The sequence below is a fragment of the Populus euphratica genome, unplaced genomic scaffold, assembly GCF_000495115.2.
Source record: "Populus euphratica unplaced genomic scaffold, PopEup_1.0 scaffold36.1, whole genome shotgun sequence".
NCBI lineage: Eukaryota > Viridiplantae > Streptophyta > Magnoliopsida > Malpighiales > Salicaceae > Populus > Populus euphratica.
The window spans coordinates 400,318-509,054 of record NW_011499908.1 but is presented as its reverse complement, the minus strand read 5'-3'; the positions used below and the strand labels follow the sequence as shown (position 1 = coordinate 509,054).

The 108,737-nt window shown below is 35.2% G+C and overlaps 14 protein-coding genes and 1 pseudogene across 30 annotated transcripts; 9 read left to right on the top strand and 6 right to left on the bottom strand.

Annotated features, from left to right (window-relative positions):
* The first annotated feature begins 3,078 nt into the window (after positions 1–3,078).
* Positions 3,079–7,534, top strand: LOC105133599 (arginyl-tRNA--protein transferase 1). Of its 2 annotated transcripts, none has more exons than XM_011037671.1 (6): positions 3,079–3,404; positions 3,952–3,990; positions 4,110–4,260; positions 4,667–5,776; positions 6,056–6,333; positions 7,173–7,521. In XM_011037671.1, exons 1-6 carry the CDS (start codon positions 3,266–3,268, stop codon positions 7,223–7,225), a joined length of 1,770 nt encoding a protein of 589 aa, XP_011035973.1. In that variant the 5' UTR covers positions 3,079–3,265; the 3' UTR covers positions 7,226–7,521. The 2 variants fall into 2 exon arrangements, with proteins under 2 accessions (XP_011035973.1, XP_011035972.1); XM_011037670.1 differs by having other exon boundaries at positions 3,081–3,404; positions 6,056–6,386; positions 7,173–7,534.
* A 2,650-nt stretch (positions 7,535–10,184) lies between these two features.
* LOC105133598 (protein yippee-like) lies at positions 10,185–13,536 on the bottom strand. Of its 2 annotated transcripts, XM_011037667.1 has the most exons (6): positions 13,408–13,536; positions 13,141–13,266; positions 11,574–11,617; positions 10,778–10,886; positions 10,646–10,701; positions 10,185–10,556 (listed from the first exon to the last, which is right to left on the bottom strand). In XM_011037667.1, exons 2-6 carry the CDS (start codon positions 13,234–13,236, stop codon positions 10,469–10,471), a joined length of 393 nt encoding a protein of 130 aa, XP_011035969.1. In that variant the 5' UTR covers positions 13,237–13,266; positions 13,408–13,536; the 3' UTR covers positions 10,185–10,468. The 2 variants fall into 2 exon arrangements, with proteins under 2 accessions (XP_011035969.1, XP_011035968.1); XM_011037666.1 differs by having other exon boundaries at positions 13,141–13,536.
* A 4,776-nt stretch (positions 13,537–18,312) lies between these two features.
* On the top strand, positions 18,313–21,759 carry HMGB1 (high mobility group B1). 2 transcript variants are annotated; one of them, XM_011037664.1, is made up of 8 exons: positions 18,313–18,634; positions 19,200–19,272; positions 19,442–19,570; positions 19,659–19,716; positions 19,826–19,870; positions 20,351–20,431; positions 20,518–20,619; positions 21,402–21,759. In XM_011037664.1, the coding sequence occupies exons 2-8, from the start codon at positions 19,202–19,204 to the stop codon at positions 21,444–21,446; spliced, it is 531 nt and encodes a 176-aa protein (XP_011035966.1). In that variant the 5' UTR covers positions 18,313–18,634; positions 19,200–19,201; the 3' UTR covers positions 21,447–21,759. The 2 variants fall into 2 exon arrangements, with proteins under 2 accessions (XP_011035966.1, XP_011035967.1); XM_011037665.1 differs by lacking the exon at positions 18,313–18,634 and adding an exon at positions 18,642–18,695.
* An 11,209-nt stretch (positions 21,760–32,968) lies between these two features.
* On the top strand, positions 32,969–37,274 carry CPD (Cytochrome P450 superfamily protein). The gene is given in 8 exon segments (NM_001304293.1): positions 32,969–33,692; positions 34,169–34,318; positions 34,465–34,716; positions 36,240–36,326; positions 36,436–36,514; positions 36,624–36,730; positions 36,822–36,952; positions 37,074–37,274. Coding segments are annotated over 8 exon segments (1,431 nt in total). The 5' UTR covers positions 32,969–33,173; the 3' UTR covers positions 37,180–37,274.
* Positions 37,275–38,774: 1,500 nt separating this feature from the next.
* On the bottom strand, positions 38,775–44,132 carry LOC105133592 (nuclear pore complex protein NUP88-like). Its single transcript, XM_011037651.1, has 9 exons — positions 43,607–44,132; positions 43,343–43,494; positions 43,135–43,257; positions 42,751–42,895; positions 42,436–42,497; positions 41,874–42,087; positions 40,580–41,503; positions 39,764–40,013; positions 38,775–39,505 (listed from the first exon to the last, which is right to left on the bottom strand). Exons 1-9 carry the CDS (start codon positions 43,910–43,912, stop codon positions 39,246–39,248), a joined length of 2,436 nt encoding a protein of 811 aa, XP_011035953.1. The 5' UTR covers positions 43,913–44,132; the 3' UTR covers positions 38,775–39,245.
* Positions 43,655–64,276, top strand: LOC105133595 (GDSL esterase/lipase CPRD49-like). 5 transcript variants are annotated; one of them, XM_011037662.1, is made up of 7 exons: positions 43,655–43,684; positions 60,587–60,613; positions 61,066–61,143; positions 61,311–61,451; positions 61,846–61,922; positions 62,010–62,159; positions 63,800–64,276. In XM_011037662.1, exons 1-7 carry the CDS (start codon positions 43,670–43,672, stop codon positions 64,011–64,013), a joined length of 702 nt encoding a protein of 233 aa, XP_011035964.1. In that variant the 5' UTR covers positions 43,655–43,669; the 3' UTR covers positions 64,014–64,276. The 5 variants fall into 5 exon arrangements, with proteins under 5 accessions (XP_011035964.1, XP_011035962.1, XP_011035963.1 ...); XM_011037660.1 differs by lacking the exon at positions 43,655–43,684 and adding an exon at positions 60,184–60,320 and having other exon boundaries at positions 60,491–60,888; XM_011037661.1 differs by lacking the exon at positions 43,655–43,684 and adding an exon at positions 60,184–60,320 and having other exon boundaries at positions 60,480–60,888.
* LOC105133593 (uncharacterized) lies at positions 44,734–47,808 on the bottom strand. Of its 3 annotated transcripts, none has more exons than XM_011037652.1 (4): positions 47,263–47,804; positions 46,881–47,155; positions 45,196–45,350; positions 44,734–45,066 (listed from the first exon to the last, which is right to left on the bottom strand). In XM_011037652.1, the coding sequence occupies exons 1-3, from the start codon at positions 47,540–47,542 to the stop codon at positions 45,282–45,284; spliced, it is 624 nt and encodes a 207-aa protein (XP_011035954.1). In that variant the 5' UTR covers positions 47,543–47,804; the 3' UTR covers positions 44,734–45,066; positions 45,196–45,281. The 3 variants fall into 3 exon arrangements, with proteins under 3 accessions (XP_011035954.1, XP_011035955.1, XP_011035956.1); XM_011037653.1 differs by lacking the exon at positions 44,734–45,066 and adding an exon at positions 45,675–45,805 and having other exon boundaries at positions 45,280–45,350; positions 47,263–47,808; XM_011037654.1 differs by lacking the exon at positions 44,734–45,066 and adding an exon at positions 45,707–45,805 and having other exon boundaries at positions 45,336–45,350; positions 47,263–47,808.
* ELO1 (Paxneb protein-like protein) lies at positions 53,421–57,637 on the top strand. 2 transcript variants are annotated; one of them, XM_011037656.1, is made up of 9 exons: positions 53,421–53,573; positions 53,944–54,097; positions 54,215–54,438; positions 54,542–54,617; positions 55,220–55,376; positions 55,923–56,001; positions 56,248–56,407; positions 56,481–56,572; positions 57,059–57,637. In XM_011037656.1, the coding sequence occupies exons 2-9, from the start codon at positions 53,965–53,967 to the stop codon at positions 57,224–57,226; spliced, it is 1,089 nt and encodes a 362-aa protein (XP_011035958.1). In that variant the 5' UTR covers positions 53,421–53,573; positions 53,944–53,964; the 3' UTR covers positions 57,227–57,637. The 2 variants fall into 2 exon arrangements, with proteins under 2 accessions (XP_011035958.1, XP_011035957.1); XM_011037655.1 differs by having other exon boundaries at positions 53,941–54,097.
* Positions 64,277–64,940: 664 nt separating the features above from the next.
* LOC105133591 (DNA replication complex GINS protein PSF3-like) lies at positions 64,941–68,639 on the top strand. 5 transcript variants are annotated; one of them, XR_843827.1, is made up of 8 exons: positions 64,941–65,359; positions 65,477–65,607; positions 65,711–65,779; positions 65,896–65,996; positions 66,452–66,544; positions 67,719–67,855; positions 67,988–68,147; positions 68,552–68,639. XR_843827.1 is itself a non-coding variant. In XM_011037647.1 (8 exons), exons 3-8 carry the CDS (start codon positions 65,563–65,565, stop codon positions 68,095–68,097), a joined length of 555 nt encoding a protein of 184 aa, XP_011035949.1. In that variant the 5' UTR covers positions 64,945–65,025; positions 65,186–65,359; positions 65,477–65,562; the 3' UTR covers positions 68,098–68,478. The 5 variants fall into 5 exon arrangements, 4 of the variants coding, with proteins under 4 accessions (XP_011035951.1, XP_011035950.1, XP_011035948.1 ...); XM_011037647.1 differs by lacking the exon at positions 68,552–68,639 and having other exon boundaries at positions 64,945–65,025; positions 65,186–65,359; positions 67,988–68,478; XM_011037649.1 differs by lacking the exon at positions 68,552–68,639 and having other exon boundaries at positions 64,942–65,219; positions 67,988–68,478.
* On the bottom strand, positions 68,504–71,541 carry LOC105133688 (cation/H(+) antiporter 15-like). Its single transcript, XM_011037775.1, has 4 exons — positions 71,185–71,541; positions 70,610–71,050; positions 70,070–70,519; positions 68,504–69,787 (listed from the first exon to the last, which is right to left on the bottom strand). Exons 1-4 carry the CDS (start codon positions 71,446–71,448, stop codon positions 68,504–68,506), a joined length of 2,439 nt encoding a protein of 812 aa, XP_011036077.1. The 5' UTR covers positions 71,449–71,541.
* Positions 71,542–75,961: 4,420 nt separating this feature from the next.
* On the bottom strand, positions 75,962–78,420 carry LOC105133590 (peptidyl-prolyl cis-trans isomerase CYP19-4-like). 2 transcript variants are annotated; one of them, XM_011037644.1, is made up of 8 exons: positions 78,213–78,413; positions 77,965–78,027; positions 77,801–77,885; positions 77,414–77,461; positions 77,283–77,306; positions 76,820–77,002; positions 76,590–76,665; positions 75,962–76,380 (listed from the first exon to the last, which is right to left on the bottom strand). In XM_011037644.1, exons 1-8 carry the CDS (start codon positions 78,288–78,290, stop codon positions 76,242–76,244), a joined length of 696 nt encoding a protein of 231 aa, XP_011035946.1. In that variant the 5' UTR covers positions 78,291–78,413; the 3' UTR covers positions 75,962–76,241. The 2 variants fall into 2 exon arrangements, with proteins under 2 accessions (XP_011035946.1, XP_011035947.1); XM_011037645.1 differs by lacking the exons at positions 77,283–77,306; positions 77,414–77,461 and having other exon boundaries at positions 78,213–78,420.
* Positions 78,421–79,777: 1,357 nt separating this feature from the next.
* On the top strand, positions 79,778–84,864 carry LOC105133589 (phosphoinositide phospholipase C 6-like; annotated as a pseudogene).
* Positions 84,865–89,942: 5,078 nt separating this feature from the next.
* Positions 89,943–94,295, top strand: LOC105133588 (phosphoinositide phospholipase C 2-like). The gene is made up of 9 exons (XM_011037643.1): positions 89,943–90,384; positions 90,983–91,179; positions 91,563–91,698; positions 91,774–92,010; positions 92,084–92,319; positions 92,706–92,823; positions 93,155–93,307; positions 93,443–93,529; positions 93,847–94,295. Exons 1-9 carry the CDS (start codon positions 90,076–90,078, stop codon positions 94,138–94,140), a joined length of 1,767 nt encoding a protein of 588 aa, XP_011035945.1. The 5' UTR covers positions 89,943–90,075; the 3' UTR covers positions 94,141–94,295.
* Positions 94,296–94,920: 625 nt separating this feature from the next.
* Positions 94,921–101,670, top strand: NFXL2 (NF-X1-type zinc finger protein NFXL2). 2 transcript variants are annotated; one of them, XM_011037641.1, is made up of 13 exons: positions 94,921–96,217; positions 96,441–96,554; positions 96,633–96,688; positions 96,976–97,042; positions 97,459–97,551; positions 97,829–97,914; positions 98,018–98,180; positions 98,278–98,454; positions 98,662–98,852; positions 100,348–100,429; positions 100,558–100,764; positions 101,004–101,087; positions 101,164–101,670. In XM_011037641.1, exons 1-13 carry the CDS (start codon positions 95,048–95,050, stop codon positions 101,317–101,319), a joined length of 2,646 nt encoding a protein of 881 aa, XP_011035943.1. In that variant the 5' UTR covers positions 94,921–95,047; the 3' UTR covers positions 101,320–101,670. The 2 variants fall into 2 exon arrangements, with proteins under 2 accessions (XP_011035943.1, XP_011035942.1); XM_011037640.1 differs by having other exon boundaries at positions 94,924–96,217; positions 100,998–101,087.
* A 2,972-nt stretch (positions 101,671–104,642) lies between these two features.
* On the bottom strand, positions 104,643–107,676 carry LOC105133586 (putative serine/threonine-protein kinase-like protein CCR3). The gene has a single exon (XM_011037639.1). The coding sequence runs from the start codon at positions 107,367–107,369 to the stop codon at positions 104,946–104,948; it is 2,424 nt and encodes an 807-aa protein (XP_011035941.1). The 5' UTR covers positions 107,370–107,676; the 3' UTR covers positions 104,643–104,945.
* Positions 107,677–108,737: the final 1,061 nt, after the last annotated feature.

The following is a 108,737-nucleotide window of genomic DNA, read 5'->3' as shown; positions in this document are numbered from 1 at the left end:
AATTATATTTGTTTATCAAGTTTTGAAAAATAACATTTAACATCCTTGACCAACCAAAATTTTCAAATATAATAAAATAACAAAATTAAATTAATATATATTAAATTAAAAAATTAACCAAACAATATAATCAATATCCTCTTTCTTAAAATATATATTTTTTTCTTTCCACGCATCATTTTTTTATTTTCTAATCATAAATGATCAAATCAAACACAAAATCTTTTAAGGATACAAAATCATAGGGTCAATATTTATATATGACATGCTCACATGGGTTTCGAAGTTTTTTTCGACTCAATGCCTAAAATAATGGTTTGAGCACATGGATATGCTTGTCGTTTAGTTGGTTAGCGGTGGATGAACCTCTCGTTCCAGCAGGTAGTGAAATGTTTTACTGACAAATCTTGATTAATAAAAAAATCGATAATGTTTAAAAAACAATTATTATTAACAGATACGTGTCAATACGAGTTATTTTGGGGCTGCGACCGTGTGAAATTACACTTGTATAATCCTCAGAATGCTCAATCTCACTTGCGGGGAGAGAACCGATGAATCCATTGCTGGAGCTAACCGTCGCTGGCGTACATGTCAAATTTATGTTCGAAAAGTTTGAATTTTGGGCTTCCTCCAAAATAAACGAGGAGGACGTTCACCTCGTAGTTATTTTATCCAAGCAAAATTCCCAGGACTTGCTTTATTGTTGGAATTAAAATAATACTTTTTACTTTTTTAAATAATTTAAAAATTTAAAATAAAAAAGATTAAAAAAATTATTTTTTTTGAAAACCATATTTAAAATACAAAAACAAATTAAAATCTGCTCAAATTTCAAAAAGAACACTCGAGATGCCCCTTTGAAGGGGGTTTGGTAATAGCAAGAAAAAAATTTAAAAAATTAATTAAATTGAAAAAATAAAAAATAATTGAAAAAAATATTAAAATTTTAAAAAAATTAACTGGTTTGATTTCAATTTTTGAAATCTGAAACAGAACAGAATCCAAACTGTAAAAAAAAATAAAAAATTCAAGCTAAACAAAAAAAAACTGAGTTAAAATAAAAAAATCAAGTTAAATCAGAAAAAATCAAGCAAAAACCAATAAAAACTAGGCTGAACTGGTTTTTTTTTAAAAAACTAAATCAACTAAAATAAATCGGTTTAAATCAGTTTAGTTTTTTTTAAAAAAATTAATTTAATTATTTTTTAATAAAAACTAAACTAAACTGAAAATAATTGTCTTATAAAGGAAAACTGCAAAATTTACTCGATGCATTTTGGCTTGTAATGTTTAAGGGAAAACATTTCTTCTTGATTATTTTACGAGTATATTAAGTGTTAATATATATATATATATATTCAGAATATATAATGTAATTTTTGAAAATTTAATCGCAAGTATAATTTATACTAAACTATAGAATATGTAATTTTCCCTGTATTAGAAAGCACCATTAATGGTCATGCAACTTTTATCATGTTGTGGCATGACCATTTAAAATGACACGAAGATTTCAAATCAACACTTAAATACCAGCACCCTGTCCGTGACCACAAGCATGCCCAACTGCCTTCCAGTGTAAAAATCCCAAGCACAGCATGTACCGGAATTTTTCAAAAGCATCGAAATGCTGCATCCATTTTTCTTGCAGCATGCACACACAACCAGCATTGCGCACGTCAACGAAATGCTAAAAGTAAGCCCAAGTAAATAGAACACGCAACCAGCATTGCGTACGACAACAAAATGCTAAAAGTAAGCCCATGTAAATAGAAAAGTCACATGGAAAAAAATATTACCAGCACAAAATATTTTTCGGTTTGACAATAGATGAGCATCATGTTTCCCGGGACAGGATACCAAAGTAAATTGGTGACCATGGTTTTTGCTTTTCAGAGTACGTTTTAAATTATTTTTTATATAATTGATGTTTTTTAAATATTTTTTATAATCTTGACTGTTAATAAAAAAATATTATTTTAATAAATTTTTAACTAAAAAACATTATATATTGCATTATGTATCTAGAAAATATTTGACATGACATCTGTTTTTGCTTTTAAGTTATTTTCAAAGTGGTTTTAACTTGTAAAAATATTAAATTTTCAATATTTTATGATAATTTTAACATGCTAGTATAAAAAATATAAAATATAAAAAATTAATTTTAACATATCTTCGAATAAAAAATCTATTTTAACAAACATTTAACATCGCAATTTCAAACATGGTTTATTATTTGCTGCAACACAAGGGGGTTGCTTGCAAGGAGTGATGAATGCAGAAAAAATTGAAGAGAGGGGGAGAGCGATATTAATTGTTTTACTAACAAAATCTATTTACAGGTGTTAACGTGATATATATGAAGTGTAATAATAATTATTTTTAAAATATTTTTTATTTAAAAACATATAAAATAATTTTTTTTTTAATTTTAAAACTTTATTTTTAATATTAACATATCAAAATAATCTATATAATAATAAAAATTAAAACTATTCTTTTTGAAATTTTACCCCATTCTGTTTGAAATGTAATAAGAAACATGAATTAGATTAATTTTCAAGGTTTTGTTTATTTTTATGTTTCAAAAATATTTTTCAAGAAATTAATTTTTTATTTTTTATTTTAAATTAATATTTTTTAATATTTTCAAATCATTTTAATATACTATATCAAAAATAATTTTTTAAAAAATAAAAAAAAATTATTTTAATATATCTTCAAATAAAAAATATTTTTTTAAAAAATTATAACCATTCTACTACCAAACATGATAGCCTCACCAGATAAAATAAGTAACTCATTCTTTACTTCCTATCCCCTAACGAACATACACCTCCTTGATCTCAGTTTACAAGTGAAAAAGCTGGGAAAAAAAACAAGAAAAAAGAAAAGGAAAAACATGGAGGTGTGATGGAATAAGAAGTAAAAACCAGATGCCACTCTCGAGATTATTCTCAGAATATCTGACCCCGAAAGGCAAGGTAGGTAGCCAAAATGTATAAAATTCCAAAACAAAAGGGACCAAAAAAAACAACAACTATACAAGTTGGATGTCATAGCGGCTGCATTGACGTGTACCTTCTTTCACTTCTGTATTCGTTTATTTATCCCCGGAAAAAGACAAAAAACAAAAACCCATTAAAAAGGGAAGAATATTTGAGAATTGAAATCGACGAAGAAAAAGAAAAACATGATCGACCTAGAGAGATAAACGTGGTCGTTTCAGAGTTGCTGGCCGTGAAATTGGTAAGGGAGAATGGCAGGGAAGACAAGGAAAAGCGAAGCGAGCACTAGCAGTAGCAGCGGTGGTGGGGAAACCGTCGTTTCTGACTGTGGCCGCCGTAAAAGCTCCTGTGGTTATTGCAAATCCACTTCTCGCACTAGCGTCTCTCACGGTTTGTGCTTTCTTTCTTCTTTTTTCAAACAATCGATCGGCGAATTATTGATTCTCTTGCATTGCCTGGATATTAATTTTCGTTATTATTGTGATTAATTCAGGTTGTTTTCATATTTTTAATCTTTTTCAGGGTATAGTTAATCAACTAATTCGTTGATCAATGTTTCTGTTTTGCTTTACAGCTGAGCAAAATACTAGCTCAGTTCAGATTAAGCGACGAGGAGGTCAAACTTGGAACTAGAAAGGACTGTTTGTTAAGTAATTTAGGCTTATGGTTAAAAGTTGTGATTTTGCTATATTCTTTTTCGTGTGGGGAAAAAGAGAGGCTACATTACGCAGATTAATGGATTTCTGTTTTGAATTCGTGTAATGATAGCTCTAATTCGTATTTATAAAAGTGACAAATGGATTTGCTATATGTATATAAACAAGAGCAGTTCCATGTTTAATTTATTATTATTATTATTTTTACCCTGTGCATCTGAATATAATTGATGGAAAATCAAACTTACAATTTTCTTCCTGTATTTTCCATATTGTTGTAGGTTTGTGGGCACACAGCATAACGGTTGATGACTACCAAGGTTAGTAAGATACGCTTCTTTCTAGTTTCTCTCATTATTCATAGTATTTTGCTTCTATTAAATTTAATGGTGGTAGCTTTATTTCATTTGCCTCTTTTAATCCAATGCTTCCTTGACAGACCTTCTTGACAGAGGATGGAGAAGATCTGGTTCTTTCCTTTACAAACCTGAGATGGAAAAAACCTGTTGCCCGTCTTATACCATCCGTCTGAGGGCAAGTGATTTTGTTCCGTCAAAAGAGCAACAGCGAGTGTCTAAAAGAATGCAGAGGTATGCCTTCTATGTCTTAATTCAGCTATGGATATCCTCAGTTTGTTATTGAATAATCTTTTCTTCGTACAAGAGATGAAAAATAGACTTTCAATTTGTCAGTTAGGTTGAAGACATTTTCACTGTCAATATTAAAAGCTGTTAAGAAATTTGAGCAAATCATTCTCCAGAGTCCAGAGTAATGGTTGTCCACAGAAAGCATCAGGTTTATGATGCCCTTTGTTAGAGTTACTGATCTAGTGGATTTCCAAAGTTGCTAGGTGTTGAGATTTTGTGAAATGGCTTATAAACCTTTTCATAGGCTTTAATCTGTTTGTATGATATCCCCAGGTTAAATTATGTTGAAAGTACTTTTGGTTTATAAATCTTAGTTCCATATTGAGTAGTAACAAAGCTACGTGCCTAGGTTTGTGGATGGTACATTGGAAGTGAAAAAATCAGTGGAAGCTACGAAGGACCCCAGTATTTCTGCTAGTGCCTGTAGTGAAGCTTCAAGCTCAGGAACAAAGGAATCCTTGTCCAACAAAAACAAGGAGAAAAATGTGGGAGATCACATTACTAATTATTTGTCAGAACAAGTTGACAATGTGATTCGGACATGCAGTGAAAGTGGGCAATTTCCTTGCAGTGTTCAATTACCAAAAGCTTCTGTAAAAAAGGTTTCACAAGCCAAAAGAAAACTACTGGTGGAAGGAGCCGAAGATCTCATGTACTCTAGCAGCATTGCATTTCAAATAGCAGCCACTATAAGGAAGGCACAATCAATTGCTAAGGATGCAAGTCGAAGTGCAGAAGATAACCCCCTGTCTCCGAAAATTATTGCTGAAAAACTGGCTGCTTCTTTAGATCAATTAGCAAACATTAATGGTCTGGCAATTAGAGCTTGTAATGGGCACATTAATTTTTATACTGCAACAACTCAAGTTTCTTCCAACGAAGATAGCCATATTGCTTTGGGTGCCCAAGAATCTGCAACAGAGAGGAAAGACTTCTCTTTGAGGAAGAGCTCTGTTCATCCTCAGGGAAAAAGACGGAGGCTTGACATCCGTTTGAAAAGGTCCAGCTTCGATCCGGAGGAGTTTGCATTGTATAGACGATATCAGATAAATGTGCATAATGATACCCTAGATCTTGTCTCTGAAAGCTCATATAGAAGGTTTCTGGTCGATACTCCCTTGGTACCTGTCCAACCAACTGGTGATAGCAGAGTCCCCCCTTGCGGTTTTGGTTCCTTTCATCAGCAATATGTAATTGATGGCCGGCTAGTTGCTGTTGGGGTGATAGATATCCTTCCTAAATGTTTGTCAAGTAAATATTTGTTTTGGGATCCAGATTTTGCCTTTCTTTCACTAGGCAAGTATTCAGCCTTGCAAGAAATAGGTTGGGTGAAAGAGAATGAAGTGCACTGTCCCAGTCTTCAGTATTATTATCTTGGCTATTATATTCATTCCTGCAGTAAGATGAGATATAAAGCAGCATATTGCCCATCTGAGCTTCTCTGTCCCCTTCGTTACCAGTAAGTCTCTCCCCTGAATCTGAAAACTACTTTCACTGTTTTTTGGACTTGGATTCCAGGTATGTCCAAGTAACTCCCCAGTGCAGATCTCCCCAATACATCTATGGGTGTTCAACTCATATACTACGCTTGAACTGCAAGTTTCCATTTCATTTATTAGGCTAGACTTTTGGTTTCCTGCATTTCTATCCTTTAAATATATATTTGTCTTACATTATAGAACTGGATTGTTAGTCTGCCGGTTATTCTTGGTCTGATGAGCTGATATCTTATATCCAGGTGGGTTCCATTTGATATAGCCCGACCTTTGCTAGATAGAAAGCCATATGTTGTCTTGTCAGATTTTGTGCTATTACAAAATGGAGAGTCATCACAACCTCTTGTCCCTGAGAATGTGATGGAAGTACAGGGTGATGAGAACCACAATGAAGACTCTAATGATGTTCTGATAGATGGTGGTGGTGATGATGATGAGGATGATGATGATGAATTTGAAAGCTCTGATGATGATTCAGGTCCAGATAGCATTGGTCAGACATCAGTTGAAGTAGAAAATGGTAATGTCAGTGACATTTTAATTGGGTTAAAAGGATCTAGATTGAGATACAAGGTATGTGATTTAATTCTCTGTATGATTTAAGATCTGGAACATAACTCTAAAATTTGGGAATGGTTTTTTGGTGTAATCTTTATATGCTAGCTCATTTTTTATTCGAAGCTTTATCCCTGTCACTGTTATGCAGAGATAAAATTAGCATGACCTGACATTTTCTTTTTATTTTTAAATCTCAGTACCATTTCCAATTTTCCTCTTGTGTGGGTGCGACTCAAATGCTATTTCATCAAATTGTCAATGTGATAGACTATAAGATGCCTTTGTTAACACATTTGCTCTTCAGAAGATATGTGTTTTATTAAACAAGTAATTGATGCATCAGTTGTCTGAAACAATATTGCTATTTCATTCGTAAAGATAATTTTGAATCAATGCTATTTAAGACACTTCTTGGGTCTTTTGATTGTAGCTGCAAATGATATAGATAACTAAAACAGAATGCAGTCGAGGAGAGGGCATAGGCAAGTTTATTCACTTTTTTATTAGATGATGGTGTTCTTTCCTTGGTTTCAGTTATGCCAATTTAGAATGGAAAGCTTTCACAATTAAGTCATAACTCTGAGCTGTATTTAGTTGTGGAGTAGATGATTAGGAATCTTACATCAACCTGACAGAAGATAACAGAATAAATGTTGCTATGTCCTGCAATTAGGGTGATGCTTTAAAAATTAACCTGAATGAGAGGGGGGTATGTTGATTAATTTGAACAAGCAGTTTGGGATATTATTCTTTAAAATTGGTGTTTCATTTTAAGCCATTTTCATGTGATAATTCTTGCAGGATCTACAACGAGCTATTGGCCCTGGAGAGAGATTGGAATCCCAGTTGCGTAGATATAAGAGAGTTGTGGGTGAAAAGTTATCAGAACGAATGGTCTATTCACTTGGATGATTCTGTTCTTCCACTAGGGATTTGTTGCATCTCATCACAATGAGAGATGGATATCTTACTGCAAGAGCTGGGTTCAGCATGATGACCACCTCCCCACCCAGATCATTATTCTGTGGTTTAAATTACTGTATTGTGTTCTCCAGCAGTATAGTCCTTGTGGTGAATGAAAGGTTTGTGATATTTATTTGCCTTAAATAATGAGAAACGCTGCCATAAATGGAGGGTTTTGTTTTTTCAAGACTCTCTCTCTCTCTCTCTCAATTCAGTTCTTTCCCTCTGCACTGCCCCACTTTGCTTCTCAATTCAGTTCTTTCCTTCTGCACCGCCCCACTTTGCTCTGCCAATGTCAGGAGATGAACCCCTTCGAGTTCTCTTCCGAGGGGGGTTATCATCATGCATTTTGTCGAACTATAAAAAGAAACAGCACTCAATCCCACATGAAATAAGGCGGCACGGGTTTCTTTGTTTTTTTTTTTTTGACAAGGAAATTAGTCGGATTTTAATTCTACAATCTTCTACATATTGTTAGGTATTAACAAAAGCTAATTGTGCACTGGAAAACGATGTGTTCATAGATCTATCTGTACTGTTTACTGAAACAATATAATGACGTCATTGTCTTTCCCAAAAACTCATATGCTTGTTATGGATATTTATGTTTTTTTTATAGGAATTTGTAGTCATTAAAAAATTAACAGAGGTATGTATGGTTTTTTATCTCTCTAATTTTAAAATTTTAAAATTGATAAGTAGATATTTATATCTTTTCATATATTTCTTAAATGATAATTTTACTTTTTAAATAAAAAAAATTAAAACATGTGATTATGGGTTTTGTAATCTTTTCACATTGATTTTTTATAGTTATCAGTGCATTTCATTTTTATTTTTATTTTTGCATATTTTAATGAGAAACGAGTAGGAGCTTGTAATGCACTTGAATATGTGTAGGAGGGCCATATGTATTTTAAGTGGTGTATGCAATGCTTTACATCAATCAAAAATATTTTTTTATTGTGTTGTATAAAGCATTGTCATATTTTCTTTTTGATGTTGTGATGCCTGTCAGGATTAATAAGGTGGTTTGTTATTAATGGATTTTTTTTTTGGAAAATATAATTTAATTTTATTTATTGTTGATATTTTAATTTTAATTTTTTTCTTGGTTTTTTGTAATTTTTTATTTTTAATTTCATTCTTCAATTTCAATTTGTTATATATTATATATATTTTTTAATTCGGTTTTTATTTTTTGGATTTAATTTTTTGAGTTCTTTTGTTGAATTGATTTTTTTTTTAATTTTACCTTTTGATAAAAATTTGTTTGTATTTTTTATTTCAATTTTAATCCTTTTTTTTCTTATATTGTTTTATTTGTTTTATTGCTAAATTGATTTTTTTTTTCAACCTTGCCCTTTAATTAAAGGTCAAATTTATTTTGTATTTTAATTTTGATTCTTATTCTTTTAATTCTTATTTTTGTTTTAAATCCATTTGTATAATTAAAATTATTTTTTTTAATTTTATTTTTTTACATTTAATTATTAGAAATTGAGTTTGGTAGTTTTTCCAAATAGAATGCTTCCGGTCAAATGACCTGAGTCATGAATTGAAAAAATTAATACAGATTGATATTTTTTTATAAATAAATTAACTTTGTGATTTTTAATATTTTTTTATATGAAATTATCTCAATCTCATGACTTTGATCATGAATTTGATGGGAAAAATTAAGTTGGCTTGACTCTAATTATCATAGTTACAAGTTTGTTATGCTAACTTGAGTTTACTTGAACTTATTTTTAAGTTATTTTTTATCTATTTTTTCCCTTTCATGTTAAATGGACTAGAAATTGAGCTACATTATTTATTTTATTTTGAAAAATATTTTTTTTCTAAGTTATTATGATTATTTTTTAAAAATGTAATTCATATGTCGTCATTGTTATTTTTTATAGTCTAATTAAAATAAAATTAACTTATTTGAACCCGTGTCACAATTTTTTTCCTTCTTTAAAACATGTTTATAACAACTGAATATTATTTGTTATAAAAAAAATACGGTTTGTAGCATATCGTAGGTTTACCAGTCATAACTAACCACATTATCAAGTTACATTGTGAATTTTGTTTCCTTGTATTCAGTTATCTCGATTCTATAAATTAGATTGCGAGTTTGTATAATTTTTATCATTATAACTTAGGTTGAATCAAATTAATATTTGTATGTTTTTTTTACTCATTTCATCCTTTAATATTTATAGTCCATTTATAGTCCATTTAGGAACACGATATAAACCGCGTTCCATTAAATTTTGAAATTTTTTTTGTTATTTTTTAATATTTTTAGATTGTTTTGATGTGTTGATATTAAAAATAATTATTTAAAAAAAAATATCATTTTAATATATTTTTAAATAAAAAAACTTTTGAACCATAATTACTATTAAAATCCCAAACAAGGGTTAAAAATGAAGTTACTGCTGTCATTATTTTTTCTAGTATAATTAAAATAAAACAATTTAATTTAATTTAATCAACTTTATAATTTTAATTTTATATATAATTACTATTTGTTTTCACCTTTCAAAAATATTTTTATTTTTTATTTACTTTAAATTTAAATCATTTTAATATACTAATATAAAAAATAATTTAAAAATAAAAAAATATTATTTTAATATATTTTTAAAAACAACCACACTAACCTTAAAAAAAAATTATCACCTCCACTCGAGACCCACGGGATCCCCTAGGCATATCAAACCACGTAAGTTGCAATGTGCTACAGACAGCTGCGAGACATTCAATTGCTTTTTTAACCTGACCCAGTCGATTAATTCATTCTCACGGATAATGTACTTGGCCAAAAAACACGGAAAAAAAGAAGAAAAGCAAAGGAAAGAAGAAGACAATCATCTTGCTTATGCAATGAACAATCACAGGGTTGATTTACACCAGCAAATCACCCTTGTAATTGCAATAAGGGATTCAACAACTGTCGTGCACATTAACTGGCATATGAAACTGGGAATGGATTCATCAGATTCAACATTCCAAGTTTGGAATCAATTATTGAAAGCTAGTTGAAAGAGCTGTCCAAATGATGGTTTCAGTTTTTCATAGCTAAACCAGGAATATCAGAAGAGAGAAACATGTACAACTCGAAACGACAAGATGGATAATCAAACATCATCTGCATCGCTTCCACCAATGTGGTGGTGTTCATGATTCACCCAATAATGGCTTCCGTCAGGACCAGACACCTTAAACCTGCTCAACAACAAGTCAACGAAACCTTAATTTACAGGATCATTTCAATCCAGAATCATAACTTTCTCCAACTATAGTTTTCTACTAACCGCTCAATGACAGATTTTCCTTCCTTGTACTTCTGGCTCTTTTCGTGTGCAGTCTCCTGAAAGAAAAATAGTCACAACAAGAAACATTCAAAAACGTTGGATTCTTTTCAAATCTCTGCCGTCTAATCTTACATATTTCCAGCCCACAATTGATCCACACCCAACACAGAAAATGTCAGCAACAGTATGCAGCCCGGTAATCATGATTCTCTCTTCCTTCTCTCCCGCAAAGACGTTCACTCTGCCATACAAAGTAAGATGATTTAAATCTGAAAGGAAAAAAAATGTGAAGATATAATGTCTTCTAACTCATTGTAGCAAGAAACAATCATTTTGAGGATGCTCTGAAGATCATCCATGATCAATCTAGTTCACCATTCAGCAAACTCAAACGATTAAAAATGATACCTGCAGGCAGCCCATCATGCCATACATCTCTCTTGCTCTGTTCAGTGATTCTCAGAATATAATAGCATGTTGATAACAAACAGTTTGATGCCTGAAGCGTGACTATGATTCACTTCTCAGTTAATAAACATACATTTGAATGCAAATTTTAGATTAATTTCTAAGTTGTTTAGCATAGCCCGCCTAGACTAAAGACGCCATCTAGTATTTTACCATTTAAGTTTACCATAATCTTAGCTCTCCACTCCCCTTCCACCCCGCCCCCATTAGAAGCCCATGCTCTGCCAAGTGCATATCTACCAACAGAGGACCAGATGGGCCACATATATATATATATCAAAACCTAGTTCAGATGTTATCTTTAAACAGCATCACTCACAAAGACAATTAAGACACTTGTACAATATGTTCAAACAGCGACTTGTGGTTTTGACAAAATTTAAGTTGGTCCAACATGGAATTAGCTCCAGATTTAACATGTATAAAAGGTGTCCCAATCCCAAAATCAAGAAAAACTTACACCTTCTTGAACAGATAAGCTTTCCCATGCCTGGAGTGGAAAGACTGAATAGAAGAGCAGAGGCAAAACATGTAGTCAGAACAATTGCGTCCCATGAAAACTACAAACGACTTTTAGACAGAATGAAAAAAAATGACAGGAAAATGCAGCTCAAAATGCTGAGTTATCTTCAAGAAATATGTAAAGCATATCACTATCCAGACTTCATCTTGACATTTAAGAAAATATTGAAAACTGCTATACGTGATCTCACCTAAGGGCTTACCTACAGTCATATTATAATCCTTGAGACAACTTATAGACATGCAAATATACAGTGTTAGTGTACATGTGCAGAATGACGATATCCGAGTCCAAAGGTAGTGACACAATAATAACCTTGATGATACAGACCACATGAGCTACTTGATCGATCAAAGCATCCACAAATCAGTCACTTTTCATGGACAAGGATGCCCTCCCAAGTTTACATGCTACATGAGAACATCATTCATGAAACTTATAGGATGTTCCTTCTGCAAATGGCTTGGAGAGATAACCTCGCCATTTACTAAAAATGTTTTTAATACACATAATATGCCATCCAACCATGAAGTTGCCAAACTCCACACATTGCTGGTTACTCCATAGGAGTACGGTTTTAAACCAAGCAGAGAAATAGTTAGAACCATTTATAAACAAAATGGACATACCATTTCAGTTGTATGCCTTATAAATCTTGTCAATACTTAAGAGGATATAACATCTAAGTAGCTAGACGTTTAGTGAAGCTCAAATATCAGGAAGAGGGAAAAACACACTTTAAGCAACAAATTCAATCACAAGCCAGAGACAACAAAAAATCATTGAGAATGCCCGCAATATATAATCATCACAGAGTGCAAAACAAAAAGATATGCATATACCCACCACATTAAGAAATATTCAATGAGAAACCAAAAACAACTGTGAAACGAATTTTATTTGCCATAAATAGCTCACACAAAAGTGAAATTCTCTTAAAATCCAGATATGGCATCAAGTGCAGAAATCTATATGGCGCAATAAGTGAAGCATTACCAAGCTTCCAAAACAACGTATAGTCACAGCCTAACCGACTTAAGATCCTAAATACTACAGTTTGGTGCTTATTTAACAGTTCTAAAAATCGAAAGTTAAGGATTTCTCCACTTGCAGCGTCATCTACTCCTCATTTATCGAGTTGAGGCAAAAGGAGTTCACCGATTAAGCATCAGTTTGATCGAAATAATGCACTAATACTGCTTAATAATCTTTAAATTTTTTTAATACATTCCCGATGGATGGAAAGTTGGATGTCATTAAAATGACCAATCCAAAACCTCCTCGCTTAATCCAATCCATTCTTCACGTCTAACAAACAAACAATCAAACCCTCTTACGATAAGATGAATTAGGATCATCATAACTTCAACACAGGCGATCATCAAAGAAGCACCCATAGTTCTCACAAAAACAAGTCGAATTCATGAAAACCCAGATACAAATTCCATGAAATAATCACGAAACAGATAGAATTCAAGCGATGAAAGGTAAAGAAAGGAGCAACCTTTGAAACAATATCATCATAAAGAGCAAGATGAGTCCTGCAGTGCTTGCAACTATAGATCCTCCCTTCGAGACTCTCTACAAACAGCCTGCCCATGTCCTCACAAACAGATCTTTCAACAAAAATCTTCAGATTATAGCGTCCGTTGAGAGAATTCAAAATCTAGATTGAGAGTAGAAGGAGACTTTTTTTTCCTTAATAGAGAAAACAAAAGGAGACAGGATCGTTAATATTAATGTTTCGAGTTTGATAGATTGAATTGGCGACCTCTTTCAGTGATTGCTTCTAAATAGAGTTCTTATTGCATGCTATATAGGAAACGTAGACCGGTAGGAGAGGACAGGGGAAGCCATCCACCGTTATATTACCCTTTTCTTCTAAAAGTAGAAAGCTGACAAGACGTGTATTCTACGGTTCTCTTCCTTTTTTTAAAACAAATACTACGAATGCTTAATTATTTTATTTATTTATTTTCTTTTTATGATTCATTAACTACCGGTAAATATTAAATTGGAAAGAAATACTTGAATAAAACTCTAGCTAATTTATAGTTAAGTACATTTCCATTTCTTCTAATATGCTGCTGCAGCAGCAGCAGCAGCAGCGGATAATTTTAACAATACCCGATTAGACCTGACAATTTTCAATCATCAAATCAAGTTCACTAAGATCTGTACTCTATGATGTCAGTTGATTCACTATAGATTTTGAATTAATTTCCATAATAACACATTTTATATTCAATTAAATCAGTTTTTGCAGCACCTACTTCAATACCAATGCTTCTTCCTTTGCTGAAGTTAATACTCCAACTTTTACAATATATAATTATCCCATCATCATCCCTAACAATATGTATTGCTCTCGTTGCAGAGATGTCCTAGAAAAAAATACCGCATCAATGGTGGAGTTATTGTTGTAACGGAAGTGCTTCCCTAGCAACGGTAGAAATCTGTGGAGATTGAAAAATATTAATCAGGTGACTGGGATGTACTTTAAAAAGACTTCCACGTGGATAACGCTAATTTTGGTTAGAAACTTATTTTTCAAAAACATTTAAGAAAAATCTAGGGGAAATTCACTCATTTAATTTAAAGAGTGTTTTGAAAAGAAATGCATAAAGTAAAATTAGCATTGCTCTTTCAGAATACCAATAAAACTGAGAAAATTCCTAGAACGCTACTTGAATGGTAAATATGATTGATCCCCCGTTATCAAATATTAAGGAGGCGCTCAGCAATGTGCGGAACAAGAACAGAAATTAAAAGGGATTAAATTAAAAAAATTATTTTAAAAAGATTAAAATTTTAGTTATTTTTACTAAAATTATAAATAATTATAAGAAAAAGGTTGAGAAAAATATATTCTAATCTATGCAATTTAATCTAAAAATATATTTATTTAGAAAAAGAAGAAGGAGAAGAGAAATAAGAACTTTACGATGTGCAACTTACTCTGATTTTTTTAAACAAAAAGTAGGGTTTGTCTTTTGTGAAAGAGAGAATCCTTTTCTTCAAGGAGTGAGGATTCAGTAAGCATTCTTAATCTCTCGTTTTTCATTGATTTGTTTTCTTATAGACAAAATCTATTAAAATTAAAATAATATAAACTTGAAAAAAACTACAAAAAAAACTTAACAAGAACTAGCTTCCAACGAGTGGTATTTAAGATTGTTTGAATCGGAATAAAATATACAGCACACAATTCACTTAAAAAAACTTAATATAAACCTAGTTTGTAACGAGTAGTTAATTGTAACATACAAGGGGGGATGGATTTGATCAAGGAAGAGAAAATCACTTAATTAAATGCCGGCCTTTCACTTCATATATCAGGACAGTGCTAATTAGGCTTATCTCAATCAATTTTGTTTTTTATCTAGAACTAAAAAGAGCCTTTTCCAGGTGCTCGCCGCTAGGAAAGTTATTTAAAAAAAAAAAAATGGTTTGTGAGCCGAAATCTTGACTTGAGTTTTGAATACGACGAGACGGAAAATCACAAAATCCTGTTCTTCCTTTCCGCAGTTGAGATGGCCGTGCGGATAAAAACTGCTAGCCGCTAGGTAGTCCAGGCCAGGCCTATCTCAAAAAGCTAGCCCACCCCGGGCCCTTAAATGCGGTCTCGCTTGCCCAATTTGGACACAAACAAGTCCAACACTGGATTCGGTTGCCTGTACGATCTAAACTAAGCTGAACCTCCGAATCTGGGAGAACAAATAAACAAAATTCTTAACCCTTGTCATGAACAGAACAACTCATCATTTTAAGAGAGATCTCAGATGGTAAATGCAAATGGAATTTATAGTGAGACCAGCTCATGAAATCATACTCTCCCGTACCAGACTAAGCATTTCAAATATTCCATCAACCACAACAGAAAATGGTCAGCAGCGAGGTCTATTGATTTGTTGTGGCGTGCAGCAGCAGCGAAACGATGATTAGTAATTACCAGGCACTGACCATTGCAAAGGGTCGCCAAGTACGTAACAGTGTAACACGAAACATAAAACTTATCATAAACGATGAATTTGATGGTTTAAGTTTGACGAGAGGAAACAAAAATATTAGTTAATAAAATATACTAAAATTATATCTATTTAACTTAAATTTAATAATTTAAATATGAGAAATATATAATCAAACAAGAAAGTAGAAAACATGATAGCATCTAAATACATTATATATTTGATGATGTTATAAGATTCAAAATACTTTGGAATATGGTTTCTTACGATTGTATTATGGTTTAATTAGGTGTTTATTTAATTAAATTCACTTTTTATATAATGATATTTTAAAATTTAAAATGCTTAAAAATATAATTTTTCGGATTATGAGTTAATTAAGCACTCTTTCAATTAAATTCACTCTCCATGATAAGGGAGAATGATCTCTTGGTATCTTAAAAAAAAAAAAAAAGTCTTATTTGAGAGGATTTGAGAATTGTCATATATTTAAGATAGTATCTTGCATGTATTTTTGTCGTGTCTTGTCATGGAACAGCCGCGAGAGCCTCGAGAGCTACGGCACAGGAGCATCCAACAGTAACTACATTCCACGGATAAGTTTGAATTCTCTAAACCTCCGCAGCTCAAAAACCTCAGCGTATGGCTGATGATGGCGCATGGTTTAAAAATGAAACTCCCATGTTTATCCTAAGTGTGTTTTTTTCGAAAAATCCCATGTTTTTTTTAATCCCAGGCCCAGATGGCCAGACTCGGCCTGCTCAAATGCTCTCTCATCCTCCCATGTTTATCCTCTCCTTATCACTGGGGGTCCTACGAAAAGAGGACATGGCAACAGCAATCGTAGCATCATGGATGGGTGTAGCAACTAGCAAGGAGAGGGTCCCAATGGAAGTGTCCCTGTCCTTGTAATGGATTATTTGTTTTTGAAATTAAATTACAGCGAAGGTTTTATAGTTTTCGTTGTCATATGACGAGTGTGAACAAGAATTGATGGGCCTCTTCTAGTGGGTGATGCTGGATGGTTGAGAATCGTTGCTGGCTTCGACAACCTTACTCGAAGCTATTGGGATAAATTGCAATAAAAATTAAGGTGGCGTCCTCCCACACTGCGCGCAGTTTTATGAGGTGAACTTCATCGTTGTGCTCTTAATTCGATTTTGAATTCAAAAAAATCCGTTAAATATCCAACAAGCCTTTAAACCTAAAATATATATAAAGGAAAAAAAACATCAAATGTAAAGTTTATATATAGAGCCTTCCGTTGAGCATTGAATTTTTTTTAATAAATTAATAGTTGCAATCATCAATTCTTTAATTTTAGCTTATACCTAATTATGTAATATAAATATCAGTTTTCACAATCTGAGTATCTAATTGACACTAGATATATTTTTAAAAAAAGTCTAATCAAATAAGTTTTCAATTGCTATAATTAAAACAGATAAAAAAATATAAGGACAAAAGGTTAAGAGTACTAAGCGTGTTTTATGCAGTAGATTTTATGGTTGCAATTTTAAAAAATTAAATTTAGTTAAAACTGTTGTGAAATAATTTTTTTCATGTAAAATAAATGAAAAAATGTCTTTAAAAATAAAAAAAATATTATTTAAACTTTTATAAAATCAAAATTAAAGCATAATTTATATAGTTAACCAAACCCCCTCTCTGTTTCTCAACCTGTGTCTCCACCTTTCACCCTTTAAAAGACAACATTAATAATCAATGAGTTTATTATACTTTTCATAAGGTTAAGGGTATAAAGATTTCTTTAGAGAATTTAATTAAGCTTAAAAATATTGTATCTAAAAGAAGGTCAAGGAGAAGTTCTTATTGTGATAATACGACTTCTATATCCTATTAATGATTAACTATTGATGTTAAAATTTCTCATTGTTTAACTATTGATTTTAGATCAAAAGGGTTGTATCAATGATAAAAAAAAAGGAAGGAAAGAAATTAATGCAGACCATCACAACTACAAAATTTATTGCGAAATTAGAATCTCTATCATAGTTTTCCCCGTGAGAGGATGAGTGTATTAGCTTCTTCAGTGATTCGAAACTTCGAAGCTATCTCAATCCATCTTTCATTGAAGATTTCAGCTCTCTCTCTCTCTCTCTCTCTCTCTCTCTCTATATATATATATATAAAATGCAATCACAATAATCAAGGCCGCCTCCTCTTTTTAACCACAAGTCTTTTCTGGCTTGAATGGATTCTGTAATTGTAGAAGTTGATATACTGAGGGGCGAGCCAAGGAGGTTGAAGAGGCCGTGACCTAAGATTGGAAGATTGAAATAGCTCCTACTTTTTATATGCTCTTCATAGAAGTTCCTCGCTTTTTTATGTAACCATTCCTCAAAAAGTGAACAAGCTTGTACATTTTAGTTTTTTAATATCTATTTCTTTTTTTGTATGCATGGAGTTCTCATCAAAAGTATAAATACAAATGGAATCCAAAAAAAGAAGAATAAGTTCCCAGCTCATCATTATATATATTAATATAGCATTAATCAATGGGTGTATTTTAAAATGAAAGTGTCCGTGATCGGCCTGATGGGAAAACGGAAAAAGTTCTTCACTGCCTCAAATGGAAGCAGGCCACAAGGCCCATAACTCCCAAGGAGCATAAGACAAACAAATACCGGAGAGCTATTCTTACCTGATAGACACCACAAATAAATAAATAAACACAACCTGAAGTAGATTTTTGTTGTGATGAACAAACCTGAAAGTAGATTCTACTGTACAAAAACTCTGACTTGGAGACTAGACATCACCTTAACCAATCAAAACCCAACGAGCGAGCCACTTCGGATCCTCCCCTGGAACTGGATCATAGCCCGACAAAACATTTTAGTCATTTTCAAGTTCTGTCAGAAAGTTTCCACGTGTTCACTCATTGGTCCTCGGTACAAATATCTTCTTGGCATCTCTCTCCTTACTTTTTAGGACTGTTTTTCTGGCTCTGCTTTTGTTATTCGTACTCCTTTGTTGTCGTTCGTTTCTCTTCCACTAATTAAAGAGGTATGCGTTCCTCTCGAGCTTGTTCTTAGTTTCTTTTTTATTCGTTTGAACAACAGTTCTGGTATAATTTCTGATTCTGGTTCATTAGTTGTTGATTGTTTTTTTATTCAGTTTTTCGTTTCCCAGATGAGTTTTTTTTTCCTTTCATGATCATTTAAAGTATTGATTTTTGCCAGTTGATTTTTTGTTAGCTCGTGTCTTAATTCGTGTGCCGTATTATCCTTGGTGTTTGCATATGGGTGAAGAAAACAAAGCTTGGAACTTTATAGCTTATGCTTTAGTTTCCTCGAAAATGGAATTAAGCTATGTTGGTCCTTAAATTAATATCTTAAATTTTGTAAGCATCAACCAGAAGCTTTCTTGTTGCCAAAGTGGGCATGCTTTGTTAAAACAAGTTACTTCTTTATGGCAAAGAGAGAGAAAAAAGGCTTACAATTTTTGAAACTTGATTTGAACTGTTGTAGCCGTTTTCTTAATCTGCCAACTAGGTTAGTGATGTTCGACCGTTTGAGTAAAGTAGAATGATTTTTAGTTAAATAATATGACTTTTAAATGTTGGTAATAGCCATGAAAATTGCCAAGGGCAAGGGGACAGCAAGGACGGAAAAGAAGGAAGTATTACTCCCGGTTGAGGACAGGTAATCTGTTTTTTTTTTCCTGAGATTTATAACTAATTCATTCCTTGCTTTCCTTAAACAACCTGCTAAATAAATCATGCGGCTATTATCATTTTTTTTCATTGATTAACTGGGTTATATGGTATGGATTCTGAGTGTGTTTTTGTCTTGTATGCATTTCTTCTTTCAGGAAGATTGGAAAGCGAAAGGCAGCACTAAAGGCTAATGAGACTAGCAAGAAACGAGTCAAGAAAGAAAAAATCACCAAGAAGGACCCTAACAAACCCAAAAGGCCTCCCAGTGCTTTCTTTGTTTTTCTGTAAGACACTCTTAATTTGAGATGGTTTAGTAATTATGATATCAAATTTGAAAATTACCACATGGTTATGCAATGTCACATACTGCAGAGAAGAGTTCAGGAAGATATACAAACAAGAGCACCCCAATGTGAAGGCTGTGTCAGCTGTAAGCAGCTCATGAACACAACATGTTTCTTAGATCGTGAATTGTTTTTTAGTTGCTTTGATAGATTTATGTTGACTGAAATTTTGATTGCTGGATCATGTGTTTGAAGGTGGGGAAAGCTGGAGGAGAAAAGTGGAAATCCTTGTCTGCTGCAGTAAGTCCTAAAATCTTTCTTTGAATGAATTGTGCTGTCCTTGCCTGAATAGAATACTTTTACTCGAACAATCCTGTGAATTCTGTTTGTTAAGGTGCCACATAAATCTGGCACTGTGGTTCCCACTGGAACTGGCCGTGCACCAAGCACATGTTCGATGAATCTGGAACTTTGTTAGCATGGCCACGCCAATTCCAGTGTGGTGTAGACTGCAGGGCCCCTAGATGTCAGTACTGCTAGGGCCTGAAGATTTAAAAGGGCTGAGGTGGGATTCAAATGTGCTTCCCGTGACTGGTGTTGCAAGTTGGGCAGGTGCACATGCATACATGATTGTTTGAATTGGTCAAAATAACTAGTGTCCAAAGGGTATTTTCAGTTTTTATTAAGTTCAAATCTCTGTCTGCTGATTGCTTCCTAGCTGTACAATTGCCATGCCGATTGCATTCTTACCTGTTCCTCTATTGGACTGGGATTTGGCAGGAGAAAGCTCCATATGAAGCTAAAGCAGCAAAACGGAAATCAGACTATGAAAAGCTAATGACAGCTTACAATAAAAAACAGGTGAAATATTTTTGCATTGTTTTCTTCAGAATCAAATGGACTTGCATTATTTCCCCAGCCTCAGGACTACATTATGCTCCTCTCAGGATACGGATGATGGTGATGATGATGATAATGATGATGACATCATCGAACAATCTAACAAGTCCAAATCTGAAGTCAATGGCCAAAATGATGAGAGTGATGAGGTAATCTTTTGTCAGCCTCTGATGTCTCATACTAACTAATGCGTGGAATATTTTGCCACTCGGTTTCCATCCCCGTAGTGAAGAATTTACCCATGAGTATGCTTTGCATTGGATTAGCCAGTGCCTTGAGCATGCTCATTTGCGCCACAATCCAGACATCTGCATTCGTTGTTATACACCAATTCAATCCATTGTCCAAGTTCATTGTTACTTTAGATGCCTTCCGAGTCAAAGAGGCTAGACCTTTGCTCCAAGAGTGTTCGTTAGTGTGGCGGGGCCCAAGTCCCATTAAAATTACAAAGGTTTTTTCCAGTCCAAGAGAACTAATTGTTGATTCTTTTTACACGAGAATGTTCGTGCACTAGCATTCCTGTCAACAACTGGACAAGCTAGATCGAGGACCTCATTGTTCCTTTGTGCTAATATTCTTTAGGCGCTTAGGATTGGATCATTCGTTTTAGATTTCCCTGAATTTGTCAAATCTTCATATGATTAGTTTCACTGAAGAGAATCACAGATAGATGCCTCTGAGCCCATGATAGAGCGGTTGATGATTTTGGGATGGTTTTATCTTCCTTGTTCTCATGAGTTTGGGAATTTATCTCGCTTGTTTTCAGTTCATTACTTCATTTTTTCTTTGCTCCTGCTGATAGTGACCGACCTGTCCTGCCTGCTGAATATTATTCCTCGATTTCTGATGGAATGATTGTATTTTCAATCATTCCTACTTATCATGTTTTTCCTTAACCTGTCCTAATATAAGTTGATTTTTCCTTCTTCAGGAGGATGAAGATGACGATGGCGACGATGATGATGAAGATGACTGATCAAGTTGGCATGTGGGCTGATTAGGCTTGTGATTGATCCAGGCCAAAAATCCTAGACTTCGTAAGTGATACGTTCGGGTTATGTCATGTCTGTGGTGGTGGTTTTCTGAAACGGGCCGAAGTTTCTCTGCTCTTGGTGCTGCCAAGCAGTCATGTAAGGTTTACTCGTATATTTACCACGCGTGTATCTAACTATCTCAGTTGAATCATTAATGGATTCTGAGAACTAAAGGCGTCATGCTTTTGTATGCTATCTGGTAATTCAGTAATGTTTGAAGAAGAATAGCAATCAATAGAATTTATGTTTTGTAAATTTGTGGGCTAGGGGCATCACTGCTTCTGCTAGGGGTTTTCTTTTCTGGATTTCTTAAATGCAGTCCATGGTAAACAATCATATTTACCATCAGCTATAAGTACATAAATGATTTTTTTTCCTGCAATTTACTGCAAAGCAAGTACCAGTTCCCTACTATCTTTGTACTTGGTAGTTTTAGGACTGATGTTGTGGCTGTCTGTGTTCTATTTGCCGAAGTATCTCAAGTGGCCAACAATGCCAGGAAGAGTAGTTCACCCGTTGTCTCCTGCTGTAACTTCTACCATTGCTCCAGATCGAGCAGCTCATCTCTACAACTAATATGCATTGCTTGACTGAATCAGAATCGAACCGCAAGCTTTGATGTGTAGGTTAAATTGCGATTGATTTGTCTCTAATCGTTGCAGATAATCGGCATTAAATCTAATCAAACTATCTCGTGAAAAAAAGGGGACAAAATACTGCTTATTACATCTCTCTTTCGGGTATCAACTCTAGGACTTCTTTCTGACCTTTAGTGCCTATCACAGCGGTTGGTTAGGACGCGCATTGATACAGAATTTCTTGTTTTCAAGCCCGCCAAGCTGATTGAAGCTAGAATCATATCAAGAATTTATAGCGATTTTGGTTTGACAACTAGAAATTCTGTATTAATTTGTATCAACTGCATAAGTGAGAAGTTATCTGAATTTCCAATGGGACTGTGGAGGGCGTGTTTAGTTTTGGGCTGCGAAAGAAGCCCTCTGGGCAGATTTAAGTGGACCAGATCTAAACCACCAATCCAGGAGCAAGAGCACAATGATATTTTCTTAGATAGAGAAGTTTTTATACTACTATAAAATTTTATGTAATAACGAGACTTGAAAAAAAAAGAAAAAGAAAACGAATTGCTGTAGTTGATCGTAAAAAAGAAAGCACAGATTCCTTCTCTCATCAGTACATTGCTGTAGCCATTTACGTGGGATTAATAGTACATGCAATTTAATCTCTGAGAAATTCTTGGGTCCAAGCCATTCCTTTATTCTCCTCTCTTTTTCAAAATGAAACTGATTTAAAAATCCATCGATGTATTTGTATGAGTTCAATTGCGCAACGATGCCATTTTCACTACCCACACCTGTCACTAATTAAAATAGCAATCTGCCCATCCCTGAGAGCTTTATTTTATAGCAGTGTCCAGTTCTATCTATCTAAACCATGTAGTTTTCATGGGCTGTAAAGAAAAAGAAATTGAGATGGAAGCATGATTTATACTTGTCATGTCGGAACATGTCACAGGAAAGTTAAAGAAATGTGATGGTCACATGTTCGCGAGGGACACGCCCAAGTGGACTACAATTGCCCATCATTATCATTATCAACACTAAAAAGCAACAAGTTGAATATTAGAAAAGGAAAGCGATAAAAATTAAGGTCTAGGTGCCCACAATTCCTACATGAAACCAATTAGATGTCGTTTTTGTGTTTTGGTGCATGATTTTAATCATGCCATGCTTTAATTAGCTTTTGTTTTTCTGTTAATCATGGTTTAGAACATAATATACATAACTCAAATCTTCTTGTTCACGGTTTGTATTGCATGATCTCCAGCACTAGCCATGTTATGATGCCGGTTCCAGAGGAATTTAAGGCCTTGATATGTAACGAAACATCCTTTTGTTCTTGATGATGTCAGAATTTTATTACAGTGATTCATGCATACACGTACCGTATTATAGTTTGTTTAATTTATCTTCATGTTTTAAATTTATTTACGAAAACTTAGTTAATAGTTGCTTCTAATTTGTCTCCGTATTATAAATCATTCCTTAATTTATCCTTTTCAGGCGGAATTATATAATTAATTGAAAAGGAAGCTGAATCACCGGTTGGCTGTTTCAGTATTCACTAGGCGGGGAAAATGAGCGCAATTTCCAAACCATGCACAGCAATTGTTAAGGCACCCGCAAGCTACTATTTTTTTACTCAGTAGATAACAACAAAAATATTTTGAAAAAAATTATAGTAACCAAAGCTGAAAAGCCAGCATAGATAGAACGTGAAAGGTCTAGTGTGGATAAGTAGTTAGCTAGCTGTTCCCTATTCTATAAGCAGCAAGGAAGAGACACCCCCTAAATCAAAAGAGAAACAGGAGATCGTGAGAAATGGAGATACTTTCTCTGTTTCGAAGAGAAAATCAAGTTGATGAACTCAGGCAGTCAAGCTTATTCACAAGATGAGGAGGTCGATTAGCGAAATGATTGGCGGGGGATCGGAGAAAGTCTAAAAATGCTGCGGTACTGCTTTAAGCCATGATATAAAGATTAAAGGACAACAGCAAAGTGGGGTTATGTGTATCGCTACTTGATTACAGACAAAGTAAGCAAACTGTAAATTAAAGAATCGAGGGGAATTTGGCCGGCAGTATCAGTCAAGTTTAATCACTGCTTTCGTTGATAGTTTATTCAGTAGTTTGGTAGGATTTCTCTGTAACTTAACACCGATAACAAAGCCTCCAATCATGATGGTATCAACCTGGGATTACCATCTCACCATACCCAGGAAAAAAACATGCGTGCGCATCCGAGAGATGTTAACAAAAAAAAAAAAAAAAAAACACTTAGCGGGGCTGCAAAAGTTTCTCTTCAGCTTGCTAGATATACCATCAACTCTTGCAGATTATTTCCAGTTCTGATTTTATTCACTTCCAGTTTCCACTTCCTTCACACGGGATTTTTTTTCAGATTCTTTTCTTTTTTCCCTCTCTCCTTCCTTCTTTCAGGCAATGTTCAATCAACTTAGCAAAATAACCCTATCCCACTCTCCCTATAGACTAGATCAAATCGACTAGGGACTTAAAAAAACGTGGGTTTTGATGACGATGAAAAATCTCTAACCGTTATTCAAAGCATGACTACTATATTCAACAAGACAAATCGAGTTAATAAATGATAAAAAAAATCATCAATAATAAAATAAAGATTGAAAAAAAAAATTATTACTCATGTTGTTCTATCCCGACATCCTCCGTTTAAGCCTTGCTCAACTGTGAAACAAGAAAATGCCTAAAGAAAAAAAAAATACAAAAAAAAAAATACAAAAAAAATAAAAAGATAGTATCATATCAAATCGTAACCTAGATGATGATACAATAAAGCTAAGTTAACTCGGTATAACAATTCTTCCAATCCTTTTCTCTCTCAATCCTTTATCCCGTGTTGGGCTTTTTTTAAATTTGTGTGGGATGGGAGCCTTTTTTAGATTTATGTGGGATGAAACTTTGATAAATTTGAGAGCATTTATTTACAAGGGGCTAAAAAAAATTCATAAAAGAATTACAATCTAAATAAAAAAATTGGTTGATCAAGGACCAAATAAAAAAAATCTAGGACGTGTGATCAGTTTGCCTTGCCAATTTTAAGCAACACGTGTTTCATTGGGCTCTATTCATGGCCTTCTTGAACTGCTACGATTGATTTTCTAAATGTATAGCTGATTACTTTAATTTTAATTTTAATTTTTATTATTTTTTGAGATTAAAAGGTTCTCAACTCCAATAGCCAATGTTCCAATCCCAGGGGTGGAATACTACGTTGGTTAGGGTGGTGTAATGGCACCGTCAAAAATTGAAAAATTTTGTATTTTAGTTCTAAATTTTTAAATGTATTTTTTAACTTTACATTTTTGCTCTCTCAAGAATCAATTATTTTTCTCCCAATCCTAAATTTAGAGTTTCAAGCTCCTGCTAAAGCGTAAGTAATCCATAAACAAAAAATAATTGATGTAATTAGCACCTAAAAAACCCGGGGTCGAGATTAACTGGACCTTGTAGAGCACTTTTAACGTGCTAATCAAGCAATATATACAAAACACTATTTAGGAGTCAACTAGCATGTTATCATGCATCTTATCGAAAACAAATTGAGGTGAAGCCTTAATTATACGACAACTGATCTGATATTTGGCTCGGTGTTTTTTTTAAAAAAGAATCAAGAATCATCATATGATGGGTAGTTTTGAGTCTTTTGACAACGGAAGGAGCTAGCTGGTGTCTGGTGGTTGCTACACCATCGGCTTCAATCACTTTTCTAGAGTAAGAGGCCATAAAATACAGAAAAGGCCATCTATCCACCACCACATGAGCACATGCCAAAACTCACAAATGCTACCATAGCCGAACCACCAAAAACACATGCCAAGATGGGCTCCCCTGCTGTGCGTATCAGCCGCCGCCCCCTGTTTTCACTTCTTTCACTGTTTGTAAACATGGTACAAACCATATTTTATTAAAAAAAATTATATATTTTAAATTATTTTAATATATTGATATTAAAAATATTATTTTAATATAAAAAATATTTTAAAAATTAATCATAATCACATTCACGAAGAAACAGTATTTCCTCGCCACCCTCTCTTTTCTTCAGACGGTCAATGTCTTGGCATTAACTGCTACCGCACGTGCAATCTCTGACAAAATCCACCCCCACCCCCATTCGTGTGGACGGCGAGGAGAGCGGAAAGAAAGAAAAGCAGAGCAGAACAATACATTGGAAAGTGTACACATTAGTAACACTTCTCAAGGAAGTAGTGTCGCAGTACCTTCTGCTACAAAATTACATCTCAACAGTGCACACGTGTGACACAGACCTCGTGTCTCGTGGAACCCCGCCCTCTCTCTTTCTTCGATGGTTTCACATTCAAACCAAACCCGTCAACTACGTGAGATGGTTTTGCTCCATGGCCAGTAAGGCTTTTTAAGGTTTTCTATCTCAGGGGAACACTTCTTCACTTTTGCTCGTCTGAGCATTCATATTTTTTAAAAAAATAATTATTCAAAATTTTATGTTAAATTTTGTTATATGACGATATAATCTTTAAATTGATACATAGCATATTGACAAGCTCGTCCAGTATGCACAGGTTTTTTTAGTTTTTTAATTTATTATTTGAAGATCTGTATTTTTAGTTTAGTTGTTGAAATTTTAAGAATTTATTGATCTAGTCTCCAGTTAAAATATCTCAGTTAATTTCTAGTGTTTAAGTGATAAAATCTTGAAAATAAGAATTTATTGATCTAGTGCCAGGTCAATTTCTTATATAAATGCCGACTAAGCCAGGACAGTGAATTTTTTTTTCTTTTTTTAACTCTTCCAGATTCGTAGGTTCAAGTAGGATGTAGTTTTAAAAACGCTGGTCAGTTTGTATTTTTATAAAATTTAATTTTTTTATATTTGATTTCAAAAATATTTTTTAAAAATAAAAAATATTATTTTTATATATTTAAAAATAAAAGATAATTTATTAAATAATTATAACCCCAAATATATCTAATCAGACAGTCAAACTCAATGCAGACAGATTTGCCCCTTCTAATTGACTGATCCATGCATTCAGAATACATGTGTCCTTATTGAATAATATTGACCATACAAATCTAATCACCTTTGCTGGCTGGATTAATTTGTCGAAAATCAAGAAGACCTTTCTGGATAGTTCAGTATCTGTATCGACCACATAACAGCAATGGTGATCCACAGAGCTTGGAAGTTTTTGTGGTAAGAAAATAGTTTTAATTTTTTTTAATTTTAAATCAATTGTTTTTAAGTTTTTATATTATTTTGATATTAAAAATAATTTTTTTAAAAAATAAATTTTATTTTAAAATTGAAAAAAAAACTATAATAAAAATCACATCATGTCTAGTGGTGGAATTAAATGCATTAAAAAGACAGACCTTGAAAGTCAATATTCCACAGTTGTCAATAGAACAGTGAGGTAGACGTGCCATGTACTGGATCGATCCATGTAACCTTGGCAGGAGTATCGTTCAACCCAGGATAGAAAGACAAAACTTAAAAATTAATTGTGTTGTCAAATCTCGGTCTACACTCGACTGAAAGCTATATTGTTAGGTACCTTTCAAGAATTTCAGGTTCAATCTGTTTTCAAGATGAAAGGGGACCTCGATCCGATGAGATGGTAAATAAAATCATGAAAACTATATATTATATTTATTCACAGCGCATGTTAGGTGGAACGGTGTGTTTAGAGGGTAAAAAAAAAAACATACAGTGTTTGGATGTAAAATCTTAATTTATTAGTTTTAGTTACTGATTTCAAAATTATTTTAATTATTCACACACACACATATATATATATATATTTCTATTAACATTGTCCCTGTTGCTATTTTTTTTTAAATCAGGGTTCGATATTTTTATTTATTTTCTCGTTTCACTAGAAAGAAAATCAAATACCTTGTTTACTGAATAGATTATCACCGCGAACATGATACGCGTGAGAGGTAAAACATGTTTTTGAATGGTGAGCCTGAAATCAAACGAAATTAATAAATAATTTGGTCCCCTTTTCCGGAAGAATTAAATAGGATGCAAGATTTATAGCGCGGTCCTGTTTTTTCATTCGATGAAGGTACATCGATATATTTATTAACTTGGTGTGTGATTGTTTTTGTATCTATCCGGCTTTTTAATTTATTTTTTTACTTAATAAATATTAAATTGATAACTTATTTTAAATAATTTTAATGCGCTCATATCAAATATAAATAAAAAAATTAAAAAAATTATTATTTTAACATGTTTTTTAATTTAAAAATATTTTAAAAAAATATAATATTCATGGGTTGGTGTTAAAAAATTATACAAGTTACATTTTAAAGCTTCATCTTGAAATTTAAATTTATAAACTAAAATAGTTATTTGATATTGTATTAGAGTATTGTTGATTAAGTGGTTATAAATTTAAATTTTATTATTATTATTATTATTATTTTATTTATTAAAAAAAACTTACTTGAAGAAATATATTATAAATATTCCTTTAACTCAACACACAAATAAAAAATATTATTGTTTTATTTATTAAAAAAAATTTACTTGAAGAAATATATTATAAATATTCCCTTAACTCAACACACAAATAAAAAATTTATAATTTTTATACTTTAAAAATTTATATATTTCAGAGACATTAAAACTGGATTTAATATGTCTTGGTTAAGAAATACATGGTAGCACATCCTTAATGTAATGAAAGGCATCTGTACCTATCTCTAAAGTAGTATTTTTTTTTTAATTGAAGTATTAACAAAATATTGTTTTTATAATAAAATCATTTTAGATTAAGATTAAATGAGTTTTAAAAATACAACAATACCAATCACTCACTATTTTTTTTGCTATTTTTCATATTTTTTAAATTTAAAGATTAAGATCAGTGTTAAAAAAATATTTTTCTGGATGGTACAGTTCAAAATTTTCTCTATTAGTTCGAAGTTGTAGTTGACTGGTGGAAAGAAGGACGTAATGCCTCTAAAACTTTTCAAGAAATAAAATGTCGGCAGGGAAATGCATAGCACACGATAAAAGCTAATCGACGTTCTCCGAGGAGAGGAGTTAAAATGGGCGACTCCTCCACTCTTTGGATCTACTTTTTTCTGTAACAGCTAGTACCTTTCAATTATAACTAAAAAGACTTAATTGAGACATCAAGGAGCGTGCACTGTTTGTACCACCACACTGGATTCGCTACATATATCGATGGGACAATTAGTTTTGATGGACGGACCAGCTATTTAGCTAGATAACACAGTTGTCATTATTGGGGTGGCTCCCTTATCTCCTCCTTGGTCAGTGCAAAACTTGGTCGTTACGGTGACGATTTCCGCCGAGCAATCAAGTTATACAAGAACACATGTTGATAGGGGCCGGTACGAAAGGAACTCGGAAATGACCCCCCCCCCAACCAATTTCAGTGCACATCTCTGCCTCCGGCGTCGGCTGTCTTTTATTCTGGAAATTAGAATGTATCAGCTATACTGTTCGCAATAAAAAAAACGAGTGCACTTCCCCCGTTCATCTCGTATGCACATGGAAACGGTCACGTCAAAGGTGGGGCGGTATTATTGATTTGTCATAGACTCCAATTTCTGTTTCAGTCACCAGCAGAATTGGTGTCTCTTCAACTCTATCATGCATCTCTAATTTGTGTATTCTCCCTGACGATAAGCGCATGTGTGTGTAAAATCTCTCCTGCCTAATTACAGAAGTGAAGGAAAAATCTTTTATTTCTGTTGTGAGTTTTAAGAAAACTTAATGATCGATTTCACGGAACGCTGACTGGTTAGTAACTGGGAAATGATCTGAAGAGCGAACTAATTAATACACATCATCACCATCACTTGAATCAAGTTGCGTGAATTTGCATCCTCGTATAATTATCAGCACGTAGAAGTACAGGTGTCAAGAAGCCATAGGATAATTACAACTCGAAAGACCCAGGTGCGATGGACGATGCAGGACAAGCAGGTTAATCAAACTACATTATCTTAATACAAAGCTAAATACTGTCTAAATCCCGCAAATCAAGGTCCTCATCTGTCTCAAAACAGCTAACGTACCTCAGAACCTACTAATAAATACCTCCATCAAATCCCTTTTGCGTTAATGGATGATGACAAGGTTTGATCTATTTAGAGAGAATGCTTGTTTTAATGTCATTTAATCGTGGGGATTAAGAATGGTTAACTGAAAAAAAGGCAATGAGAAGAGGCAGAATCACATGACATGATTCTCCCCTCAATAGCTTCACATAGAACTAAATGAAAAGTTGATGTCGGTACTTGCCCATATGGATCATTATTCTATGGGTTGTCGAGTGGGTGGAGAGCTTACTGCCCCTTATGGGGACCATGTGGATGAAGATGGTATCATAACCTCATATTTTTTAAAATCAAACCCTATAATAGCACCATACCCTCCATTATTCTTGGCCACGTGGCTGATTGATAAGCTTGCATTGCATTATCCTCGTAGAAGCTTCATTTGTGGGAGCTCATCATACCCATCTGGGCTAGCTGGATGAGAAGCAGAGTGAACTTGGTTTCTCTGCCGATGATCATTTCAGTTAATAATGGAAACAAGAAGGAAGGGCTTTGGTGGGTTTAGGGCAACCCTCTTTCCACAAAGACAATTAGAGGTAGCCTACAGATGCAGTTGAGTGGAACAATCAGGCAGCGCCAATATATAGACATTCTATATCGGCTCTAAACCTCAAATTAACACCCATTACCCTTCTTTGTTCCTTTAAGAAATATTTGTCGCTTTATTTATACACGACCCGGTAGTGTATAGAGTATCAAATCCAAGAGAGAGAGAGAGAGTCGTGTTAATTAAAAAAAAAACAAATCTATATGAACTACCACTTTGCTTTTCACTCTCAATCATATGATATACGTAACATAGGAATCTTAGCTAAGTGGATTATCTGTTTACAGCGACCGAATTCTCTCTTCTTGTTTGTTTAATGGGGTGTCCAATTGTCCACGTGCTTGGAGGGGATTATTGTTGCCCAACGGAAAAGGAACTTGGTTAAGTATGTTGCCGTGCACGATCTCCCTCTATTTAAACCTTTTTGAAAAAGAAAGAATCAAGCAAAAATAAAAATGAAGGAATGTCAGGGACTTTCTACGAGCAAAAGACAACGAATAAAGAGAAGTGACGGTTGCACGAGGAAACAATCAACGTAGGTATGCGTTGATTAGGCGTGATATGTATCGTATGATCTTTGCCAGGTCTTAGTTTTCTGTTCAATTATCTTACTTCCCAAAACAAGATGACGAAATAAAAATAAATAAACCTGGGCATTGGTTAATTAGAGGTTGAAACCATTAAAAAAAATTATTCCATCCTTATTAGTTAGTAATCCTTATACTCTCCATTAAAAAAAAAAAACGCATCTAAAATACATTACTCATTCAGCTACAAGAATATTTTCCAAGATGTTAAATTAATATATAATCCCAGCCGTTTATTATTATCTCTTATGAGGCTCAAGTACGACTTTCATTGAAGATGGGATTATCAGGTGAATTACTGCTACTCATGGACAATTAATATTCATTTTTTTTTTCCAATCTCGTGAAAGTATCAAGAATATTTACCCCAAACTCTTACCTGGTTTATAATCATTAGCAAGAGCTAGAAGACACTCAATCCTACCTCCTCAAGCAGCAATATTTTATCTGCAACTCACAAATTCACACATTTATATGTATGAAAAGGGTCAAGTGAAAGAAAATATAAAAATCTCCCAGCGGGGTACCAAGCAGATTTGGTTTTGGTACATGTAAAGCGTACAACATGAGTACTCTTAACATGTTGACTTGGGTAGCTAGTAAGCGAGTTTAATTTCTACATTATTGTCAGGGGTTAATTCTAAGAAAAGGTTACAAAAAAGAATTCTTATGAATTTATCATTTCAATATATCGTTTATAACTTGTTTAAAATCTAACCATGAAGGAACCTGGCATTGATGTATGGAAATAGATTTATCTATTCTCTCTCCTTTGGTATTGATGCATGAAGGAACCTGGTATGGATGTAAAATCTCCTTTTTAGTGGCTATTATCAAATTTCTAGACGAGTTTTCAACCTTCCTTAAAAAAATATTATAAAATAAAATTATAAAAATAACCTCAGATTTGGGAAATCAATAGCATTCTAATAATAAATTTAGAAAAGCTGGAAGAAAGGTAAATTTTTGTTTTGAAGGACGTGACAATGATGATATTGTTTTCTCTCCCAGCGTCTAAAAACCAATTTTAATTTTATAATTTATAGATGTTTTTTAACTATTAGATAATGAATCCATTGTTTTTATTTTTCTCTTTAATTAATTCATGAGAGTCCCGCATTCCTGACGGGATGACAAACCTTAAAGAACAAGGAGAGCGACTGTGCATAAAATCTAGATTAAAAACATGGTGTTCTATCATGAGAGAGAAACAATGATGCCTTTGATTTTTTACTGATAAGTTTCATTGTGTTAATATTATAGAGAGAGAGAGAGAGAGAGAGTTGTCCACAGATGATCTCTCACGCTTGAAAAATTCTACGAGTGTGGGCCCAAAAGAAAATTTCCATTCCCATTCCCCAGTACTCTTTGTTTTCCATCTTCATAAACGAGAGAAAATATATTAGAATTCCCCTCCATTTTCTTTACTCCCATTGCCCCCCCTTCCAAAATACAGAGTGCTCGTAGAAAAGATCAACCTAATCCCAACACACGCATAAGAAAAGTAATTCCATTTTTACTTAGGAAATGTTCACATAAGATTAAGGCCTCTCTCCTACTCCTACCTTGAAAGGTTTCTAAAAAGAAAGAATAGCTGTCAGATACGGTAATATCAAAACATATATTTCCTTTCCACGGGCCTCTTAGATTCTTATCTGATACCCTCCCCTCGTGTGCTCTGTCTCCCTTCCATTAATGCTCTATCCACCTTCTCGTTTCTCTAAAAAACGAGTCCTCTCTATATACTTACATGCCCCCACTACTTGTATGAGTACCACGCTAATAGATGCGTTCGCCTTGTTACTAAGATATCCATCACAAAGTTAAATAACTCATGGCGGTAATTTCTCTTTATTTGGTCTTCTTTGTGGTTCTCCCGGCGATAGTCCTTATCGCTCACCGGAGTTCGCGGTGCCGACGGCTCCGGTTGCCGCCAGGGAGTTTGGGTCTGCCCTTTGTTGGGGAGACTCTACAGTTGATATCTGCATACAAGACCGAGAACCCTGAACCGTTTATAGATGAGCGGGTGAGCCGGTTCGGTTCGTTGTTTACGACCCATGTTTTCGGTGAACCCACTGTTTTTTCTGTTGATCCGGAAACGAACCGGTTCATCATGCAAAATGAAGGGAAGTTGTTTGAGTGTAGTTACCCGGGTTCGATAAGCAACTTGCTGGGAAAACACTCCTTGTTGTTGATGAAGGGCAGTCTTCACAAAAGAATGCACTCTTTGACTATGAGTTTTGCTAACTCTTCAATCATTAGAGACCATCTTCTGGTTGATATAGACCGGTTGATCCGTCTCAATTTAGATTCCTGGTCTGACCAGGTTCTTCTCATGGAGGAGGCCAAGAAGGTAATTACCCCTGTTTCTTCTAAAGAATCTACTCAGGGTGCATGTTCCTAATGATGCCATTGAGTTGACTCGGTGGTGGATCGTCCGATTTTCACTTGAATGATGTTATTATGATTATTGTTGTTTTTAAGGGTTAGTCTTGTGATTCACGTTATAGGGAATTAAAATGGTGGTTTACAAACACTCCGAGAGCATGTTAGCATATTAAAATTATATCAGAGTACTAGCAATGTCCCTCTCTAGCTAGCTAGTGTCACATACAAATATGAAGTGTTATTCCTTTACTTATGCTTCTAGTTATTATTAATTTCTTTTTGTTGTCGTGGACTTTTTTTTTGTTGATGTAATCAGTAGGTTCCCTTGAATAATTATAAACCGCACAACATTGATTTGCACTCTGCTAATCTTATTTGGGTCATGCATGACGTCTAATAAATATTTTCTTCTGGTTTTTTGTTTGGTTGTGATATTATCAGATTACATTTGAGTTGACAATGAAACAGCTAATGAGCTTTGATCCATGTGAATGGACCGAGAGTCTAAGAAAAGAGTACGTGCTTGTTATTGAAGGCTTTTTCAGTGTGCCCCTACCCATCTTTTCCCCCACTTACCGCAGAGCTATCAAAGTAAAGATTCTCCTGTTTTTCCATTTAATACTTAATTTGAAATCAAATCGCAGTTGTGTAATGAATGGAAAATGGCTTTCTGTTCTTTCCTTAATCTCTTAAGCTATCGCCTGATCAAAACAATCTATTTTGTTGAAAACTTGTAGGCTAGGACTAAGGTGGCAGAGGCTTTGAGCTTGGTAGTGAAGCAAAGGAGGATAGAGAGTGAGTCAGGAGAGAAAAGGAAGGACATGCTGGCAGCTCTTGTAGCTTCAGATGATCATGGCAGCTTCTCGGACGAGGAAATAGTAGATTTCTTGGTAGCTTTGCTTGTCGCAGGCTATGAAACCACATCTACTAGCATGACTCTCGCTGTTAAGTTCCTCACTGAGACACCTCTCGCTTTGGCTCAGATCACGGTAAGTGTTGATTTTTTTTCCTCCATTCACTCTTTATTATTAATCCTAACTAGCGTAAACCTCTCTCTCTCTCTCTCTCTCTCTCTCTCTCTCTCTCTCTCTCTCTCTCTCTCTCTCTCTCTCTCTGTGTGTTCCTTCCTCCATTTTTCTTGGGGACCCAAATTCCTATAATCATCTTGTTGGCCCATCGAAACCTCTTTTTTTTTTACATGATGTCAATTCTCAACCATTCCCATTGAGTGGTAGGATAAAGAGAGAACAAAAAAGACCAAATGGGTTGTTTCATTGTCTCGCACATAATTTATTTGTGCAAAAATTATGTGTAATAGGACCTAGAACCTGTACCGCACGAGTTCATAGGCTACGGTGATATGCTTAACCATGTCATCGTTGTGGATAGATAGGGTGTCTTGAGCAATGCAATTGCTACAGCGTCATATATATCATTAGATTTGTTTTTAACTATTTATTGAAATATAATTAATATCAAACGAGATAATACTATCGGTAATATTAGCATTGTAGCAGCCATGGAAAGATTCGATTATATGGCTGGTAAATAACGATGGCGCGCAAATGGTTTTATCAGGCAAAGTGTAAGAGCTGAGCTCTAAAAAAAACTTATGGATACTTCTCTCTACCCTTCGGCCTCGCTTGGGCTTTGTTTCTTAGACAACGTTCAAGGCGCACGAAAAGGAAAAAAATCTCCGAACTTGTCTGAAGGGATTTGTTGTGGCATTACTTTTTGGAGACGGAAATATACCCCATTTTTCTTCTTCTCACTAAAGTTACTGTGTTGCGTTCTTATAATGTCGGTCAAAAGTAGAGGCAAAAGTACATCAACGTAAAAGTCAAAGGAGAACCCAGCGTTCGTCCAACCGGACAAAGTGATACCTCCCCCCTAACTGCACGCCTTATATTGATGCTCCCTGCTTGAAACCTGACTACTGCTCTGAGTTTTCTGCCCTTTTGACCAATTTGTCTTTGCCGAAATGACCTAGAACACCCTTCTCCAAGGGCTCTCTAAAGCGTGGGGTATTTGGTAACTAGGTAGGTATTTCCACGGCAGGGTGTAGCCCTGGGATCATCGGGAATCGTTCTTCTCTGATTTCAATAAAAAAAAACAAGAGCAACTAATCGGTGGTGGTGTCGTATACATGTTGCTCTACAGGCTACCCCTTGTTTTGCAAACTTGATTCCTAGGATTTCTCTGTTCCTTTGGTGGGTTCGATGTGATGGCTAAATCACAGCCGTTGGATTGTCTTTGAAGCAGTGTGTTCTGGGACCAGATAGGTTTGCAGGGCTCGTGAGGAAACCCGCATGATTATGGTCCCTTGTCGCGGGGTCCTCCCTTTCATGTTACTGGCAACTTTTTGGTTCAACTGTATTAAATTGGGCTCATAAAAGTTTTTGAGCAATTTGGATAAGACTTGCCTGTAGCTTAAGGCGCCCACACAAGCCCATGGGCCACACTTAAATAATTCTTTTTTTCGTTAATGTTATTACTGTGTTTGATGTGGCAGGAGGAGCATGAACAGATTAGAGCAAAGAAGGGTGAGGGGGAAGCTCTTGAGTGGAGTGATTACAAGTCAATGAGCTTCACTCAATGTGTAAGATAATTAATATGACTAATTAGACTCGCTAGGAGGACTTCAGGGACTTGATTTTCATTTAGCTTTCCTTAAACTCCATTTTCACTTTTTTATACTATTTTTGCAGGTTGTTAATGAGACGCTGAGAATCGCGAACATTATAGGCGGGATATTTAGACGAACGATGACAGATATCAATGTAAAAGGTAGGAAAATTGTTTGTTGCTTAATAAGTGGCTCTGCTGAAAAGGGATATGGTTATCTTTACAGTATCTTTTATCAACTTATAAAATCTCTACCCTATAACCTTTTCAGGCTATACAATTCCTAAAGGATGGAAGGTTTTTGCATCCTTTCGTGGTGTGCATTTAGACCACGAATACTTTAAAGATGCTCGCACTTTCAATCCATGGAGATGGCAGGTAATTATCTTTTGCTGGCTCGTGTATCCCTTGTCTTGATTACTTCAAATTATCACTAATGAGCGTCTTCGAATAAATTAAAAATGAACAGAACAACTCGGGGGCAACATGCCCAGCAAATGTGTTCACTCCATTTGGAGGAGGGCAACGGCTATGCCCAGGATATGAGCTTGCTAGAGTAGAACTCTCTGTTTTCCTTCACCACCTAGTCACCCGTTTCAGGTATCTCCTACAATCGGTGTCGATCTTCCCCTTGCACACGTTTTGTGCATATAAATATAATTGGCAATGCACATGCTGATTTGAAACTAATTTTTGTCTGTGATATTGTATTTCGCACCAGTTGGACTCCAGCTGGAGAAGATAAGCTGGTTTTCTTTCCAACTACGCGGACACAGAAGCGATATCCCATCAATGTGCAGCGTCGAGATCGTGTCCAGGCCATGTAAATTATTAATTAGAGCAAAAGAGAGAGCATAGTGGGAGAGCTGTAATCCTTTTAGTGTTGGATCCAATAAAAGCTAAAAGTAACAAGGTAAAAGCAGATGTTAAGTTCTGGATTGTTGAGTATTCCATTAGTAGAGGTTGTGGGCGGCGGGTGATGATATCCACCCTCCTCCCCGTTTATAACAACACCCCCGCTAACTCTCTTTTCTTATAAACCGACGAATACACCCTTGAATCAAACCCTTCTCGCAGTGTAACTCTTATCGATCTGGCTATTCCTCTCTCTTCCCTTCTAACCTCCAACTTCTAACCCACACCACCCTAAGGCCTAACCATCACTATTCTTTGCGTCAATAAGAGTTTTTATTTGCATGCAGCAACCCGCATTTGATTACGTCAATTGTTTTAGCTTAGGCAGAGAGATCTTTCCTTGCAATACAGTTTTCTAAAGAAACATCATGCTCTAGAATTCGTCGTTTGTCTGTCTTCTGGACTTGGGGATCGTGGTGAAACTAAAATCCTAGAGCATTAGGAGGTCTTGTGCACGATTTTAAAGTCAGATGCCGTAGTAATCAACATCTCAACGGTACGGTTTCCAGGAAGGCAATGCTTGCAAGTTGTAACTGAAGCTACAATGGGACGGGGCCTTTTTTGGGTTTGGTGGTGGTCTGAGCTTTAGAAGGGAAAAGGAGTAGAGACTAAACAGATTTAGAGGGTATAGTTTTTTCTTCTATTTTTCTTTTCCTGAAAAATAGGAGACCTATTAGAGAGGAGGGGGGACTCCAGTACTTGTTGAGTTACAAGCTCATCGGTGAGAGGGTGTACTTGTCAGCTTGTAAGAGAAGAGGGGTGTGGTTATCACCTGCTGTAGCGGGCATCATTGAAGCGTGCAACAATCAGTCTCTTCTCATGAGGCAGTATAAAAAAGGTATAGAGTTTTCGGCTCCCTGGTCACGTGGGGACCTAAATCATGAGATGCAAACCTGTTGCAATCACTCGCTTAATCGCAGCAGGTCAGGTTAAAATAAAAAATTGCCTGATCCTACTTTGCCTACAAAAACATATAGACTTCACCTTCACCGGGAGCCTAAAGTAAGATACAATAGAAATTGGATTGTTCAATCTAATATTATTTAAATTTACTTATCATCGACTCAGTCAACGTACAAAACACGATTAAAGCCTACTAAATCTATTGATCGAACAAGTTAAGTAGCTTTTAGAGGTAGCGTTTTCTCCTCGAGGCCATCAAGCAACGATTTCACTCCATGTCGGGCCCAAATAACGGAACTCAATCATCTACTCCCTGGATGGCGGAAAACGAGTCTACTGGCAGAAAATATTATTCGACTTGAACGAGGACAAGGGGCAAACGATCTGAGTACTTTAGGCTGAATACGAGGAACCCATCTAGAAAATCCTATGATTTTTGGCATAACCAGGTACGGCTAAATTCAATTCATAGATAGAGGTACAAGGTTCCCTCCACATTGCCATCAACGTGAGTTTCATCAGTCTCTAATTAGAGCCAGAATACAGAACTTTGATGGGAAGTTACAGATTTTTGTGTCTTGTTTGCTTAACCACCGTGGAAAACAACATACAATCGCAGAGACATCTTATAACTACATTTAAAATGACATGTAAACAATATCATTATCATGAAATGTCATAAAATCAAGTTGTGTTTCTTCTCAAACACAAGTCGAAGTTGAAATTACTTTTCCTGCATGCATCAAAGAGCTCAATCATATGTACAAACTAAAAATTTATCACAGAGCAGTCAAGTGAACATTGGAACATTGATAATACTAGTACAAAGAAGGCCCTGACCTGAAAATGATTTACTGTGGAATGCAAAAGCTCTTGACCAAAGCATCTGTCCATTAAGTGTGCTGAAAAAAGATGGCCAACTTTAGTTTGTGTACCCATGTCTCCAGTATAAATTTGAAAGCCCCGAATAGCAATGGAATACGTCTTGCATTGTGGACCTAAAACTAGTATCGTTGCTCCAATACCCAAGACAGAACCAAAACGGAGCGGGCTTCATATGAGGCTATGGAACCCATCATCTACAGATTTCCTGATTTTTTAACGCGGATTCAATAAGCTTAACTTTCTTTGTATTCTCACTATTGACAAGGGAGAGTTTTGTAATTGAGGATTTCAGCTGCGATATTTGGGCATCTAGGACATTGTTCCTTCCCCCTATTTTCCTTGGCTGATTTGGTACATCACCTTTCAAAGATTGCGTGAACCTTCCCAGCCTTGCTCTTAGTGTGTCAATGGAAGCACGCAGAGCATCCAATTCAACTCTGGTAAATTGGTCTGCAGGATAACCAAACAATATAGAAAAGTTTGTAAGGTCGTGGCCAGCCTTTCTACAACCAAAAGATAAAAAAGTGAACTGACTTCAAAATCCTATAAGAACTGTCGTGTGATAAAGGTAAAGGAAAAGCATTTGACCACAGAAAGGAAATTTTTTATTTCCTTCATGAAATGGTAATGGATGAGCAAAATCAGAAATATTTACAGAAATTTGCATAATTTCATTAAAATAATTGCTGTGAGCATAAAATTGATTACCAAGCTTGGACTTCAATTCACGTTCTGCTTTAGACAAAGGCTTCTTATGAGCTCCAGGCAAGTTCCTCAGGCAATGCAAGCGCTGTTCCAGAAGATTGTGTCTCTGTGTTGCATGTTCAATCCTGTTCACCAATCCTGACTGCTTATTCACCACTTTTGAAAGCTTCTCCTTTGCCTCACCTAATCGAGCATGCTGATCATCAATGATCCTCTTCAACTGGGGGCCATGATGCTTGAGTTCAAAGTAGACCTGAAGTCATGAAGGATAACATCTTCATACAACTGATTAAAAACTCAGTGCTGATCTGACAGTAGCATCTTAATAAAGCTTAGTCAAATGTCTAGCCTAAATACCTCTAAGTAGTTCAAATATAAGCAAGCTGAAAAGTTGCTTAATTGCCAAAGGCCCAGAAAATAATCATTATAATAATGATTGCACTCCTGAAAACTTCAATGATAAACCTTGGCAGCATGCCAGCAGAAAGAATCATTGGATCTCCAGTGCACATGGCGCTTTATAGACAGCAATTCAGAATGCAAAACGATATAGATATCCTAAAAGTAGTTTTTATCCCGAAACAAAAACTACTATATACCTATGGGTCAACCCCTAATATTTTTGCTCACCAGACAAGGCTTTTAACCTCAACTTATTCAACTATAACTTGCCTAATAGTTAGCAGTTGATGGTTGTAAATGACAATAAATTCCATTTCATACTAGAATGAGCAGATGGTTCAGAGAGAGGCAGCAACCAAAGAGACCTAAATGAGTGAAAGGTAGTAGTAACCTCTATATCCCATAGGGGATTCTCACCTTATGTGCATACTCGACATAGTTTTCATGGAAAAGGTTCAGGTACTGGTGAAGAGTTGACCGCCCTTCAATAGAATCAGCAGCAACAGATCGAAGATTTGGTGAACCCTGAGGAACAAGAACCACCTTAGGACCACTAAGTAGTTCTTTGCTTATGATGTCTGGAGGATTTCTATATGTCCATTCTTCAGAATTTGCAGATTCCTTCTCCATATCAACATGTACAGGCACCAATAAATTTAATGTTTTCATTTCTAGCACAACACATTCCTTGTTGGAGGTAATCACTACAATCCATGAGTACCCAAATGAATCTGACAATGCTATAAAGCCACATAGGGGAGAAGGCGTGGAGTTCTCCACCTGGCATGTGCTCAGGACAGGATGCACAGCGGGAGACCGGACTGTCTCATCCTTGCCACTGGACTGACTGGTAAATGGAAGAAAATGCAAAACAATTGAATCTATCCCTCCATCATGAACAGAATAGATTCTTTCAGGCATAAGGGGATCAGCAAACATTGAAATATGAGAACTGCTTTCTGTTTTCCTCGGTAAGGCCAAATCCACAATTGCAAGTCTCAGCAAAGGTGGTGGATGACCTAACCAGACAGTATGATCATGCGGTTGATCAAGCTTCACAACAGGAAGCTCACCTGAGATTGATTCACAAAGCATTGCAAGACCAAGAATATGGTTGTGGGAACTCAGACGAAGACGAGGTGGACTACCAACTGTCCAGACTGGCTGGATTTCATCGGATAGGGCATCTATTTGCAATTGCCCACCACTCCAGGCAGTCACCAGAATTGAGTCTTTGCCGGCTAAATCATAAAGAAAACTGACTGCATGACCTTCACATTCTGCACCCCTAACTGCTAAGTCTTCATCTTCCACACCATGACATACTTTGCGTAAAGGGCCCTGGAACACCAAAACAAACTTGTTAGTTTCTTGAAGATGTGAAAGTAACAGTACAAGTTCCAAGCAAAGACTTGACATCTTCACAGAAAAATTGTAACAAGTACAGCCAGAACTAATGAAGATCTACTTGATGTGGCACATGCAGAAATGAATTCTCACATGAAAAGCAACATAATGTTTGTATGTTTAACATTAATTGATTAAGAAAGCATTCTGGTGAAACACTAGCAGATAGGAAATTTCTAAATTTTCCTATTAGATGGCTGTCTGGAAGAAATCCAGTTTACAGGAGTACTTTGGATGTTCTGAAAATCTATACAACATAGGCAATGTATGGGATATGTAATGTAAAAAATAGAATGAATTTTACCTGCAAACAAAGTGATGCATCAAATATAGCATAAGGGTGAGCTTTTAGTGTTGATAGTCCCCTCTCCTTTGATTCATGGGCTAACTCAGGAAATGTTGCTTCCAGCCAAAAGATTGCCAGATTTGAGTTGTTAACAGCAACTGGATTTGCTGATTTCAGTCCAAACATTTCAGCATCACTATATATCTCCAAAACAGATTCCCATTTGTAGACACTACTCCAAAAAAAAGCACTCAATTTTAGTTAACATCAAATTAAAAATCATCTTGATATAAGGAAGCAGTTTAACATATACTCCTTTATGTATAATAGAAAATATATACATGCCATGGCCATAAGATATATGACACCACAAGTACAAATAAGAATAGAAAAAAAATACCAAAATAACCAATCAAACAATGTAAAGCATAGGAAAGAATAAATGTGTAGATCTTCATGGTCATTTTTCAAGCATGTGACATTGTAAAATAATGAGAATTGAAAGGACTACAGTGCCAACCTATCATGGTATCCAAAGAAAAATTCAAGCAGGTTATAAGATATCAGGTAAAAGAAATACCTTTTGAATGGAACAATTGGGCAAAGGATGTAAACTGAGCCATCGCTGAATAACACGAAAACCTGCAGAATTGACAAAAATGGAGGAATAAACAAGAGATGAAACTACTGCAAGGTGTAAAATACCAGTCATCTAACCTAAACATGATGAACATGAAACGTCATGAAAGATGCGATATCACACAAAAGTTGCTAGTTTCAAAGGTAACTACCATGGTAAACAAAATATATCACGTAGAAATAATCACCGAACAGAATTAAAACCACTAGCAATACTATAATTAGGCACATGCATTAAACCCCCAACTGAACTTACACTAAACCTGTCCCACAAGTGGTCGCCCCCAAAAGAAAAATCAACTGGACAGATTGATGCCGCATTCCTGGATCTACCTGGTTCAACAGGCTGTAGATAATATTCCTGCTCTGGCTGCAGGACATCTGAGGACAAATCAAACAGTCTAGCCAAAGAAAACATATGAAAAAGAATTAAAAACAACACAACACAAGTCCTATTAAAACATAAAGGCAAGAAAAGGCATGGTTGACAATAATATTCATACTTTTAACATCAATTGAAATAATTTAACTTTATCATGAAATTCAGCATGTATTTACAATTTAACTAACAAATAACAATACTTCAATCCTAAACCAAAACACTCAACATTATATGATTTGAAACAGAAATTCGTGATACCTGAAAACCGAATCAGAAGAAAGAATTCCTAAATGCGTATCACTGTAAGGATGCCACGAAATCTTTCGCACGTGTATTACATTTCTCCCGTTAAAATAAATTTGCGAACCAATGGAAACAGTCCTGTACACCAACGAAGTTCTAGTCATTAACAAAAAAAACTTGAAAATTAAATTTAAATTCAAAAAATCAAATTCTACAAACGTACCTGCAAATGATGGAGTCATCTTTACTAGAAGAGAGTCCATAAAGGTACATAACACATAAACCATAGGCACCGGAAAGAAGCAAAGCAGAGCCATTTCTATCGATAGAAATTTTGTGAACCTCAAAATTAATCTCCACATCTGTTCGTAATACCTAATTACAAACACGTATACATATAAGAAAACAGCAATTACACACTTTAAAATTGGATAGGTTATCACAGTCAAAACTAGGCTAACTATTGAAGCGCGTAAAGTGTAATTACCTTAGAGGGAGAAGCAGCGAGGACAGAGGTAGGGTCGGGATCGCCGAGGCCAATTGAAATTCGATGGAGGCAGCGGAGGTTTGAATCCCAGTAATATAATCTAGAAGCGCCATCCCAAGCTAGTAGATTGGATGGGGGCTGCGGTGCAGCGTCACCTTCGAGTGAGGTGGAGGTGGAGGTGGAGGAAGTGAAGAGCGGGTGGTTTTGGAGTGGGACCCATAGGATATCCTCTTTGGGAGTAAGAGATTTTCGAGAAGAAGAGTCTGGGTCTGGGTCTGGTTCTGTCAACTCGAAGTTGAATCTCATTTTGTTTCAGTTGCTCACTACTCACTCTGTAGGCGTCTCTTCTTGTGTTTCACGTTTCCTTGCTTTTGCTGATGAGGACTGAGGACTGAGGACTGAGGGATATGGAGCTGGTGGAAGCAACCCTGTCTCTAGTTTGGCAAAGATGAAATGTCAAACGATGCCGCTTCATGGAGGAGGTTTTTCTGTTTTTTCTTTTTCCTGCCTTCTGACGGACTAAGGAGAGTAGGAGACTGTAGGACTAAAATGAAACATATATATGGGCTTGGCCCATAAATGGCCCAGCACGCATAGGAACAAGTCCAGAAGGACCAATAAAATGAGAAACAGCTGCGATCAAATTTTGTCTTTAATTAACGTGTAATTTATTCCCACTAGATTTTGCATATTGAAAGAAAGGTGGGGTTGAGCGTGGTTGTTTTTTAATATATTTTATTTAGAGATATATTAAAATAATATTTTTTTATTTTTTAAAATTTATTTATATTTGCAAATTAAAATGATAAAAAAATAATCAAAAAAATAATTTTTTTTAAAAAAATTAAAAATCCAGTTGAGATGCTGTTCTTAACCAGAAAGTCAAAATTAATAATGTTCATGCAAGTCCTTGTATCGGGCATGGTAATCTTAACTTCAAATTATCGCGAAATGAGAAGGATAAATTATTTGTATTTCCGAGTGAGAGCATCGAAGAGGAATCCAAAAAGGAACAGGAATCCCTTTTGCATAATCTGCTGAAGATTTTTTATTTTTTACTTTTAGTTTCCATGCGATTGATAGAGCAATGATAACCTTGGGGGATTTGTAACAAGTAATCAAGTACCATACAGTAACAGAAGCCAAACAGACCTCGATCATATATACGCTCACACTTTGTAGGATTACAGGTGGTTTGGCTAGTCTCTAGCTAAATGCATTCACCATTCTTTTGTAAATACACAAACCATACATTGTTAACTGAAAACAATAAGCCATGGTAGATTCCATCCTTTAGTCATATATATACGTGTGTGTGTGTGTGTGCATGTTCAAGCCATAGCATACACAGTGATCTATGCATATCTAAAAATGGTTGTTTCACTTTTTACTGGTCCCTACTCGCCATGTTAGTGGTGTTTCTTCAACAGTCTCTAAGCTGCAGATTTTGTCGAATAAACCTGTCCAAAAAGGGCCAGAGGTCAGAAATTGAGTTGATTGCTCAAGTTCACCGGATTGGGTGATGATGGGAATCGGCTAGTAAGCAGACAAAATGACCTGATATAAACAATCGAAGGTTTAAATATTACCTGCAACCTGACGCTGAAGAGTTTGATCAGCCAAAACGAGAGTAAAAGTCTCCAGTAGTTGTTAGTCCTTCAAATGTTAGAATTAATCATTTCACTCTTTCTTCCAGCAGAATCTTTTGATACCTTGGAAACACCACATTCTTGCAAGCTGAAACCTGTAGCACATGGCACACTCGTATTAGAGCTTACTTTAATCCAGCATCAACTACTACTTCTTTGTCAAGGCATTTTTATTCATTCAACATGGAAAAAAAGTCTTCTAATTTTTGTGGTCGACATCCCTTTGGCAGTATGGCCGTGTGGGAAACTTGGATCAGTGCGTGTGCCTTGCGCGGGTGCTTGATGCCGAGCATTAATTGCTGTTTCCTTTTTTATCGGCTAAGCTGTGTCGCAAAGCCTCATAACTGAAATGACTAAGACCACATAAACTAGAGAGAGCTGTTTGTGACCCGAGTAATTAAAAGCAGGGAAAAATTGACCTGCCGACAAGCAGCTTCTGAAGGGATGGTACCTGTCACATGTTATTGTTTTGATAATTCTCATGGACCGAGTCTAAATTGGAGACCTACTTGTTGTAGTTTTTATCACGCTGAACAATCGCTAAGGCTATCTGATATTAGACCAAAAAAACAAGAGTGAAACAGTGTATATATACAGTTAATCACCTTTTTATCTCAATAAGCATCCCAAAAGCCTCTAATCTGGTTTCAAAACTAATCTTTATCTGGGTGTGAAAGGAATAAAGAAAAGAGATTTCGGTGGATAAAGTTTCTATAGAGAAAGAAAACGAACATCCGTGAATGGAGTAAGATGCTTCACAAAAGATGGTAAACGTCTCGTATTCTGATACTAACAAATATGTGACCACAACAGTAAATTCGAAAAAATAAAATAAAAAATTGTCCATCTAACTATCTAAGCCACATGACCGGCTTCTCTGGATACGAGGTCCAATGGTTGTTTTTTGACCAGGGGATTAGGAGGCTGGATCCAAGTGGAGGACATGGCTCGAGAAACATTAAAACATATAAACGAAATAGCGACATTATGATCACATGCTTCCCTGAAAAACAATTAAATTTGTGACACGCCTTCCCCCCTAACATTGTAAACTCTTTTACACCAGTCAGTTCTATGGTGCCCTGGGAGAGGATTTTTTTCAGAGGAATCCTATGAACCTATTAACCAAAACCTTGCAGAATTAGTCACTGTTGAAAGGGCTAGCTTATGTTACCGGACCTCTCAAATTAACTACCACGTGATCTCCCGCAGCCGCAGTAAGAAGTAATTTTCTCCTCTGTTTTTGTCGTATACTAACAACCCCACCCCCCACCAGAAAAAAAAAAAAAAAAACGTCAGAAGTACCAATTCAAGGCGTTTTTCTGACCTTCCAGAAGGTAAAATATTCAACTGTTGTACAGTTGAATTAGGTGCTGATAAATTGACCAATGAAGTTTTTAAAATAGTGCGATGTGACAACTCCGGATTCTTATCTTAATTTCACAGTTATGTACAGTTGTAACTTGTAAGCATAATTCATCTTTGTAATCTGTTCATACTTCCCATCAATTAATTGCTGGAGCAGCTTGGCTATAACGTCTAAATTTTTAGTAATTTGCAATATGAAAATCATCAAAATCGTCACGATCCAGTTAGGGAGACAAAGGAGGGAGGGAGGGACTTACAGCTTCAATGTCAATTTTGTAGACCCAAAGCTTTCTTCTTTCTCTGCAGCTTGTTCTATACGCCACAACAACATGGCCAATTGCTAGAAGTAGAGAGCAAATAAACAGGGCAATTTCCATGGCTCTAACATATTCTCCTCGACCCGTACTTGAAACTCTAAACACGCGTGGTGCCTTGAAGGAAACATAAATTAGTGATGACACAGAACAGATCGTTGTAATCCCCAGGTATGGTCCTGTTGAGAGCCTCGGTCCATCACACAAACTATAAACACCTATAACAACGATAAAAAAATTTTTTTACTAATTTCCCATAAAAACATTAAAAACAGGGGGGGACATATAGAACAAAGAATGAAATTGACTGGTTTATGATACTTACAGATGATGACAACTGATCTTATAATGGATATGAGGGGTATGTCAACGAGGGAGTAACGAAAATCATAGTTATTGAAATAAGAAGAGAGTGTCTCTGATGATGAAGAAGAAGAAGGAGAAAGAGAGGCAGAGAGGAGAGAAAAAGGAAGGAGAGTATCGGCTATAACAAGAAGAATAGGAGCAGAGAAAAGAAGGAAAGAAATTAACATGGTGATCAAGAAGAATACAGTCTTTACTCCTCTCAAAACCTTTTTTGATTTCTCTTCTTTTGCAAAACCCATCTCTTCTTTTTTGAGATTTTGTTGCTTCTGCCTCTAATTTGTGGAGGATCTACCAGGTTGTGCTTGTAGACAGGAGAATTGAAAAGAGAGAGACTTGAGGACTTCGCTAAAGTCATGGGAGGGAAGGGGCTTAAAAGGGGATGGTTGAGTTATATGAATTTAAAGAATATTTTAATGGAGAATTTGAAATGAAAAAACAATTGCCATGGAAGGAAGGTGCTGCAGCAGGCCAAAAGGTTATTTTCTTGACTGGACTTGTCCACTGGGACAAGGATGACAAAGACTATGGAACTTTAGACGCGGAAGTTAATAGTCAAATATAGCATTCTGAAGGAAAAACGCACACAGAAAGAAGTTGTTAACGACAATCACTACAAATGTACGAGTCAAATCAAGCAAACTTCAATATAGTTTAATTATTTTATTTTAATTAAATTTAAAATTTTATTATCTTTTAAATGATGACATATGTTTAAATAAAAATTAAATAACACGACACAATACAGGATTATGTTTTTTTATCTGTATTTATCCTTTAATTTTTCAGTTCAGTTTTTGATTATTGATAATAACTCTTTTTAACACACGCAGTTTTATTAAATGCACACATTAAGATGTTAATTGACATTTGAAAATCTTTTTGATTTCTAAGAAAAAAACTTAGTAATTCCTACATTTTTTTTTGTTAAAAATAATTTTTGACCCAGCACGGACCACGAACATGGGAACTAGTATATTCTAAAACCTAATTGAATATATTTGAATAAATATACTACAGTTACAGAATCTATATCATATTGCAACTAATCTTTTCAATGTTACCCCATCTAATACATCTTAACTAGTTAAATCACTCACACAATGTTATCAATTAATTTTTTATATAAAAAATATTAAAAAAATTAAGATTTAAAAATATTAGATCCTTTTAAAAAATTATACATAAGAATCTTGAATTTAACTACAACGTCTGACCCAAAAATAATATTAAACTTACATGATACAAGTTTAAGTGTGTTTAGCTACAAAAATGAACCTAATAACTTTAGATACAGGCATGACTATAAAGCTATATTATAAATGTATGATAATTAGATAGATTGATTGAAAAGAAAAAATCTAATAGAAAAAAAAACTAATGAAAAAAAGAAAAAACAATTTGAATTAATTGGATTAACCCTTCAAATTAGATTAACCCATTAAACTTAAGACTCGTGTTGTGAAAATATGATAACTAAATAGAAAAAAATTGATGGGTTAATCCATCAAACCAGGTTAATCATCAAGCCTATAATACGTATCATACAAGTTTGATAATTAAATAAAAATAAATTTAACAATAATAAACTAAACCACATAAAAATTCCAAATAAAAAGAAAAAAAGAAAAAAAAAATAGATTAACTTGTCAAAAACACGGAATTTGTGTCATGAAAATCTGATAACTAAATAAAATAATTCAACATTAACAAACTAAATTAAAAAAAACCATAAAAAACACAAATAAAAAAAACCCGAAAGGCATAAAAAACAGGAAAAAAATAAAAAAAATAAAAAAGAAAACAAAGTACTTTAGTATATTATTATTATTATTATTATTATATTTAAAATATATAAGTAGAACAAAAATAAAAAGTACGGAAAACGTATTTTCCCCCCATCTTTTTAAATTATTGTTAATTAAGTGACAATTAACGACAGTTTATAGGTTTTCTTATTTATTGCATACAGCAGAGGTGGAAGTTTCTGTTGTATTTTTTCCCTGCTTTGTCTGTGGTCTCTTGGTTTGGCGAGGAAAATACAGAGCTTGACATCTAATTCAATTTCACGTGTAAGATATTAATGAAAATAGAGTGAAAAATTCTAGCAGTCACAAAAATGCCTTTTCGTATGCAGGTGGTACCAGTCTTTTGTTTTTGTATTTTTAAAAGTATTTTAAAAAATGTTAAAAGTTATTTTTATTCTAAATTCATTATTTTTTATTGTTATGATGTACTCTCGTTATATCATTTGTATTTGCATGAATTAGAATCCCAATTCATGGATAAGAGGAGGATCAAACCATTTATTCTATTTTTTTTTTCAAATTCGTTACAATAATACTAGACAGATAGGACCGGGAATCAATATGTTCGAGGCTCCCCCGATGAATTGAGAAACAATCTCCTTTCCTCTCTTTTTTTTGGCCATCATGCATCGTTGGTTATAGACAGATATCCTGTGTTGATTATTCTTTCTTTTTTATTTACAACTAAAAATGAATCATGTTCAACGACCACAATAACAGTCCATGACTGCATGGTATCGATAAATATAATAACCCATACCAATCAAGCGGGCATGGTGGAACCGACTGGCTGGGATCATGTGGGCACATGCAACAGTTCATCTTTGCGAATCTTTAGGGTTTTTCTTTATAGGAGTCTCGGCTTTTCTCTTATTTCAATTGATTTTCCTTCCTTTAAACTTACGAGTAGTTGAGTGCAGACGAAAAGTAAAAAATAAACAATTCTCGTGATTTAATTAATTCCTTGGTAGTTAACAACAAATACCAGATTCAATTTGTCATATGCCGCGACGTTATCCAACCAGAGATTATATGCCTTTAATGCAGTTGTAAGCTAGCTAGCCTATATGCAGGTGAGATGGCCTTTTATCCAACTCCGTTCAATGCGTTCTATTAAGATCCTCAGCACCGTTGAAAACGTTCTACGGCGTCGTGCTGTCTCTTTAGTACTGTATCAGAAATTGCATTTCAATAGCCTGGAAGCCGAGCAAGGAGACCAACTTCCCCCCCACCGAATCCCTTGACTGGGAAAAGGTCAAGGGGCGAATGTCGAAGCTTTAATTAGGTCCGTGCTGAAAAATGACTGGTGAAAATACATTAGCAGTGTATACCATCAGAATCCCAATGGAAAAGTGTGATCGAATAATGTTTAAATTTCATTAAGTCAGGGATTTGAACGAACAAGCTAGTGTTTTTCAATTGAATGGACTAGTGCAGGAGTATGTTTCACTCGAAAGCACATGAATATACATCATCTCATGGGAGGGCAGCTGGGAGTTGGTGAATGGCTGATGTCTGCCCGGAATTTTTTAACTACTTGTTTCAGAAAACTTACCTCGTTATCTTCTTGTTGCTTTTCTTTTTAGTAATGAAAATCTTCATTTTATTCTAAATCCTGCATCAAGATAAGCTCGACAAATAGCTCGATAGCAGCTAGTTCATCACAAAATATTATTAAAATCCAGTAACAATGTGAGATTAAATTAATTCTACAAGAAAAAAAAAAGTGGTTTAAAATCCCAATACATCTAATTATGTGATGTTTCTATGCACGGTTTTATACACACTGTAATGATTTTATAAAATTTTATATTTGAATTTAAATTTTTTAAAATTATATTAACGTGTTGCAAATATATATATATATATATATATATATATATATATATAAAACGTCAATATAAATAGGAGTTCTCTTTATTGTATCAATTTTATTTTATTTTAGAAATCCCTTTATTATATCATTGCTTACGGACCAAGGCAATAAAACAGGATACCTATCGAGAGAGAGACAGAGCAATAGGTTGGCAAAAACAGTACAGCTCAGGAAATTTCAGCTGTGAATTATATGTCTTGCGTAATCGCTCACTTAAAAAACTTTTAAAACATTTCCTTGATGGAGTTGCCACGCATTCTTTATTATACTCGATTTATTTGTCAAAGTCCGCAGAGGTCCGATTCACATTGTTTTCGATTGTCTCGGGACGATATCTTGCTTACATGCCAGGTAGTCGAGTAAAAACCCGATGGCTATATGCATGCATCCGGAGCCGCCTTAGCGGGGTTACGAGTCAAATCTTGCATATACCGGGGCCAATTCTAGATTTCTAGCAGACATTTATTTTACAAGCATGGTCCACGAGGCTTACGTGTTAAGTCGTCATGTTTCTTCGTCAGAAGCGACCATTACCAATGGAGACTGAAGGAGAGTAACCAATTGCAAGGAAAATTTGCAGCATTTTCAATCCTAACAGTTAGGTGGCGTTCTAGGCTCATTCATGACCACTGTTTTTATAATTACATTCACCAATCCGAGTCAATGATTTATTACCTGCATAACGCCTAACGGGACCAAATTCCTCCAGGATAGCCAACTTTTTTTCTCACCAAAGTACCAACTCTTGCAAACTGTGACCAAATTATTATCTGCGACTCTGTCCAGTGAATTGAATTTTTGAAATTGCAATGGTAGTTATTTTTAAAATATTTTTTATTTAAAATTTTATTAAAATAATGTTTTTTTAAATAATTATTTTTTATATTAGTAAATAAAAATAATATGAAAACACTAAAAAAAAATATTTTAAAGTAAAGAGAATAATAAAAAAATATTAAAAAACATTTTTAAAATAAAAAATAAACAGAATGTTAGATTCAGTTACCAAAACATGGAGAAATCATACACTCGATCGATACCTACCTTTCAAGTTGCGGATTTGGCTTTAGCGGCAGCTTAGTGAAGTACAAGTTTCCTTCTTACCCTGCTTGATTGAGCAGTCTTTTGGAATAAACCATTCATTACAGCAAAAATAATTAAGGAACCATTTACAAGAAGCAAATAGAAGACGCCAACGATATTTCACATTTGTCACAAGATAAGAAACTACAAGGAAGCTTCCAAGGAGGGGGGGAATGACCCATTTTAGGGCAATATCCTAGCCATTTGGATTGTTCTTTAAGCTATTCAAGTTCTTATGCGCCACGTAACAGGAAAAAAGATTGAATTATTTTCAGAAACAAAACAAAAGCATGCCTCTGCCGGGGGGGGGAACAACACTAAAAAAATGTGGCCCCTTCGTCACAAAACACTAGAACATGCTAGAAAGAAAAGAAAAATGTGACCCCTGCCTACATATTTAATTAGCAACACACGCGCACTCCACTCGGAGAAATTGGGACACGCATGAATACGATGGTCTTGCTATTACATGCTGTTTGGCTTTCTAGAAAGCATGCAAGAAAATTAAGATTAGCACATCACGTATATATATTACATTTCACACCCATTATCCACTATTTATTTCATCAATTTTTCTAAGACAATAGAAGAATCTTTCATCGAAAAGCTATTATTTATCATGTTTGATTGAGGGGCGTATCTCACTGCACTTGATAGCAGAACTGTTTAACAAATACTTAGGTTACGGACTCACTTCCGAGTCATACCGGTGATGAGACCTATTTGAAAAGGAGGAATTATAACTCTCTCACGAGCATGAAGGCATGAACCGGGACGATCCATGCTCATTTTTTCTTTGTTGATTTTTGCCCTCGATTTTCTGATTTAGTGATTCTTATTTTACTATTAAACGAAATACACTGACGATGGCATGTCGGGAAGATAACCATGTTTTTAATCTGGGTCCTAAATAGGATTCCATATGGTTTTTCTGGAGCAATGTTTGAAGAGAATCTAAATTCTTCACCAGAACTTGGACATGGGCTTGAAATCTGGTTCAAAATACACAAAAGTCGAAACCAGAAAAAAGAACCTCATATTGTATGATTTGGTCCCCATGGCCCATCATAAAAAGACCATTTTACTTGAAAAATAATTTTAACGCTGGCCTAGCTTCAATAGTATTTTTGGCAATGCTTTCATCATTGTTATATGAAACCCGCGAGTTTACCCAAGACCAAAATAGGTAAAACCTGATCTTGCAGTTCGAATTTTTTATTTTATATATATATCATAAATTATTTTTAAAAAATTTATATAAAATATTAAAATTTAAAATATTTTTTAAAATTTTTATTGAATTCACCGGTCAAGCCGGTTGAGGTTTAATAAAGAATCAGGGTTGAGACGCCAAAAGAAAAACGGCTCGCCGAAGGCCGAAAGAAGACTGCTTGTATACAGCGAACTAGGAGTCTACGCACGTCGAGAGAGCCAAGACGAGGTGAAGCGTTGAACGCACGCAATAGGAAGCCTCTGTTTGTTTGCTCAGAAATACAAGGGAAAGACGTAAGAAAGTTACACTGTGATCTAGTTTCATCACTGTTGTCTTGCGCTGTTTTAGTACACTTCTCTGTTTCGCTGTTTCTTTTGTCTTTTTTTTTTTTTTTATTATTAACGCATAGATTTTACCAGCTATAAAACTACACCAGTTGTTCAAAAAACCATAATTCTCGGACTTTGAGCTATCCTTTCTTGGGTAGTTTGGTTGGAATTTGCAGGCTATGAAACTCTTTGTGATGCACTCCAGTTGTTCGATGAAAAGCACATGCCAATTATTATTGTTCTTGGTTCTGTTACCAACTGTTCATGGCTTGTAAAAGAAATGCCAGCATTGTAATCCTAATAGAGCTGCATTGTGCTTTTCTGTTTAGAGAAGTTTAACTTGGCGACGCTTGCAATGGCGGCGACCAAGACCCGAATAAGCAGCTTCTCTCGCAATATATCAGCTGTGTCTGCTCCTCAGTTGCCTGGAATAAAGTGCGGTCCTAATGGCACATTCTTTGTTTCATCTGGGATACCTGACCTTGACAGTAACCTCTCTACATTACTTTTCTGTAGTTTCTTGCACTTACTGGAGGCAGGATTCGGTTAACAACAATCAAATGAATTGATATTGTTTTGAGTTTTCTTTCTTTTATCTTATGTAGAGATACTGGGTGGTGGGTTTCCTTTGGGAGGCTTAGTTATGATAATGGAAGATGCGGAAGCTCCTCATCACATGCTGTTACTGAGGAATTTCATGTCTCAAGGACTTGTTCAAAACCAACCTCTTCTTTATGCCAGTCCAGCTAAAGACCCTAGAGGATTTTTGGGTACTTTGCCTTGTCCCTCATCTAAAGATGATAAATCCCGTAATCATTATACAGAACAGGTGCTCTCGTTTTCATACTGATTTCTACTATGCAGTTTTTATTTCGTTTTTCTGTATTTGTTTGGGTGACATGAGTTTGTACCACTTATCTAACTGATTGCAGGAAAAGGGACTGAGAATTGCTTGGCAGTATAAAAAGTATTTCAGTGAAAATCAGCGAAATATTGATGATCATAAAGGTGAGCTTTTTGGGCTTGCCATTTCTTCTGTAGATTTAATACACTAATCATGATTTGCATCTTTGCATAGAATTGGTGTTATGAGATAAATTGTCGGAAGTTGATCACTTGGAATAATTTTCAAGCAAGCCTGTCCAGAATAAACATGTTTTCTGAGCGTGCAAATTCACTAGGCTGCACTTCATAGCTTTGATAAAAAGGGTACCATTATTTTTTGTTATCAGCAGTTTCAGGTATTTATGCTATAATGCTTAAAGGGTAAACAAGAGGTGCAATACACGTATATTTAAAGCTTCTCTTACACTTTCATGGATTCAAAAGAATTGACTATGAACACAATAATGGAGAAATTGAACATTTAGGTCAAGTATAAAGACTAAATATGACATCGTAAAAAAAGGGTGCAACTTTGTTGTCCTTGCCATGCTGATCCAATAAGGAATCTAGATATGAAGCGGTTATTGAATGACCTCAGAAGACAAGTTATTGAATTTGATCTTGCATTCAGCTTCTGTTTGAGAGTCTTTTAGTAAATATCATGTATGTTCAGTGGTGGGAATGAATGGAGATAAGTCTGGCTTCCATACATCGTTATGTTGCAGATAGTAATCAAGAGTTTTGCAATGATTTTGACTTGCGGAAACCATTGGAGAAGCATTTTTACAGTGGGCAGCGTGTAGACTGTGTCAGCATCAAAGATTCTCCTAACCCGGCCACTCTTCATGACCGTTGTGCCACATTTTTAGCTCAATTTCCAAGGTAATGCTGTATGCTCCCTTAATCAGATATCTTAGGCAAATACATTTTGGGTTTTAACAAAATGTCAAACATCTGAACAAGGTCTGCATGATATCTTGATAGCTCAAACATCTTGGGTGGTGACATTATAAATGCTTGCATGATCACATGAGCTTGTGTACCCAGATGTGTGGGTGCGTTTTAAGAAACAGTTTAGCATGCTGCTAATTTTGTTTCATGTTTCTTCATTTATTGTTAAACTTCATCATACACATTTCTCTGCAAATAGAATCGGAAAAGACCATACATGCTTGTGCTTAAGCGTGTGAGTGTTAAGAAACAGCTTTGGCATGATAATTATTTTTATATTTCTTCATTTATTTGTTATATTTCCTTTGCTTATTTCTCCACAAAGAGATTGGAAAGCTTCTCAAGCTATTTCCTGTTTGGATGATAGTGCTGGACATAAAATTGATCTTTGACTATCTGTTTTGGGTTTCTGTTGATTTAGCTACTTTTCTAGTTTTTCATATATTATTCTTACCATCTTCTGGTTATTTTCTCCAGAAATGATGGAAGTTTTTCTTGCATGGGTCGTATTGCTATTCAGTCATTATGTGCTCCACAATGTGAACTTTCCAAAATGGTCAGTGGCAAATACATTTGCACTTGAACCCTATCTCCTCACAACTTTGGTTTATGATTTGCATTAATTTAGACTGTTCCAGTGCCTTTCCTCTTTGGTAAGGTTTTCTAAACTGGAAAAATCTTGTCCTTGGCCTGTTTTAATTAAAGAATCTTGATTGCCATTTATCTTCTTTTCATATTGAAACCCATTACTATTCATTTTGTGATTCGTACAGGACTTTTGTTAACAAATGTTACATTGCAGGACTGGGATATGCTTTCCTTCATTAGATCTCTCAAAAGCATGCTACGGTCTGCAAACGCAGTTGCTATTATTACATTTCCATCTTCCCTTCTTTCACCATCCTTCTGTAAAAGATGGCAGCACATGGCAGATGTGTTACTGTCTGTCAAAGCAATCCCAGGTTTATTGATATTCACATGTGCTTTTGTGGTTATTTTAGTTTTCTAAACTTCTGAACAAGTGCTTTTTCCCAGATGAGGACAAGGAGTTGGGAAAACTCCTAACTGGTTACCAAGACATGGTTGGCTTCCTTAATGTGCACAAAATAGCACGTATCAATACTCAGGTGCAAAATCAGGGTGCTTTGCTGTAATCATATGCCACGTGTATTCTCTACTTTGCCATGCATGGGCTTTCAAAATAAGCAAGTAGACATGCATGCACAGATACACATTAAGAGTGGCGTCCTATTCACCTAACCCTGTGACATGCCGAGCTTAAGGCATGTTGGATTCAATCGTTGGCCTTGAAATAGTTTGATTCCTATTAAAATATCGCCATATACTATTTTTCATCAAAATATGCAGGTTCAATTGAATGTGCTATGTTTACCTGCCATGCATATTATTTCAGAACCTTTTTTTCTTTACCTGCCATGCATATTATTTCAGAACCTTTTTTTCTTTCCTTGAAATTTCCATATAGAATAGCAGCTCAAGTTTGCAATTTTTAGTTCTGACTGGGAACTCAGGTCTTTCCAAAGACCTTGTACCATTTTGTTTATCATCATGACTTCAGGTTACACAGTTCTGCTGTTTCAAATTTTCGACAGGTTCCCATGATTCTTGAGGCAACGACATTCTCAATAAAATTGCAAAAGCGACGGTTTTTAGTTTTAGAATGTCTAAATCAAGCCCCTATTGATGGTTCAAGTGGGACTTCATATGGCACATCTGGTGGCTGTTCTGGGTCCTCCAGAAGCGGTGCCCTTGATTTTTAGCGGCATTGCATGTAGACCAACTGGCAAGTGCTTGTCAGAGCAACACTGAGAGTTGACAAGGAATGAAACAGAAAAATTGATGGTCGTTGGAGGCAGAACACTCGAGGATTCTCTTGTCAACTTAGGCAGTACAATCATCGAATCAACTGTCTTGAACAGTAAACCAGCCTTGACTGCAAGAAAGTGGGTCAGTCTCTTCTGATTTATCCCTTCGGATTTCAATGATCTGTTTTGCTGATTGAATTATCCAAAATGTTGGCAATTACAGAACAACTGTAAATTGATCTTGTAGCTTTGTTTGTGTTAGTAGTACTGGTTTGGTTTGTATTTCAAAACAGAGCGATTCATAGGTCGTTGGAGAATACGAGAAATTGCTTGACAAGTTGACATCGTAGCTTGTCGATTTGCTAACCTTTTTTTTTTTTTTGGTGGAACTATCTAACCGCGAGCAGTTATATTGCAGTATAACTTCTACTTTTTTTCTTTTAATATGATTAATGACGGTCGAACAGTCCGAGTTCAAATAGATATTTCTACGGTATTTAACGATACTTGGATATAGAATAAGCTAATTCTAGTTACGCAGTTGCATGTTTTCACAACTTCACGAGTTTTTGGAGAGGTTACTCTGTTTTTGTTCATCTATAAAATGAAAACTGAACGTGAACATATCAATCTGTGTGTGATTTTAAAGAATAAATTAAAGAAAATACTTTTAAACATGGTTTTAAAAATATTTTTAATGAAAGCTCTTTGTTAAAAAAATAAAATCAAGATTTGATGCAATTATATATACAGGTTCAGTGTAAAAAATAAAAAAATATTTAGTTAACTAAAAAGGGTTTTTATTTTTAATTTTATTTTTATAGTTAGATAAAAAAACAGAAGCGGTAACAATATTATAGGCGAGCTCTTTGCTTGGGTAACAAGACCCTGGGCAGCCGGTGTGCTTTCAGCCTGCTTCTTAGAGTGTGTTTGGTGTTACGGTAGATATATAGATATTGTGGCTGTGGTTTGAAAAAAATTGTTTTATAAAAAATATTTTTAATTGAGGTTAGTTTAAAAAAATAGATATTTGGTTAAAACTGTGGTTGAAATTAAAATTGAAAAAAAATAATTTAATGTATTTGGTTAAAAAAACTTTTGAAATTGAAGTTATAAAATAATTTTTAAAAATATATATTAATATTGATAATTTTAAATTTAACTATTATAGAATTAATTACTCATATTATATCATGAAATAAATAATACTTTATATAAAATATTTTTTTATTTTATTGAACTATTTATAATTACATTACATATAAAATTCATTCGATAAGAATTACAGTTTTCATAATTTTTTAAGCGTGTAATAAAATTAGATAAAATATTATCAAGTATAAAATTGATATTACAATATGAGTGAATTTAATTTACTCTATATTAGTTTTTCGAGAAAAAAAATATTATTCACATCACAGTGCAAATAAATTTAATTCATTATAAACTAGTTTTTTTAAAATATTAATAAGATTAACACTTAAAAAAATATCAATAAAATTAACACTTAAAAAATATTAATAAAATTAAAAAATATTAATTAAAAAATCTTAATAAAATTAACATTTAAAAAAACATTAATAAAATTAAAAAATATTAAAAAAATTAACACTTAAAAAAATTTTAAAAAAAAACCTTCACTGAACAGTACCATTAATGTAACAATGAATAAAAAGTAGTATTTATCTATTTTTTATTAATTATATTTTAACCGTAAAAATTGCGTGCTATCCATGTAAAGTAAATCAAAATTTTTTTTACCAAACAACTACAAATTATATTTCAATTAAAACGCAACCCTAACCACATAAACAAACACTCTCTTGTAAACAAACACCGTCTTCAAGCATGCGTGAAATCAAATTCTGTATCTGTTCTGTCAAGTCAATGTGTGTGATGGGTTATTTGGCCTTTGAGTAATTAATTAGTTGAGTGGTATTAGATGATAAGTTTATTGTCCATACAGGAATAATTAGTACCAGATGAGCCTGCTCAGACAATGAGGGAGTCAATGCTGAGAACAAATTTCTTCGTATGATCAAGCGTGTGAGGTTTTCAAGAAAGAGCTTGAAGAGACACCTTGTGGCCGCCATTGATAAGTTTATTGTTCATGTAGCTAGAACACATGATGGCCAAAAGTTGTCTGCGAGGGTATTCTTTGCTGTCCCTTTAACTGAAAAAAAGTTTTGTACGTGTTTGATGGAATTAAGTTTTCATGTGAATCGCTTATACATGTAGGAAATAACTTGTGGGGTTTGTCTTTTAACCTCTATTTAATTTTATCCGCACATTGTTCATGACAGATACTGCCATTGCAGATCGTCCCACTGTGGACTTGATTGTGAATACCCTACCTAGGGTTTTCCCTTTTTTTTTGCTTACAGGTAACATCGTGGATGGTTAACCATATACTTGTTCAGATATTTGTTCATGTATTTGATACTAAGTTCACTTTTCGGAGATCCAGCTTATTAATTATGCATGATAAATGACCATGTGCACTCGAAATTTGGTTTTATATGAGATATGCATTTTTTTGGTCCTTTTCAAGTGTGCAGGTATCCCCCTTCTTCTATCTGTTTATATAGGTGGTTGTTCATGGTCTTGAAGAGCTATTGTTAATTGAAATTTCCATGGATTGCATGTGCAGATGGGTTGGTTGATGAAATTAGTGAAAGTTTGCCCAAGGCAAGTAGAGTCAACATCCGGATGGGCATCGTGGTGGGTGTGGTCAGTGGTGGGCTGTCCAAGTTGCAGTGGCAACTATTGCATTTCATTAATGGGGAAGACATAAATGGTTGGTGTTGTTTGGTGCCGGGCTATTCACACTCGTTACTTCTTCGGCGCACATAAATGTTTCTCGTCTAATTTCTCGCGAGTAGGTGGGAATAGACTCGCCTTTGCCATTTTATAGTAAACAGCAACTATATATTATGTAGTTGTAAGTCTTCGTGGGTAGTTAATTAATACAAGAATATAGTCTGAGATTCATCGATGAAAATCCTATCATCATGGACTCATCGTCAATGATTTTATTTTGACAGTAAAGGTATGAAGTTTTTAATATTCTTTTTATTTCACGATAAAGATTTTTTTTTTTTTGATTTCTTGTTTATTACTGTTGTTTTCTTTACAAAGACAGGTAATTTCTTCAGTGGAAATATCGTATAGGGTTATTTTATATTTCGTGTTATAATTTGTGGGGAAGGGAATGAACAGAACTCGCAAAATTGGAGGAAAGAAATCAATGAAGAGAGAGACTTGCCACTGTTACGGAACAAGTACGTGACGGACCTGGACACCTCTTTTAATGAGGGTTCCTGCAATTGGGCAATAAAAGCCGTAAGTCCTCGATTCTCACGAGTTTCTCTATCCTCCCTCCTTCGATGATAATGTAGTGTCGAGCCGCTACCATTTCAGTACTCACAGCCAAGCAGAGAGAGAGAGAGGAGTTTTGTGTTCAAAGAAAAAAGAAAACGAAAAAACAGATTTTCACGACAGTGAAAATGGTGGGACCGAGTAGACCGCAATTTGTTTTCTTTGGATCGTCCATTGTACAACTCTGCTTCAGCCATGGCGGTTGGGGTTCCATCCTCTCCGATATCTACTCTCGCAAAGTATTAATTACTCTCTTGATTTAACATGCTTAAATGTTGCTTGACTTGTTTCTAAATTACGTTGAGATTGAAGTGAAAAGATTTGCCCTAGTTGATATTTATGTCACTGTTTTGGCCGTCAAGTGAATCAAATTGCCATTCTCGGCGTCTGATTAGGTTAATCTTATTGTGTTGCAGGCAGACATATTGTTGCGAGGGTACTATGGATGGAACTCGCGGCGTGCTATCCAGGTTCTCGATCAAGTTTTTCCGAAGGTATTATATCAATGTGCTAATTTTTTTGGAACAGATCACACATGAAAACTGATCATTACAGAGGAAGCTAGTGAAAGTTTTATCATTTTAAATGGGCTCACTGTAAGATCTATTTGAGGAAACGCGTCTCTGTGCTAGTGACATTGATTATTTTTCATGTATTGTAGGAAGCTCCTGTGCAACCATCTCTGGTGATAGTTTATTTTGGTGGTAATGATTCGATGGGGCCTCACTCGTCTGGCCTGGGCCCTCATGTACCGCTTAATGAATACATCGAGAACATGAGAAAGATTGCAATTCATCTCAAGGTCTTCTCCTGATTCTTAAATATACAATCTCACTATACAAATAGATCATGGTTGATGCACCTCCGTAATATGAATGAAACAACCCTAATTAGATGTAAGGAAATTAAAACAATCTTTCTCCTTGAGTCGTTAGATAAGAATTATGGTAAACTTAGTTTTTGAGGGGAACAAAAAACTGGGAGGTTTTTATGGTTGCGATGAGGATTCAGATGGAAAATGTTGTTCTAATTCTGCTCTTGAATGCCTTCAAAAGCTCGAGTAGTTTTTTTATTCAATTCCTGATTGCTGGGCCATGTTCAATTTTCTTTCATCTTGTATATCTTGTATTCTGACCCCGAGCTCTTCAGAGAATGAGGTTTGATGTCTATTCTAACGCAGTATATTTGAAAATCAGAGCCTTTCAGATACAACACGCATCATTTTTCTGAGTTGTCCTCCCGTTGATGAGACCAGAGTTGGTTCAGGCTTAAGGTGCTCTGATACATCACTTCTATCTTCTTTTTTTCTTCTCTCTTTCTTATCATAGAAATTCTGAACAACATATTTTTCTAAATTCAGTGGAGTTTTCAGTGAATTGATACGAACAAATGAGCTGTGCCAAAATTATTCCAATGCTTGCATAAAACTATGCCAGGAAATGGGCGTGGAGGTTGTTGATCTTTTCTCTGCCTTTCAAAAAAGAGATGATTGGACAAAAGCTTGCTTTACGTAAGTTTTCTGTATCTTGCTTTTGCAAACATGATCGAGGTTCACAAGTGTATGTTGTCTTATGTGTTTTTTCATGGTCTCCCTCATGTATCATCATGTCTGCATTTTCTGCATGATACTTAGACGTGGAGGTATTTTCTCACACACAATTATTGATAAGCCTTATTTTCCTTTCCTCTTAATTTTGTATTAATTTTGTACGTGCAGGTAGAAAAGCTTTCAAACCATTGGTAGTTTGCTTCTTTTTTTTTTGTTCAATTTGGATAAAACTCTTTTGATTGTTGATTTTTGTGGTTATAAGGATAATTGCTCTTATCTTAGGATAAGTGTAAAGACATCAAGCTGAAATTTCAATTACTTGTCTGCACAGAATTGCAGTATGGTATGGTATCATTCGACTACACAATCTCACGGGCTGCAGATATGCATTTTTACTTTTTCATACTTGTGCAATTTAGAGACTCCTTTCTTATTAACAGTGTGTTTGACACTGCATTTTAAAAGTGTTTTAAAAAAAATTTGATTTTTTTTTTTGTTTTGAATTAATATGTTTTTGATGTTTTTAAATCATTTTGATGTGCCGATCTCAAAAATAATTTTTAAAAAATAAAAAAATATTATTGATATACTTTTCTAAGTGAAAAACACTTTGAAAAACAACCACAACCACACTTCTATACACGCTCTCATCTGCAAAAGCCAGATGGATGATCCCCACTTTCTGTTTTTGCATTGCCATGATAAGTTAGGCCATCAATCTGTTTTCTTTCCCGTGATAGAAAGATATCCTTAGCCAGCTTTGGTGGGTTAGTTTATGCTGCTATATCAGATGGTCTTTTTTGGGCCAAAACATGTCAAGACCCCTTGAACTGCTCATTGAGAACCTCTATAGTTTTTTCCTTCGATTATAAGCACCACCTCCTGTTAGGTTCTGACTGCTACTGGCAGCGAGACCAAACTTCCATCAAATGAAAGTTTCAGTTGATGCAAGTTCATACATGCAAGTATTAAACCCAACCATCACCAAATTCAAGTTTTATAAGGGTTCAAAGTTTTTTTGATTTGGTTTTAAAAATGGTTTTTGATATTGAAATTTTGTTTGGGAGTTTGAGATAGTCATTCTGGTGGTTGATTTGCTTGTCAGAACAGTGGAGTTTTCGCGGTGAACGGTGATCCTAATCCAAACACTTCCTAGTTCATAAATTAAAATCAAAAGAAAAAAGGATGATAGGGGTGTCAATCAAAACGATCAATAATTCAGGGGTATTTTTACAGTTTAGTTGTATTTTTAGCATGTCTTTCTTTGTGCACAACCCAGAATCTGCTCTGTGGACTCAGGTCTACGTGGATTAATTAATTATATGCTGTCTCTCCTTCAATCTCCACGGCAGGCAGGCTGTGTTGGTTAATTCAGCTTATAAATCACTAGATGTTTCCTCTGTCACTATTTTTACTGGCTAATGTTAGTTTCCATTGGGGAAGTATGTATCCAAATGATTTAAGATTGCCGTGTTATCTTCTCCTTTTACTACGACAACAATCATAAAAAATGTGAATTGAATGTCTGCGGTTGACTTAAACTGAAAGTAGCATACATTTCGATCTTCAATTTTAAAGTTCTTCCCTTCTCTTTTTTCCAGAGATGGCGTTCATTTATCTGCAGAGGGAAGCAAAATAGTCGTGGAGGAGATCTTGAAGGTGCTGAGGGAAGCTGAGTGGGTTCCATCTCTTCATTGGAAGTCCATGCCCACTGAATTTTCAGAGGATTCACCTTACTATCTTGTTACCGCTGATGGGAAACGAACTCTAAACCCCTCTGAGTGGACTTTTCACAGGGAGGTTCACTGGGACTAGGTTGCAAGCAAAACTCTCTTCACTCCTCTTTCAAATGCCAGAGCCGCAACTACAGCTCGAAGAAAACAAGCTTCTCCTTCCAGAGTCCGTGCAAAAAATAATTAGCTTAGAGTGAGATAATTACAGTACAGTTCACTCTTGCCAACTGATGTTGAACTCCATTTATTTTTAATTGAATTGTTCCTTGTATAGCCATAGGTTCTGGTAGCAACATATAATCGTTTCCAAAATGCAAATTAATCTGAAGGATAGAATCGGTGATGCTTATAGCCTTGGCTTGGTGTGGTCACTTCACGGCACTATAATCTCAACGTCTTCAAATTATAAACTATTTAACATTTTTATTTATTATAACGTAATAAATTATTTTATTACTCAATAACTTAATTAATCATCCGGTATCAAGTAAATCATTCGAACTGTTATATAGATACATAAGATGAATTTTAAAGAAAATTACATTATCTTTTTGTATTTTAACTAATTACTTTGTAATAATGATGGTTACGAATAATTAAAAATCCTTATTAAAAATACTTGTCACTCTAAAGGATAAAAAAGATATTGCCTAAATAATAAAAAGTAATTTATAAACGACTGCAAATTAATAAATATTTACATTTATAACGTCCTTAATACTATTTTATTATTTTATAATTTCCAAGGCATTATAATCACAGTATTGGCTTCAATAACAATAGCGAACCCGCTTGTGCTGGCATTATGTTTTGTTAAAGCGGCCAATTATACGTTTTAAACGGTAGGGTTTAAAAAGACGAGTTTCTCGAACCGTGGGGGTATCCACGGATACTAAAATTCAACACCCCTTATTTTCAGGGGATCTCTGATCCAAAACTATAACGGCCTCTGATTGACAAACACCGTAATATCCTACACCTGCTTGCATAGAAACCCTACCCAATTTTAAAGTTTTCAAGTTTCCCTCCTCTCTGTACATCATATCCTTCGCGCTCTCAGGAGAAAATAAAAGCCGAAAGCAGAAATCTCCTAGGCAATTTCTCTGAAAATCTTTTTTCTGGCCCCGAATTTCCTAACTATTTTATTTTCTTCATAACTCTACCTTTCTCCTTTGAAGCAAACACATCGCTCCTTATTTCAGGATTTCCATAGAATTAGGCATTTTCTCAAATTAGGTTTTCTTCTATTTACAGATTGGTGCTTTTTCAAAACCGGAATAAAATTGAGGTATTCTTTTCTTAATTTCTAGGAAGTTTTTTCCATTCGTTTTCTTAATCTGACCGGAAACAAAGCTATAAATTGTCCGGGAAACTGCTAGATTTTGATGGCACGTGGGATGTACGGCTCCTCCAAATATTAATTATGAGGTCAGCTCTATTTTCTTTGGTTACTGACAAGCAGGATTATTTGCTGATTGAAAAAAAAAGGTTTCTTGTTATTTATGGAGTATTTTTTAATTATATTGCTCATCGTTTAATTTGTAGCCAGGAAGTAATTGCATCGTGTAAGTACTCGGAAATTATTTCTGTATTGGAGAAATCATAGAGAAGATACAGAACCGATAAACTGAATGGCAAGTTACAATGAAATCGATGATATTCTCGCGGAGGAAGAGGTGAGAAATATCATTTAATCTTGATCTTACATTTTAACGCCTAAATTTCCCATTTCTAACATAACTAATTTTCTGTGCCGCGCATGTGTGGTATGGCTTGCAGTTTGTCCCGGTTGTGTTTCAAAAGGCTATAAATGGAGTGAAAATCGATGAAAGCACCGAAAAAGGACATGTAAGATTTAAGTAAAAATAGCATCCGAAAGAGAACTCATGTGTCAAATTACCGTTTTTTTTTTTTTTCCTTTGAGACACTCACACGTTGTTTTCCATGTGTTAATTATAACTCAGATTGAACAAGGTTCAAAGACAGAGCTACCTTTCTGGCTTGCTCGCGAATTGCACATGAGGCAAGCAGTATCGATAAGCGTCCCAGCCTGTTTTAATCAGAAGTAAAGATAGCTTACTTGCTCAAACTGAATCTTTTTTTTACTTCACATTATCAAGTGAGTTAGTGGGAGATCCATTTTTCATACAGGCTGCTTTCTATTTGTAGTTGAGACGTCTGGTTGTATCTCTTAAGGCTGGCAATTTTCTTCTTGAAATTATGTATGTTACTGTTGTTGCAGCTTGAATGCAAATGTAGTTCCATAGAGTCATATCGCAAGAAACTCTGCTCAAGTCCTCTATGGAGGGCTTTCCCCTCCTTGATTTTAGAGACTTGATTTCACTTCTAGGAGCTAGTCAAATTAATTGCTTGGTATGATAGTTGAGTCCCCAAAGAATCATCAAATGTGTACAAGTATAGAGAATGGTTCATTTATGCTGTCATCCAACATCCATTTACTTGTGTGGTTCTTTTTATGTCTCATAGCTAGTGTCTTTTTGTTGCTGTTGTCCTCACCAGAACAAGGCTGGAAATCCAGGCAGATGCTGCATGTGTGGACCTGAGATCCCGCTGCCCTTACTTCTATGAATTTGGATGCAAGCTAGCCCCACTGTGAGTCTCTTTGCCTGCCCATCCGTTCATGTGTGTATTTAACAGCCATTGTGATGTGTTCTTTGAGTGCCTTTTGCTGGACTGCCACACAAGACTACCTGCCTAAAATGGTATCCAATCTGTGAAGCATTGTCACTGAGAGGTGCTTTCTCAATTTGGAGCGGGAAATAGGCAGCTCAATGCATTCAATATTTGATGACCTTGACTGTGTGACACCTTAAACTTTTGATTTTGTCAGTCTTTTTATTACATTGACAATTCCACATCAATCCAATTATTTGTTAGATACAAACTAACACATCATGAAATCCAAAAGTGGATCGGTGGTTTCAAGTATCAAATCAAATTTGGGCATCTTCTATGTCAGATCAAGAAGTTTGGCAAACAACCAGAAAAGAATGAGGGATCTTCAGTACTGTAACAGGAGAATATCATTTTACCACCCACCTGAACCATTTATGGATTGAATAATGTTTATCTTGTCCACTTCATTAGCTCCATTCAAAGAAAATATTGGGATATGAGTATGACATTCTTTTTTAACCTTAGACATGTTTTCTGTTAGTAGTTCTAGGTTGCCAAGTTCTATCTAGGTTTTGTTCGATGGCAGATGTCAGTGCACCTGAAATCTAAAAGCAAATCCTATCAAGTTTTCATTCTCAAGTCAAGGGAACAATTAAATGACCTTATCTTGCCATAGAAAGGAAACAATGGGAGAAGTAAAATGTGAAAATGAATAACTTTGTTCCATGTGTTCTGATTTCATTTTTAGCTTTGAGAAGTTTCTATGTTGCGAAAGGGTGCTTCACAATCTATATTGTTCATGGGCCCTTTTACCTTTTGATCGAACCTCAAGGCTTAGACATAAACTGTACTGTTGTTGAGTTTATAAGTTGTGAAGGTCGTGCTTGGCACTCTCTTTATCAATGTTACATCCAAATTTACCTTTGCATAATTGCTGTGATTTCGTCTACTAGAATGAAATTAGAATGTGTGTTTTTGTCCTGTTAGTGGCAAGACTGCACAGTTGATAAGTGGTGTTGTCTGTCGTGCCTATTAACATTAAATTTGCACTTACAACAGCAATCCTTCCTTCGGTTAACAAATTGATTCTCACCAAGCTTTTTACCTTCTCTTTATGAGGACTAATTTGGTTATTCATAATGATGCTCAGGTGTGATAAAACCATTGGATTGTTGCTCCCATATGCATTTGGAATCAGGTATAAGGAAATCCTACACAAGGCACACACCACAGCATTTGCCACAGCTTCCAAATTTCTGACGCTCCTAACTAGAGAAGAAACTTCTTGTGAGATTCTCTTACTTGTTTGAGCATATATTTCTGCTTTCATGCCTCACATGTATGTTGCAATAACATCCTTTCATTTCTCTGCATGAAAGCAACCTCACATTTATGTTGCATTGACCTCTACATGCTTAGTGTATGAAGCAGCTCAATCATCCATGGCAGCCTTTAAGAAATGGCGGATGGGTGGCCCCAGATTGCAGAGAGCTTCAATTCTCGGGAGGAAGAGAAAACCAGCTGAGTAGTTGCTCATTGCTACCCTGCCAACACTCTCAATTCAAACAACCAAGCTGCAGTTATGTCTCGGTCCTTGCCTTGAGATTGATGCATGATGTGTGCATTCTAGCACAAGAAAAATATTAAAAAAAAAATGTCCGGGCCAAGGCTGTTTGGGGTGTTGATGCAATCGCACAGTGGCAATTAAACATGGAAACTGATTATTTGCGTGTTGCCATGGTAATTGAGTTGATGCAATACATTCTATCTTTAATTTCATGATTTAGAAAAATTATCCATGCTCAACTGTACATCCATTTCTTTTAAGCCCAAAACAATCAACCAAAAACTTAATGTGATCGATGTAGGCAGAACTTCTACATAAGACCTTATTCCATTTGAATTTGGCTGCATGATATGCTATAAGCCTCCCATTTAATCATCCTCTTCATCTGTCTTCTTTCTGTGATTTACAATGTTCAGAAGGTCACGACTACTCAAAGGAGATTTCCAAGTTTCAAGTCCAGCTTTCTCTTGATGCTGCGGCATGCCCTTGTTTTTCATGGTTGAAACAGAATGTTGTTGGACTACAAGAATCGATGCGTGTTGTACGAAGTCAGATGTTGATAATGCATCTCCTAGTGGCCCAAGCTCTTCACAGTTACTCCACTCCGATAGCCCCAAAGCAAATGGCTTTATCATTCCCTGACCCCTCCCCACAATATATAGATCATATTCATCTGCTAGATCTTTTGCTGCGATGATAATTTCATCCCCGCTATTTACCGACTTATCCACCCAAGTTACAGATGGATTGCACATTGTCATAAATCGTAACTCATTCAGGTACATATCATCAACAAATCTTTGATTTTCACCCTCCACTTCCTCTTCCATATCCATCATTTCTATTGCTTCTTTACCTGGAAGAAATCGTATAACTTTTAAACTCACATTCAGAGACCCTGCCATCCTGCAAGCATAAGTTAAGGCCTCACGATCGTCATGTCCCCCAGTATAAAACATGGCGAAATTTAGCTTTTCTCTGCGATGGCTACCCTCGTTATAAATCTTCAAACTGAGGCCTCGATCAATAAATATCCCCACAGAGCATGGAGCTTTTGTTAGTAGATTTTGGTTTACTAGTCTGATAGAAGAGTTCTCTTGTTGCATCCCTTCTGCACCAGATTGTTTGTGAAATGGAATTAGGATGAAAGTGACGCGTTTGTCCTCCGCAAGGTTATGGATATCCTCGTGCATGGAGGTGTAAGGAGATACAACTGTCAGTGGCAGCAAGGACATTGACTGGTTTCTTCTTTCGTAGTTCTCCAAAGTGCTGATGATATGGTCGGCATCTGATCTCCCACGGGCAGGGGGGTAGTTTTGGCCACTAGAATTACGATTCTCATCGTGAACGATTAGCATGGCATTAGTCCGTCCACTCAGACCTACTAGACACGCGGCAAATACACAAATTGGTGATTTCTCGGTTGAATTAGACAGTTCAAGTAGGTTGAGTATTCCTGATAGGTTGCGAGTAGTATGAATGCATGCAAGTATTCGTAGTTCTGAGTTAGGTTTGCTTTCTTGCAAGGTCCGGAGTTTGTATTTCCTGAAATGCTTGGTAGTCTTACAAGCCCAAAGGGGGATCGGTTTTACAAGAATCGTCATGAATAAAATTGTCATCACCATTATAGCAAACGGTTGGTTATCCACTGCCTGTATGTAAAAACATGTTGCAAGAAAATTAGAGGATAAAAAAAATCGAACTATTCAAGTTGAGGGTGAATTATAGTTTCCTATTCTTTTTCATTATTATTTGTTACACAGATATTTGATACCTAAGAACTAATCACGTTGGAAGCCAGTGCCAGGATAACAAGGCAGGCTTCTATTTTTAATTTTTAATTTTTAATTTTTATTTGTCAGAGACATGACATGCTATCTTACATGGTGATGGTGATTCAACACGAACTCAAGTTGATGAAGTAGTGATTGTACCTTTATGTCTCTACCAACATTAAGAATAATCAAAGCCAAAACCCCTTTGGCGTTCATGAGAACTCCGAGGGCGACACCTTCACGAACTGGCATGCCATAGTACATGGCAACCAAGAAACCGCTTATAATCTTGGCTAAGCAAGCTAAGACTACAATTCCCAGAACCGCGAAAGGATTAATGTTGTAAAACATATCAAGAATATTGCATCTAGTCCCAGTGAGCACAAAAAAGGCAGGAAGCATGATTACTGGCACAAAGTCTTCAAGTTTCTCCATAATCATCATTCCAAGCTCTCCATCAGGTATAATAAGTCCAAACATAAAAGCTCCGATCATAGAGTGGGAACCACAAGCGTCTGTGATGAATCCACAAACGACCACCCCAGTAAGAATAGAGTATATACAAAGGTCACTGTAGTTGCCTCCTTTTGAGGAATCTTTGTCAATAATCTGCGAAAGAACCGGACGTAACACAAACCAACAGAATAATATGAAGGCAAGGGTCGGGAGGATGAAGGCACGGGTTTTCCCATTACTAACTGTTATTGTCACAACAAGAAAACTCCAAGATGCGATGTCACTAACAAAAGCTGAGGATATGGCCATTTGTCCAACTTCTGTTCGTAGAAGCTTCAGGTCTGAAAGGATCTGAGCAAGATCCGGGAAGCTTGTGACTGTGAGGGCAACAGACCAAAACCAGGCACCAAGAGGATTCTCAAAGTGGGTTTTTCCAGGTAGTAGGTGAAATAAACCTGCTCCCATGCCTAAGGGTAATAGAATTCCAAACAAAGCATTGCCCCATGCACCTTTACTGATTCTTCTTATTGTGGTTAAGTCCATCTGTAAACCCACGAGAAACATGTAGTAAATGACTCCCAAATTTGTTAAAGTCTCTGTCGCCCCAGTTAGTCTCATAGGATGAGTGTATTCTGAAAAAAGCGCGTTTGCTCCGAGCGCCATAGGACCCATTAGTAGACCAGTCTAACATCCAAAACAACACAAAATTACTCTATTTGTCATCTCGTGCAATACATAAATTAACAAGATTCAAGTAATTGTAAGGCATAAGAAAAAAGAAAGAATATCCAAGATCAATTGGTGTACAGGATGCTTACAATCAACTCGGAGAAGAAACGAGGCAAACGATGGAAGAGAAGGAAGAGCAATTGAATCAGCAGTATCGCTGTGCATAGGTTTGTGACGAATGGGGTAGCATCTAGAAAGGGGTTCGAAATTTTCCGGACGGTAGTTGAATTGCTCACAGCTTCATAACTACATACATTAAGTGCACCTGAAGAGAGGTTTGCGGTTATTGTATAACCATTAAAATATATTTCCGTAGCTGTATATTTTAGTTCTGCTTTGTCACTGCCTTGCATCCTTGCCCTCTCGGTCGGCAATCAAGGCAACAATATGGCAACCTCGGCTACGTTCTCTCTTGTAAAAATTCAGAGGGGAATAAATAAGAGAGGAAATAAAAAGAATTTTTCTATATGAATGTTGTTTCTTCTTTTTCTGTACAAAGTGCTCTCTGTTGCTGCTGCGTGCAGGGCTTAATATAGATGATAGAGTTAGTTATAACCATCAAAATTACAGTTAATGTGCCATCTCAAGAACACAGCTTATATGGTGTTAGACGTTATGATCGAAACCCAAAATTGTTGTCCGCTTACCTGGCTTCTTTGAGTTTGTTGGGGACATTTTTGTGTCTGCCTTTATTATGGCTGAACTTAACGGAAATCAATCTCTAAATCCCTTGACCCAGTCCCTTTGACAGCAATTTTTTTCTTACCAATTTCTATTGTATTTTCAATTCGAACAACAAAACAACAGAACCTTTCGTGATTCCGTTTGAAAAAGGTGGACATTGAGATTTGAATGCTATAGGAAATTAAGAGAAAATTTAAAGATTAGAAAAGGACTATGGGCCGACAGGAGAAAATGAAACCCCTTGTTTCTCTTTAAAAACTGATGCAAGAAAAGGCTGCCAACAGGAGAGAGAGAGCGGGCTGCTGGTGTGGTCTCGTGGAGAAGTGAAAGTTCGTTGGCTGCCATGGATGGTGGTTTCGTTAGTTGCTGGTGGCTTTGCACAGAGGCGTGCACAAAGAGACCGCGGCTATCATGTTAGAATTTAGAGAGCCTAGGAGTGTGTTTGGTTTTGTGGTTGTTATTATAGTCGTGGTTTGAAAAAAATTATTTTATAAAAGATATTTTTAATTGAGGTTGATTTGAAAAAAATATGTGTTTGGTTAAAACTATAGTTGAAAATGAGGTTGAACAAAAAATAATTTAATATATTTAGTTATGAATGTTTTTGAAATTGAGGTTATAAAATAATTTTTAAAAATATATATTAATATTTATGATTTTTAATTTAATTATTATAGATTTAATTATTGCTATTTTATCGTGAAATAAATCATATTTTATATATAAAAAATTATTATTCTATTAAACTATCTACAATTCTATTACATACAAAATTCATCCGATAAGAACTACAATTTTCATAATTTTGTGAGCGTGCAATAAAATTAAATAAAATATTATCAAGAATAAAATTGAGATTATAGTATAAATAAATTTAATTCACCTTCAACTAATTTTTTAAAATAAAAATTACTATTCATATTTACGTGAACAGTGTGAGTGAAATTAATTAATTATACTGATTTTTCAAAAAAAAAACTATACATTGATATAAAAAAAAAAAACACTATTAAGTGAAAGTGCTCCTATTGAGATGCTGCATTGTTCAATAAACAGTGCAGTATGGTACAGTCGTAAGAAGTAGGTAGCACTTACTTTCGTTTTCCAGCGTTTCAAACACGCATAATTTAGTGGGATTTATGAATAATATTTTATGTTTTTTTAGGTTACCAAACATTGTTGCATCTGTATTTTAAATAAAACACAGACCTAACAGCGTAGACAAACACGCTCTAAAATCTCAACCCGCACAATTCTTAACAGTATTCATGTTCATTTTTAATCTAAAGAACAAAAAACAAAAGGATTCTATTTCATTTGAAAAAATACACACGCACACGGATACACACACAATAAATAGGAATTGAGTTTTTTATTTGAGGATCCTGGTTCAATTTTTTTAAAAAAAAAAAAACCTAGAATTTAAAGATTGAGAAAGTTTCACTACCTTTTCAATGAAGAAAAGATTTACAGCATCCTTGTAAGATTTGCAACATTCTTGAGCGTTAGGTTTTTAATGAACTGGTAATGAAACTGGAATCTTAATCAACACCGCCCAAATACATATTAAATGATTTATTAGTGAAGGCTTACTCCTAACTCATCTAAAACTGAAAAATGATTTTTTTTTATGAGTTTTTACTTAGTGTGTGTATTATGTTAGAGAATAATATAAATCATATCTTAGGACCTCACCTGACAGCTTAAGCTTTTAGGTGAGATGGTTCTTTGACATAGTATCAAAACCTTGATGATCAAACGGTCTTGAGTTTGAATCTCATCATCCTCATTTATTTGATAAAAAAATTAAGCACAAGGTGATGTGGGCCTGTGTAAGTTTAAAGCCCAAAAGGCTTTCACTTGAGGGGGTGTGTAGAGAATAATATAAATCATATCTTAGAACCTCACCTAACAGCTTAAACTTTTAGGTAAGATGGTTCTTTGACACATTATGACATGTGAGGCGGCAAAGAAGGTTTTTACTTCATTTTTTTAGTACAGTAAAATTATTTAATCATCTGTAAAAGCAATTTTTTTAAAATCTAGCTTTATGTGCTTTATCGTTTTTTCAATTTTTTAGACAGTGAGTAGTTTTTTGTTTCTTTTTTTAACAATCAAGTTTACTTAAGGCTCTTCCATAATTGATTTAATATAGATATTATTTAAAAAAAAAACTTGACTAGCTTGTGTAGATTATTTTCATGTTTTTTTGGGTAGTATTTGAGATGTTATACGGCGGTTTCCAAGTTGATGTTGGATTCGTCTCGACTTTCAACATGTCTTGGCGCGACGCGTTCTCCAAATTAATTTTTGATTTGGCATCATCAATCCTTTTTTTTAATTTTTTTACTTCTTTACTTCTTGATTTTTGCATTGACCTGTAAAATTTTAAAAACATCGTTTAATTTGTTATATCTTTATATTTATATTTAATTCATTTTTTATTATTATTTATTTTATTTATGATAATTTATGGATTTGATTTATTTTTAATTTCATCCTTCTTCAATTATTTTATCTTTAAAATTTGATCATTATTTTTTTTAGTTGATATTTGTTTTATATGAGATGATTTTCAATTTTTTTTTTGTAATTTCATTCTTTTTAAGTTTTTTTACCAATTTAATCCTATTATTTTAATTGCAATTTTTTTCATTGAAAACTTTTTAAATCACTTTTTTCCCTATTTCGTGCTTTGACATTGAATTTGTTGAAAAATAAATTTATTAATTAAGTTCGAATTTAAAATTTTACAGTTTGAAAGATTAACTTAAGTTTAGAATATTTATTGGGGCTTGCTTGGTTTCCTTCTCTTTTTTTTAAACTTATATTTTTTCAGTTTTATCCTTTGATGTTTTTTTAATAGGAAATTGAACTATGTTATTTTTTATTTGTTTTTTATAGGATTTTTTTATTAATTTTAATATTGACCTAAGTTATCTCGAGTCTTTTTATTTTATTGTTCTCTATTAACTTTAGTTTTTTTAGAAAATTCTATATTAAATTAATTAGTTAAATATAAACATGAGATGTTCATCTCATTATATTATATTTAGTTTGTCTTTTAAATCGTTACTTTAACAATGCTTGCAACTTTTTTTGATGTCAATATGGAACCTTTCATAATGACATTTAAACCATCTCAAGAAGCCTTTTATGGTGATTGAGCGGTGTTTATGGCGGAGTAACAATAAATCTCCAATAAGCTTTTATTCTTTTTTCTCCAAGTATGATATTGACATGATAATTTTTATCATTAACTTTTATCTTTTTTTTTTGTTTGTGTTATTTACAATGTCTTTTTTAAGTCATTTTGTTAAATTAATCAAGTTGATTAAATCCAGTTAAATAAATAATCCAAATATTATATTTTTTTTATTTTTTTAAAAACACTAATGTTATATGAACATTTTTCTTTTATGTTAAAAATTTTCTTACCTGATCCACAACATAACACAAACACTTATCTAAGTATAACAAACACTTATCTAGGCATAGGCAATAAGATCCTCATTGTTGATTATGGAAAGAAAAGGGCATGTGATAATTTACTTAGATCCTGTTTATTTTTGTGATTAGAAAACATCTTTTTAAAAAATTAATTTTTATTTTGTTTCAAATTAGTTTTTTAATATTTTTAAATAATTTCAAATTAGTTTTTAAATATTTTTAAATAATTTTGATATTACAATCTTAAGAATAAATTTTAAAAAATAAAAAAAAATATATTATTTCTTGAAATTTTGTGAAACATTTCTTATTACCTGGTAACTTCTTTTCTAGTTATTTGTTTTTGTATTTTAAAAATATTTTTAAAAAAATTAAAAAAAAAATTTACTTTAAATTAATTTTTTTATTTTTAATTTTTTTAATATATTAATGTTAAAAATAATTTTTTTTGAATAAAAAAATTTATTTTAATATATTTCAAATAAAAAATATTTTAAAAATTAACATGGATGTAAACTTTCAATAATAATAATAATAAAGCTTTTTATCGGCTGTTTTAAACTACGGTGGCGCGCAGAAAGGTCTATGAAAATAAGCATTCGGACCTTTCGGGGGGAGCAGCACCCAAACATGGATGGAAATGGAATGGACGCTTTGATCAGTCCACGATCTGTCGCACTTGCAAGGTTCTCGATTTTAAGGAAGAATCTAAACTGTCAAGCAACATCCTGCTGACAAAGGGAACTCTTCAACTGTCTTATACATGATGCCCGACCATCCAAGGCAGAACTCATAAACCCACGGAGACATAATATTAGTGCTGTAACCTTAATGTTAATCGCCTAAACACATCAATGTGCTCACAGTGACAATAAAACTGTGGGCGTGTAAGCTTTAAAACACGCAAACTTGAAATTACTTGAGACATAACAGGAGTACAAAATCTATCACCATTCCTATGATGAGTTTGCATAGGGGAACAAGAAAACTGATCAACTGCAACGAGGGTAAGTCACAAAGGCATTTCACCAGAGTCTAAAACCACAACTTTATGTCTGGGCACTCCGTTCTGTTTTCCTTCAGCTTCAATCTTGTATATAATATCCATGCCAGACAACACCTTGCCAAACACAACATGGTGGCCATCCAACCTTTCAAGAAAAATAAATGCTTTCATATGAGTTTAGAAACCTCATTGGGTCAATTAAACAGGACAGTCTTTGGCACAAATTCATGTCTCCCAAGAACATCTTTTAATTTCATTTGACAACAGCAGAATAGGATATTGAAAACCTTAAGCAATGCAATTATAGTCCCGGAACATGGTGGGACAGGCCTCATCAAAGACAGGAACACTTACCAGCTAGTCACTACAGTGGTGATGAAAAATTGTGATCCATTGGTGTCTGGTCCTGCATTTGCCATTGACAGCAATCCTGTTTGCAAAGAAGAATTTAGATAGTTAGAATTCTATGGTGCATCTTGAACATTGCAGCTCTCTTGCTCATTCTAGAAACCAACTGCTACAGACAATTTTAGATACTGTCATGGCTAGAACTAATAATGTGCAGTAATAAAGCGCCAACTTACCCGGTCCAGTGTGCTTCAGCTTGAAGTTCTCATCGGCAAACTTCTCACCATAGATCGACTCTCCACCTTGTCCATCACCTTGAGTAAAATCACCACCCTGGATCATAAAGCTGGGAATAATCCTATGGAACGTGCTCCCTTTGAAATGGAGAGGCTTCCCACTCTTTCCCATTCCTTTCTCCCCTTCAATGAGGTTCACCACATACAAAATAAACAATTATAAAGCTTGAAGCCTATTTTAAACGATAATCAGTTAAACTGAGGTCACGGTATAATTCCTACAGGATAAAGATTGGTGAAATAACAAATGTCCAACTATGTATTACTCCTCTCCCAACTAAGTACTCTTCCAATTCCTATTCCACAGTAGCAATCATCCCGTAATCCACAGCATATAAAAGGTCAATAAAGTTGCAAAATGAAATTAGAAAAAAAAAATCAGCAGGTGAAGTTACTTGGCTACCCGTGCAAAGTGCTCGAAAGTTTTCTGCACAACAAGCATGTAAATTAGTAAGTGCATAGTTTACAAAATAACAAATCTCAAGGAGAACATGAGATAACAATTAACATCGCTGTTGCACTTAGGCTCCATACCTGCGGTCTTAGGAACTGTTTTTCCAAAGAGGCCCATAACAACACGACCTGAATGTCGAAAGTCATAGATATAAATAAATCCCATCTAAAGAGTGTAAACAAATGCAACTAGAGCGATAACGTTTTTGCTCAGCATCTTCATAATCAATGACATAAAAGAAACTGAATAGTTACATTGGTTGGTCCGATGATGCATCTAAAGAACGGGAAGATAACAAGGTTAAAGATTTTAGTGACTTGATCATTACTTAAATAATTTTCATATGCTGTTGTCTAAATAATTTCATCATATCATCATAAGATAGAATGAGAAACACAGCAATTCCAATTTAGAATTTAATTCCATAAGCAAATAATTTTAATTTTTTTGGACATGCACATACATACCCATGGGTTTTCCAGCAATCTCGACATCAAAGTAAACTCTGTGAGTAACTCCTTCCAAATCCAAATCCCTCTCTGACATGTTTTCCTGTCCATCATAAATTCACACTTTTGTTACTACACAAACCAAAGAGAGCAATCAAAGTATATCTCTTTCTTCGATTTACCTGACCGAGTTCGTTATTAACAAGTTTAGGATCTGATGAGACCGCAGCATTGCTTAATCGATTCTGATTAAAAAAAGAAAAGAAATTAAGGCAGCAGGAATCACAAATATACACCCATTACGTAACATAACCCAACAATTAAGAAAAAACTTTCTTTTGTTTGGAAAAAAATAAAAGAGAGAGAGAGAGACCTGGATTGAGAAACAAACAGAAAGGTTGAGAGAGGGAGAGAGAGTGCGTGACCTAACCTGGATAAAAGCTAGAGTTCCAAAGAGAACGAGAATCCATAAAAGAGCGATGGAAGCCAATCTTGTTGTGGTGGACATCTCTCCACTCCAACCACACAGTTTGGTCTAATGCAATGAAATCAAACTCCTCTGTGGGATCCGGTGGTATTTCGATGTTTGAATCAGACAAATTAATTCGTATGTTTAAACAAGACAACAGTCAACGGGAGTTGAGGGATTAAAATATAATGTTTCAAATATAAGGACTAAGTTATAGTCATCATCAAAATAAAGTGACTAAAGAATAGTTTACTATTGTTCTTTGGATCTCTTCTATCTGTTCCTGGTTTTCCCTTCGTTCTAAAAAATCTCTCTTTTGTCGGACAATGAGAATGACAAATTGGTACGTGGATTGTAATAAGATTATCTATTTATTTTATGAAATTTATCTATTTGTTTATTTATTCCATTTCTAAAAAAAAAAAATATCTTTCCATTATACCTGGTACATAATACGTGGCACTCGATTAATTTTCCAATTGATGAGCAGGTAATATTTGTTCTTCAATTAAAGAAGAATATATTTCTCATGTTTTCCATTTAAATAATGGCAACCAGAATTCATGGTTAAAATCAAATCGAATTTTTTAAAAAAAAATTGTGTTGTTTGATTACACTTAACAACTGAAAAATTTTTTTTGTGTTGTTTGATTACACTTAACAACTGATTTTTAGGTTTTTAGGCATGGTTATGACTATGATTGTAATGATTAATGATCCTATGACAACTAAATCGAAAATAATGTTTTTTTATATTAAATATTGAAAAATCACATTTATGTCATTGACTGAAAATAATTATTAACTCGTTTCATGCTTTAAAAACACTTGAGATTTAAATATCTGCTACGATATTAAGATTTGTGTCATGTTTTATTAATTTATTATTATAAATAGATATTTTATGTGGTTTGGTAATATTTTTAACGTACGAAACCTCTTTATTTTTATTGTTTTTATAATAGTTTTATTATTAATATTCTTGATATGTAATTAAAAATCCCGAACATTGAATGACTATTTCATACATTGAATAAGTAATTGTTGCTTATGAATTCCATGAATAAATTTTCCAGGAAATTAATGAAATTAATGGAGTAAAATTATCATTAGTCCTTGTGAAACTCATCAATGTGATAAATCCCATAGATAATAAATATACTATTTAAAGTATTCATTTGACATAAATATTCCGAAGCACAAATATTACATCGAAGATATATTTCTAAGAATTCCGTGTATTTGATTTAAAATTTTATTTATCTAATCTGAATACACTGGAAATTGTTTTTGTTAAAAAAAATAATGACAAAGTGCAGTGCTTGTTTTATTACAAGGGCTACCAACCTAGCAGGAGGGAAAGATAATAATGAAATTTATTTGTTTAATTTTTAGTGAAGAAGAAGAAGAAGCCAGAACACCATGTGGTACGTTTGCTTTCATAGTCTCCCTTCTCCAACGATAGATAGAGCTTCAAAATTCTCCTGTTTTATAGGCTCTCCCCACTCTCTCTCTCTCTCTCTCTCTCTCTCTCCCCCTCTCCCTCTCTCCCCCAAATCTTCCAGCCAGAAAGAAAACAAAAACCAGATAGCGTGACAGAGATAACTAAACAATGGGGAGCTACAAGAAAGACCAGCGTAGATCATTTTCGTCACCAGAACCTAGCAACAGCAACAAAGATGAAATGGGGAGCTATAATTACAAGATGTTTAATCTTTTTAACAGAAAGTTCAAGATCACGGAGGCTGAGCCACCCAAAGACGTGAAACAAGTTCTTTCCAAGTTCTCGGATGGTGGGTTCCACATGATTGCCAGTCAGCTCCGGCGATTCCTGGTTTTGCACCAGGACGAGCTTGACTGCACGCTGGCGGAGGCAAAGAAGATCATGGAGGAAGCTATCAATAGGAGACATCATTTGACGAGATACAGTACACATTCACTTAATGATTTTTTCGATTTCCTGCTTTATGATGACCTCAGTGGGCCCATCACCTCTCAGGTTAACCCCCCCCCCCCCTAAATAAATTTGGCGCGTTTATGAATTTTAGAGTATCACAATTGTGATTTATTCTTTTAAATTATGGATATTTTCTGATAGTGGACAGAGTAAAGAAAGCAAAATCTTGTACAGTTGATGCTTATGCATTTCTGTTTTAATTGTTTCACATTATAATTTGAACTTTAGAGAAGCTTGGAAAATGAGGTTGGATGAAGTTTGTAATTTTTTACAGCAAATGATGGAGAGTGGAAGGTTTTTTTTTTTTTTTGGTTAGGGGACTGCCACCTTTTGGTAATAGTGTCTTTGCTGATTTTGTCGGCATTTAGAATTATTTTTTTGCTTAACGTGCATGTTCGGCTAGTTTGTGCGGCTGGATTAATTTCATGAAATTAAAATTAATTAACATGTAAATCTTCAATGATCTCAAAAGTACTTGAAATTGTGAACACAACATTTAGAATCATTCATTGAAATGAGTTGCATGAGCCTATAAATTGGGTGATCTGCAGATTGGAAGGTTTTTTTTAAAAAAAATTGGTTATGGTCAGGAACCACAATAAATACTTCTCATTTGAAAATTAAGAAAAGATTTTTGCACATACTTCTTAGGAACACGATCTCTGAGGCAACAATTCTCTGCATCTTCGCTAGTTTTGCTTCCTTCCCTGGAAATGTATGTTTTATGTGGGTATGCTTCGAGCAGTTTTGTAAGGGGCCATGTTAAGCCTGCCCTTGACATATTATGTCATTCCAGGTACACCATGGTATGACTGCTCCGTTGTCACACTATTTCATATATACAGGGCATAATTCCTACCTAACTGGGAATCAACTGAGCAGTGATTGCAGCGAGGTCCCAATCATGAAAGCTTTGCTAACAGGTGTAAGAGTAATTGAACTAGATTTGTGGCCTGGTTCCTCGAAAGATGAGATTCTTGTTCTTCATGGAAGGTATGTTCTGATCGCGAACTTACAATTTTTGCAAATGTGATTACTGGTTTCTTTCTCTCGCCTTTAAATATTTGTGGACATGTCTACTACTTTTTTTTTTTTAGATTAACGTGGTTGTCCGGGCTAGCTTGCGCGTACCACGATTAATTCCACGGGCCCTGAAGTTAACGACCATGTAAGCCTCCAGTGGCCATCATATGAGCAACCAAGGACTCGAACCTGAGACTACAGAGGAAGCAAACCCCTTAGTCCCAAGTCTTTATCACTTGGCCACCGCCCAGATGGTTGACATGTCTACTACTTTTATACATGGGTGGTAGTATTCGTGCATCAGAAACGTTTGTTCAATTGCAAGTAACACTTAAAAAATATGTAGTTGCTAGTACAAAACAGAATGAAGAAGCTTTTAGCGGCATAATATTTGATTGTTGTGAATAATTTATCTTTCCCTTTTCAGGGAGCATGCAGGGCAGGGTATCTTTAACTTCTTTCTGTAAATAAAAAAGAAAACCTACTGATATGACTGAATGGATTTTATGCAAAAGAAATTGGAGTTTTTTTTTTTAAATTAACGTGGATGTCTGGACCAGCTTAAGTGAGGGTACAAGAAAAATCATCTGTAGGGAATAACATTATATTACAATTTGGAAAGTAGAAGCTTTCATGATCGTCTTTGAACGATGTGCCTAAAAGTTGGTTGTCTTAAATGAGGAAACTCACAAACGAAGTGAATTAACTTGATGAATTGAGTTTGTGAGTTAACGAAAGAACATTCATTGTATGAAAGACTTACATAAATGTTATGATTCTGAATCATTGTTTCCTCTTACTGGGTTACATCCTGAATAATTGTAGGACCCTGACCACTTCAGTGTCACTCATTAAATGTCTGAAGTCCATAAGAGACTATGCTTTCTCTAGTTCTCCATATCCAGTCATTATAACTTTAGAAGATCACCTTAGGCTAGACCTTCAGTCTAAAGTTGCAGAGGTTAGCTTTCAATTCAATTTCAAGGACTTGAGTTTTTCTTGAAACGTCTGATCTGCTTCCTTCTTAAGTATAACCTCCAATGCCATTGCGTGTAGATGGTTACTCAGACATTTGGCGGAATGCTTTACTATCCTGAGTAAGATTCCTTGGGACAGTTCCCTTCTCCAGAATCATTGAAACATCGCACAATCATTTCAACCAAACCACCAAAAGAGTATCTTGAATCTAATGGCACCAAGCAAAAGGGAGCATTATCACCAGGTGGAAGGAATTCATCCGAAGAAGATGAAGAAGCATCAGGGATACTAGACCATACAGCTGAGCTACAAGCTGATGGTAGGGTGAGCATAGAGGTGAATATTGCCGAGTCCAGGCTAGATTTTTTAACACGTTTCTTTAACTTTTTTTACAAATGGCAGAGCAACAGTGATCAAGATGATGCAGACCTAACTGATTGTGACAATAAATCAGGCCAGCTAGGGGCACCTGCATATAAACGTCTAATCACAATACATGCTGGGAAGCCAAAGGGTCAATTAAAGGATGCATTGAAAGTTGCAGTTGATAAAGTTAGACGTCTTAGTTTGAGTGAACAGGAACTTGAAAAGGCTGCCACCACAAATGGAACCGATGTAGTGAGGTATCTATCAAATATTCCTGATGACAGATGCTTGAAAGAAGTTTCTATTGCTACTGTCCATGTTAAAATCAGATCACTGGTGCTAATATATGCCGTTGACCTTCCCAGATTTACACAGAATAATGTTCTGAGAATACACCCTAAGGGAACTCGGATCACCTCCTCTAATTACAAACCTCTTGTTGGATGGATGCATGGACCTCAGATGATTGCGTTTAATATGCAGGTTTGGTTCATAAAGCATTTCATATCAAGCAACTTCCTTTCATTAAGAAGGAATTCAAGAGTTAAAAGACTGTATTCTTTGGGAACCAAGAGTGGCTTAGTATTTCACGGGGCCTTGAATTTTCTTTGTTAGGTTACCTGGATGTTCCAATTAGTAGTTAATTGATCTGGTTTTTATGAATTTTATTCATGACCTGTTAAGCAATATGAAGCTTATGTTCTTGCACGTATGGTGATCACAGAATGCCAAACAGATAAAGTCCTCATAACATGTGAGTTTTCCTTTAACAGGAATACGGAAAATCACTTTGGTTGATGCACGGGATGTTTAGGGTCAATGGAGGGTGTGGTTACCTTAAGAAACCAGATTTTCTAATGGAGAAAGGTCCAAATAACGTGGCGTTTGATCCTAAAATAAAGTTAGCAGTAACAACGACATTAAAGATGACGTATTTGTTTAGCTTGAAAATGAATTTCATTCGTCTGACAATCTCTTCTCAAACTCTTTCTATCGAGTAACGGGTGAAAGTATACTTGGGCGATGGATGGCGTCCTGATTTTAGCCACACTCACTTTGATTCATACTCACCACCAGACTTCTACACAAAGGTCGGTTGGATTAAGTATCTTGCTCACATGTTAATGTGAATTTTGTCATTAAGGCTTGTAATACTAGAGCATCGTTTTCCCAACCTACGAATGGGAAAGTACTTTTCAATATGTTTTTGTGAACCTGCCTTTTTCTCAATTTGTAATGCATTCATTAGTAGTGGAAGATATAAGCTTTTGATTCTCTGAGGTGATTACAAGCCATTAATGAGCAAAGCATATTTTATTTCCTCTAGCTTAAGAAAATGATGTGTGATGACCGTAAATGGACTTTCAACTTGTTCTCATCAAGGCAACTTCTAAATTTTGCTACTAAGTTTGAATCACTGGCTTTGGAAGTTGGTATCTGTGGGCTTTGAGGTTCCAAACCTGCCTTGTTCTGTTACATTGCTGGCATCTGTATCATGTTTCTGAAAGAACTATCTCACGCGCTCCTTCCCACTAATGAACTAAATAATCTACACTGCAGGTTTTGTTGGGGCACCTGCTGGTGCTGCAAAGGAAAAAACAAAAATAATCGAGGACAACTGGTCTCCAGCTTGGAATCAAGAATTCACCTTCCCCCTAACTGTTCCCGAATTGGCTTTGCTTCGGATTGAAGTGCGAGAGTATGACATGTCAGAGAAGGATGACTTCGGTGGTCATACGTGCTTGCCTGTCTCGGATCTGAGACCAGGAATCCGAGGATGACTTCGGTGGTCAAACGTGCTTGCCTGTCTCGGATCTGAGACCAGGAATCCGATCAGTCCCTCTCCACGATAAGAAAGGAGAGAAACTCAAGAATGTAAGGCTTCTAGTGAGGTTTCAGTTTGTTTAACCTCTAGAGTATTAATTCTTCACCGAGGGCATATGCAAGGGCCTATAAGAACAGTTTGGCCAAGAGTAGGTGCATTCACAGGCATTGTAATTAGTTGAAAAGATTGAATCTGGCTCTGAATGCTCATCCTTCAGTTTTGCTTCGGACGGATGCTAGGATAGGCAAAGTTACAATCAAGTTTCTTGGCCCTTGGCAGTTAAAACATGGTGAGAAGGTCCTTTCTTCACTGTTGAGATGTCAAATGTTTAATCTTTCGTTCTTCAGGTGCTTTCACATTAGACTCTGTGATTCCGTTTATTCATGTGATACAGTGTGGTGTTTTAATTATAGATTTGAAAATGTTGATTCATATACTGCAGTTTATGAAATTTTAGTTAATAATTTGTGGGGTGGTGGTGTTGGGTTGTTAATATTCCCACAATCCTCTGAATTTAATCTGGATTAAGGAAAAAAACAGAAACGCATGGGGGGCCAGTTGCTTGTCTGAGCCTCCTTGTTCATGTGTTTTTATTACAGGGTGGGTTTGGTATACTAAATATTGATCGGATGGGATAGGATTGTGGGTAATTGTTATATTTTATGTTTGGTGTATATTGGATTGGATTGAATAATTTACTTTATTTTGTATTCGATAAATATGGTTAGGATATAAATTACTTTGGGTTTAAAAAAAATAATTAACTTGATTTAGTAAAAAATCTAGGTTGATCTGAAATAAAATACTAGTAAAAAATTCATTGATTTATTTTAAATTTTTCTTGTTAAAATAAAATTATTTTGATTCTATTATTTTAAATTTGGATCAAAATAAGTTAATTCTTTTGACTTATGACCTAGGTTCTACCTTGTGTCAACTTCTAATTCAAGTTTTTAAAATATAATAATAATTACTTTTATTTATATGTCGACTTATAATAGTTTGTGTTAACTCTTTTTACTTGTAATTTAAGTCTGGTTTCAGATTGATCTCCGAATCAAGTTTTAAAATGTGATGATAATCAATTTTATTTTTATAATAACTCGGTTAAAGTTTAATTTGACTCGTAACTTTAACTTTATTTTGGATCGATCTCTAATTGAATTTTAAAATTATAATAATAAATATTTTTATTTTTATATTAATCCTAATTAATAGTTGGATTAGCTCGGCTTGTAATTAATATTTTATTATTAATCTATCACCTAGTTAAAATTTAAAATTATAATAATTTTTATTTTATTTTTATATTAATCTGAAATAATACTTGTAAATTAACATTGCACAAATAATTGTGCAAGCTGTCTTATAAAAGTTTCTCTACTAGAACAACTTTAATATAATAAAAAATATTTTTATACTATTCAAAAATACATCTAATAGCTTCACAAAAAAAATTTATCATGTGCAGTCTTTCTTTATTCGGTATATGAATATCCACCACTTGCACATCTAGTCATGGAGAGAACTATATATATATATAAAAAAAAAAAAAAAAAAAAACCTGGCTGAAAAGTCAAGGGTGCAGATGGGGAACGGACCGACAAGCAGTAATTTTGTTGGGTCACGCGGTCCGTCGACATAAATGCCCCCACCTGCCTTTTTATTGGCCAATAAAGAATAGCACTATCATGGTTTCGTTCCATCATCCTTCCAGCCTAAAATTCATCATCGTCTTTAATTGCAGCTCCGCGCAATAATTAAAAATGATGGGATGGCTTGATCGTTTAAGGCAAGCATTCTTCTTAAGCGGTTTATTTTTACATTTTAAAAATTATTTTTGACAAGTTTTAAATTTATTTTATTTTAAATTAATATATTTTTTATATTTTTAAATCATATCAGCTGATATTAAAAATAATTTTTAAAAAATAAAAAAATATTATTTTAATATATTTTTAAATAAAAAATACTTTAAAAAATAATTAAGCCATAAAATTTATCTCCTATGCGATGAAAACTATAATTTAAATAAAAAGGTATATTTTTTTATGCTTCGTATAAACACAACACAGCTAAACAGGCTCTTAATGTTGAAATCTCAAGTCAGGCTATCAAAATCAAATTTCCACGAGTTCTTTAACCTTGTTAGAAGGACCCCAAAACAAATCTCCAGTGTGTGAAAACTGGCCCAAGAATGGAAAAACGTTCAATGAAGGTGGATGATAGTGCCCGGAGCTATTTCTTGGGGTCATCAGATGGTGATATTTCCTCACCCTCCGGAAACCGGTGGGGAACCGGCTTAGCTAGTCGCTTTCAAAGCTATAATACCTTGTCAGGTAATCCGTGAGAAAGAAGACCATCATTCACACTGGTTCCAGTCTTTCCTCCCAGGAAAATTTTTTTTAGCATAAAGATATTTCTTTTCTTTTGGTACTGTTACTGGTTTTGTGGAAGTTTATCTACGAGAATATTACACTTGAAAAGTAAGTCTGATGGTAAATAAATTTATTTTTTTTAATATTTTATAATTTTAATTTTTTTCTCCGCACATACCAAATATTTATAAAAAACTAAATTTATAAGTTTGCATTACACCGTGGATTAAGACAAAAAAAAATATTCAAACAACACAAATTTATTTTAAAAAAGTAAAAAAGTTTAGGAATCAGGATATAAATCTGCCCGAGTCAAACAAGTTGGCATAATTTAATTAGATAATAAAAAAAAAAGACAACAACAATAAATGAATCAATTTAAATAAAAAGAAGTTTTTATAAGAACCTTAACAAAAAAAGGGACTATCAAAATTAAATAACAAAAATGACAAAACTCAAATATTAAACCCAACCTGAAATAACATGATTAAAAAAAAAAAAAAGCTAACTTGAACTAGCATATCAAATATATAGCTCAGGTCATGAGATCTATATAAATTAATAAAAAAATAACAAAGTTAATTTTGAATAAATATAACATAGAAGAATAAAATAAAAAAACTTATTAAAAAATAATCTAGAAAAGCAAATTGAGCAAGCACATCAAACTCCACGACCTGGATCTTACAAAAGAAATAATCAAATAAAAAACATACTAGGAAAGATAACAAGACTTAATATCAAGACAACTTGATGTTGGAGGAAAAGACTAGAAAAAAAAATCAAATTAAAAAAATATCTTAAAAAACTTGAAATAACCTATCAAACTCGAAGTTTGAATAACGGGATTGAGGTAAAAAAATAGAAAATAAAAAAAAATCACAAAACTCAAATTCAAAAAAAAACGTGAAAGATTGGAATTGAAAAGGAAAAATACTGGAGAAAAATAAATTTTTTAAAAATATAAATATTAACTCGAGTTAAGCTTCAAAACTCGTGACTCAAGGTACGAAGCCAATATCACTCCATCAAGAGTAAACATAGAGTTAGATTTTCAACCAGCATCTACATGGAAGGATGAAAAAAATCAACCTTGTAAAATAACCTAAAAAATAATGAAAAGATGAGAATCAAATTCAAAATGAAAAGAAAAACAAAGGACAACTTATATTTTATGATTGAATGTTGAAATTAAAAATATAAATTAAATTGCAAAAAAGAACCCAAGAAAAAAAACAATAACAACAATAATAATTAAATTGAAAAGGAAAAAAAACAATCTTTAATGTCTTAACTAAGAGTAAAATTAAAAAGACATTTAATTTTTATAAAGAGCTCAAAACACAAATTTAATAATAATAAAAAAAAAAAAATGGAACACAACCTACCATGACAAAATTCATGCACCCTTTCATGTGAAAGAGAACAATGTGATTTCTCCATGATCACTAAAAAAAGTAAAGTTTGGTTATTAGAGGTACTCGTTGCTGAAACATTATCGTTGTAACTAATTTTGCGACACATGTATTGTGTACAACAACTAATTTTACATTGTTTATTAATGATAGTCTTTTTATTTGTTCTGACATTAAATTTAATCCCTAAATTTCTAATTATTCTAAATTAAAAGAATTGAAATTATATTTCAACTAACTGAGCATCAATTGAGCATCTAACTACTTATCAATATTGCAAAAACTCTATACAAAGGAAACCACAACAAAATATTAAGTCAATTCACGAGCAAAAATAATAATAAAGAGGAAATGATCAAGTGGTTTTTTAGAAAAGAACATTTTAAAAAAACAAAAATATCCGACTTGATTTCCTAACGTTACAAGATTAAAAGGGCCCGATAATTTTCAGAGTCTCAAATTCAAGCCACAAAACTTTAATTACTATGAAATAATAAAATAAAAATATATTTTAGAAAATCAAGTACCAGCTAACTCACAAAATATTCCCTAGTGTCTCAAGGTCCCTATTTACAAACGAAAAAAACAACGCACAAAGCCTCCACCAGCATCGTTGCCATGTTAATGGGCCAAATGTTTCTTAAAAAACCACCAAAACATAAAATACTGAAGGAAAGAAAGAAGAAAGAAGCAGTGTACACTAATTTCACAAACAGGTTTAGTTTTTTTATTTCAATATAATTTTTCATTTTAATATAAATTTCAAAAAAAATATCTTAAAAAACACACCGGTTAACTTGCAGTTCAAAAAAATAAAAAAAATCAAGGCAGTCGACTCCCGTAGCGCGTTATTCCTGATAATTTCCCGGGTATGTACGACGCGTCAAACCAGTGTCCCTATTTAACCCTCTTATTCTCATCTGTTTATTAAATTCCAGTAATAACGACAAAAATATTAAGGTCTGCTTTGTACACTCAGCTAAACAGGTATGCTAGTCTGTCTATTTTCCACCACTTGCACAACTTTAAGATTTTATTTATTTTTAAAAAGGACATCGTGAGGCACGTGTTGGGGTATGCGAGACAGCGGAAAAAACTGCTTTGCATAGTATTTTTTTATTTAAATATATTAAAATAATATATTTTTAAATATATTTTTATATCTACCTGTTAAAATATAAAATAATAATTTAAAACAACAAAAACAATTTTTTAAAAAACACAGCCCAATCACCGCGCAAAACACCCTCTTATACACGAACAAAAAGCAGGTATAATCCACTCTATCTTATTTGTGTACAACAGTGATGCATAGTGCATAACAAAAGCAGTTGAGGTTTTCTTCACTACAAAACGAAAACTGGGTTTCTTTAATTTTTTTCTCTCTCCTTGATTGAGGTTCGTATGATCGTCTCAACAATATATCATTAAAAAAAACATTTCTGTAGTGAAAAATTAAACTAAACATTATTACAACTGATTAAAAATACCTTGACAATTGCCAGAATCCAAGGAAAAAACGAAAGAAAATAGTAATAGATCCAGCTACCCAACAAGCGTCAAGTAACCTAACCACGTGTATAATTTTATCTAGCGAAGGGATAAGAGTGTGAGGGAGTAATGGGTTCTCATCACAGCCAAAACCAAACCCAATACGCCAAAGCCAACTGTCTAAACCGTGACCCCATCAGAAAAACGAAAGGGTCAATCTGGACCTTCACCAACTAATTTAAATGGAAACCATTCGCACATCAATACTCTATGCACAGACAAGACACGAACAACACTCAAGACACGAACAACACTCTCTCCTCTTACATACAAGAAAAAATAACACGAACTGCAGTCCTCAAAACTCCAAAAAGCGAAGAAAATTTCTCCAATGTCTAAACAGACCTACAGAGTTTGCTTGTGCTTTAGCAGGAGGTTCAAGCTTGCAGTGGCAGAGGCACCGGAGGAGATCAGGGCCTTGTTTAATCAATACTCGGAGAATGGCATCATGACCGACAATCATCTCCACAGGTTCTTGATCGAGGTCCAAAAACAAGAGAAGGCTACTCTTGAGGAAGCACAAGCCATCATTGAAAGCCTCAAACATTTGGCCATTTTTCACCGTAAAGGGCTCAATCTTGAGGCCTTTTTTAAGTATCTTTTTGGTGATAATAACCCTCCTCTTGATCTTAAACTTGGGGTAATTTTTGTTTTCTTACCTTTCTTTGTTGAGGCTAAGTTCTGGTTCTTTAACGACTTATGTTAAATGGCTATTTCTTTTTGGTTAAATCTGGTACTTATCATAAATGCTGGGATCACTTGAAATAGCTAGTCAGACTCTTTTTTCCCCTTAAGTTTTTGCTCTAGTGACTAAAATAGGAAGTTTGTCGGGTTTTTTGGTTCTAAATTGGGAAAAACTCAAGATTATGATTTTGACTAAATGGGTAGTAATTAGCTGCATTTATCAAAGTAATTCATGATCCAGTTAGTGCTATTGGTTAATTCTCTTTGAAACATATGATTAGATGCAGCAAGTTCCATGGGATGCCTGAAAATGTCCATTTGGCATTTGACTTCTTTTATTTAACATTTCTTCATGAGTGGAATGTCTTTCATTTTCTCCAAGAAACGACCAGGAATGTAAAAATAAAAGTTTTCGACTATTGCCTCTTTGTCATGGTTTATTTTTTAACTGATTTATCTGTTTTTTTTTTCGTGGAATCACTGCTTTGTTTCAATCTCACTTAGATATCTGCGTTCTTTTGTATTTGCTGTTCTATTGCATTCTCTGGTTTCAGGCGCACCATGATATGACAGCTCCCATTTCACACTATTTCATTTATACCGGCCACAATTCATATCTAACTGGGAATCAGCTCAGTAGCGATTGCAGCGATGTTCCCATCATAAATGCACTGAAGAAAGGTGTGAGAGTAATTGAATTGGATATATGGCCAAATTCCAACAAGGATGATGTGGAGGTACTTCATGGGAGGTATGCTGTTATTGTTCTAATGCTGGAATCTCTATTGTGGGTACTAAATGATGTGTAATTGTTACTGCAAAAGGAAAATGAAGCAGGAGCTAAAATTATTGATACAGCAACTTAAACGCAAAATTTTTCTTAAAGTTTTGAGCTTGATCTTGAGTAGGTGATTTGAATCATAAAGAAGCTTTGTTGTGTTTTTTTATTTCTTGACAGAGGATCCATACGAGCTAATTTGTTAAATTCTTTTACATGATGCAGTATCCTTTAACGCATAAACTTTGCCTTAATTGACTTTTTTAATCGGGTATCGGAAATTTCTATGAACTTCAAAATATTTTTGAAGCATCCTTCCCTGGTTTTTAACCAGTGGTACATTTTACTTTGTTTAGGACTTTGACAACTCCGGTGCAACTTATCAAATGTTTGAGGTCAATCAAGGAGCATGCTTTTACTGCATCTGAATTCCCTGTTGTTATAACTCTAGAAGATCACCTTACTCCAGATCTCCAGTCTAAAGTGTCTAAGGTGAGTCTTTCGTATTTTGTAGGGATTTGCAGCTCTCACGGGCTAATGATTTACTATTCTTTCAATGATTTCTAGATGGTCACTCAAACATTTGGAGACACACTGTTTTCTCCTGGCTCAGAATGCTTGAAGGAATTCCCTTCCCCTGAGTCATTGAAGAGACGTATTATCATATCAACAAAACCGCCAAAGGAGTACCTTGAGGCAAAGGAAATTAAGGATAAGGAGAGTGATTCCCAGAAGGGTAATGCTGCTCCTGATGAAGAAGCTTGGGGGAAAGAAATCCCTAATCTTAAAGGCTCTGATGACAAGGTATGTGAAGATGCTTATTAGTATTTAGCTCGCCAGTTTTTTCTAATCTCATTCCTGACCAATCTTCTCGAAGCATAATGAACTGGATGAAGATGATAATGATACCGAGGAAGATCCTGGTGAAGGAGACCGCAAGTTGCCGCATGATTTAGCACCAGAATATAAACGTTTAATTGCTATTCCTGCTGGGAAGCCTAAAGGTGGATTAGAAGAATGTTTGAAAGTGGATCCTGATAAAGTGAGGCGTCTTAGCTTAAGTGAGCAACAACTTGAAAATGCTGCAGAGACCCATGGAAAAGAAATTGTCAGGTATCAGCAAGCCCTAAAGCATTCTGTTGAAAGAACTCTAATCTGGAGAAGTACATGTGCCTTTATCTGCTGCTTGAGACCTTGTTGTCATGAATGCTATTTATTTGTTTATGTGCGTTTGATGGATCGATGCTCATGGTTGAGAATGTATTTATTGGTGGAGTTTAAGGATTTGAATGACTTAAAAAAATGGCTTTTAATATTTTATGTGGCGGCATTTATTTAGTCCTGGCTTCTAATTTTTGACTCCTTTGCAGGCATTATCTATTCCATTATTATGCCAGTAATAAGCTGATGTGCTTCATAACTATCGCCTATGCACACTTTGTACTTGGATCATTAGAAAACCAAGTTCCATAATGTCTAATGAATGACTTGCTATACAGGTTTACCCAGCGGAATATACTCAGAGTGTATCCAAAGGGTATTCGTGTGAACTCATCCAACTACAACCCACTAATTGGATGGATGCATGGTGCTCAAATGGTTGCTTTTAATATGCAGGTTTGTGTTCCAAAATCCAAGGATTGAGTTCCCAATGCATAAACTTTGAGGGCAGAAAGTGAAGCTGTCTGGATTTGGTGTTACATCATTGTAGTTTTTAAGAGTTTTGGCCTTTTGTTTGTAAATGGATTTGCTTAATTGAATAATTTTATTCAAAATTGTGTTTAAAAAGTACTAGACTAATAGAAGAGAAAATTGTGACAGAGGCTTTCTTGAGTATAGTTATCTTATACGACACTAGCTGACTGGTGCATTAAATATATTATTGTTCTTTCAAATTTGTACAAGTATGTGCCTCCACCAAATACTAAAAGCAGGTCTTTCATTCCAGGGACATGGAAGATCACTCTGGATGATGCAAGGAATGTTCAGAGCCAATGGTGGGTGTGGTTTTGTGAAGAAACCGGATTTTCTTCTGAAGTCTGGTCCAGATGGCGAGGTATTTGATCCCAAAGCCAAGTTACCTGTGCAAAAAACTTTGAAGGTGAGTGCTTTGTTATCATTCACTTTGATTGGAATGGATTTTTCCTGGATTTCCATTTAAAACGCCCATATAATTTTCACTTCTGCATTTGCTTTTGCGTTGATTAGTAATTGTAATTTTCTCATTGCTGAATAGGTGAAAATATACATGGGTGAAGGATGGTATTATGATTTCCATCACACACATTTTGATGCATATTCCCCACCAGATTTCTATGTGAGGGTAAGTGGATACAATTTTCTGGTCTCATTTTCTTCTCTTCATAAGTGGCCATATCCAAAATAGTTTTGTCTTATCGCCCAAAACCTCTTGATCTGGTCGTGTCCATGACATTATCCTCATTGAGATTTGTTGTAACCCAAGTCTTTACCATGACACCGTGTTTGTCCTAGCTGTTACGTGTTCCCTGGATTTTTGCAGTGTGCTTCTGGTTCCATTTTGCTCAGCTCTTTTTGCGCCCCCCCCCCCTCCAAGAGCTATCTGAACCAGACCATGAAAATAATGGATAATCAAGTGCAATTCAACTTTATTGTGTGCAGGTTGGGATTGCTGGGGTCCCTGCAGATACCGGGATGAAGAAAACAAGGACTCTGGAGGACAATTGGATACCTGTTTGGGATGAGGAGTTTGAGTTTCCATTAACTGTTCCAGAATTAGCTTTGCTCCGGATTGAAGTTCATGAGTATGACATGTCAGAAAAGGATGACTTTGGTGGTCAAACATGCCTTCCTGTGCGGGAGTTGAGAGAAGGGATTCGAGCACTTCCACTCCATGACCGCAAGGGAGAGAAATACAATTCTGTAAAGCTCCTTGTGCGACTCGAATTTGTTTGATACCAATGGCAGTTCCATGCCAAGTATAAAACTACGGAGCAATGTAAAAATCTGTGAAGTCCATTTGTTGTTGTGAGCTGGTGTGATTATGTGATTTTTGTTGCCGTGTGAACATAATAACATCTGCCTGCTGCTTTCCATTGGCTGTTCGTTTTGATGTACTATAATCTTGTGAAAAATGTGACAGATCATATATCATATTTATTTCTCTATGATGATCTAGCAAGTATTTTTGTAGTTGCCTCAAGACAATAAGATCGTTAAACTGTGATGTGGGCAGCATTGAATTCCCAAGACAGCCATCTTGTTTCTTGTCATTGGTTCCCTTTGATGCAAAAAAAAATTCCAAGTCAATCTTGTTTCCTATTTCCAGTCTGTTTTCCAAGTGGTCACCTATTTGACCAAAGTTTTCACTTCTTCAATAAAAGAATTGTTACAAGTAACAGCATGCATGGCTTTGTTCCTAAGGCACAAATGAGGTCAACCCTAAACACATTAGAGATGAGATATTCGATCACATTTGCAATAAAGTCAATAGGGAAGGATTTGAACTGAAGTACGACTAAAATTTAGAAAGAGGTACCCTATAAGGGTCAGCCCAGACCCAACAATAGTGTAGTGTAGTGGGATGCTATTCCGTCATACTTGTGTAAGGAAGCAGACAATTGATATGTGACAAAACAAATTAAGGGCTTGTCACAGAGATGAAACCCATTATGATAACCATACCTGTCCATTAGATCTGAGTTATAGCCGTAGGGAAGCAAGCGGTCCAACAAACAGTCCAGTCCTGAGCCCAACATTCCAAAACCTGAAACCATTGTCACGCGAGCGACTTTCATTACCCGCCCTCAATTTGTTCTTCCATCTCCAGCCAAATCAAATCCATCACCCCTGAAATCGGAAAATGTCCTCCGCCCTTGGCTACCACCATCACAACCACCTGCAACAACAACAAAAACCCTTCTCCGACTCCGATTCCTACTCCGATTCCGACTCCGACACCACCAACAGCCAAAACCAGCACTCCGCAGATCTCACAAACTCAATCTTCAAATCCTACTTCGAACACACCAACCACCAATCCTTACAACCAACGCAACACGACCTCACCAAAATCAAATCCTTCCTAAACTCCTCCTCCTCCGGCGCTCTATCATGTCTCATCTGCCTCGAACGCATCAAAACTTCCGATCCGACCTGGTCTTGCACTTCTCTCTGCTACGCCGTTTTCCACCTTATCTGTATCCAATCCTGGGCTCGCCAAGCCTCCGATCTCTCCGCTCTTCGAGCCTCCACGCGACTCCCTATCTCCTCTGATAAAGCCGCTGAATCCTCCACCTGGAATTGCCCTAAATGCCGCTCTGATTATTCTAGATCTGAAATCCCTAGAAATTACCTCTGTTTCTGTGGCAAAGTAGAAAATCCACCAAGTGATCCTTGGATTTTACCCCATTCTTGCGGTGAAATCTGTAACCGTCCGTTGAAGAATAACTGCGGTCATTTCTGTTTGCTACTTTGCCATCCCGGTCCCTGCCCATCTTGCCCGAAACTTGTCAAAACGACATGTTTTTGCGGCAAAACGACGGATGTTAAGCGTTGCGGTTCCAAATTATTTTCTTGTAACAATATTTGTAATAAATCATTAGATTGCGGGATTCATAGCTGTAAAAAAATTTGTCATGATGGACCCTGCCCGCCGTGTAATGCCCGCGGGGTTTATAAATGTTCATGTGGAAGGAAAGTTGAGGAGAGGGAGTGTTGTGAGAGAGAATTTAGATGTGAGAATCCCTGTGAGAAATTGTTAGCCTGTGGAAAACATGTGTGTGAGAGGGGGTGCCATTTTGGGGAGTGTGGAGATTGTCCTCTTCAGGGGAAGAGAGCATGTCCATGCGGGAAGAGACTCTATGAAGGAATGGCTTGTGATATTGTTGTGCCGCTTTGTGGTGGTACCTGTGATAAAATGTTGAGTTGTGGTTTCCATAAGTGCCACGAGAGATGTCATCGAGGGCCATGCATTGAGACTTGTCGAATTGTTGTCACCAAGTTGTGTAGGTGTGGGGGGATGAAGAAAGAGGTAAAAACTTTATTTTTGTCCCTTTCTTTTTAATCCAATTTAGTGCTTTATCAATGATTACAGTTAAATTGTATTCAGTATTGCAACGGAGATACTGGATAATTGGATGTAATGTAATTCGTACTAGTTCAGTCATTTGTAGTGAACTGAAAATTTTACTTTTATTTTTCCATTTATTCACTGTGAGTTCAAAATTGGGGAGATTTAACTGAATTTAGATTAGGTTCCTTGCTATCAAGATTTGGCGTGTGAGAGGAAGTGTCAAAGAATGAGAGATTGTGGACGACATGCTTGTAAACGACGCTGCTGTGATGGGGACTGTCCGCCATGTGGAGAGGTGCAATTTGTAGTACCTGATTGCTTCACACTCCTCATTTTTTTTATTCTGAAATTCAATAAATGTTTGAAATTTCAGATTTGTGGCAAGAGGCTTCGGTGTAAGAATCACAAGTGTCCTGCCCCGTGCCATCGGTATGCTTGTCCTTTTCTTGGTTCACTTGCATTTCTTATATGCAAGAGGATGATTTAAAATAAAAAAGATGAGATGCAAAGTAGTTTTGCTATGCCACTGCATTTTAGAACTCCTCAGGCACAATTCATTTGTTTGAAATGTCTTTGATTGAGCTTCTGAGACTGTGGATCAGTCTCACAATATACTGTAGACTGTGGTATTGTTCCCAGTTAGCTAATGAGATGTTATGTTTTATGGGTATTTTTGTGTCTAGGCAATGACTTGATGGTTGGTTTTGTTCTTGTAGAGGTGCCTGTTCTCCTTGTCCTGTAATGTTTACAATTTCATGTGCTTGTGGAGAGACTCATTTTGAGGTAAGTGTTTTGCTTTATGGATATCTTTTTTAATTTCTAATCAGGACTGGCATTTAGATTATCTGAATTCACAATTTAAAGATCTCCGAATCAATCTATAGCAATTTATTTTCTGGCAAAGTTGTAAGCTTATATATAGAACCCTGTCTAGGAATTAACTTCTTTCTGTTTTAATGTAACTAGAATAGAGCCTTGATAGATTTTACAAACCCTTCGAATATTGAATTTCCTTTCCCTTTCTTGCTTCGTTTATTAATACTTAACCAGTTGTGTTTGGCCCAACAGTACTCTCTGTGTCAAAGCAATGGCAGGGAGTATGACTTGGGCTCAATCCTTGCCTTCACCATTGGAAGAAACCAAACGAAAATGCTAACACCTACACATTAATCAGTATTTTGTTATGGATTTTCCTTCAGGTTCCCTGTGGCACTGAGAAAGACCAAAAGCCTCCAAAATGTCGTAAATCATGTGGAATATCTCCTTTATGCCGACATGGATCAGATTCTAAGGTAAGAATAGGTGTATATTTCTGGTTGATGCTGTTTAGGTGCTCTGTTTTATCGAAAACATATGAAATTGCTGTGGTGATTGAACAGCTGATGCTAATAGTGGCATTCTTTATACTTGGCTGTTCATTGGTCTAAATTTTGACTTCTCTTTAGTAATCCTTTACATGTACTTGTAATTCTGATTTAAGAGGAGAGACAAATGCTGTTGCTATTTCACGATCCTTAGCATGCTTTGCTGGAGATTATTTAAGAAATTCTGATCTGTCATTTTGTCCAGCCACACAAATGCCATTATGGGGCGTGCCCTCCTTGTCGATTGCTTTGTGATGAAGAATACCCATGCAGTCATAATTGCAAATTAAGGTTTATGGAATTTCAAATTAGAGAATGGTTTCTCAAGATTTTTCTTTGGTCGGTAATTCATGAAATCATTCTATCCTTATATTTTTTTTCTGTTGTGGTTCAGGTGCCACGGCCCTAGACCACCTCCTAATCCAGATTTCACATTGAGGCCAAAGAAAAAGAAACCAAATCATCAGAGTGAAAGTACACCAGGAACCCCATGCCCTCCATGCCCTGAACTTGTTTGGAGGCCATGTCTTGGCCAGCACATTGGAGCAGAGAGAATGGTTTTTTTTCAATTATCTAGTGGCTCAATAAATTTTCTTCCTTTTTTCCTTTCTCTGTGTTGGGTGGCTGACCTATTTTGGTTGCTCCTCATTTCAGATGGTCTGCTCAAACAGAACCCAATTTTCCTGTGAAAATCTGTGTGGGAGCCCTCTTTCTTGTGGTAATCATTATTGTACAAAAACTTGCCATGCACTGAAGAGCCAGTCTTCAACTTCATTGGTTCAACATCAAAGAAGCGAGTCTTGTGAAGAGTGTCATCTTCCTTGTGAAAAGGTGATAAATTATTGCGATGCCATTCTGTTGTTTTCCATTTGATTTTTCTTATTACCAATATTTTTATTCATTTTAAATTTTTCTTGTCTTGGGTTCAGAAGATGTAAACAGGGTGTAATTTTATTATTTGTTGGTGCACCAGAGATGTTTCATCTTAGCATCATTGTATGTTTTTTGATGTTTTTGAGTTATATCTCATTTGTTCAGGAACGGAAACCTGCTTGTCGACATTCTTGTCCTCTACCATGTCATCCTGGAGACTGTCCCCCTTGCAAAGTTCTTGTGAAAAGATCTTGTTATTGTGGTTCAATGGTCCACGTTTTTGAGTGCATATATTACAATAACTTGTCAGAAAAGGAGCAAATGGCTGCTCGTTCATGTGGTGGATCTTGCCATAGGTAATAAATGAATTATGCACTTTTATCTTGTTAATATTTTTTTGCATAACTTTTTTATTGATGATTTTTATCCCTGGTTCAACTCAAGGAACCTTTTATTTTGACTTTGCATATGATTTCTGTTGTTGATTGTGTGCTTCAGTTTGTTTTTGCCTTTCATTTTCTTTGTGAGAAGTCAAACCAAGACAAGGCTGTAAAGATAAGTGTTGCACATATGAGTGACCTGCATATTTTTTACTGACACAGTTGCAATCTCTTAAATATTCTATGCTAAGCTAGGTTCACGCCTAGGTGCTCACCTGAATGAACAAAGGCGAGATGCTATAAATTAAAAAAAAATTATATGTAATATTATATTATATTATATAAATCTAAAATATATATCTTTCTAGTTAAGATTAGATCATTAAAAAATCAAAAGAAATATAAACTACCATAAAATGGTCATATAATGTTATATTTTTCACCTTTAAACAAAATAAGATAATTTAAAGTAGCAAGTAGCCAAATAGATTAAAAAGCAAAATTAAATATCATTATCATTATTTATTAATCTTCAAAAACATCTTCATCCATGCTTTCCTCTCCTTCACCTGAATCCTCCATTTCATAATTATAATTGAAATCCTCATCTATCAAACCGTACTGCACTTCAGAAAAAAATAAAGTATTACGTGTACAAATGTGTTGTTCTCCGACTCCCATTGTTGAAAATAGAAAGTATGGCTGGTGTTTATCTTCTAAGTGTCCTTCATTGTCCGTTTCCTCCCTCTTTAATGATTTATTTCAAGTTTTTTTACTCTAATTTCTTTTTTACAAAAATACCCCTAAGTTGTTTCTTGTGGTAAATTAAATAATTAAACAAATAGGTCAAAGCATAAATCATTTTAAAAAAAGAAAAATCCAAAAGAGAAGGAAGAGATTCAAGCAAGCACTAGCCTTAGAGCCTTGCACCCACTCACAAGGCGCTCACCTAGGTGGTGCCTCATTGAAATCCAATGCTTGAGGCGAATAAAGGCACCGGGGCCTCGCCTCTCCTGGAGCACCTAGGCAAGTGCCTCAGCACCTCTTGACAACACTCATGCAGTTGTGAAGCGTTAATATATAGTACTGACACCACTATTTATTTCTCCTTTCGATATCCAGCTATTCCATGCTTGTGTAGAAGCTGCTGAAATTGAGTTTTCCTTCTTCTTAATTGTTCTCTAGATTGCTATCTGATAATATAGATTTACTTTGGAAACTTGTGTGTAGTTGGATTTTGATAATGGTTCTACGTGGGGATTTTTGGAGGAAATGATTTTGAGGACCCCTTTGGTGCTTTAGGCTGAAATATGAAACTTCAAAGTTTTGTAATTTTTGGAATAATCTTGATGGTCTTGGAACATATTATGATGATTTTTGGAGAAGTGAAAATGGCATAACCTCTAAATAGCTTGCTTCCTTGAATTGCTGTCAGAATCTTCAAAAATGATATGATGAGTGATTAATGCAGGAAATTGCCGAATTGTACACATTTATGTCCCAAGACATGTCATCCAGGTCAATGCCCATCACCCGACAAGTGCACCAAAAAGGTACTGACTTGAGTTATCTCATCATAAAAAATGATCAGTAAGAAGGATGTTTTGTTGATGCGTAAAATGTCAACGTTATTTCAGCCACCTGTCATTAACTTGATTTGGCTTGCCAACTCTCTTACAAGGTCACTGTTCGTTGTCAATGCCAAACCTTGAAAAAGGAGATGCCATGTCAAGAGGTTCAAGCAGCCTATCACAAAGCAGGTTCCGATCCCAAAGATATATCTAAAAGTCATTTTGGACTTGGACTTCTTCCTTGCAATTCTGGTTGCAAGAGCAAATCACAGGTTTTGGATCAGGAATTGCATTTGCGGAAATCCAAAGACCTGGAGGTACTCTTTATTCCAACTAGAATCATGCAATTCATTCCTACCTTCTTATTACGTGTGGCATTTAAAGGACATGGCTTCACCTTTCTATTATGGAATGCCTAGTAAACCACCACCATGGATATATACAGTAACAGAAATGAATCCACTTTTTCTGGTGCACAAGCACAAACTATTTTTTGTTGCATGATTCTCTCAACCTGAAATCTGATAGCATTTTATGATATTTATTGAAGGAGAAGGTTCCAGCCACTGAAATTCATCCACCGAAGCGCCGAAAACGGCGTGAACATTTACAAGAAACAAAGAAGACCTCACAACTGCAGGTATGTTACTGTTCTGAAGTAAGAACAGGTTTTATCAACTACTACTTTGCTGTAATGATGACTTGTTTTGAAGCAGAAAATTGCTGCCACCATGAAGTGGCTTCTTGTAACAGTCACCCTTGTGGTGACTCTGGTGGCAGCTGCGTATTTTGGTTACAAAGGTCTCATGTGGCTCTCTGATTGGATGGATGAAGTTGAAGAGCAACAAAGACACAGAAGAAGACATCCTTGAATCTAACCATTGGCAACGCTGTTAATTGAGAGTCTTGATCGAGTCACATTGCTTGAACTCTGATAGGCATTACCGAAATTCTTTTCTTATTTTTTTACAATAAAATAATTGTTGTCTAGTAAACTTGCTGGGGATTATGTTTTCCTTTGGTAGTCTTCTGCTTGACATGCCGAAGCGGTGGGCATCACCTGATTTGGGCAGACAACGTGATTTTTTAGGCATGTATTTGGGATGTGGATGCAGGAATGGACATGACCGTCAAATATCGCTTTGATTAACGCAGCAAGACATGTTTCTGATATGACTGTATGAACTTGATGAGATGAACTGTATATGATTTGTCCAGTTTAATTGATGTCGATGCAAATCATTTTCTATTCGGTACATCCAAGAAAAAAGAACATCCTAGCATCCTCCAAACTAATTTAACAATCTGCCATTTGGCCTTCTCGTGTTTTTCCAAGAAGTTGGGTGGCACCAGGGTTTACTGTGGACAATATTTACCACAAGGACACGCGGAGAAGTCTCAGTGGCTTTCTATGTTGTGGCACCGACACGTGTCTGATGTGCTGTCCTTTTTCACTCTTTCAGTCCTTTCCCCCAATGACACATCCACAGGTAAAACGTCTGCCAAGTGCATGAAATCAACAGAAGGTCAATAGCAGCTTTAGTGTGAATATGATGATTGGGTCGGCCATTGGTTTTAAAATGCGGTGTAAATTATATATTTTTTAAAATTTAAAATTTTATTTTAATTTAAAATAAATTTATTTTATATTTTTGAATAGCTTACATGTATTAATATTTAAAATAAATTTTAAAAAATAAATTTTTATTTTAATATATTGTTAAATAAAAATATTTTAAACCAACGTCTTTACTCAATGTTTAACACATAGAAAAATGTTAATAAGTTTGTGACATGATCATATCAAATCCTCCTCCCTTGTGTTTTCAGCCGGTAGAATCAGGGCGAGCTCTGGTAAACCCTAACGGATCTCAAAAATTAATTGCAAAATAAATTAGAGAACGGTCAGGGCGCGGCAATTTCAAGTGTTGATTGACACAAGCAGTAAGCATTGATGAACGTGGATGAATGGTCATGAAGTGCTGGAGTCATATGCATCATAGGCACATGAGACTTGTTTGCATCTCATTCTTGCCACCTCAAGGAGCTGTTAATGCATCCATCCCTTCGGCCTATGGTCGTTTCCCGTGAGCCGTGACAATGGTACGGCCACTACCAGACAGTGTATTGGTCTGATCATAGAGCTAAAACGTTGTTTAAATATGTTGAAAATATTTCACGATAGAAATAAATGTTTTTTTCACACAGTAATAAATTTTTAATATAACAATGAATCAATATAATTTTTTATATAATAATTATTCATAAAATAGTTATATTTTAAATTAAATTAACTAACTATTATTTAATCTTATCTTAACAGTTATAAATATTAAAATTAATTATGAAAAATAATTCAAGTATGAATTAATCTCACATGTGCTAAGTGTCATATATATATATAGAGAGAGCATTAGAAAACCTATTAAGAGTCTTTTTACTATCACTTAATTTACTACACAATAAAACTTTATATTTATAAATATTAGGAGTGAATATTTCTTTTTAACATGAAATAAATATCTTTTTTTTTTTTACAAACAACCAGTAAAATCTACTCGCCAAAAAAATAAATTATGGTGCAGTGAGTAGGCTTTGCATAAATTACGGCAAAGCTTGATCTCGTTGAATTGATTTCTCTCAATTTATATGTCCTCTTACTGGAATACGATCTATTACAATAAATAAATTAATAGTTATAAATCCTATAAAACATAAACTTTTTTTACTCTTGTCCAATGAATGCTGCTTCCAGTTACAAACAATCTGGAACCAATGCTGAATAAAAGCACAGATTTATTTTCAACAAATGATGAAACAACTAATCCTTGAGGACTGCACATTGTCAACCAGCGCCATGCTAAAACATCTTATAAATGTACGAAAGAATGTCGCAAATGGATGCGAGGAAGTGGTTAACCGGCCACCACCGATGAGAACCCACCTCTGCCCCCACAACATTTAGTCTCACTAGTATTGACTCCCTTTGGGCATTAAATTCGAGAGGCACCGCATTGTTCATTGGATTTTGCTTTTCTTTAACCATCAAGAACAGATCCTTGCCCTTGCCGCGTTATTCAACGAGCTTTTCTCTTAAAAAATCATCAAGCATGCATCCTCAGCATGACTTTCATGGAAATTATACCTTATTTTCAAACTAAATCTCTTTGATTCATATTTTAAATAAGCCATTTATATTGCATTTATAAAAAATCATATCCTGCAATCATTAGTCAAATTCAAATTATAAAATGAAATAAAAAAAGGAGTAAGCTATTGAAATACCCTTTTATAATATATGTCCTCTCAATAGTATTTTTTTAATAAAAAATCAATCAATTTTAACTTTTAGCTTGACCATGTTCTCTAACACACACTTAGGTACATTGATTTGTTTTTACGTGCATTGTATATGACAGCTTCCTTGTTAATTGACTTAAATTCACTTTCAAGGATGTGTAAAAAGAAACAAATAGGTATTTCTAACGAGAAAATTAAGAGATTTACAGATGAATATATTATAGAATTTGAATAATCTAAAAGTTAATATCGATTGATTTTCTTAGATACAAAGATTAAGATATAATGGATAAAATATACAGAATATAAGATTACACTGATATGTTTTTCTAAAAGAAAATATTTATCAACTAAGCAGGGTCCTGGATTTTTGTTATTCGTAAAGTAGAATATTATGCGTATTTTGGTCCAAACACGTGTCAAGGGACTAATAATTCATTACCACCAAAATCAAAGCCCCCCGTATTGACTCCTTTATGTGAGTTGAATTTTCAAAGTCAAATTCATGCAGCACTGCCAAACGTGAGCTTAAACATATGCCCATGCGTCAAGAAACTGGACCGCAGTTCCTTCTTTCTTCACGCCCTTTTCAGGGTTGGACCCGTTCCGGAAACGGCTTTCAAAGGAGTTCCGATTAGGACTCGGTCTATATAACTCAGCGAAGGGTTCAGGTAAACAATGAAAAGTAGCATCACCGTGTATTTTGGTGCCCTCGTGCAACCCCATAAAGCCTGGTTCTTTTAACTTTATGTCGCTTCCTAGCATCACATCAGAGATTGAAAGTTTTTCTGAGAATGGAGGATCAATCAATCCAATTTGTCAACAAGAAAACTGGGCCAAGTCATTCACGCATAGATACAATACTAGTAAAGTAATGAGGATCAAGAAAAGGAAAAGAAGCACATGGGGTGCTTGTGTCTAAACAATTTAAACTGTAGAAAGGAAAAGGAACATTCCCCGTAACGGAATTCATGTAATCATTGTCCTTGCTGTCAGTGCTCACAAAATCCTACACTACAGCTCGATGTTAGATAAATACTCCTAACTCATCTAAAACTGAAAAATGAAAAAAAAAAAAAAAAAGGAAGAAGGAAGAAAATTCCTAGTTCTTTACAATAGCCCAAATGTTGTCCACAATTAAATTGTCCAAAAAAATGATGGTTCTTTTTTCTTTCTTTCTGGGTTTGAAAATTGAATTTCAATCTGAAATCATTGATATTGTACCACTTGAGATGCTGCCATGGCTGCCATCACAGATTGACAAAGCTCGCTCCAAATTAGCAACAATGTCAGTCATAGTTGGCCTATCTTTCCCTTCCAAATTCACACAATGCATTGCTGTGTATCCTACCAGCTCCACTGCTTCTGCTTCATTAAGCTCCGGCGGACCTACCCTGGGATCCAAGATCTTACCCAATTCATTAACCATAATCTTAGGCACTGCAAAATCAACTATACTTGTTGGTGTGCCTCCGTTATCATCACCCTTGAATATGGCTCTCTTTCCTGTTAAGAGTTCTAATAATACCACACCAAGGCCATAGACGTCACTCTTCGCAGTTAATACATTCAGACCATAGTACTCAGGATCAATGTACCCAACTGTCCCTGCTGCCTTTGTTGGTCTGCAATTGTAATTCTCTTCTGATCCCGGACCCATCAATGATAATCCAAAATCAGAAACTCTTGCTGTCCAATTCGCATCCAGCAATATGTTAGATGACTTGATGTCTCTGTGAATTATTGATGGGACTGCATAGTTGTGAAGATATTCAATTCCTCTGGCAGCATCAAGTGCAATCTTGATCCTCACTTTCCATGAATTTATCACACTACTGATCTTTTCAATGTTGTTCTTGTCATGTAAATGGTCATAAAGAGCTCCATTCTTCATGTAATCATAAACTAGAAGCCTCTCATCTCCATCTTCACAATACCCAACAAGCCTTACTAGATGTTTGTGGTGAAGCCTCGACAAGAATGCCAATTCTGAATCAAAGGCACTCTCTTTCTCTTGAAACTTCTTCATCTTCTGCCCTGTTTCCCCTCTCTTAATCGCCACTTCACGGCCATCTCTCAATTTACCTCTATAAACAACACCAAAGCTCCCTGCACCAATCTTGTTCTCCGGTGAGAAATTGCTGGTGACAGCAGCAAGTTCAGCAAGACTAAACTCCTCAGCTCTATCAGCATGCTTTGATGACGTCCCACTCCTCTGTCGTCTCATCGCCCTCGAGCTCTGGCGCCTTATCGTTGATGATCTCGAAATTAGACCGCTATTGTTGGAGGTCGTGCCACCATTGGAACCATCTCTAGTAATTGTGGGCTGAACTGAATTATGCACTTTCTTCTTACCAAAACAAACCCCATTCCACAAACAATAAATAATCGTGCAAATCCCTGCAAAGCCCCCGACTGATCCAACAACAGCAAACACCAATAACCCAGTTGTCAATTCCTTGGACGGAGATGACTTGGGCACTATCGATGGGGGCGGTGCTGATGGTGTTGGCATCGAAGCATTGAGCCCACAAGGCTTGCAAATATTCCCTGAATCGGAACACAATGTCTCAGACAGTGGATACAAACCACATTCACTACAAGAAGATTGCACACATGGCCCTGGTAAAACCTCACCCAATGGAAGGTGAGTCCCTGAACCATTAGGCCACCCTGGTCCCCAACACATAACTGAAAAATTCAACGTAACCAATCCACAAGTAAAATTAGACCCGGAAACAATAGACTCAAAGAGAACACCTTGAATCTCATTCACATTATATTCACCGTCGCCTCCCCAACAAACAACCGATCCATTATTCTTTCGAATCGCGCAACTATGGCTATCCCCAAGAGCCAGCTGTGAATATTCCAATACATTATTTGAAGGAACATTCAATTGACCTAAACTCTCATCCCCTCTGCACACCAAAAGCCCACTAGAATTCACACCACAAGCATGCAAACCACCCACTTCAAGACTCAACATTTCCATGTCTCTGAAACCAATCTCAATCTCTCTTGCAATTGTATCATTACCCCAACACTTGACTCTATTACTTTCCAATAAAATCCCACAAGAGAAGCCAAACCCACTTGAAATTGACTTATATTTATCTCCGTCACTTGGTGATTGATTGCTTATATTACCATCTCCTCTCCAACACTTAACAGTTCCTGTTTTATTGAGGCGTGATGTATCATTAACAACCGCACACACTTGATCATCTCCAACAGAAAGATTTTGTAAAAGGACAGTGTTGCTAATATAGACTCTTTGAGAATCAAAAGGCGAATTCCTTGTGTCCCAGCATAAAAAAGCGTAGCCCCCGGAACGTAGGCCGCAGAAGAAGGTGGAACCGCCTGAGATTGAGGAAAAGGAGACGTTAGGTTGGACAGTGATGATTCCTTCCATAAGGGTTCGTCTGTAGCAGGTGATGCTTTGGGTTGGCTGGGAACTCACGATGCCACAGACGGTGGAGGTGGCGGAGATGATGGCGAGGGTGGAGCCGGAGCCCAAGGCATGTGTTAGAGATGGAGATGATAAAATAAAGGAGAGGAGTGTGAGGGTGGTAACGAAGAGGGTGACGGAGGAGAAAGAGGAGAGGGGTAGTTTCGTCATGTAAAGGAGTGGAGATTTTTGGTGACGGTGGAGGAGGTGGGTTTTTGGTGATGGGTTTGCTTCATTGGTCTTGTAGGTCCAGAGAGAAAAGAGAGTCCTGAGGAGAGAGAGGGAAGAGAAATTTTGAGCTACTGTATGTTCATCAGATTCTTTTTTGAATTTAAGAGAAGGATGAGTTCGGAGAGGAAGGGAGGGGGTTTTAGTTCTGTCTTCCGTGCAGGTCACCCAAGTCTCTCCGGTCCCTCTCCTCTCCTCTTTTTCTAAAGATGTGTTTGGAAGGCTAGTGTTTTTTAAGGGAAAATGAGAATTTCTGGAAGGAAATTTTCAAGATTTGATTTAATATGTACCACGTGGGTTTTGTTGTGTTTTCTATAACTGAATTTTTAGGAAGGAAATTGAAGATAAGCGTTGGGAAAAAACCATGTATAGTAAGTATACGGGATGAAAATAACAAGTTAAAATGGTTTATATTTATTATCAATTTCGTTTGTTTTTTTTTTTAAATAAATATCTCAATATCATTTAAAGTGACCAAGTTTTTGTTTAATTAGTTAGTAGACATGTTATTTCCTTATAAATCTAGACCCAACTTCAAATCCCACTTCAACATTAAGTATGAATATACGTTTTTTTTAATTTTTTTTATATAATTGTTGGGAATTGTTATGCTTTTAGAGCTGAAGTTAATTTTTTGTATTACGTGCACAAACTAACTGTAAAAAAAATATTTAATGACTAAATAAAATAGAAAGGCTTTTTTTATTGAAAGGATAAGCTAAAAAGATAAAAAATTAGGTCTCAAGGGTATCAGATTTAAAAAATAGAAAAATGAGAGGATCATCTTCGTATATTAGAGAACGTTCAGTATCCTGCAACTTCCCAACACTTTCTAATATCAAATCAAACTGCAAGATGATTATGAAGCAGCATTTTAGTTTTTTTATGCAAATTAGGTCAAAATCCCGTAGTTTCCCAGCAATTGAAGCCACATCTATGGTCTTTTTTTTTGCCATTAAATGAATAGATTTACCAGGCACTTTCTTCTCAAGGAAACACAAAAGCACCTTTATGATCCCGTCATTACTGCCGCAAGAACCACCATACGAGCGAAACAACCACGCCCCCGCCCATAGTTTTTGGTGGCATCCGCGGTGTAGGTGAACTGCAATTTGCCATCCTCGACGACCCAAAAATTGTTACAACTTGTACGCGGCTAGAGAGTGAAGCACATGCACCATGCCCAGTTGAATTTTTTTTATAAAAAAAAAAGAAAGAAGAAGAGAAACGAATCACGGAGGCAATGCAAAGGCAATTTTTTAATTGAACAGGTAGTGATTCTTGACTACAAGAGTATATGTATCCTTTCGA

What these genes read in the sequence shown, in the direction of transcription:
- LOC105133599 (XM_011037670.1), top strand. Translation starts at nt 3,266, where the DNA reads ATGGCAGGGAAGACAAGGAAAAGCGAAGCGAGCACTAGCAGTAGCAGC. An exon ending in TCGCACTAGCGTCTCTCACG is followed by an intron (nt 3,405 to 3,951) that starts GTTTGTGCTTTC and finishes ATATTGTTGTAG; the next exon opens with GTTTGTGGGCACACAGCATA. An exon ending in GTGTCTAAAAGAATGCAGAG is followed by an intron (nt 4,261 to 4,666) that starts GTATGCCTTCTA and finishes CTACGTGCCTAG; the next exon opens with GTTTGTGGATGGTACATTGG.
- LOC105133598 (XM_011037666.1), bottom strand. Translation starts at nt 13,236, where the DNA reads ATGGGCAGGCTGTTTGTAGAGAGTCTCGAAGGGAGGATCTATAGTTGC. An exon ending in ATGATGATATTGTTTCAAAG is followed by an intron (nt 11,618 to 13,140) that starts GTTGCTCCTTTC and finishes TCTTCTATTCAG; the next exon opens with TCTTTCCACTCCAGGCATGG. An exon ending in GCTTATCTGTTCAAGAAGGT is followed by an intron (nt 10,887 to 11,573) that starts GTAAGTTTTTCT and finishes TTTGTATGGCAG; the next exon opens with AGTGAACGTCTTTGCGGGAG.
- HMGB1 (XM_011037664.1), top strand. Translation starts at nt 19,202, where the DNA reads ATGAAAATTGCCAAGGGCAAGGGGACAGCAAGGACGGAAAAGAAGGAA. An exon ending in AGTGCTTTCTTTGTTTTTCT is followed by an intron (nt 19,571 to 19,658) that starts GTAAGACACTCT and finishes CACATACTGCAG; the next exon opens with AGAAGAGTTCAGGAAGATAT. An exon ending in AAAATGATGAGAGTGATGAG is followed by an intron (nt 20,620 to 21,401) that starts GTAATCTTTTGT and finishes TTCCTTCTTCAG; the next exon opens with GAGGATGAAGATGACGATGG.
- LOC105133592 (XM_011037651.1), bottom strand. Translation starts at nt 43,912, where the DNA reads ATGAGATTCAACTTCGAGTTGACAGAACCAGACCCAGACCCAGACTCT. An exon ending in TCGCTGCTTCTCCCTCTAAG is followed by an intron (nt 43,495 to 43,606) that starts GTAATTACACTT and finishes GTTTGTAATTAG; the next exon opens with GTATTACGAACAGATGTGGA. An exon ending in GATGACTCCATCATTTGCAG is followed by an intron (nt 43,258 to 43,342) that starts GTACGTTTGTAG and finishes GTTGGTGTACAG; the next exon opens with GACTGTTTCCATTGGTTCGC.
- LOC105133593 (XM_011037652.1), bottom strand. Translation starts at nt 47,542, where the DNA reads ATGGGTTTTGCAAAAGAAGAGAAATCAAAAAAGGTTTTGAGAGGAGTA. An exon ending in AAGATCAGTTGTCATCATCT is followed by an intron (nt 47,156 to 47,262) that starts GTAAGTATCATA and finishes TCGTTGTTATAG; the next exon opens with GTGTTTATAGTTTGTGTGAT. An exon ending in ACAAAATTGACATTGAAGCT is followed by an intron (nt 45,351 to 46,880) that starts GTAAGTCCCTCC and finishes CATGTGCTACAG; the next exon opens with GTTTCAGCTTGCAAGAATGT.
- ELO1 (XM_011037656.1), top strand. Translation starts at nt 53,965, where the DNA reads ATGGCGGCGACCAAGACCCGAATAAGCAGCTTCTCTCGCAATATATCA. An exon ending in AAATATTGATGATCATAAAG is followed by an intron (nt 54,618 to 55,219) that starts GTGAGCTTTTTG and finishes GTTATGTTGCAG; the next exon opens with ATAGTAATCAAGAGTTTTGC. An exon ending in TAGCACGTATCAATACTCAG is followed by an intron (nt 56,573 to 57,058) that starts GTGCAAAATCAG and finishes AATTTTCGACAG; the next exon opens with GTTCCCATGATTCTTGAGGC.
- LOC105133595 (XM_011037660.1), top strand. Translation starts at nt 60,778, where the DNA reads ATGGTGGGACCGAGTAGACCGCAATTTGTTTTCTTTGGATCGTCCATT. An exon ending in AGAGTTGGTTCAGGCTTAAG is followed by an intron (nt 61,923 to 62,009) that starts GTGCTCTGATAC and finishes TTCTAAATTCAG; the next exon opens with TGGAGTTTTCAGTGAATTGA. An exon ending in TGGACAAAAGCTTGCTTTAC is followed by an intron (nt 62,160 to 63,799) that starts GTAAGTTTTCTG and finishes TCTTTTTTCCAG; the next exon opens with AGATGGCGTTCATTTATCTG.
- LOC105133591 (XM_011037649.1), top strand. Translation starts at nt 65,563, where the DNA reads ATGGCAAGTTACAATGAAATCGATGATATTCTCGCGGAGGAAGAG. An exon ending in AAAGCACCGAAAAAGGACAT is followed by an intron (nt 65,780 to 65,895) that starts GTAAGATTTAAG and finishes ATTATAACTCAG; the next exon opens with ATTGAACAAGGTTCAAAGAC. An exon ending in AACTAGAGAAGAAACTTCTT is followed by an intron (nt 67,856 to 67,987) that starts GTGAGATTCTCT and finishes CTACATGCTTAG; the next exon opens with TGTATGAAGCAGCTCAATCA.
- LOC105133688 (XM_011037775.1), bottom strand. Translation starts at nt 71,448, where the DNA reads ATGCAAGGCAGTGACAAAGCAGAACTAAAATATACAGCTACGGAAATA. An exon ending in TTCTTGTTGTGACAATAACA is followed by an intron (nt 70,520 to 70,609) that starts GTTAGTAATGGG and finishes GTTCTTTCGCAG; the next exon opens with ATTATTGACAAAGATTCCTC. An exon ending in ATGTTGGTAGAGACATAAAG is followed by an intron (nt 69,788 to 70,069) that starts GTACAATCACTA and finishes TTTTACATACAG; the next exon opens with GCAGTGGATAACCAACCGTT.
- LOC105133590 (XM_011037644.1), bottom strand. Translation starts at nt 78,290, where the DNA reads ATGTCCACCACAACAAGATTGGCTTCCATCGCTCTTTTATGGATTCTC. An exon ending in GAACTCTAGCTTTTATCCAG is followed by an intron (nt 78,028 to 78,212) that starts GTTAGGTCACGC and finishes TTTTTTAATCAG; the next exon opens with AATCGATTAAGCAATGCTGC. An exon ending in CTTTCGAGCACTTTGCACGG is followed by an intron (nt 77,003 to 77,282) that starts GTAGCCAAGTAA and finishes ACCTCATTGAAG; the next exon opens with GGGAGAAAGGAATGGGAAAG.
- LOC105133588 (XM_011037643.1), top strand. Translation starts at nt 90,076, where the DNA reads ATGTCTAAACAGACCTACAGAGTTTGCTTGTGCTTTAGCAGGAGGTTC. An exon ending in GTGGAGGTACTTCATGGGAG is followed by an intron (nt 91,180 to 91,562) that starts GTATGCTGTTAT and finishes TACTTTGTTTAG; the next exon opens with GACTTTGACAACTCCGGTGC. An exon ending in TGGTTGCTTTTAATATGCAG is followed by an intron (nt 92,824 to 93,154) that starts GTTTGTGTTCCA and finishes CTTTCATTCCAG; the next exon opens with GGACATGGAAGATCACTCTG.
- NFXL2 (XM_011037640.1), top strand. Translation starts at nt 95,048, where the DNA reads ATGTCCTCCGCCCTTGGCTACCACCATCACAACCACCTGCAACAACAA. An exon ending in GTGGAGAGACTCATTTTGAG is followed by an intron (nt 97,043 to 97,458) that starts GTAAGTGTTTTG and finishes ATTTTCCTTCAG; the next exon opens with GTTCCCTGTGGCACTGAGAA. An exon ending in GACATGGATCAGATTCTAAG is followed by an intron (nt 97,552 to 97,828) that starts GTAAGAATAGGT and finishes CATTTTGTCCAG; the next exon opens with CCACACAAATGCCATTATGG.
- LOC105133586 (XM_011037639.1), bottom strand. Translation starts at nt 107,369, where the DNA reads ATGACGAAACTACCCCTCTCCTCTTTCTCCTCCGTCACCCTCTTCGTT.